The sequence below is a fragment of the Phalacrocorax carbo genome, unplaced genomic scaffold, assembly GCF_963921805.1.
Source record: "Phalacrocorax carbo unplaced genomic scaffold, bPhaCar2.1 SCAFFOLD_38, whole genome shotgun sequence".
Taxonomy (NCBI): Eukaryota; Metazoa; Chordata; class Aves; order Suliformes; family Phalacrocoracidae; genus Phalacrocorax; species Phalacrocorax carbo.
The window spans coordinates 366-131,951 of record NW_026990518.1 but is presented as its reverse complement, the minus strand read 5'-3'; the positions used below and the strand labels follow the sequence as shown (position 1 = coordinate 131,951).

At 63.2% G+C, this 131,586-nt stretch overlaps 14 protein-coding genes, 1 long non-coding RNA gene and 2 other non-coding genes across 27 annotated transcripts; 8 read left to right on the top strand and 9 right to left on the bottom strand.

Annotated features, from left to right (window-relative positions):
- Nucleotides 1-56,322: 56,322 nt before the first annotated feature.
- On the bottom strand, nucleotides 56,323-63,758 carry LOC135311390 (uncharacterized). 7 transcript variants are annotated; one of them, XR_010371042.1, is made up of 6 exons: nucleotides 62,754-63,758; nucleotides 61,654-61,763; nucleotides 61,126-61,215; nucleotides 60,023-60,126; nucleotides 59,552-59,901; nucleotides 56,665-56,970 (listed from the first exon to the last, which is right to left on the bottom strand). It is a non-coding gene; the product is annotated as an uncharacterized LOC135311390 (long non-coding RNA). The 7 variants fall into 7 exon arrangements; XR_010371038.1 differs by lacking the exon at nucleotides 62,754-63,758 and adding an exon at nucleotides 56,323-56,351 and having other exon boundaries at nucleotides 56,671-56,970; nucleotides 61,126-62,711; XR_010371041.1 differs by having other exon boundaries at nucleotides 61,126-62,023.
- Nucleotides 63,759-66,417: 2,659 nt separating this feature from the next.
- Nucleotides 66,418-67,942, bottom strand: LOC135311389 (ferritin heavy chain A-like). Its single transcript, XM_064440525.1, has 4 exons — nucleotides 67,699-67,942; nucleotides 67,302-67,448; nucleotides 67,031-67,156; nucleotides 66,418-66,734 (listed from the first exon to the last, which is right to left on the bottom strand). Exons 1-4 carry the CDS (start codon nucleotides 67,798-67,800, stop codon nucleotides 66,558-66,560), a joined length of 552 nt encoding a protein of 183 aa, XP_064296595.1. The 5' UTR covers nucleotides 67,801-67,942; the 3' UTR covers nucleotides 66,418-66,557.
- A 615-nt stretch (nucleotides 67,943-68,557) lies between these two features.
- Nucleotides 68,558-70,202, bottom strand: LOC135311387 (apoptosis regulator BAX-like). Of its 2 annotated transcripts, XM_064440523.1 has the most exons (6): nucleotides 70,106-70,202; nucleotides 69,856-69,907; nucleotides 69,619-69,777; nucleotides 69,404-69,536; nucleotides 69,021-69,119; nucleotides 68,562-68,937 (listed from the first exon to the last, which is right to left on the bottom strand). In XM_064440523.1, exons 1-6 carry the CDS (start codon nucleotides 70,200-70,202, stop codon nucleotides 68,866-68,868), a joined length of 612 nt encoding a protein of 203 aa, XP_064296593.1. In that variant the 3' UTR covers nucleotides 68,562-68,865. The 2 variants fall into 2 exon arrangements, with proteins under 2 accessions (XP_064296592.1, XP_064296593.1); XM_064440522.1 differs by having other exon boundaries at nucleotides 68,558-69,119.
- Nucleotides 70,203-70,358: 156 nt separating this feature from the next.
- Nucleotides 70,359-72,941, bottom strand: BAX (BCL2 associated X, apoptosis regulator). The gene is made up of 6 exons (XM_064440524.1): nucleotides 72,730-72,941; nucleotides 72,527-72,575; nucleotides 72,249-72,410; nucleotides 72,035-72,170; nucleotides 71,850-71,954; nucleotides 70,359-71,473 (listed from the first exon to the last, which is right to left on the bottom strand). Exons 1-6 carry the CDS (start codon nucleotides 72,854-72,856, stop codon nucleotides 71,372-71,374), a joined length of 681 nt encoding a protein of 226 aa, XP_064296594.1. The 5' UTR covers nucleotides 72,857-72,941; the 3' UTR covers nucleotides 70,359-71,371.
- Nucleotides 72,942-73,097: 156 nt separating this feature from the next.
- Nucleotides 73,098-79,255, bottom strand: SLC6A16 (solute carrier family 6 member 16). The gene is made up of 12 exons (XM_064440519.1): nucleotides 79,174-79,255; nucleotides 78,003-78,183; nucleotides 77,755-77,912; nucleotides 77,365-77,488; nucleotides 77,075-77,250; nucleotides 76,653-76,763; nucleotides 76,323-76,564; nucleotides 76,008-76,188; nucleotides 75,598-75,790; nucleotides 75,356-75,515; nucleotides 75,099-75,261; nucleotides 73,098-73,520 (listed from the first exon to the last, which is right to left on the bottom strand). Exons 1-12 carry the CDS (start codon nucleotides 79,201-79,203, stop codon nucleotides 73,314-73,316), a joined length of 1,926 nt encoding a protein of 641 aa, XP_064296589.1. The 5' UTR covers nucleotides 79,204-79,255; the 3' UTR covers nucleotides 73,098-73,313.
- Nucleotides 79,256-80,224: 969 nt separating this feature from the next.
- CD37 (CD37 molecule) lies at nucleotides 80,225-83,386 on the top strand. The gene is made up of 8 exons (XM_064440520.1): nucleotides 80,225-80,361; nucleotides 80,696-80,768; nucleotides 80,853-80,977; nucleotides 81,195-81,269; nucleotides 81,381-81,485; nucleotides 81,566-81,751; nucleotides 81,892-81,975; nucleotides 83,279-83,386. The coding sequence occupies exons 1-8, from the start codon at nucleotides 80,296-80,298 to the stop codon at nucleotides 83,354-83,356; spliced, it is 792 nt and encodes a 263-aa protein (XP_064296590.1). The 5' UTR covers nucleotides 80,225-80,295; the 3' UTR covers nucleotides 83,357-83,386.
- Nucleotides 83,387-83,938: 552 nt separating this feature from the next.
- On the top strand, nucleotides 83,939-88,663 carry KASH5 (KASH domain containing 5). Its single transcript, XM_064440527.1, has 12 exons — nucleotides 83,939-84,910; nucleotides 84,989-85,050; nucleotides 85,545-85,617; nucleotides 85,739-85,879; nucleotides 86,064-86,181; nucleotides 86,288-86,338; nucleotides 86,427-86,504; nucleotides 86,717-86,773; nucleotides 87,328-87,392; nucleotides 88,118-88,193; nucleotides 88,267-88,379; nucleotides 88,480-88,663. Exons 1-12 carry the CDS (start codon nucleotides 84,819-84,821, stop codon nucleotides 88,640-88,642), a joined length of 1,089 nt encoding a protein of 362 aa, XP_064296597.1. The 5' UTR covers nucleotides 83,939-84,818; the 3' UTR covers nucleotides 88,643-88,663.
- A 443-nt stretch (nucleotides 88,664-89,106) lies between these two features.
- On the bottom strand, nucleotides 89,107-92,914 carry FLT3LG (fms related receptor tyrosine kinase 3 ligand). Of its 3 annotated transcripts, none has more exons than XM_064440532.1 (8): nucleotides 92,802-92,914; nucleotides 91,860-91,898; nucleotides 91,476-91,577; nucleotides 91,053-91,106; nucleotides 90,751-90,894; nucleotides 90,268-90,400; nucleotides 89,749-89,906; nucleotides 89,107-89,378 (listed from the first exon to the last, which is right to left on the bottom strand). In XM_064440532.1, exons 2-8 carry the CDS (start codon nucleotides 91,884-91,886, stop codon nucleotides 89,187-89,189), a joined length of 810 nt encoding a protein of 269 aa, XP_064296602.1. In that variant the 5' UTR covers nucleotides 91,887-91,898; nucleotides 92,802-92,914; the 3' UTR covers nucleotides 89,107-89,186. The 3 variants fall into 3 exon arrangements, with proteins under 3 accessions (XP_064296602.1, XP_064296600.1, XP_064296601.1); XM_064440531.1 differs by lacking the exon at nucleotides 92,802-92,914 and adding an exon at nucleotides 89,472-89,545 and having other exon boundaries at nucleotides 89,248-89,378; nucleotides 91,860-92,610; XM_064440530.1 differs by lacking the exons at nucleotides 89,749-89,906; nucleotides 92,802-92,914 and adding an exon at nucleotides 89,472-89,545 and having other exon boundaries at nucleotides 91,860-92,610.
- A 54-nt stretch (nucleotides 92,915-92,968) lies between these two features.
- ALDH16A1 (aldehyde dehydrogenase 16 family member A1) lies at nucleotides 92,969-102,420 on the bottom strand. Its single transcript, XM_064440528.1, has 17 exons — nucleotides 102,271-102,420; nucleotides 101,386-101,488; nucleotides 101,186-101,312; nucleotides 99,584-99,762; nucleotides 99,433-99,510; nucleotides 98,845-99,032; nucleotides 98,572-98,727; nucleotides 98,280-98,471; nucleotides 97,617-97,715; nucleotides 97,354-97,490; nucleotides 97,185-97,278; nucleotides 96,929-97,014; nucleotides 96,758-96,847; nucleotides 96,461-96,641; nucleotides 95,950-96,132; nucleotides 95,180-95,302; nucleotides 92,969-93,230 (listed from the first exon to the last, which is right to left on the bottom strand). The coding sequence occupies exons 1-17, from the start codon at nucleotides 102,418-102,420 to the stop codon at nucleotides 93,072-93,074; spliced, it is 2,325 nt and encodes a 774-aa protein (XP_064296598.1). The 3' UTR covers nucleotides 92,969-93,071.
- An 11-nt stretch (nucleotides 102,421-102,431) lies between these two features.
- Nucleotides 102,432-104,923, top strand: PIH1D1 (PIH1 domain containing 1). 2 transcript variants are annotated; one of them, XM_064440533.1, is made up of 11 exons: nucleotides 102,432-102,486; nucleotides 102,661-102,753; nucleotides 102,852-102,915; nucleotides 102,996-103,184; nucleotides 103,266-103,327; nucleotides 103,408-103,492; nucleotides 103,792-103,885; nucleotides 103,983-104,012; nucleotides 104,142-104,232; nucleotides 104,498-104,644; nucleotides 104,784-104,923. In XM_064440533.1, exons 2-11 carry the CDS (start codon nucleotides 102,664-102,666, stop codon nucleotides 104,814-104,816), a joined length of 885 nt encoding a protein of 294 aa, XP_064296603.1. In that variant the 5' UTR covers nucleotides 102,432-102,486; nucleotides 102,661-102,663; the 3' UTR covers nucleotides 104,817-104,923. The 2 variants fall into 2 exon arrangements, with proteins under 2 accessions (XP_064296603.1, XP_064296604.1); XM_064440534.1 differs by lacking the exon at nucleotides 102,996-103,184.
- Nucleotides 104,924-105,398: 475 nt separating this feature from the next.
- On the top strand, nucleotides 105,399-111,352 carry SLC17A7 (solute carrier family 17 member 7). The gene is made up of 12 exons (XM_064440526.1): nucleotides 105,399-105,460; nucleotides 106,111-106,348; nucleotides 107,401-107,519; nucleotides 107,681-107,795; nucleotides 107,988-108,075; nucleotides 108,538-108,624; nucleotides 108,715-108,854; nucleotides 109,181-109,327; nucleotides 109,420-109,552; nucleotides 109,948-110,058; nucleotides 110,152-110,279; nucleotides 110,951-111,352. The coding sequence occupies exons 1-12, from the start codon at nucleotides 105,399-105,401 to the stop codon at nucleotides 111,236-111,238; spliced, it is 1,656 nt and encodes a 551-aa protein (XP_064296596.1). The 3' UTR covers nucleotides 111,239-111,352.
- A 746-nt stretch (nucleotides 111,353-112,098) lies between these two features.
- On the top strand, nucleotides 112,099-114,295 carry RPL13A (ribosomal protein L13a). Its single transcript, XM_064440535.1, has 8 exons — nucleotides 112,099-112,194; nucleotides 112,432-112,504; nucleotides 112,778-112,843; nucleotides 112,971-113,072; nucleotides 113,151-113,236; nucleotides 113,633-113,692; nucleotides 113,787-113,909; nucleotides 114,182-114,295. The coding sequence occupies exons 1-8, from the start codon at nucleotides 112,180-112,182 to the stop codon at nucleotides 114,266-114,268; spliced, it is 612 nt and encodes a 203-aa protein (XP_064296605.1). The 5' UTR covers nucleotides 112,099-112,179; the 3' UTR covers nucleotides 114,269-114,295.
- LOC135311402 (small nucleolar RNA Z195/SNORD33/SNORD32 family) lies at nucleotides 112,576-112,654 on the top strand. Its single transcript, XR_010371046.1, has one exon. It is a non-coding gene; the product is annotated as a small nucleolar RNA Z195/SNORD33/SNORD32 family (small nucleolar RNA).
- On the top strand, nucleotides 113,475-113,545 carry LOC135311403 (small nucleolar RNA SNORD34). Its single transcript, XR_010371047.1, has one exon. It is a non-coding gene; the product is annotated as a small nucleolar RNA SNORD34 (small nucleolar RNA).
- Nucleotides 114,296-114,385: 90 nt separating the features above from the next.
- Nucleotides 114,386-119,662, bottom strand: DHDH (dihydrodiol dehydrogenase). The gene is given in 9 exon segments (XM_064440536.1): nucleotides 114,386-114,600; nucleotides 114,687-114,771; nucleotides 114,773-114,841; nucleotides 115,465-115,589; nucleotides 116,156-116,240; nucleotides 116,242-116,406; nucleotides 117,250-117,413; nucleotides 118,574-118,685; nucleotides 119,087-119,662. Coding segments are annotated over 9 exon segments (1,131 nt in total). The 5' UTR covers nucleotides 119,279-119,662; the 3' UTR covers nucleotides 114,386-114,466.
- Nucleotides 119,663-119,694: 32 nt separating this feature from the next.
- LOC135311400 (branched-chain-amino-acid aminotransferase, cytosolic-like) lies at nucleotides 119,695-127,540 on the top strand. The gene is given in 14 exon segments (XM_064440538.1): nucleotides 119,695-120,040; nucleotides 121,922-121,972; nucleotides 122,064-122,195; nucleotides 122,197-122,265; nucleotides 122,804-122,914; nucleotides 123,096-123,215; nucleotides 123,924-124,087; nucleotides 125,233-125,375; nucleotides 125,465-125,547; nucleotides 126,597-126,601; nucleotides 126,677-126,836; nucleotides 126,898-126,978; nucleotides 127,240-127,314; nucleotides 127,403-127,540. Coding segments are annotated over 14 exon segments (1,557 nt in total). The 5' UTR covers nucleotides 119,695-119,716; the 3' UTR covers nucleotides 127,442-127,540.
- Nucleotides 127,541-128,321: 781 nt separating this feature from the next.
- LOC135311401 (troponin I, cardiac muscle-like) lies at nucleotides 128,322-131,245 on the bottom strand. Its single transcript, XM_064440539.1, is given in 9 exon segments — nucleotides 128,322-128,443; nucleotides 128,563-128,668; nucleotides 129,134-129,223; nucleotides 129,225-129,305; nucleotides 130,229-130,318; nucleotides 130,544-130,675; nucleotides 130,777-130,818; nucleotides 130,919-131,038; nucleotides 131,119-131,245. Coding segments are annotated over 9 exon segments (864 nt in total). The 5' UTR covers nucleotides 131,230-131,245; the 3' UTR covers nucleotides 128,322-128,351.
- Nucleotides 131,246-131,586: the final 341 nt, after the last annotated feature.

Genomic DNA, 131,586 nt, shown 5'->3' with positions numbered 1-131,586 from the left:
CTGTTGGTGCAGGCGCGCACGTAACAAGTCCCAGGAGCGATTCGTGGCTCAGGGTCCCCAACGCTCCCCCTGCCCCAAGGCCACCTCGGCCGCCGTTGCCGCAGCCGCACGGAGCTGGTGGTGGCTGGGATAGTGCTCATTTTCTCCACAGTAGCTAGGAAGGGATACGTTTTGGATTTATGCTCAAAACACCGTTAATAATGTAGAGATGTTTTGGTTCTTGCTGAGCACTGCTTCCACAGTCAGGGCCTCTTCTGGTTCTCTCAGTGCCCCACCAGCAAGTAGGCTGGGACAGCTGGGAAAGCTTTCCCAGCTAACTGACCAAAGGGATATTCCATACCATTTGACATCATGCTCAGCACACGCAGCTGGGGGAAGAAGGGGGAGTCCTTGGGGGGGGGGGGGGGCTACGGCATTTCTCTCCCTAAGTAACCATGACACATGACAGAGCCCTGCTTTCCCAGAGGTGGCTCAACACCTGCCCGCCGAAAAGGAGGAGTGAATTAATTCCTTGCTTTGCTTCCACGCACAGCTTTTGCTTTACCTATTAAACAGTCTTGATCTCAGCCCATGATTTTTCTCACTTTTACCCTTCCAGCTCTCTCCCCCAGCCCACTGAGGGTGGAGCGAGCAAGCAGCTCCCTGGTGCAGAGTTGCCAGCTGGGGCTAAACCACGGCACGCACTTGTCCGCGTTTGGCAGGGAAGGGACCGTCCGTCGCCCGGCTCCTGGAGCGACAGGCTGCTGGGCAGAGGGGGAGGCCACCAAAGGTGAGGAGCAGGGCACAGGACATTAGGAAGAGAGAAGAGAAGAGCGGCAGCCAGCTGGACGGGGGCGGGGGGGCGTGTGTGCGTGTAGTGAGAAGGCACGAGGCAGGGAACAGGACGGCCAGAGAAGGACAGGGAGCCTGACGGAGGTGGAGATACAAGCAGCAGAGAGAGGGGAAGAGAGGCAGCAGAAAGAGGGAAGAGCAGGACACAGACCAACAAAGAAGGAAGAGGAGCAGGCTGGAGACGCACAAAGAACCTGGGGCAGGCAGCACGACAGCGAGGGAGGAAAGAAGAATAGGGGCAGGAAGCTGGACCGAGCGCGATGGAGACAGACAAGACAAGCGACAAGAACAGGGCAGAAAGGGAAGAATGAAGCCACGGGGACAGGGAGCCGAGACAGCCAACAACGGAGGGAAGGGGCCGGGGAGGGAACACCACAAAACAAACCATGGGGCTACGTGGTACAGAGCACGAGAAGGCAGAGAATTAAGAATTAGGGACAGGGAGCCAGAGAAACAACAACAAAAAAAACCACCCAAAACAAAGGGAGATGGGGAGCAAAAGGAATCGCAATGCGTACAGAAAGGAGAGAGAAACAATTCTAAAACAGGGTCATGGGGAAGCCAGAGACAGCAAGATGGAGAAAGGACAAAAGCTACAGGCTACAGGGCAGAGAGGGAAGAATTAATGAATAGACACAGAGAGCTGGGCAGAAAGAGATGGAGAAAGGCTGAAGATCACACGGCCAACAGGGAAGAGAGAAGAGAGGGAGGAATTTTCAAAACAGGGGCAAGAAGCCAGAGAGAGGGAGAGAGGCGCAACAATAAAATGGGGACAGGCCACAGGGCGGCGAGGAGGGAATCGATGAATAAGAACAGGAGACCAAAGAGAACACAATGTAGAATGGAAAAAAGGAACAGCGGCCTACAGGGAAGGAGGAATTAAAGATCAGGCACTGGGAGGCAGACAGAGACACATGAAGAAACAAGTAGGAAAAAAAAAAAAAAACCACACAACGGCAATGGGCTACAAAGACAGACAGAGAGGGAAGAAATAAAACATAGCAGCAAGGAGCTGGACAGAGAGAGATGAGGACAAACAAATAGCACGGGTCTACGTGACAGAGAACGTGGAATTAGAACACAGAGAGGGGGAGCCGGACAGAGAGAGAGGCCGAGAGAAAAATCTAGACGGGCTACGGCGGGCAGAGGCAGGAATTAAAACCTAGGGACAGGGAGCTGGACAGAGGGAGACGGAGATCACAGGGAACAGCGGCGGGTGCAGGAAGAACAGGAATTCAAGAATAGGGAAAGGGAGCTGGACAGAGAAGAACTCAGGCAGGCAAGTAACAGTAGCAGGGTACAGAGCAGAGCAGACGAACTAAAAAGCGCGGCGGGAGCGTTGAGGCAGACAGAGAGAGATTAAGAAAAAAGTCACGGGCTACGTGGCAAAGCAGGAGGAACTCAGAAACGGGGATGGCAACCAAGGGAGAGTGAGCTGGTGAAGGATAACGGGTATTCAAAGTGAGGGACGGGGAGCTGGGAAAAGCGAGGCAGAGAAAAACAGAATCACAGAGAGAATCACACAAAGCCAAAAAAGAAGAAACTGAACAACAGGAACAGGTGTAACCAAAGCGATGAAATCAACCAACCAGAGACGGTGTTCCATTACGGGAACACGGAGCGTACGAATCAGCGCATCTGTCGATCTGCATTTTAGTCCCTAGGCGATCGTTAATGTCAGCAGAACAACAGACAACGTGCTTCTGTCAGAAAAGGATGACAAAACGCGGTTTCGTGTAGCGCACTGAGAAAACTAGCCAAGACTGCCAAGATTAAGAGCCAAGAAGGTAAAAGGCAATTCTGGCAGGGGGAGATCGCGACCACCGACTCACGGACCACCACCGAGCCTGCGCAGCGATTTACATACGGAACGAGCCAGTTTGTACCGATCAGTAGACAGGACGATAATGAATATGTATGAATACGTAAAATTTTGATCTACAAATTCTACGGGAAAGGTGTGTGAGGTACGCACGCCAGGAGGAGCGATCCCCCGTGCATCTGGCGCCGTGAATAAAGAACGCCTGCTCTTTAATACTAGATTGGTGTTGAATAGATATTTCCGATTTTACCGTGTTTTTTGGTAACAGTTTTGGCACCCCAGATGGGAACCTGCTTTTGAATCTCGACGGATCCGCAGGACCGTGGGACCTGCAGCCAGCCCCAAGGAATTCTTGGGGAGAGCTTCCGATCCCCAGGCCAGAGAATTCTGAGAAAGATCCCCTGGACTGAAGTAAACAAGGCATTCGTTTACGAAGAAACTTAGGTAGAATAATATGTGGCGTTAGCTTCCCACATAGGATAGGATAGTGGGTTTGAGTCCCACAGGCCTGCCCGTAAGGCGCGGCGAAAGCCACGCAGGGTTGGGGCCAAGAGGTACCTCGGTTGGTAAGTCTCTGCTAGGCGAAAGCCTGTGGAGCGGGACCCGAGGGTAGGGGGGTCTTCAACAGGGGGTTGAAGTCTCCAGGGATATCTAGCAGGGGGCTACAGATCCCAGTGGCGGATTCCCAGTGAGACCTCTAACGGGGGTTGGAGTCCCTCTGACTACTATTTGTGATAGTGCACTATCACAACTGCTAGTCGACTGGGAGATGGGAGCATTTCTGAGTAAGAAACCTATCCCACAGAGAACACCTTTGGGATGTACTTTGAAGCACTGGAAAGACATCGGGGGTGATGACCCACTAACTCGGAAACCATTAATTGAATATTGCAATCATTGGTGCCCAACGTATCAATTGGAAGGTGGGCACGAATGGCCAGAACAGGAGACATTGCAATATCATACCATCTTGCAATTAATGTTGTTTTGTAAAAAGGGAAGGCAAATGGGAAGAAGTGGCATATGTTGATTTGTTCTTTACACTGTGGAATCATCCAGCGTGGCAGAAACAGCGTGAGATATGTCCACAGGATTCTACAGCAATGTTTCTGAAAAGAGGAAAATGTGGTGAGAACTTGAAGTGTTGCTCTACTTGTGATACTGGATACTTCACTTGATGGAACTGACAAGAAAATAGTATTGAATACAGCCAGAAGGCAGGTGCAGGGAGCACATGCTAACAGGAATTTACAGAGAACAACGAATAAGAATTTTCCATCTACAAATCCCGAGTGGGACCCTAATCAGCCAGGACCCAGGGGAATGTTGACTAGATGTCAGAGACAGATTTTATTTGGAGTAAGACATGCAATGCCAAAAGCCATAAATTTTGACCCATTTATTAAGTGAGACAAGAATTAAAGGAGTCCCCTTCAGCCTTTATGGAAAGACTGAAGGTGACCACCAGAAAATATACTCATTTGAACCCAGAAAAACACAGAAAAAGCAATTCAGTTGGTCTCTATATTCATAAGACAATCAGCCCCAGATTGGGGGGGGTGGGGGGGGGGAGTAAAAAAACCTTCAGAAACTAGAAGAACCTGAATCCAGAGATCTGGGTAAAATGCTTGAAGTAGCTTGGCATGAAGGAGACCAGAGGAATCAACCCTAGCTGAACACCTGGTTACACTGAAGCTAGGGAATGAAGAAATAGAATTTTTGGTAGATACGGGAGCCACTTCTTTGGTATTGAATACACGTAAAGAGAAAGTTGATCATAAACCAGTAGGTGTTGTTAGTGCGACAGGGCAAAGAAAAATTAGCCTTTCTTAGAGCCATTAAAGTTTAAATTGGAGAAGCAATGGGCAACTCACCAGTTTCTGTATATGCCTGAATGTCCACTGCCTCTGTTATGATGAGATCTATTAAGTAAATTAGATGCTCAAGTAACTTTTAAAGATGGAGAGATTAAATTACTAATACCAGAACAGAATCAAAAGCCACAGAGGCGAGAGCGTTTATGTTACAGGATTCCTCCAGGGAGGAACAGGTTCCCGAAGAAGTGGAAAACGTAGTAATTCCTTTGGTTTGAGCGAGCGGAGCTCCGGAGCGACCTAAGCGGGCAGAGCCGGTAAAAGTAACCTTAAAGCCTGGAGCCAAGCCGGTAAGGCAAAAACAATACCGTATTAAGCGAGAGGCTCGAAAAGGATTAGAGAAGTTAATTATAAATTTTTTTCAGAATATGAGCTCTTAGTAGAATGTGAATCAGAATATAGTACTCCTGTGCCGCCAGTAAAGAAATCTAGAGGCAAAGAGTATTAGCTGGTTCACGATTTAAGGGCTATATCTCAGGTGGTCCAAGATCTACATCCGGCAGTAGCTAATCCATACACTTTACTGACCTCTTTTAAAGGAGGAGCATAAATGGTTTACTGTACTAGATTTGAAGGATGCCTTCTTTTGCATACCTCCAGGCATAAAAAGTCAAAGCCTATTTGCTTTGGAATGGGAAAGCCCCACCACAGAATGAAAGACACAGCTAACATGGACCGTACTTCCACAAGGATTTAAAATTAGTCCTACGATATTTGGGACTCAGCTGGCAAGAAAAAAAATTAGAAATATAGAAATGTCTAGAAAAAACAGAACCCAGGGAGAGGCATACTGTTACAGAATGCAGACGACATTCTGATAGTGGCAGAAAGTAAAGAATAATGTTTTGAAATTTTTAAATTTTCTGGGCCAAGGAAGATGCGGAGTTTCCAGAAACAAAACCCAAATAGGAGAAGAAGCAGCCATTTATTTAGGATTTGAAATATCTCAGAGACAAAGACAATTAGAAAGTGAAAAGAAAGAAACTATTTGTCAAATTCCCGAACCTTGCGGCCCGAAGGAACTGAGAGCTTTTCTGAAAATAGTGAAATAGCGTCAGCTCTGGATTCTGAACTACAGACTGTATGTAAAACCATTATACGAGGCACTGAAAGAATCAAAGGATAAATATTTAACCTGGACGCCCGGATGCCAAACGGCATTCAAAGAACTGAAAAGAGCCTCAGTGATGGCCCCTGCATTAGGCCTACCCGATTTCGCTAAACCTTTTGAGCTGTTTGTCCACGAAAGACAACATTTAGCCCTTGGAGTGCTGACACAGCGACTGGGAACCTGGAAGAGACCCGTGGGCTACTTCTCCAAACAACTCGACCACGTGAGTAAAAGATGGCCTGGATGTTTACGGGCAGTGGCAACAGCAGCGCTGCCGATCCAGGAAGCCCCAAAGTTAACAATGGGACAAAAGATGACAGTATGTGTCCCGCACATAGCGGTGACTGTTTTAGAACAAAAGGGGGGTCGTTGGCTATCCCTTAGCAGAATGTTGAAATATCAAGTTGTTCTGTTAGAACAAGACCATGTGGAATCGAAGACTACTGCTATACTGAATCCTGCTATGTTTTTAACAACAGAAAACCTTACGGACAACTTCGAACACGATCGCTTGCTAACTATTGAACAAGTCTATTCCAGCAGACCAGGCCTGAGACACAAACCTCTGGGAAAATCCTGATCTGGAGTTGTTTACAGATGGAAGCAGCTCTGGGCGAGAAGAGAATGGCCGGATATGCTGTCGTTATCACCGCCGAGGGAATGGAGTCAGGGGCGCTGCCTGCGAACACCTCAGCACAGAAAGCAGTATTGGTAGCGTTGAAGCGAGCTCTGCGAATGGCAGAAGGACGAAGGATAAATATCTAGACTGATTCCAAACATGCATTTGGTGTGATCCACGATCATGGAGCTACTGGGAAGGAAAAAGGACTGCCATCAGCCCAAGAATCATTGATACAGCATAAAGAAGACATTCTCCAACTTCCGGAAGACGTGCAGAAACCAAAAGAAGTGGCGGTAAAGCGTTGCAAAGCTCATCGATTCGGCCAGACGGCTGTAAACATAAGCAAACGATTGACAGATAAAGCTGCAAAGAGGACTGCAGAGCAAGGTATCCTTGCACTAGTACCAGTAAAACAGATCGGAATTCCAAAGTTGAAACCGAGATTATTATAATAAATTGGATGAGCAATTAGCAGAACAATTGGAAGCATCACAAAACACAGAGAGATGGTAGGTAACACCAGAAAAACAAGTAATAATAATAACAACCCCACAAGTTATGACAGAACTTGCAAAAGAAAAGCATGAGCAAACACATTAGGGTGTAGATGCTACGGTTTTGAGTTTAAAAGCATCTGTAGCGTGTGTAGGCATGACAAGAACAGTTAAACCCATGGTAGCTAAGTGTCCAATCTGTCCTAGAAATAATCCCCTGAACCAAAGGAAACCACCTTTAGGAGTAACAAAACAAAAAATTCTCCCGGAAATTATTAGCAAATTAAGTTCTCTGAGTTACCCAGACAAAATAGATATAGCAGTATTTGTTAGTGATGATGGACAAATTTTCTAGTTGGCCAGAAGCTTTCTCGTGCTGCACCAACAAAGCTAGAGTAGTAGTTAAAATGTTGCTGAAAGAAATAATACCAAGATTTAGAGTGCCAACAGGAATGTCCTCTGGGAGAGGACCACATTTTTTTGCAGAGGTAGTTCAACAAATTAATAAAATTTTGGGTATAAAATGGAACCTGCATATGCCCTAGAGACCACAATCAAGTGAAAACTTTGAGAAGATGAACCAAACACTGAACTGACATAGTGGAATATTATTGATCTAGGATGGAAGTATTGAGAAAATGATTATTTCAAAACTTCCAAAGGGGGGAAATGTAACCAAAGCGATGAAATCAACCAACCAGAGACGGTGTTCCATTACGGGAACACGGAGCGTACGAATCAGCGCATCTGTCGATCTGCATTTTAGTCCCTAGGCGATCGTTAATGTCAGCAGAACAACAGACAACGTGCTTCTGTCAGAAAAGGATGACAAAACGCGGTTTCGTGTAGCGCACTGAGAAAACTAGCCAAGACTGCCAAGATTAAGAGCCAAGAAGGTAAAAGGCAATTCTGGCAGGGGGAGATCGCGACCACCGACTCACGGACCACCACCGAGCCTGCGCAGTGATTTACATACGGAACGAGCCAGTTTGTACCGATCAGTAGACAGGACGATAATGAATATGTATGAATACGTAAAATTTTGATCTACAAATTCTACGGGAAAGGTGTGTGAGGTACGCACGCCAGGAGAAGCGATCCCCCGTGCATCTGGCGCCGTGAATAAAGAACGCCTGCTCTTTAATACTAGATTGGTGTTGAATAGATATTTCCGATTTTACCGTGTTTTTTGGTAACAGTTTTGGCACCCCAGATGGGAACCTGCTTTTGAATCTCGACGGATCCGCAGGACCGTGGGACCTGCAGCCAGCCCCAAGGAATTCTTGGGGAGAGCTTCCGATCCCCAGGCCAGAGAATTCTGAGAAAGATCCCCTGGACTGAAGTAAACAAGGCATTCGTTTACGAAGAAACTTAGGTAGAATAATATGTGGCGTTAGCTTCCCACATAGGATAGGATAGTGGGTTTGAGTCCCACAGGCCTGCCCGTAAGGCGCGGCGAAAGCCACGCAGGGTTGGGGCCAAGAGGTACCTCGGTTGGTAAGTCTCTGCTAGGCGAAAGCCTGTGGAGCGGGACCCGAGGGTAGGGGGGTCTTCAACAGGGGGTTGAAGTCTCCAGGGATATCTAGCAGGGGGCTACAGATCCCAGTGAGACCTCTAACGGGGGTTGGAGTCCCTCTGACTACTATTTGTGATAGTGCACTATCACAACTGCTAGTCGACTGGGAGATGGGAGCATTTCTGAGTAAGAAACCTATCCCACAGAGAACACCTTTGGGATGTACTTTGAAGCACTGGAAAGACATCGGGGGTGATGACCCACTAACTCGGAAACCATGAATTGAATATTGCAATCATTGGTGCCCAACGTATCAATTGGAAGGTGGGCACGAATGGCCAGAACAGGAGACATTGCAATATCATACCATCTTGCAATTAATGTTGTTTTGTAAAAAGGGAAGGCAAATGGGAAGAAGTGGCATATGTTGATTTGTTCTTTACACTGTGGAATCATCCAGAGTGGCAGAAACAGCGTGAGATATGTCCACAGGATTCTACGGCAATGTTTCTGAAAAGAGGAAAATGTGGTGAGAACTTGAAGTGTTGCTCTACTTGTGATACTGGATACTTCACTTGATGGAACTGACAAGAAAATAGTATTGAATACAGCCAGAAGGCAGGTGCAGGGAGCACATGCTAACAGGAATTTACAGAGAACAACGAATAAGAATTTTCCATCTACAAATCCCGAGTGGGACCCTAATCAGCCAGGACCCAGGGGAATGTTGACTAGATGTCAGAGACAGATTTTATTTGGAGTAAGACATGCAATGCCAAAAGCCATAAATTTTGACCCATTTATTAAGTGAGACAAGAATTAAAGGAGTCCCCCCCTTCAGCCTTTATGGAAAGGCTGAAGGTGACCACCAGAAAATATACTCATTTGAACCCAGAAAAAAACAGAAAAAGCAATTCAGTTGGTCTCTATATTCATAAGACAATCAGCCCCAGATTGGGGGGGGTGGGGGGGGGGAGTAAAAAAACCTTCAGAAACTAGAAGAACCTGAATCCAGAGATCTGGGTAAAATGCTTGAAGTAGCTTGGCATGAAGGAGACCAGAGGAATCAACCCTAGCTGAACACCTGGTTACACTGAAGCTAGGGAATGAAGAAATAGAATTTTTGGTAGATACGGGAGCCACTTCTTTGGTATTGAATACACGTAAAGAGAAAGTTGATCATAAACCAGTAGGTGTTGTTAGTGCGACAGGGCAAAGAAAAATTAGCCTTTCTTAGAGCCATTAAAGTTTAAATTGGAGAAGCAATGGGCAACTCACCAGTTTCTGTATATGCCTGAATGTCCACTGCCTCTGTTATGATGAGATCTATTAAGTAAATTAGATGCTCAAGTAACTTTTAAAGATGGAGAGATTAAATTACTAATACCAGAACAGAATCAAAAGCCACAGAGGCGAGAGCGTTTATGTTACAGGATTCCTCCAGGGAGGAACAGGTTCCCGAAGAAGTGGAAAACGTAGTAATTCCTTTGGTTTGAGCGAGCGGAGCTCCGGAGCGACCTAAGCGGGCAGAGCCGGTAAAAGTAACCTTAAAGCCTGGAGCCAAGCCGGTAAGACAAAAACAATACCGTATTAAGCGAGAGGCTCGAAAAGGATTAGAGAAGTTAATTATAAATTTTTTTCAGAATATGAGCTCTTAATAGAATGTGAATCAGAATATAGTACTCCTGTGCCGCCAGTAAAGAAATCTAGAGGCAAAGAGTATTAGCTGGTTCACGATTTAAGGGCTATATCTCAGGTGGTCCAAGATCTACATCCGGTAGTAGCTAATCCATACACTTTACTGACCTCTTTTAAAGGAGGAGCATAAATGGTTTACTGTACTAGATTTGAAGGATGCCTTCTTTTGCATACCTCCAGGCATAAAAAGTCAAAGCCTATTTGCTTTGGAATGGGAAAGCCCCACCACAGAATGAAAGACACAGCTAACATGGACCGTACTTCCACAAGGATTTAAAATTAGTCCTACGATATTTGGGACTCAGCTGGCAAGAAAAAAAATTAGAAATATAGAAATGTCTAGAAAAAACAGAACCCAGGGAGAGGCATATTGTTACAGAATGCAGACGACATTCTGATAGTGGCAGAAAGTAAAGAATAATGTTTTGAAATTTTTAAATTTTCTGGGCCAAGGAAGATGCGGAGTTTCCAGAAACAAAACCCAAATAGGAGAAGCAACAGCCATTTATTTAGGATTCGAAATATCTCAAAGACAAAGACAATTAGAAAGTGAAAAGAAAGAAACTATTTGTCAAATTCCCGAACCTTGCGGCCCGAAGGAACTGAGAGCTTTTCTGAAAATAGTGAAATAGCGTCAGCTCTGGATTCTGAACTACAGACTGTATGTAAAACCATTATATGAGGCACTGAAAGAATCAAAGGATAAATATTTAACCTGGACGCCCGGATGCCAAACGGCATTCAAAGAACTGAAAAGAGCCTCAGTGATGGCCCCTGCATTAGGCCTACCCGATTTCGCTAAACCTTTTGAGTTGTTTGTCCACGAAAGACAACATTTAGCCCTTGGAGTGCTGACACAGCGACTGGGAACCTGGAAGAGACCCGTGGGCTACTTCTTCAAACAACTCGACCACGTGAGTAAAAGATGGCCTGGATGTTTACGGGCAGTGGCAACAGCAGCGCTGCCGATCCAGGAAGCCCCAAAGTTAACAATGGGACAAGAGATGACAGTATGTGTCCCGCACATAGCGGTGACTGTTTTAGAACAAAAGGGGGGTCGTTGGCTATCCCTTAGCAGAATGTTGAAATATCAAGTTGTTCTGTTAGAACAAGACCATGTGGAATCGAAGGCTACTGCTATACTGAATCCTGCTATGTTTTTAACAACAGAAAACCTTACGGACAACTTCGAACACGATCGCTTGCTAACTATTGAACAAGTCTATTCCAGCAGACCAGGCCTGAGACACAAACCTCTGGGAAAATCCTGATCTGGAGTTGTTTACAGATGGAAGCAGCTCTGGGCGAGAAGAGAATGGCCGGATATGCTGTCGTTATCACCGCCGAGGGAATGGAGTCAGGGGCGCTGCCTGCGAACACCTCAGCACAGAAAGCAGTATTGGTAGCGTTGAAGCGAGCTCTGCGAATGGCAGAAGGACGAAGGATAAATATCTAGACTGATTCCAAACATGCATTTGGTGTGATCCACGATCATGGAGCTACTGGGAAGGAAAAAGGACTGCCATCAGCCCAAGAATCATTGATACAGCATAAAGAAGACATTCTCCAACTTCCGGAAGACGTGCAGAAACCAAAAGAAGTGGCGGTAAAGCGTTGCAAAGCTCATCGATTCGGCCAGACGGCTGTAAACATAAGCAAACGATTGACAGATAAAGCTGCAAAGAGGACTGCAGAGCAAGGTATCCTTGCACTAGTACCAGTAAAACAGATCGGAATTCCAAAGTTGAAACCGAGATTATTATAATAAATTGGATGAGCAATTAGCAGAACAATTGGAAGCATCACAAAACACAGAGATGGTAGGTAACACCAGAAAAACAAGTAATAATAATAACAACCCCACAAGTTATGACAGAACTTGCAAAAGAAAAGCATGAGCAAACACATTAGGGTGTAGATGCTACGGTTTTGAGTTTAAAAGCATCTGTAGCGTGTGTAGGCATGACAAGAACAGTTAAACCCATGGTAGCTAAGTGTCCAATCTGTCCTAGAAATAATCCCCTGAACCAAAGGAAACCACCTTTAGGAGTAACAAAACAAAAAATTCTCCCGGAAATTATTAGCAAATTAAGTTTTCTGAGTTACCCAGACAAAATAGATATAGCAGTAGTTGTTAGTGCTGATGGACAAGTTTTCTAGTTGGCCAGAAGCTTTCTCGTGCTGCACCAACAAAGCTAGAGTAGTAGTTAAGATGTTGCTGAAAGAAATAATACCAAGATTTAGAGTGCCAACAGGAATGTCCTCTGAGAGAGGACCACATTTTTTTGCAGAGGTAGTTCAACAAATTAATAAAATTTTGGGTATAAAATGGAACCTGCATATGCCCTAGAGACCACAATCAAGTGAAAATTTTGAGAAGATGAACCAAACACTGAACTGACATAGTGGAATATTATTGATCTAAGATGGAAGTATTGAGAAAATGATTATTTCAAAACTTCCAAAGGGGGGAAATGTAACCAAAGCGATGAAATCAACCAACCAGAGACGGTGTTCCATTACGGGAACACGGAGCGTACGAATCAGCGCATCTGTCGATCTGCATTTTAGTCCCTAGGCGATCGTTAATGTCAGCAGAACAACAGACAACGTGCTTCTGTCAGAAAAGGATGACAAAACGCGGTTTCGTGTAGCGCACTGAGAAAACTAGCCAAGACTGCCAAGATTAAGAGCCAAGAAGGTAAAAGGCAATTCTGGCAGGGGGAGATCGCGACCACCGACTCACGGACCACCACCGAGCCTGCGCAGCGATTTACATACGGAACGAGCAAGTTTGTACCGATCAGTAGACAGGACGATAATGAATATGTATGAATACGTAAAATTTTGATCTACAAATTCTACGGGAAAGGTGTGTGAGGTACGCACGCCAGGAGGAGCGATCCCCCGTGCATCTGGCGCCGTGAATAAAGAACGCCTGCTCTTTAATACTAGATTGGTGTTGAATAGATATTTCCGATTTTACCGTGTTTTTTGGTAACAGTTTTGGCACCCCAGATGGGAACCTGCTTTTGAATCTCGACGGATCCGCAGGACCGTGGGACCTGCAGCCAGCCCCAAGGAATTCTTGGGGAGAGCTTCCGATCCCCAGGCCAGAGAATTCTGAGAAAGATCCCCTGGACTGAAGTAAACAAGGCATTCGTTTACGAAGAAACTTAGGTAGAATAATATGTGGCGTTAGCTTCCCACATAGGATAGGATAGTGGGTTTGAGTCCCACAGGCCTGCCCGTAAGGCGCGGCGAAAGCCACGCAGGGTTGGGGCCAAGAGGTACCTCGGTTGGTAAGTCTCTGCTAGGCGAAAGCCTGTGGAGCGGGACCCGAGGGTAGGGGGGTCTTCAACAGGGGGTTGAAGTCTCCAGGGATATCTAGCAGGGGGCTACAGATCCCAGTGAGACCTCTAACGGGGGTTGGAGTCCCTCTGACTACTATTTGTGATAGTGCACTATCACAACTGCTAGTCGACTGGGAGATGGGAGCATTTCTGAGTAAGAAACCTATCCCACAGAGAACACCTTTGGGATGTACTTTGAAGCACTGGAAAGACATCGGGGGTGATGACCCACTAACTCGGAAACCATTAATTGAATATTGCAATCATTGGTGCCCAACGTATCAATTGGAAGGTGGGCACGAATGGCCAGAACAGGAGACATTGCAATATCATACCATCTTGCAATTAATGTTGTTTTGTAAAAAGGGAAGGCAAATGGGAAGAAGTGGCATATGTTGATTTGTTCTTTACACTGTGGAATCATCCAGAGTGGCAGAAACAGCGTGAGATATGTCCACAGGATTCTACGGCAATGTTTCTGAAAAGAGGAAAATGTGGTGAGAACTTGAAGTGTTGCTCTACTTGTGATACTGGATACTTCACTTGATGGAACTGACAAGAAAATAGTATTGAATACAGCCAGAAGGCAGGTGCAGGGAGCACATGCTAACAGGAATTTACAGAGAACAACGAATAAGAATTTTCCATCTACAAATCCCGAGTGGGACCCTAATCAGCCAGGACCCAGGGGAATGTTGACTAGATGTCAGAGACAGATTTTATTTGGAGTAAGACATGCAATGCCAAAAGCCATAAATTTTGACCCATTTATTAAGTGAGACAAGAATTAAAGGAGTCCCCCCCTTCAGCCTTTATGGAAAGGCTGAAGGTGACCACCAGAAAATATACTCATTTGAACCCAGAAAAAAACAGAAAAAGCAATTCAGTTGGTCTCTATATTCATAAGACAATCAGCCCCAGATTGGGGGGGGTGGGGGGGGGGGAGTAAAAAAACCTTCAGAAACTAGAAGAACCTGAATCCAGAGATCTGGGTAAAATGCTTGAAGTAGCTTGGCATGAAGGAGACCAGAGGAATCAACCCTAGCTGAACACCTGGTTACACTGAAGCTAGGGAATGAAGAAATAGAATTTTTGGTAGATACGGGAGCCACTTCTTTGGTATTGAATACACGTAAAGAGAAAGTTGATCATAAACCAGTAGGTGTTGTTAGTGCGACAGGGCAAAGAAAAATTAGCCTTTCTTAGAGCCATTAAAGTTTAAATTGGAGAAGCAATGGGCAACTCACCAGTTTCTGTATATGCCTGAATGTCCACTGCCTCTGTTATGATGAGATCTATTAAGTAAATTAGATGCTCAAGTAACTTTTAAAGATGGAGAGATTAAATTACTAATACCAGAACAGAATCAAAAGCCACAGAGGCGAGAGCGTTTATGTTACAGGATTCCTCCAGGGAGGAACAGGTTCCCGAAGAAGTGGAAAACGTAGTAATTCCTTTGGTTTGAGCGAGCGGAGCTCCGGAGCGACCTAAGCGGGCAGAGCCGGTAAAAGTAACCTTAAAGCCTGGAGCCAAGCCGGTAAGACAAAAACAATACCGTATTAAGCGAGAGGCTCGAAAAGGATTAGAGAAGTTAATTATAAATTTTTTTCAGAATATGAGCTCTTAATAGAATGTGAATCAGAATATAGTACTCCTGTGCCGCCAGTAAAGAAATCTAGAGGCAAAGAGTATTAGCTGGTTCACGATTTAAGGGCTATATCTCAGGTGGTCCAAGATCTACATCCGGTAGTAGCTAATCCATACACTTTACTGACCTCTTTTAAAGGAGGAGCATAAATGGTTTACTGTACTAGATTTGAAGGATGCCTTCTTTTGCATACCTCCAGGCATAAAAAGTCAAAGCCTATTTGCTTTGGAATGGGAAAGCCCCACCACAGAATGAAAGACACAGCTAACATGGACCGTACTTCCACAAGGATTTAAAATTAGTCCTACGATATTTGGGACTCAGCTGGCAAGAAAAAAAATTAGAAATATAGAAATGTCTAGAAAAAACAGAACCCAGGGAGAGGCATATTGTTACAGAATGCAGACGACATTCTGATAGTGGCAGAAAGTAAAGAATAATGTTTTGAAATTTTTAAATTTTCTGGGCCAAGGAAGATGCGGAGTTTCCAGAAACAAAACCCAAATAGGAGAAGCAACAGCCATTTATTTAGGATTCGAAATATCTCAAAGACAAAGACAATTAGAAAGTGAAAAGAAAGAAACTATTTGTCAAATTCCCGAACCTTGCGGCCCGAAGGAACTGAGAGCTTTTCTGAAAATAGTGAAATAGCGTCAGCTCTGGATTCTGAACTACAGACTGTATGTAAAACCATTATATGAGGCACTGAAAGAATCAAAGGATAAATATTTAACCTGGACGCCCGGATGCCAAACGGCATTCAAAGAACTGAAAAGAGCCTCAGTGATGGCCCCTGCATTAGGCCTACCCGATTTCGCTAAACCTTTTGAGTTGTTTGTCCACGAAAGACAACATTTAGCCCTTGGAGTGCTGACACAGCGACTGGGAACCTGGAAGAGACCCGTGGGCTACTTCTCCAAACAACTCGACCACGTGAGTAAAAGATGGCCTGGATGTTTACGGGCAGTGGCAACAGCAGCGCTGCCGATCCAGGAAGCCCCAAAGTTAACAATGGGACAAAAGATGACAGTATGTGTCCCGCACATAGCGGTGACTGTTTTAGAACAAAAGGGGGGTCGTTGGCTATCCCTTAGCAGAATGTTGAAATATCAAGTTGTTCTGTTAGAACAAGACCATGTGGAATCGAAGGCTACTGCTATACTGAATCCTGCTATGTTTTTAACAACAGAAAACCTTACGGACAACTTCGAACACGATCGCTTGCTAACTATTGAACAAGTCTATTCCAGCAGACCAGGCCTGAGACACAAACCTCTGGGAAAATCCTGATCTGGAGTTGTTTACAGATGGAAGCAGCTCTGGGCGAGAAGAGAATGGCCGGATATGCTGTCGTTATCACCGCCGAGGGAATGGAGTCAGGGGCGCTGCCTGCGAACACCTCAGCACAGAAAGCAGTATTGGTAGCGTTGAAGCGAGCTCTGCGAATGGCAGAAGGACGAAGGATAAATATCTAGACTGATTCCAAACATGCATTTGGTGTGATCCACGATCATGGAGCTACTGGGAAGGAAAAAGGACTGCCATCAGCCCAAGAATCATTGATACAGCATAAAGAAGACATTCTCCAACTTCCGGAAGACGTGCAGAAACCAAAAGAAGTGGCGGTAAAGCGTTGCAAAGCTCATCAATTCGGCCAGACGGCTGTAAACATAAGCAAACGATTGACAGATAAAGCTGCAAAGAGGACTGCAGAGCAAGGTATCCTTGCACTAGTACCAGTAAAACAGATCGGAATTCCAAAGTTGAAACCGAGATTATTATAATAAATTGGATGAGCAATTAGCAGAACAATTGGAAGCATCACAAAACACAGAGATGGTAGGTAACACCAGAAAAACAAGTAATAATAATAACAACCCCACAAGTTATGACAGAACTTGCAAAAGAAAAGCATGAGCAAACACATTAGGGTGTAGATGCTACGGTTTTGAGTTTAAAAGCATCTGTAGCGTGTGTAGGCATGACAAGAACAGTTAAACCCATGGTAGCTAAGTGTCCAATCTGTCCTAGAAATAATCCCCTGAACCAAAGGAAACCACCTTTAGGAGTAACAAAACAAAAAATTCTCCCGGAAATTATTAGCAAATTAAGTTTTCTGAGTTACCCAGACAAAATAGATATAGCAGTAGTTGTTAGTGCTGATGGACAAGTTTTCTAGTTGGCCAGAAGCTTTCTCGTGCTGCACCAACAAAGCTAGAGTAGTAGTTAAGATGTTGCTGAAAGAAATAATACCAAGATTTAGAGTGCCAACAGGAATGTCCTCTGAGAGAGGACCACATTTTTTTGCAGAGGTAGTTCAACAAATTAATAAAATTTTGGGTATAAAATGGAACCTGCATATGCCCTAGAGACCACAATCAAGTGAAAATTTTGAGAAGATGAACCAAACACTGAACTGACATAGTGGAATATTATTGATCTAAGATGGAAGTATTGAGAAAATGATTATTTCAAAACTTCCAAAGGGGGGAAATGTAACCAAAGCGATGAAATCAACCAACCAGAGACGGTGTTCCATTACGGGAACACGGAGCGTACGAATCAGCGCATCTGTCGATCTGCATTTTAGTCCCTAGGCGATCGTTAATGTCAGCAGAACAACAGACAACGTGCTTCTGTCAGAAACAGATGACAAAACGCGGTTTCGTGTAGCGGACTGAGAAAACTAGCCAAGACTGCCAAGATTAAGAGCCAAGAAGGTAAAAGGCAATTCTGGCAGGGGGAGATTGCGACCACCGACTCACGGACCACCACCGAGCCTGCGCAGCGATTTACATACGGAACGAGCAAGTTTGTACCAATCAGTAGACAGGACGATAATGAATATGTATGAATACGTAAAATTTTGATCTACAAATTCTACGGGAAAGGTGTGTGAGGTACGCACGCCAGGAGGAGCGATCCCCCGTGCATCTGGCGCCGTGAATAAAGAACGCCTGCTCTTTAATACTAGATTGGTGTTGAATAGATATTTCCGATTTTACCGTGTTTTTTGGTAACAGTTTTGGCACCCCAGATGGGAACCTGCTTTTGAATCTCGACGGATCCGCAGGACCGTGGGACCTGCAGCCAGCCCCAAGGAATTCTTGGGGAGAGCTTCCGATCCCCAGGCCAGAGAATTCTGAGAAAGATCCCCTGGACTGAAGTAAACAAGGCATTCGTTTACGAAGAAACTTAGGTAGAATAATATGTGGCGTTAGCTTCCCACATAGGATAGGATAGTGGGTTTGAGTCCCACAGGCCTGCCCGTAAGGCGCGGCAAAAGCCACGCAGGGTTGGGGCCAAGAGGTACCTCGGTTGGTAAGTCTCTGCTAGGCGAAAGCCTGTGGAGCGGGACCCGAGGGTAGGGGGGTCTTCAACAGGGGGTTGAAGTCTCCAGGGATATCTAGCAGGGGGCTACAGATCCCAGTGAGACCTCTAACGGGGGTTGGAGTCCCTCTGACTACTATTTGTGATAGTGCACTATCACAACTGCTAGTCGACTGGGAGATGGGAGCATTTCTGAGTAAGAAACCTATCCCACAGAGAACACCTTTGGGATGTACTTTGAAGCACTGGAAAGACATCGGGGGTGATGACCCACTAACTCGGAAACCATTAATTGAATATTGCAATCATTGGTGCCCAACGTATCAATTGGAAGGTGGGCACGAATGGCCAGAACAGGAGACATTGCAATATCATACCATCTTGCAATTAATGTTGTTTTGTAAAAAGGGAAGGCAAATGGGAAGAAGTGGCATATGTTGATTTGTTCTTTACACTGTGGAATCATCCAGAGTGGCAGAAACAGCGTGAGATATGTCCACAGGATTCTACGGCAATGTTTCTGAAAAGAGGAAAATGTGGTGAGAACTTGAAGTGTTGCTCTACTTGTGATACTGGATACTTCACTTGATGGAACTGACAAGAAAATAGTATTGAATACAGCCAGAAGGCAGGTGCAGGGAGCACATGCTAACAGGAATTTACAGAGAACAACGAATAAGAATTTTCCATCTACAAATCCCGAGTGGGACCCTAATCAGCCAGGACCCAGGGGAATGTTGACTAGATGTCAGAGACAGATTTTATTTGGAGTAAGACATGCAATGCCAAAAGCCATAAATTTTGACCCATTTATTAAGTGAGACAAGAATTAAAGGAGTCCCCCCCTTCAGCCTTTATGGAAAGGCTGAAGGTGACCACCAGAAAATATACTCATTTGAACCCAGAAAAAAACAGAAAAAGCAATTCAGTTGGTCTCTATATTCATAAGACAATCAGCCCCAGATTGGGGGGGGTGGGGGGGGGGGAGTAAAAAAACCTTCAGAAACTAGAAGAACCTGAATCCAGAGATCTGGGTAAAATGCTTGAAGTAGCTTGGCATGAAGGAGACCAGAGGAATCAACCCTAGCTGAACACCTGGTTACACTGAAGCTAGGGAATGAAGAAATAGAATTTTTGGTAGATACGGGAGCCACTTCTTTGGTATTGAATACACGTAAAGAGAAAGTTGATCATAAACCAGTAGGTGTTGTTAGTGCGACAGGGCAAAGAAAAATTAGCCTTTCTTAGAGCCATTAAAGTTTAAATTGGAGAAGCAATGGGCAACTCACCAGTTTCTGTATATGCCTGAATGTCCACTGCCTCTGTTATGATGAGATCTATTAAGTAAATTAGATGCTCAAGTAACTTTTAAAGATGGAGAGATTAAATTACTAATACCAGAACAGAATCAAAAGCCACAGAGGCGAGAGCGTTTATGTTACAGGATTCCTCCAGGGAGGAACAGGTTCCCGAAGAAGTGGAAAACGTAGTAATTCCTTTGGTTTGAGCGAGCGGAGCTCCGGAGCGACCTAAGCGGGCAGAGCCGGTAAAAGTAACCTTAAAGCCTGGAGCCAAGCCGGTAAGACAAAAACAATACCGTATTAAGCGAGAGGCTCGAAAAGGATTAGAGAAGTTAATTATAAATTTTTTTCAGAATATGAGCTCTTAATAGAATGTGAATCAGAATATAGTACTCCTGTGCCGCCAGTAAAGAAATCTAGAGGCAAAGAGTATTAGCTGGTTCACGATTTAAGGGCTATATCTCAGGTGGTCCAAGATCTACATCCGGTAGTAGCTAATCCATACACTTTACTGACCTCTTTTAAAGGAGGAGCATAAATGGTTTACTGTACTAGATTTGAAGGATGCCTTCTTTTGCATACCTCCAGGCATAAAAAGTCAAAGCCTATTTGCTTTGGAATGGGAAAGCCCCACCACAGAATGAAAGACACAGCTAACATGGACCGTACTTCCACAAGGATTTAAAATTAGTCCTACGATATTTGGGACTCAGCTGGCAAGAAAAAAAATTAGAAATATAGAAATGTCTAGAAAAAACAGAACCCAGGGAGAGGCATATTGTTACAGAATGCAGACGACATTCTGATAGTGGCAGAAAGTAAAGAATAATGTTTTGAAATTTTTAAATTTTCTGGGCCAAGGAAGATGCGGAGTTTCCAGAAACAAAACCCAAATAGGAGAAGCAACAGCCATTTATTTAGGATTCGAAATATCTCAAAGACAAAGACAATTAGAAAGTGAAAAGAAAGAAACTATTTGTCAAATTCCCGAACCTTGCGGCCCGAAGGAACTGAGAGCTTTTCTGAAAATAGTGAAATAGCGTCAGCTCTGGATTCTGAACTACAGACTGTATGTAAAACCATTATATGAGGCACTGAAAGAATCAAAGGATAAATATTTAACCTGGACGCCCGGATGCCAAACGGCATTCAAAGAACTGAAAAGAGCCTCAGTGATGGCCCCTGCATTAGGCCTACCCGATTTCGCTAAACCTTTTGAGTTGTTTGTCCACGAAAGACAACATTTAGCCCTTGGAGTGCTGACACAGCGACTGGGAACCTGGAAGAGACCCGTGGGCTACTTCTCCAAACAACTCGACCACGTGAGTAAAAGATGGCCTGGATGTTTACGGGCAGTGGCAACAGCAGCGCTGCCGATCCAGGAAGCCCCAAAGTTAACAATGGGACAAGAGATGACAGTATGTGTCCCGCACATAGCGGTGACTGTTTTAGAACAAAAGGGGGGTCGTTGGCTATCCCTTAGCAGAATGTTGAAATATCAAGTTGTTCTGTTAGAACAAGACCATGTGGAATCGAAGGCTACTGCTATACTGAATCCTGCTATGTTTTTAACAACAGAAAACCTTACGGACAACTTCGAACACGATCGCTTGCTAACTATTGAACAAGTCTATTCCAGCAGACCAGGCCTGAGACACAAACCTCTGGGAAAATCCTGATCTGGAGTTGTTTACAGATGGAAGCAGCTCTGGGCGAGAAGAGAATGGCCGGATATGCTGTCGTTATCACCGCCGAGGGAATGGAGTCAGGGGCGCTGCCTGCGAACACCTCAGCACAGAAAGCAGTATTGGTAGCGTTGAAGCGAGCTCTGCGAATGGCAGAAGGACGAAGGATAAATATCTAGACTGATTCCAAACATGCATTTGGTGTGATCCACGATCATGGAGCTACTGGGAAGGAAAAAGGACTGCCATCAGCCCAAGAATCATTGATACAGCATAAAGAAGACATTCTCCAACTTCCGGAAGACGTGCAGAAACCAAAAGAAGTGGCGGTAAAGCGTTGCAAAGCTCATCAATTCGGCCAGACGGCTGTAAACATAAGCAAACGATTGACAGATAAAGCTGCAAAGAGGACTGCAGAGCAAGGTATCCTTGCACTAGTACCAGTAAAACAGATCGGAATTCCAAAGTTGAAACCGAGATTATTATAATAAATTGGATGAGCAATTAGCAGAACAATTGGAAGCATCACAAAACACAGAGATGGTAGGTAACACCAGAAAAACAAGTAATAATAATAACAACCCCACAAGTTATGACAGAACTTGCAAAAGAAAAGCATGAGCAAACACATTAGGGTGTAGATGCTACGGTTTTGAGTTTAAAAGCATCTGTAGCGTGTGTAGGCATGACAAGAACAGTTAAACCCATGGTAGCTAAGTGTCCAATCTGTCCTAGAAATAATCCCCTGAACCAAAGGAAACCACCTTTAGGAGTAACAAAACAAAAAATTCTCCCGGAAATTATTAGCAAATTAAGTTTTCTGAGTTACCCAGACAAAATAGATATAGCAGTATTTGTTAGTGCTGATGGACAAGTTTTCTAGTTGGCCAGAAGCTTTCTCGTGCTGCACCAACAAAGCTAGAGTAGTAGTTAAGATGTTGCTGAAAGAAATAATACCAAGATTTAGAGTGCCAACAGGAATGTCCTCTGAGAGAGGACCACATTTTTTTGCAGAGGTAGTTCAACAAATTAATAAAATTTTGGGTATAAAATGGAACCTGCATATGCCCTAGAGACCACAATCAAGTGAAAATTTTGAGAAGATGAACCAAACACTGAACTGACATAGTGGAATATTATTGATCTAAGATGGAAGTATTGAGAAAATGATTATTTCAAAACTTCCAAAGGGGGGAAATGTAACCAAAGCGATGAAATCAACCAACCAGAGACGGTGTTCCATTACGGGAACACGGAGCGTACGAATCAGCGCATCTGTCGATCTGCATTTTAGTCCCTAGGCGATCGTTAATGTCAGCAGAACAACAGACAACGTGCTTCTGTCAGAAACGGATGACAAAACGCGGTTTCGTGTAGCGCACTGAGAAAACTAGCCAAGACTGCCAAGATTAAGAGCCAAGAAGGTAAAAGGCAATTCTGGCAGGGGGAGATTGCGACCACCGACTCACGGACCACCACCGAGCCTGCGCAGCGATTTACATACGGAACGAGCAAGTTTGTACCAATCAGTAGACAGGACGATAATGAATATGTATGAATACGTAAAATTTTGATCTACAAATTCTACGGGAAAGGTGTGTGAGGTACGCACGCCAGGAGGAGCGATCCCCCGTGCATCTGGCGCCGTGAATAAAGAACGCCTGCTCTTTAATACTAGATTGGTGTTGAATAGATATTTCCGATTTTACCGCGTTTTTCGGTAACACAGGGAGTCAGACCAAGAGAGCCAGAGAAAGACACAATACCGACAGGCTACAGGACAGAGCAGGAGGAATGAAAAAATAAAAACGGAGCCAGAGCCAGGCAGAGAGAGGCGGAGAAAGAACAAGTAGCCACAGGCTACAGGACAGAGAGAGGGAGGCCTGAAAAGACGGGGAGGCAGGGAGCCACTCAGAGCGAGATGGAGAAAGAAGGGGCGGGGGGGGGGTGCAAAAAAAAAAAAACTAAAAAAAATTTTGCAGCAGGTAAGGAAAGAGAGGGGGCCAGGGGAGAGACAGGGAGGGCCCAGGATGCACAAGAGAGGCAACGGGGCCCCAGTGGCCCAGGACTCACCGCGACTCTCGCTCTCAGCGCTGCTGGCACAATTTAGCCGTTCAGATGCTTCTTTCCCCTCCTCTCCGCCCTGCCTCTTCTGCAGCTCCAGACTCTAGGCCATCCTCCACCTGAAGAGAATACAAGGGTGTCTCACAGCTCTTACGAGATGAGGCTTCCTAGGCACGTAGCCTAGCTCGCTCGTGCCGGAGCTGGGGGCAGGAGCACGGGGCAAGTGGGGCCAGGGGAGGCTGAGGGGGAGCTCTGGTGAGCTGGGGAGTCGGCTATCTTCTGCACCCTGGGCAGGGGGAAAATGTCATCATCCTCCTCCTCCTTTCCCTCTTCCCTTCTATCAGCTCCCGGGTAACTCCTGGGGCTGCCCTCACCCGCTCGCCTTTAGCATACCAGAAGCCTGCCTCGGCAGGTCGTTTGAAGCTTCCCATCCCACCAGCCCCAGTAGTGCAGGCACACAAGGAGACACCCCGGCACCCACCAAAGGGGCTCGCTCACCTCACCGGCAGCCCTAGGCCTCACCCGACACAGGGAATCGTGTCCGACACACCACCACGCTGCAGCAGGAGCGGAGGAGGCCTTTCCTTACCAGGAAGCAGCAACGAGCACGGCGGCATCACCTCGCAGGCACCGCAGCATCGCAGGGCTGTCACCTGCGGAGAGAGCAATGGGGATCACAGGGACGCCACCGCGCGTGCGCGGCTCCCGGGCTCAGTACCCAACTCTGGTCGCTGGGCAGCAGCATTATCTGAATTACTCTTCTCGATTAATACCATCCAGAAACCGTAACTTGGCTGCATCCACAGAGCTTCTATTCCTCTGCACCTTTCCGCCTCGCAGCCCCAGCAGCACTGTTCATTGCCTCTGCACCAAACAGCAAAGCGTCTCGAGCATTTCAGTCCTTTCCTCTCGACTGCTTAAAAAAATCTGGTGCTTGCTACTGTCCATGCCACTGCCCCCCCCGCCCATGCCCGAGGGAGGAGAAGCAGCACAGCAAACCTGGGGAACAAGGTTGGGTCCCCCACCCCCGCAGAATAAGCCCCAGGAACTGCTTGTAGGCATGTGGCATCAGGGTTGTGATAGGGTTTTGTTTTGGTTTTCTTTTTTTTCCCCTGCCTTCTTTACATAATGTATTAATTGGGGTTGCTTTTCCAAACTACTGAGTTCTGTGGGGACTTTTTGTGCTTTTACCCTACAAAAAATGGTCATTTTCACTTTCGGTTTTGTGCATGAGAATGGTTGGTGGGTGCTTTTAGGTGGTTGTTCCTTCCCCACCACCACCCTTTTTTTCCTTTCCAGCTGCACAAATCCAGCTGAGTTGGCTTTCCCAGAAGCCCCAAGTTGTTTTCTTTCCACCAGAATTCTTCCTGTATTTTCACCCCCCATTGCAGACCCAGAGTCAGGGGGTTTGAGGTATTTTTGTGCCCAGGCAGCAGCTCCCAGGCTGCATAAGCAGCCCCACAGGGGGAAGTCCCCGTTTGAGGGAATCGGCCCCAAATTGGGATGGGAAAGTGAAGACAAGGGAAAAAAAAACTGAATAACCTGAAAAAGAACACCTACTCCAGCCCACCAAGCACCGGTCACCTTGCCTGACTCACCTCCAGGGCCCAGATCACGCTCGGCTCATCACTTAGTGCCCTCAGATCACAAAAAAAAAAGAGTAAAACCCATAATGGAGCCCTATAGCCATCAGTCACATCTTCCCTCCAGTACTACACAGACTCACCTTCTTCCAGCGCTCCCCTGGGCTCTCCTCCGTTGCCCTGCACGACTCATCCATCTGCACCTGGAAAAACAGTGTTACTGAACAAGTCACCTGGAGGCACAGCAACAGCTTAACCATTCCACAGCTCTTGCGCCCCCGTAGGAATACCATCTAGAGCCCAACTACAGCCTGCCGTTAAAGGAAATGCGTTAAATCAAACGTTAAGCCCTCGCACGTACAAGCCGGAACAGCAAACCCACGGCACGCTCGCGCACCCAGGGCGCAGCCCGACGGAGGTCCACGGGCACCTCGCCGGTCTGATGCGGAGCCGCCCAGCATCCCTGCGAGCACAGCCGCAGGCGCAACAGCAGTTTCACCTACACCCATCTCAGCGCGCAGCGCTTCTGAAGCTTTAAGCTGAAAGCCCTACCTTGACCCTTGGCCACACTAGAAGCGAGCCGTGGCTAGGACTCCACAGAAACACAGCAACACAAATTGCACACCCACAGCGGCGACAGCCTTGCAGCTATTTAGACCAGGAACAACAGAGAAAAGTAAAACAGCTTCATCACCCGCACAGGAAAAGCAGCAGACGGAGACAAAGGGTCAGCATTCACAGCCCTTACAGAACACAGGCGTTCTCTCTCCTTCCACTCCTAAACCCATCCCCACTTAGGTCTAAATATCGCAGCCCTGCTGGGGCAATATCGAGAGCGGGGAACAAGAGCCCTGCCGCCGGCCGTTTGTGCGGCAGGACACAAAAACAGAGGGACATGTTTTGCCACACACAACCCTGAATCTCCTGAAAATTTATGTTTACCAAAAATAGCCATTTGGAACATATTCCCAAAAACATTCGGCAATGAAACGCTTACGTGTTTGACACCCGCACATTTTTGGGGAACTTGCCATTTGCTTCCTGGTTTTGCTGGTCTTCCCTCAGAAGTTCTACCTGCAGCCAAGTTATTCCCACCCGCCCGACCGGTTCAACCGTTCACCTTCCTGGTATTATCAGCACATTGACACAGGCGAGGAACTTAACTGCTCTTCTAAAACTATCCAAATGACAATCACAGCCCTGAAAGAGGAGTGGAAGAGAAGAAAAGGAGAGATCAGGCAGCAAAAATGCCCTGCAGGCTGCTGCCAGCCAACACTGCACTCTTTTGTTAAAGCCACCCCGCCCCCCCAAACGCAAAAATAAACCCCATGACTTTGTGGAGTGCGGTTTTTTCTTCTTTTCAGCAGTCCTTCTGGAGCTCATCCCTGTCTCAGCATCTTGTCTTGTCAGAGCATGAAGATGCAGATGATCTGTATCCCGATGACATCTGCATGGGATGAATACATTTTCAGAAAACGCCCGACTGAGCCATTTGCCACAGTCACGAGACTCACGACATGACACACGAGGTGGGCCCAGAGTTTTAAGGCAAAAATACCTCCCCCGCCCCCCACCCGAGATCTTTCAGGCTCCAGACCTGCCATCTCCCCGCACCAAACCTCCCCGGCCAAAGGGTTTCAGGTGGCCCAAAACACAGTACACAGAAAATAAACGGGGAAAGCCCTACATTGTGCAAAAGCGAACGATGCCCGACCAGGGCTTCTCTGCGGGGCCCGGGCTCGGCACGGAGCCCCCCCCCGGCACGAGCACGGGCCCGGGCCGGTCACGGAGCCCCCCCCCGGCACGAGCACGGGCCCGGGCCGGTCACGGAGCCCCCCCCTCCCCCGCCCGGCCCCGGGCCCGGCACGGAGGAGCCAGCCCCCCCCTCCCCCGCCCGGCCCCGGGCCCGGCACGGAGGAGCCAGCCCCCCCCTCCCCCGCCCGGCCCCGGGCCCGGCACGGAGGAGCCAGCCCCCCCCTCCCCCGCCCGGCCCCGGGCCCGGCACGGAGGAGCCAGCCCCCCCCTCCCCCGCCCGGCCCCGGGCCCGGCACGGAGGAGCCAGCCCCCCCCTCCCCCGCCCGGCCCCGGGCCCGGCACGGAGGAGCCAGCCCCCCCCCTCCCCCGCCCGGCCCCGGGCCCGGCACGGAGGAGCCAGCCCCCCCCCTCCCCCGCCCGGCCCCGGGCCCGGCACGGAGGAGCCAGCCCCCCCCTCCCCCGCCCGGCCCCGGGCCCGGCACGGAGGAGCCAGCCCCCCCCCTCCCCCGCCCGGCCCCGGGCCCGGCACGGAGGTGCCAGCCCCCCCCTCCCCCGCCCGGCCCCGGGCCCGGCACGGAGGAGCCAGCCCCCCCCTCCCCCGCCCGGCCCCGGGCCCGGCACGGAGGAGCCAGCCCCCCCCTCCCCCGCCCGGCCCCGGGGCCGGCACGGAGGAGCCAGCCCCCCCCTCCCCCGCCCGGCCCCGGGGCCGGCACGGAGGAGCCAGCCCCCCCCTCCCCCGCCCGGCCCCGGGCCCGGCACGGAGGAGCCAGCCCCCGCCTCCCCCGTCCGGCCCCGGGCCCGGCACGGAGGAGCCAGCCCCCCCCTCACCCGCCCGGCCCCGGGCCCGGCACGGAGGAGCCAGCCCCCCCCTCACCCGCCCGGCCCCGGGCCCGGCGCGACGGAGGCGTCCCCCGCCCCGCCCGGCCCCGGGCCCGGCGCGACGGAGGCGTCCCCCCCCCCGCCCGGCCCCGGGCCCGGCGCGACGGAGCTCCTCCCGCCCGGCACCGAGCCCGGCCCAGGCCCGGCGCGACGGAGCCCCCCCCGCCCGGCCCAGGGTCGGGCCCGCACGGAGCCCCCCCCACCCCCGGCCCACAAGGAGCCCCCACCGCTGCCCGAACTCACCCACCAGCGCTCTCCGGCCCCCGGCTACGGCCGCGCTGCTCTCTCAGGCGGCTGCCGCAGACGAGGATCGGGAGCCGCCAGGCCTCCAGGAGTCCCGAGGGGATGCCGGCCACCGCAGGGGATGGCTGCCTGCGGCCGGACTGCCGCGGCGCTCCCCGCCCAGCTCCGAGCAGTCTCCGCCGGCCACGGGCTTCCCACGCCGGGCCGCAGAGGGGCCCCGGCACCGCAAAGAGACCCCTCGCGACCCGGCCGCCCCACGCACCTCTCCCGCCCCCGCTCCGCCGCGCCGCGCCACCGGAAGCCCGGGCCCCGCGGGGCGGCCCTTAGAGGGCGGCCGGAAGGACCGGCCCCCACCGGCCCCGCCCCCGCGCCGGACCGCCCCCGCGCCCAGCCGGCGAGCGCCAGCGCCCCCTGCTGGCCGGGCCGCGCTCAGCTCGCGAGGGCGCCGAGGGCCGGGCGGGGCGGGACGCGCCGGCTCGGGGCCGGCTCCTTTCGGGGCGAGCGGGCGAGCGAGAGACCCCTGCGGGCCCCGGTCACGGCCGGGCAGAGCCGCGCGCCCTCCGGGAGCGGCTGAACGGGGCTGCCGCTCGTGACACGTACCGAGCCGTCCGCGACGGGAGCGAGCAGAGGAGGAAGGGGCCGGCGGCCGCGGGGCCCTGCCCGCAGGCACGGGGGGGGGGTGCGGGCTGGGGCCCGTGGGGCCGCCCTGCTGGGCCGCTGCCCTGCGCCGCACCGCGCTGGGGGCTGGGGCCCGACCGGCGCCGGGGGACCGGGGGCAGCCACGAGCAGGGGGCCTGAGCTTAGCCACGGCCTGCAAAACACCCCGCAGCGTGAGACGCTGCAAGGCCAAGGTGGTCCTTGGCAATGGGGGCGCCTGGGCTCGGCCTCCGCCGTACCCGTCCTGGGTCTGCGTGGCGTTCCAGGGGAACGGTGTTCTCCTTGTGCGGAAGGTGGGCTGGCCGTTCGGCCGTGCCCCGGCCGTTACCGATACTGCCAGAGGCGCTCGCACGCTCTGGCCCGTTACTGCTGCGGTACCGCGCCGTAGCCGAAAGAAGAGGTGTTGTGTTTTCTCACAAAAAAGCCTCCTACGGTCAGTGGAAGAAATAACCTCCTTCCGTGGCACTGACTCTTTTCGTCCAGTCCATAGCCGGCTTTCGGCTTTTGTCTTTACAGCATTCAGTTTGCTTTCTGCCAAGCTTTCTACCTGCTGTGAAACATTTGGATGGTTTTTTCCTGTTGCTTTTTTTCCCCCCTACTTGCTCCACAACTCCCACACCAACCACCCAGCGCGGCTCGCCTTTCAGCCCCCAGACCCAGGAGCCTTGCCCTGGGACGGCCCGTACATGTCAGCAGAGTTGTTCCAGCTCTCACCCTGTCCCTACCCAGCTGAGGACGTCTGTGTCCGTGGCAGACACCCAGACACTGCCCCTGCAGCGTGGCAGTCCCCTGCCCCGTCAGTGAAAACTGCGGCAATATCGGCTAAGTTTAAAAGCGTCGGCAGGAGGTGCAGGATACGTAAATAAAGCGGCGGTTGGCTGCCGGGTACGGGTGCGATATAAATACATTTTGTTTACAGGCCTTCGTGCCTATTCAGCGTTGAACGGCACCGCAGCCCACCCACCCCGGGGCTCACGGGGCTCGGAGAAGGGTCTCTCCAAGGGCACAACCTAAGGCAGCGCAGGAAGCCCAGCTGCCACGCTCCCAGTCGCTACGGGACGCTTGCTTACAGCTACACCGACGAGGGTGCGGATGAGGCTGGAACTAGCAGAAATGCTGACTCTTCTGGCCTTTTATTTGCGGAAGGCACAGCGCGCGAGCCTCGGCGGCTCACAGGAGAAGCGTGCGGCGCTGCCGGACTCTCATTCTCAGCTCACGTACTACTGCCAAAGCTCCTGCCCTGTGCTGTGCCAGATGCCGGCTGGCGTGAGCACCTGGGCTCCTGAGGGACCCCCTTGTCCTGAGAGCCAGAGGTACTCGCTTCCCTTTGCATGAGGCCTGTAGGAGATAGACCCTGCAATTTAAAAAATCTGTATCAAACGTGGCAGACTCAAAGGGGGGCATTTTAAAAAAGGCAGGTTTGTTTTCTTTTTTAACTTTACGATCTACAGCCTAGCAAAGAGATCCCTTTCAGTGTCAGTCGCTTGGCCTTCTCCCCTACTGACGAGGTCCCAGCCTCCCGGTGAGATCTCGCTGGAGATATTCTCAGTTTCCCTCAGGTATGGGGCTGCCCTGGCCCGAGGCCAGCGAAGAAGCTGACTTTGCCCGTGCCTGAATCAGCAACACGTCCAGCAGGCGACTTGCAGAGCCCAGGGAACCCTCGTAAAGAGGTTTGGGGGTGGGCCGCGCCACATCTGCGGCATCGGCCGTGGGAAAGGACCGGCGCAGTAAAGCAGGTGGGTGAAACCGCGGTCCGCGCCAGTACGTGCTGCTGCCTGGGGCATCGCTTTGCTGCAGGTCAAGTCAGATGCTCTCTGTAAGAGTCAGTCAGGGCAAAGGCAGCAGCAGATGTCTTTTCTGCTCATTTTAACAAAGGCTGGACGGAGCCCATAGAGGAAGGCACTACGCGTCTTGCTGGGTCTGTTTGCCTGCCTTCTCGTAAGCCGTCGCGGAAACTTGCACGAGCAAAGCCTGTGCAAGCTGATGACAGCCACGCACGGTTGAAGAGGGAGCAGACGGTGAGAGCAGAGGTGCGCGCTCAGGCTGTGCGCTGGAAGCTAATGCTAATGCTGCAAAATAAAGAGTGGATTTTCTTTTTTGGGTTTAGGTGAGCGCTAAACATGACATGTGCGTGTGTGCGTGTGTCTCTCGCAGGTTTTTGTCATACACCCCACCCCCCCCGCCCCAAAAAAACCACCCGCACATGCCACGCGTTAAACAGTGGTTTTCCATTGTACTTAGACGTGCTTACATAGGTGTGTTGGTTTTTTTCTTTTTTAATGCAGAAACAGCAATACGATAGATTTAATACAGCTAGCAATTAGATGGGTGTAGCTTTAGAGCGTCGGCTGTTTACAAAGCAACTGCACACCTTCTTTAACTCACAGTTTAAACAGGTAAACTTGCAGTGCATCACACGTGCTTTGTACAGTCACGGTCCACACGGCAGGCCAGATGCTTCCCCCTGCCTTGTCCTTGTTCCCCCGACTCCGACGGGACCGCCGAGGCCACCCTGGGGACAGCGCCGCTTTCTAGCAGCTGGGTTGCTTGCCTGGACGCCCCACAGACAAACAGTCATTTCCCCACTGAACCTCTTCTCAAATATTTTCCTAGCCCTGCAGGCCCCAGGTCCTTTGGTTCATATTTCCTTTTTTCCGGGCTTGATGCACAGGACCGACGATTTCCAGAAACAGAAACAGAGGCTGATTCAGTCCAGGCTAAACATTCTCTGACCTAAACCAAACTGCCTTCGAAGAGATAGCTGTACTGTAGGCACCACCTCGGGAACAGAAGTTGCCCTGTCATTAAAAAAAAAAAAAAAAAAAAAGCAGGAAAACAAGGCATTTCAGGCTGAGGAGGCTGAACGGTGTGCTGGGGGCGGTGGGGGGCTGGAAAGAAACAGTTCAGACGATTAGAGCGAGCTTGGCGTTGCAAAGCGTGCCATTATTTTTAATTCGGCAGTCAGAAGAAAATAGATTCTGACACTGATTTCCTGCGTGCTGCGGGAGTTCTCTCCTCAGCATTCCTGTGCACCATTTTACTTTTGTGTCCCGTCCGCTTCGCTTTTGCGCTGTAGCTCTCCGGTTCTAGCTACGCTTCCCACCACCCCCATTACGCTTTGACAAGCCCAGCTCTCGCTGTGCTTCCCTTCCCTTCCCTTCCCTTCCCTTCCCGTATGCGCGTGCAGGGAAAAGCCCGCGCGTCTGCCACTACAGGACACGCTCTGGGGGGCAGGAGAGATGACGACGCTCCCTGACAGAAGACACAGCTGAGGGGCGGTCCGCCGGGGCTGGGGAGATGGCAGCACCTTCCCTCAGCTGCCCCATCCGAGCACAGGTGCAGGTGCGCACTGAGGAGAGACAAGCAGGCAGGAGCGGCAGAGCGAGAGAGAAAATAAAATTCACGGGTGGGTGCTACTTGCGTCTCATTTTTAGCGCAAGACATTAATTCTCAGCACATTCTTGGAGCTGCCCCTTTGGGACTCACGGAGAAGAGGGAGGTTGGCCACGCGGTGCAGCCCAGCTCTGCTTCCCCTAAATGGTTTTACTGTTCAGGTGTTGCCCTAATCTGGCCGGTACCCCCGCAAAGAGTTTGGGATTTCTGCTGCCTCTCCGGGCCAGCCACAGACCCCGACTTCATCGCAGCGAATGACCCTGCACTCGTCAGAGCGGTTGCCGAGTCACATCCCGCTGCCTTCCCTGCAGAACTGGAGACCCTTTTTCAGCCCTTGCCCCCTCTTCTCTCAGCTCGTCGCCCATCCCTTTATCAGTGCCGGCACCGATCCTGCCTCCAGCTCGCCCTGTCCCCACCTGCGAGCGCCCAACAGGAGCTAAATGTCTCCTCAAGGATGCACGGAAGAGACGCGCAGGTAACCCAGCACAGACCCCCTGCAAACATCTTCTTTCCATTTGCTTTCCTCTCCTGACACGAAGGGATGACTTAGGAAAAGCGTACTGCTCGCGTTTCACATGCACCGCTTCTACTTTCACTCTCGCTCTCCTTGGCAGTAATTAATAGCGGTGGCTGGGGGGGGCTGGGGCATTCCCCCAAAGCGGCTGCGGTTACATCCGGGCGGTTGTGGCACTCCATTAGCTCTGTAGTTTTTAAATCTAAATCTTCTGGAATTGTTAGTTCTGGTCAGGAATCACCCGTACCTGCAAATTTTCTTAATAGCTACGCTTGACCCCAGCCACTGTTTAACAGCTCACCTTTATTTCTCTTCATTTAAGAACCCAAAGCTTCGTTTACTGCTTGGGTTGGAAGCAGGAGCTGTCGCTGCCTCCGAACTTTCTAACAGCCCTGTTACAATTTCAGTACTACCCGCTCCCAATTTAGCTTTCCGGGTCGATTTTCATTCTAGATTCTAAAATTTCCTTATTTTGTTTCTGATCAGGAGTCATTAATGCCTGCAGTTGATTTAATAACGGCTGCATTTAGATTGAGCTATTAATGACTCGCAACTCTATTTATGGCATAAAAAAGGGCTGCCTTTATATTTTTTTTAATTACAGATTAGGAATAATGACTGCCTGGTTTGTTCAGTAATAGCTGCGATTAAATTGAGTCACGACTCCTCCCTAAATAATATGTGTTTATTTGCACTCCTACAATTTAACCTCCCCTTCACCGGTCAGGGGCACCGACAAGTGCCCGCGCGTACCTCCGCGCCCCCTGCGCCGGCTCCCCAGGGAGCAGCCTCGTACCCTGACCAGAGTCTGCAGCGGCCCGTTGTCGGCCCAGCTCCTCGCCCTCGAGCGGCGGATCCGCTGCTGCCCAGAGGGGACGGAAACGGCGCGGGGTAAATGATAATGTGAAATGATAAACGAATAAAATGATCTCACAAGGGGGAAGAAAACCAGCAAAGCAAAAACCAAACCCCAAACAGAACACCATACCACTAAACCGCCTCACCGCCCCCTCAGCGCCCAAAACAGCATCCCGGGAGGAAAAAAGCAAAGCAGGCCACAAGGGACCTTTCTAGTACAGCTGCTGCCAAAGAGCGCCAAGCTCTGGAAGCCTTACCTCAGGCAACGCCTCCGCTTCTCTAAACGCCAGAGCACGCCTGCCCGGGGGGCTGAGACAGCCCCAGAGCTGCGACCGCCCGAGGGAACACGGGAGCCCCGGCGCCAGAGGAGCCCGGGGGCAGCGAGAGCTGCCCGAGCCCCGGCTGGGGCTCTTCGACCCCCGGGCCCCGCCCCCGCCCTTCCCACAGCGCCCCGCGAAAGGGGCGGGCCGAGCCCCCCGAGGGGGGAAGGCCCCGGGAGCCGTACGGGAGCCGCCTGGAGTTCCCGGCGCGGGAGGGGGGGGGGAGAGAAAACACCCAAACCGAGCCCCCCCCCCGAGCGGAGCAAACACAGGCTCGGGCCGTTGCCGGGGGGCGGGGCCTGTCGCTAAGGGGAGAGAGCCGGCACCGCCCCCCGGGCCGTTGCCAGGGGGCGGGGCCTGTCGCTAAGGGGAGAGAGCCGGCACCGCCCCCCGGGCCGTTGCCAGGGGGCGGGGCCTGTCGCTAAGGGGAGAGAGCCGGCACCGCCCCCCGGGCCGTTGCCAGGGGGCGGGGCCTGTCGCTAAGGGGAGAGAGCCGGCACCGCCCCCCGGGCCGTTGCCAGGGGGCTGGGCCTGTCGCTAAGGGGAGAGAGCCGGCACCGCCCCCCGGGCCGTTGCCAGGGGGCGGGGCCTGTCGCTAAGGGGAGAGAGCCGGCACCGCCCCCCGGGCCGTTGCCAGGGGGCGGGGCCTGTCGCTAAGGGGAGAGAGCCGGCACCGCCCCCCGGGCCGTTGCCAGGGGGCGGGGCCTGTCGCTAAGGGGAGAGAGCCGGCACCGCCCCCCGGGCCGTTGCCAGGGGGCGGGGCCTGTCGCTAAGGGGAGAGAGCCGGCACCGCCCCCCGGGCCGTTGCCAGGGGGCGGGGCCTGTCGCTAAGGGGAGAGAGCCGGCACCGCCCCCCGGGCCGTTGCCAGGGGGCGGGGCCTGTCGCTAAGGGGAGAGAGCCGGCACCGCCCCCCGGGCCGTTGCCAGGGGGCGGGGCCTGTCGCTAAGGGGAGAGAGCCGGCACCGCCCCCCGGGCCGTTGCCAGGGGGCGGGGCCTGTCGCTAAGGGGAGAGAGCCGGCACCGCCCCCCGGGCCGTTGCCAGGGGGCTGGGCCTGTCGCTAAGGGGACAGAGCCGGCACCGCCCCCCGGGCCGTTGCCAGGGGGCGGGGCCTGTCGCTAAGGGGAGAGAGCCGGCACCGCCCCCCGGGCCGTTGCCAGGGGGCGGGGCCTGTCGCTAAGGGGAGAGAGCCGGCACCGCCCCCCGGGCCGTTGCCAGGGGGCGGGGCCTGTCGCTAAGGGGAGAGAGCCGGCACCGCCCCCCGGGCCGTTGCCAGGGGGCGGGGCCTGTCGCTAAGGGGAGAGAGCCGGCACCGCCCCCCGGGCCGTTGCCAGGGGGCGGGGCCTGTCGCTAAGGGGAGAGAGCCGGCACCGCCCCCCGGGCCGTTGCCAGGGGGCGGGGCCTGTCGCTAAGGGGAGAGAGCCGGCACCGCCCCCCGGGCCGTTGCCAGGGGGCGGGGCCTGTCGCTAAGGGGAGAGAGCCGGCACCGCCCCCCGGGCCGTTGCCAGGGGGCGGGGCCTGTCGCTAAGGGGAGAGAGCCGGCACCGCCCCCCGGGCCGTTGCCAGGGGGCGGGGCCTGTCGCTAAGGGGAGAGAGCCGGCACCGCCCCCCGGGCCGTTGCCAGGGGGCGGGGCCTGTCGCTAAGGGGAGAGAGCCGGCACCGCCCCCCGGGCCGTTGCCAGGGGGCGGGGCCTGTCGCTACGGGGAGAGAGCCGGCACCGCCCCCCGGGCCGTTGCCAGGGGGCTGGGCCTGTCGCTACGGGGAGAGAGCCGGCACCGCCCCCCGGGCCGTTGCCAGAGGGCGGGGCCTGTCGCTAAGGGGAGAGAGCCGGCACCGCCCCCCGGGCCGTTGCCAGGGGGCGGGGCCTGTCGCTAAGGGGAGAGAGCCGGCACCGCCCCCCCGGGCCGTTGCCAGGGGGTGGGGGCTGTCGCTAAGGGGAGAGAGCCGGCACCGCCCCCCGGGCCGTTGCCAGGGGGCGGGGCCTGTCGCAAAGGTGGGTGGGGCCAGGTGCGTCAGCCATCAGACCGCCTGCCCGCCCATCGCCGGGGGCGGGGCCCGTTGCTAAGAGCGTGGCGAGGAGTATCAGCACCACCCTCACCGGGCTATCGCAAGGGGTCAACACCTGTCGCTAAGGGCTGTGGTACACGGCTCCAGCCCCCACGGTGCCGTCACCAGGTAGCGGGGGGGGGGGGGTCACTAAGTGGCGTGGAGAAGTGAGCGCGGCGAAGTGTCGCTACAGCCCGTGCACGGCTGCTGGCTGCAGTACCGCGGTTTGGTCGCACGGTGGCGGCAGAGAGCAGAAAATGGCGCCACTGCGCATGCGCGGCTGCCCGCCTGCAGTACCGCGCCTTGGTCGCACGGTGGCGGTAGAGAGCAGAAAAGGGCGCCACTGCGCATGCGCGGCCGCCCGCCTGCAGTACCGCGCCTTGGTCGCACGGTGGCGGTAGAGAGCAGAAAAGGGCGCCACTGCGCATGCGCGGCTGCCCGCCTGCAGTACCGCTGTTTGGTCGCACGGTGGCGGTAGAGAGCAGAAAAGGGCGCCACTGCGCATGCGCGGCTGCCCGCCTGCAGTACCGCGCCTTGGTCGCACGGTGGCGGTAGAGAGCAGAAAAGGGCGCCACTGCGCATGCGCGGCCGCCCGCCTGCAGTACCAGCATCTGCTTGCACGGCAACAGCAGCGGCCAGAGGAAAACTTCCCCCTCGGGAACGGGCGGCTTCCCGTCTGCCGTACCCGGTTTTGATCGACCGGTGACTGCCGCGAACGGATAAGGGGCGGGTGGAAATCTCTACCAGGGTAGCGGAGCTCCCGCCTGCAGTCCCGGGGTTCGGTCGCTCGGTGAAAGCAGCGCGCAGAAAACAACAGGTGGCCAGTGCGCATGCGCGGCCGCCCGCCTGCAGTACCGCGGTTTGGCCGCACGGTGGCGGCAGAGCTAAAATGGCGCCACTGCGCATGCGCGGCTGTCCGCCTGCAGTACCGCGCCTTGGTCGCACGGTGGCGGCAGAGAGCAGAAAAAGGCGCCACTGCGCATGCGCGGCCGCCCGCCTGCAGTACCGCGGTTTGGCCGCACGGTGGCGGTAGAGAGCAGAAAATGGCGCCACTGCGCATGCGCGGCTGCCCGCCTGCAGTACCGCGCCTTGGTCGCACGGTGGCAGCAGAGAGCAGCAAAGGCGCCACTGCGCATGCGCACTGTCCTCCCGCCTGCCCCACTCGCCCCCACCCCACGCCCGAGGGAGGAGAAGCAGCACAAACCACCTGGGGAAAAAGGTCCCCTTTCCCACCCCCACACCCCCCCCGGAGTAAGCCCCATCAGTTGCTGTAGGCCTGCGGCATCAGGGCTGGGACAGGGAGAGCAGCAAGTCAACAGGTCCTGGAGGGTTAAAGAAGAAAATCCATCAGGGGAACACAGCTGCCCTTCTGAAGGCAGGCTGCCCGGGGTGAGGGGGGCAGCTGTGCGTCGGGGCACAGGGCAGCCAGGCAGAGCAGATGCCAGCGGCTGCCCTGCAAAGGAGTTGTGCGCTGCTGAGCCTTGGGCTTCGTTGGCTTGGCAGCGCCTCGCCTCGCCACTGCTCATCCTGCGTAAGCACGAGGCTTCAGCGAGCACAGAACAGGAGGCCAGGGGAAGCGGGGGGGAGGAATGTCACCGGGGAAAAAAAGTCATGCAGGGGGGCCATCTCAGGGGACAGCGTCTGGGAGGTCACAGACACACGCAGAGGGAGGGCGGGGGAGGAGGCGGACACTGCCGGACAGGGGCATGTCTGGGCAGACACGCCATGGGGAACATGCATGGGGATGACTGACACCAGGGGGGTCCCCCCAGGATAATCCACAACGGGCAACTCACCTGGGCTCACCTGCAGCAGATGATCCGCTCCAGATAACCGACCCACTCCGGAGAATCCATTCCGGATAAGCCCCAGCAATGCCCCTCAAACTGCTGCTGTTTCACCCCAAATTTTCCCCAATTTGGGGTTTTTGGGGCGGTCGTTTGGTGGTGGTGATTTCTGTTTGGATGGCTTGGCTTTTTTTGTTGTTGGGGGTTTTGGGGGTTTTACCTTATGGAAAAGCAAAAAAAGCCAAAGGAACAAAGTTGGGATTGCTTTTCCAAACGGTTCACTTCTGGGTCTCTTTGGCCCTTTCCACAACAAAGAAATCGGTGATTTTTGCTCCTGGTTTTGTGCATGAGAATGGTTAGTGGGGTTCCAACCCATCCAACCCCCCACCGCTTTTTTTCCCCCCCCCTTCCTTTCCAGCTGCACAAACCCAGCAGGAGTGGGCTTTCCCAGGAGCCCCCAATTGTTTTCTTTCCCCCAAACCTGTTTGGGTGTTTTGCCTGTTTGGGGTTTTTCACCCCCCATTGCAGACCCAGACTTGGGGGCTTTGGGGTGTTTGTCTGCCCTGGCAGCAGCTCCCAGGCGGCCTGCGCAGCCCCAGAGGGGGAAGTCCCCATCTGGGGGAATCGGCCCCAAATCGGGATGGGAGAAGGAGAACGGGAAAGGGGCAGCATTTGAAAGCGCTTTTGTGTCTTCAGTTGATTGGGGGGTGGGGGTGGGGTGTGTGTCCAATTTTTAAATCCTCTCTATAAACATCTCTGTCAACATGGTTTCTTTGCATTTTAAAACCTTATATAGCATAGACATTTGCACTTGTGTGTCTACTTACACATCCTTACAGAGTACATCTATAGTTTATATATACTATCTATTTTACATTTACATACAACACCTGTTTAGACTTAGCTATTAAATTTACACTTACACCTACTTAGGCTATTTACACTTACACAGAATATCTATTTACACATACCTGTTCAGACTTCCATATTAACACGTATATAAACCACCTATTTAGGCTAGCTATCTGCTTACTTACCCTTTGACACTTCAATCTTTTTCGACTTCTCTATTTAGACATCTACTTACAGTTATACCTAGGCTTATTTCACTCTATATAACCTCTATTTAGATTACACATCTGCTTAGACTATGTAACACACACTAAGCGTAGATGCTCGCTCTAGTCAGACTTTCTTCTGCTTTGAATTCCTTCATCTATCCTTTTTCTTCATTTTAAACTCCTTTATTTTTTAATTTAGATATTTAGACAGTCGAGTTACTTTTGTGGTTTAAAACCCTGTATCTCAATGTAGAATTTTTGTATCCTGAAATCCGTTATATAATATAGGAGAGAGAAGTTCTTATTTTAAAATCCCTTTATACATCTATCAATTAATATGACATGTCAATATATATAAAATAAGAGGTTTTTGTAATAGCCCCCCTCAATTTTCAGGCATTTGGGGGCTGCAACCCCCCTTTTTGGGGGGGAACCCCTACATGACGCCCCCACTCACCTGTTCCTCTGACGCATTATCAGCTCCCCCAGTGACACCGGGGCGCCCCGCATGACATCATCACACCGCCCCCCCCCCCCCCCCCCCCCCAATTTTATTCACCCCCAAGAAGGGCACTAAACAAGGGAATCTACTCCAACCTGCAGCTCATTACTTTAATAGTGCCATTTACAAAGGTACACACACACACACACACCCCACCCCCCAGAAAAGGGGGAGCTCTGCTAAAATCTAAAAGGTGGGGCAGCCCCCCAAACAGCTGCAGCCCCCCCAGCCCCTGTCCGCAGGCTAGCGGCCGCCCCACGGCGGAGCGGGAGCGTGCCAGAGGACGGTGTCACGTCTCTCTCGGGCTCTGCTCGGACATGTTCCCGCGCTGGGACGGGCTCCCCGGGGCGACAAACAGCCCCGGCCCCTGGGGGCCCCGACTCTCCCCACCAGGCAGCCCTCGCGGCCGCACCTGCGGGGCACCCGCTGGAGACAGAGCCGGGAGCCCCCAGGCAGAGGGATGGCCCCTTACCTTCACCACGCTTAACGACCGGCAGGCAAACCCGGGCCGGGGGGCATCTCTTGAGCATCACGAGACACTGAGAAGACATCTGAAAAACAGAAATCCCAAACTATATTTCAGCACGTGAATAAAATAGCACAGAAGAAAATGGAGGAACTCAGTCAGCACAAGGGATAGGAAGGAAATTGAGCCGCAGCAAGATTCTGGGCAAACGGGTCATGTCAAAACACAACACCTCCTTTAAAAGCTAGAGGGACTGGAACACTTGAAAACGGTATTAAGACTAACCGATACCATTTTGAACAGATTCTTCGCGTAACACTGAACGCTCTGGCTGGTGCTGGAAAACGTCTCATCCCTTCCTTACGGCACCGCTGCGGGGAGATAACCCCGTGAGGCTGCGGGGCAAAGTTGTACCGTAACCGGAACCTCCGCTTACAGATCCACCGCAGCAGCTACAGCCCTCGCCCTGCCGCCGCACGTCTTGCTGCCTGGCTCCATGAAGCCTGAAGCGAAGCGTCAAACTTGAAAGAGTAACGTAAAAAATTAAGAATAAATCTCAGTAATGCACTTTGTGCTGAGAAGGCGGGCGCGTGTTTACGCACATCCAATATGAGCGTCTAGGCTCTGAAAGCTTTCCATTTTCCTTCTGCGTTCATTTAACTCACACAGCCGTTCACACCCGCCATAAGATTATCTATCTCCAAAATACACAGCAGCAACGTGACTGGGGGGTTTTGGCGTGTTATGGAGTCGGGAGGGACGTCCGCCCAGCTGCCCCGCCCGAGAGATGCTGCTGAACTGCCAGGGAAACGCGCATCCAAAGCGAGACTGAAATAAAATACTAAAGAGCGCTCCCTCAAAATACCGGCAGGAAAAAACCGCCCCCACCCCAACATTCAGTCGCCCCTCGTTAAATATTTACAACAAATACCTACCTGCTTAATTACACCTAACAAATCGTACGCTACATCTGCTCGGCAGTTACAGCTGAAACAGCGCAAGTCACGTCGTAAATCAGACGCTGTTAGCTTTTTTTAAACTTTCATTTATGACAGAAGAATCGGTGAGTTAAGAGATCCCCGATACGGTTTTAATTCTTTTGGGGAAAAAAAATACCACAACAAAAACCCACGCAAATCAAATCCCCAGTGTTGCAATACATGGGGCTACCAAGAAGGACCGGCAGATATGCAAATGCGTTTGGCTGTACCGAAGCATGCAGGGGAACCGTATTTTTATGGGATCTCGACTGTTACAACTGAGAACCCAAGCACTACCAATGCCATCAACATTTGGAGTATGTGCTGTGCTTGGATCTCCGCAAGGACCATTGATTTTTTCATCTTAGAAAAAAAAGCAGTACTTCGCAAGTCTTGTGCTGATGAGTTCTACTGACAAAGACATTGTCTCTAAGATGCACTCTGATGGCAAGTTCATAGAATGCAACCTCACTGAATAAGAAATATCTCAATTTTTCAAGATCTCTTCCTAACAAAAGTCACACTGTGGGGCTTTCAGATGGGCCAGATTATGAATCCTTTCACAACAAGAAACACACCAGCTAACCAGGATATTCTCGCAGTGGCCAGGTGCCTCTTCATCACGTGAAAAAAAAAACCAACAAAAAAAAACACCCCAAAAAACACCAGAGCCAGCAATAAGTATCACACGGGTCAACACAGCTCTCTTCCAGAGCACCCCCCTCATCAAAAGGAACATGCCCATCGGCTCACCTGCTCTGCACAGGTTCCAGCATCACACCCCGCTTCCGTCATCGCTTGTGGCACCAAATGTATCAACACACAGTAAACTACCGTTACGCTCGTGAGAAATCACCGCCCCGTGACTTCCTCATTACTACCCAGCTCGCTTCTAATGCTCATACGCCGTTCCAAAGACGGCCCACGTGTTACCTACAAAACTGAAGAGCTCGACGACGGACCACAGCATTCTCTGGTCTCAGATGCTGGCCGCTGCCCCACCTTCTCAGACCTCTCATAGGCACGCGGCAGCACCGCTCCGAGCCTGCCAGCGGCACCTGCAAAAAGCCAAGCGAAAAGGCACCTCCCGAGATGCTGCCCGATGCCACAGCCTGCCCGCACCGATCCCCGTCTCGCACCCCTTTCCCTCGACAGCCTCCCTCCCAGCCTACGCTACGCCACTTCCAGGTGCCGTGTCCAGCTCGCCCGCCGTCCGTAACACCCAAACAACACGCATTGCTTATAACTTCCCCAGCAACACAACACCTCAGAAAAGAGCTGCTACTTCAGCCCACCAATCACCACTCGCCTTGCTCGACTTGCCTCCTTTGCTCATTGCTACGCTACTTCAAACCCAAACCAAAAGACAAACGCAAGGAGCAACGGAGTCATAGAGCCATCGGTCACATCTTCCCTCTATATACACCACGCACCACCTCACCCGCTTACATCGGTCCCCTCAGTTCCCCTCCGTCGCCCTGCACGACTCGTCCCTCGGCATCTCCAAAACCAATACCAAACAAGTCGCCTGGTTGCACAGCAGTACCTTAACGGTTCCTGAAGACCGACTATAACCTGCCATCAAAACAAACATATGACTTCAAACATGAAGCCCTACGCACGTACAAGCTTGAACACCCTGCAGAGGTAATCTGCTCAGCTGAACTCTAGCCGCCTCTCCCAGACAGCTACGGTCACGGCCTCCGAGCCCACAAAATGTCACGGTGATTACGGTCCTCGCCCGCTGAGGAGGGCCACTCAATCCGAGATGACGGTACAACCTTTCCCCCAACAGCCTTGGCACAGCAACAGATGAACCCTAAGCTCTCCTCGCTGTGCCACCTACCCGACTCTACAGGGCCAGCAAGGCGGTCCGAGACAAACTCAAACGCACACACCAACGCTATGAGAAACGCTACAAACTGCGCGCCTCCGAGACGAGAGAACGCTCTCGGCAAACAGAGAGACAACTGGACGGAAGAGCTCGTCCAGCAACAAGACCTGCGGAACCCTGACAGTGACGCAAGGAGGCCCTAACGCGATCCAAAAAGATTAGAAGAGCGTCAGGGCCCGTGACAAGAAGTTCCTCTCAAAACTGAGAGGGAGGAGGCACAAGAAGCCCAGCTACAAGACCTAAGACTGTAAGGATGCAGGAAAGAAATCATGCTCCCTGAAAATGGACAGCAACAGAGCAGAGCTGTTCATGCATCTGGGAACGACGCCGCAGACAACTGCCCAGAAACTCCTCAAACACCAGAGTGACCCACACTTTAAACTGTAACGCAAAAAATGAGGCACCCGATGGGCGCCGGCCCCACAATTAGAACCTTGCCAGCCCCTAGGGATAGCGCTGTGCTCCTGAGAGCAAAGAGAACAAAGTCACCAGCCCCATGAGCCTCCTCACTGCGACCCAGCTCACCTGAAATGCTCCTCAAATAGCCTTCAGTCGCATCTTCCCTTTAATCCTGCACACGGACCCGCCGCCTTAGTGTGCTCTACTCAGCTCTGCTCTATCACCCTGCACAGCTCCATCTTCATCCTCTGCAAGAACAGCATGATAGAACAAGTCACCTGGACGCACAGCAACAGCTTAACCATTCCACAGGTCTTGCTTCCACGTAGGAATACCATCTAGAGCCCAACTACTGCATGCCATTAAAGGAAATACCTTCAATCAAATGTTAAGCCCCACGCACGTACAAGCTTGAACAGCTGAGAGATGCCCTCTGCTCAGCTAGCACTCTAGCTGCCTCTCCCAGACGGCTACGGTCATCCCCTCGGCACCCACAAAACGCCCCGGAAATTACCGTCCTCGCCCGCTGCCAACGGCCACTCGCTCCAACGAGGGTTGTACGGGCGTTGCCAAAACAGTCTACGCACATTAACGTTAACCATATACTCTTATTGCTGTTCTTTCCCCCGCTCTACCATTGCTACACCCCCAGGCGGAGGAGCAGCTCTGACACAGGCATCGACGTGCACGGACCGACACTGCTCACAAATACTACAAGCGACGTGATCGCGGCACCTCAGAAAATCCTCACCGAGACCACGGACTTCCGGCCCAGAGATGCCACCGGGCGAGAAGATCTGCAGGGCAGCGAGGAAGCAGCTATAGCATCCGCGGAGATGTCACGTACCATCATCACCTGCGAAAAAACCATATACCCACAACTAGGACGATGCACGAGCGACGAGCCGCTCTTAAAGACCTCAGAACGTTCAGGTGCAGGGAACAGGTCCCAGAAAAGGGCCCTGCGTATTCAGACTGCTCTTCAGCAGCAGTACTGAGGCCGCCTTAATCACCGCCGCAAAAAGATGACCTTCTATAAAGGTCTAATATTTAAGACACAAGACAAATCTATGCAGTAGACTTAAAATGCGAGAAAGGAAGCTCTCGGTTACCATTATGCCGATGAGCCAGGGCTTGCAAAACCCTCAATATTGCTACCTAGGTGCCTGCTCAGCACGGAGAACAGACACATCGAGACCCGAGTACAGGAAGGAACAAAGACAGACTACAAAATCCACACAACAGCACAAGCACAGGCAGGAACTCCCCTGCCTGGCAGATGCTTCTGTTTTGCAGAAAGGACAACACAACCTCTCTCGGCCCAAACGTGTCCGGTCTCTGAACGGTCCCCTCCACTGATTTGACAACCCCTGCCTGCCCCCCCTGCGCTTCCCGCAACCGACCGGCCACCTGCACAAAGACCGCATCGGCCCCTCAGCTTCGCTTCCAAATCCGGGGGCTCAAAAGCCATCCTTTAAAAAGGCCACACAGGCTACGTAGGATGGGGCTGCGGTCACACGGACACTCTTCATCTCCAAACGTGCGGTGCCATCACTCAGCGTCGCACCACTCAACGCCGGCCACTTCCGCAACGACAGCCTCCTCGGAAGCGCCGTGAACTTCCGCTCGCCCACGCTCTAATGAGGCTGGATGTCGTGGCCGCCGCCACCTACGGCGCCTAGAGAACCAGAGAGACAAGGTGACCGCTGCGCCTGGAAGCGGCCGCCCGCTCACAAACAATTCCACACCTCAAAAATAACCGCTGCTACAGTTTCCTGTTCATCGCTCACCTTGCCCGACGAGCTCGGGGCAGACATCCCGCTTTGCATGTAGTTTTGTGAGTCCCTTCGTTAACTAGTCACATAGGTGCTCGCACTGCACGACCCCTCCGTTGTCACGTGCTGACCTACCTTCTCACAATGCTCTGTTCGCCCCCTCCCTCCCGTGTCCGGCTCCCTGCCGTGCATCTCCACCAACAGCCACATTCCAGACTCATCCTTTCCCCTACCATGCCAACACGGCTCCCTCACCTCCCGATCCGTGCCTCCCGGGTCAGTGGCCGCGTCAGGCACCTGCTCGCATACTCGGTCCGTCCCCGATGGCTGGGAACTGTCACCTTCAATGCCGGGCCCACTTCTGGGGAAATACGGAGAGGCACACAGATATTAGACACTGCTTTCCAAAAGCAAGAGCTCACCACGCAAAACAAACTAACAAATCGTTTTGACTGACTTGTTTGGCAACACAGAGACCCCAAAGGCAGAAATCCCAGACGAGTGACCGCACAGCCCGCCCCGTCACAGCACACGACGCCATCTGCTCGCCTTTGCTGCCACGCCTCGCTCGACTGTCCTGCTTAACCCTAGACCTATGACTTAAAGTGCAAGAAAAAGTCAAACCACGCAACACACAAAAATTACACCGATAGGGCAAACACCAAAAGCAGTACGGGAAGCAAACGGGCGTGGCTGGTGTAGTGACACACTCTCCCTTTGTAGGTAACTCACTCCTGAGCGACTCCGTGAACAGCCGCGTGGAGAACCTCTCGGCAGACAGCACGCTCGAGCGGCCGCGCTGACACATACGGGGAAGGAGACTGGGCTACCGGAGGCTGCTTGCACACAGAACGCGACCATTAGCTAACACTTGAACACCCCTTTCCCAACCATCCCCCGGTACCAAGACTTCAAAAACCCCTCCTCTCCTCCTGAACTGTCAGGGAAGGAACCTCACTCCTTCCCGACAGCTCCCGCCCTGTATTTGCACCCCTAAAGCCCCTCTGTCAGCCGCTCCTCGGGAGCTGCCCTTCCCACCTCTGCCCCGCGCTCTGCGAGCACCTCCCACCTTCCGGCTTCCCGCAGGCTCCGTGCTCTCTACAGGCCCACAAAATAACAGAAGCCCCGATGCTTATAATCTACGAGGGACCTGCCGCAAGCTGCAAAGGTTCTCGGGACAACGTGGTACTCTGCGGGCGATCGGGAAAGGCGACGAGCAGTTCCGTACCCCGACACACACTATGCGTTACGTCCCCGCTGCTTTCTGAAGGAAGGCTAGAGCTCCACATACAGACGCGTACAACACGCTCACCCTAACCCCTACCGCAGCATCTCAGCATCAGTCCTATTGAGAGATAACGTCAACAACTTGCACAACACACAGGCAAAACTGGTGGGAAAAATATACGCTTCTACCCTCGGCCAAGTCATAAAATTCCTGCAAAACCAACCAAACAAAAAACCTACCACACACAAAAACAAAACACCAAAAAAACCCCAGACAAAACCATAACACCCCCACAAAACCAAACAATCCAAAACACACTATTAGACCATCTTGCTACCCCTGAACATCCAACACAAACTTACTGACCCGAGGAAAAACAAAAGCTCGTACAAGTATACTTCCTAATATATATCTGCTGCTCAACTTTGACTGCTCTCTTACCTCAGCCAGAAACCTCCCCCTCTCTAAATGTCAAAACACACCTACCCAAAGAGCTTAGACAGCTCAAAACCTGCAACCAACTCAAGGAACAGTACCAGAGAAGCCCAGGAGCAGAATGAGCCTCCCGAAGAAAGGCTGGGGCTCATCTACGCCAGCAGAATGGCAAAGCAGAATGAAATCTTTTAAGAGCCCCTTCTCAAAAATTATCTCTGGTTATAAAGTAAATCATTTACTGTAAAACCATCAACCATTCGGAGTCACCTCAACGCTCTCTCTCGCTCAGTCCCTTAACAGAACTGAATCAGTCTCAAAGGACAAAAAACATGAAAAGAAACGTGGAAATATACAAGCGTATCGGGAACGGTACGAAGCAGCTAAATTAACACCTCAGTAGCTGGGACAAAACTAAATTGTAAAGGACAACAAAAAACCACCCCAGGAGACGCATCGATAAAAACAGAGGAAGGCTCTCTCTACTCACAGAAGCTCACGGAGAGACCTGAGCCAACGGTACACAGCTTTGGGGTAGCCGATACCGAAAAGAAACATACTCGAGACAGAAAACAGACTGCTGTGGAGCACAAAGGTGGCTTTGGCAAAGGTTCTGCCAGGACAAGAGTCACAGTTACAGGGAACGGACAGCGGCCGGCAGGGGAAACGCCGTCGGCGTGGCGGGGCCAGCGCGGGAAATGCCGCCCTCAGCTAACGCTGCGCTATCAAGCCTTAAGTGAAAACTGCAGAGTAGTTACAGGAGACGGGCATAAGACGGATGCTGAATATCACTTGATGGTCACAAAATCTCATGGGGATGGGCACCACGTAGCCTCGTGGACACCCCTTAGACCCAAACGCTTAACGAGAGACGCTTCTTGCCAAAATACAAGCTCAACGAGGAAAAGCCAACGGGGATGTGGGGGCAACTACCAAAATCTCAGTATGTGAGCAGGCGTTACTTAAGATGGTGCAGTGGTTCTGCCGGGTCCGTCCAACCTGAGCAACGGGTTCTAACGCCTGTCCAGCAGCGTCCATGATCTCTCTCACGGCCTCCCACATCATAGACACCTCCCCTGCCTGGGACCGCGTTTTCCATGTCCCACCCCTCCCCATCCCCGCAATGAAAATCAAACACAACAAATAAGTACTCCACTTCATCTTCTTGGCCTCCAAAAGAAGCTTCCTTCCACTGCTGAGCATCGACACCGACATCCTCATGCTGTTCCTCAAAAGCAGGCTGGCCCTCGGGTGCCCGTACTGCCAAAGGAAGAGAAAATGATTATGCTCTTATGATGAGCTCCATCATCCTCTCCTTCAGGAAATCAAATCCCGATCGCTACATACCAGAAGTTTGTGCAGGAGATGGCCGAGGCCAGCCCCATATATGAGGCACTCTGTGACCCTGCTCTCTCTTTTGGCCACAGCACCCGCCACCGGGGAGCCCCAAACCCCTTGTGACTCCCAAGGAAAACCAGATAAAACTAGTTCAAAACAACTGGCAGGTGAGAGGTGACCGACAAACACGTATAGCCCACCTCAAACCAGCCAGAGAGCTGACTACCTCCCCCACTAAACTCTCATCTTCGACAAATACACCAAACAGAACAATGTTTACGCTGAACAGAACAAAACCCTTACCCTCTGACACTCTGAAAAGGATTTGTGCACCCACAAAATATATATATATTCATGCTATCGACCGACGGACCACACTTCCTCAGGGTCAGCCCTGCAAAGACAGGAGGACGCCCGATGCTCTCTCCATAAATATAAAATAAAAAACGGAGCCAGAGCCAGGCAGAGAGAGGCGGAGAAAGAACAAGTAGCCACAGGCTACAGGACAGAGAGAGGGAGGACCAAAAAGACGGGGAGGCAGGGAGCCACTCAGAGCGAGATGGAGAAAGAAGGGGCGGGGGGGCGCCAAAAAAAAAAACCTAAAAATAATTTTGCAGCAGGTAAGGAAAGAGAGGGGGCCAGGGGGGAGAGACAGGGAGGGCCCAGGACGCACAAGAGAGGCAACGGGGCCCCAGTGGCCCAGGACTCACCGCGACTCTCGCTCTCAGCGCTGCTGGCACAATTTAGCCGTTCAGATGCTTCTTTCCCCTCCTCTCCGCCCTGCCTCTTCTGCAGCTCCAGACTCTAGGCCGTCCTCCACCTAAAGAGGATACACGGGTGTCTTACCGCTCTTACGAGATGAGGCTTCCTAGGCACGTAGCCTAGCTCGCTCGTGCACTACACGCCCGTACCCAACTCCCGGTTACGCGTACAGACCCTGCGGTGCACGTTGGTGGCCTGGCCCGCTGCGGGCTACGAAGGGGGATCCTCCCTCCCTCACCTGCAGGGACAGGCTCTCTCTTGCCTGCGGCAGGAAGGCAGCTGGCAGCCAGAGCGCCTTCAGTTTCTTCTGCTTTACCTTTCGTTGGCATCTCCAGCTTCAGCCGAGGCAGCTCCTGTCCACAGCCGGGAAGGGCTCTGTGTGTCCCTTTTCGCCCCCGCGCTGCGAGGATGGCAACACCGGGCAGAGAGAAGCCACGCAAGCCTGAGACGGCCGCAGTCAACGGCATCCCCGGGGGAAGGACAGACAACCACGTCCTCAGCACGGTCTCTGCGAGAGGGAAAGAAGAAACAGCGACCGTCATTACCGTCGATCGACCCTGGCCAAAGCCCCTCCTTGCGCAGGGGCTTCTGGACACACCGCCCCTTCCCCGCGCTACTGCTAAGGGCCCCTGCGCCGAGGGGGAATCCAGTGCGCTTGAGGGCCGGCTCGCTGCCTTCACGACAGGGCCTGGGGGCGGCCAAGGGCTACGCAGCACGCTTCAGGGGAGGTGCCGGGGCTGGGGGCAGGCGCACGGGGCAAGGGGGGGGCCAGGGGAGGCTGAGCGGGAGCTCCGGTGAGCCGGGGAGGCGGCGGCCATCATCTGCGCCCTGGGCAGGGGGAAAAGGTCCTCCTCCTTTCCCTCTTCCCTTCTGTCAGCTCCCGGGGAACTCACCGCTTCTCGGGGAGCGGCCGCACCTGGAAGCCCCCAGAAATCAACACGAATCCAACCCCAAAAATACACCGCGCCTACCGTACGCGGCACGGCCGCCCGGCACCCGAGCGCCGGAACACCGCGCCTCCCGCCGCGCCCCGGCGAGCCACGTGACAGGGCCGGCAGCCACTGCGCCAGGACTACAGCTCCCGGCATGCTCTGCGCCACAACACGGCCGCCCGGCAGCCGCGCGCCGCAAGGACTACAGCTCCCGGCATGCTCTGCGCCACAACATGGCCGCCCGGCAGCCCCCCGCCACAAGGACTACAGCTCCCGGCACGCTCTGCGCCACAACACGGCCGCCCGGCAACCCCCGCCGCAAGGACTACAGCTCCCGCCATGCTCTGCGCCACAACACGGCCGCCCGGCAGCCCCCCGCCACAAGGACTACAGCTCCCGGCATGCTCTGCGCCACAACACGGCCGCCCGGCAACCCCCGCCGCAAGGACTACAGCTCCCGCCATGCTCTGCGCCACAACACGGCCGCCCGGCAGCCCCCCGCCACAAGGACTACAGCTCCCGGCATGCTCTGCGCCACAACACGGCCGCCCGGCAGCCCCCCGCCACAAGGACTACAGCTCCCGGCATGCTCTGCGCCACAACGCGGCCGCCCGGCAGCCCCCCGCCACAAGGACTACAGCTCCCGGCATGCTCTGCGCCACAACACGGCCGCCCGGCAGCCCCCCGCCACAAGGACTACAGCTCCCGGCATGCTCTGCGCCACAACACGGCCGCCCGGCAGCCCCCCGCCACAAGGACTACAGCTCCCGGCATGCTCTGCGCCACAACGCGGCCGCCCGGCAGCCCCCCGCCACAAGGACTACAGCTCCCGGCATGCTCTGCGCCACAACCCGGCCGCCCGGCAGCCCCCCGCCGCAAGGACTACAGCTCCCGGCATGCTCTGCGCCACAACGCGGCCGCCCGGCAGCCGCGCGCCACAAGGACTACAGCTCCCGCCATGCTCTGCGCCACAACATGGCCGCCCGGGAGCCCCCCGCCGCAAGGACTACAGCTCCCGGCATGCTCTGCGCCACAACACGGCCGCCCGGCAGCCCCCCGCCGCAAGGACTACAGCTCCCGGCATGCTCTGCGCCACAACACGGCCGCCCGGCAGCCCCCCGCCACAAGGACTACAGCTCCCGGCACGCTCTGCGCCACAACATGGCCGCCCGGGAGCCCCCCGCCACAAGGACTACAGCTCCCGGCATGCTCTGCGCCACAACACGGCCGCCCGGCAGCCCCCCGCCACAAGGACTACAGCTCCCGGCATGCTCTGCGCCACAACACGGCCGCCCGGCAGCCCCCCGCCACAAGGACTACCGCTCCCAGCACGCTCTGCGCCACAACATGGCCGCCCGGGATCCCCCCGCCACAAGGACTACAGCTCCCGGCACGCTCTGCGCCACAACATGGCCGCCCGGGAGCCCCCCGCCGCAAGGACTACAGCTCCCGGCATGCTCTGCGCCACAACACGGCCGCCCGGCAGCCCCCCACCGCAAGGACTACAGCTCCCGGCATGCTCTGCGCCACAACACGGCCGCCCGGCAGCCCCCCGCCACAAGGACTACAGCTCCCGGCATGCTCTGCGCCACAACACGGCCGCCCGGCAGCCCCCCGCCGCAAGGACTACAGCTCCCGCCATGCTCTGCGCCACAACACGGCCGCCCGGCAGCCCCCCGCCACAAGGACTACAGCTCCCGCCATGCTCTGCGCCACAACACGGCCGCCCGCCCAGCCGCCACACGCACCACCACAGCTCCCGCCACGCCGCGAGCCCGCCCTCCCCGCTCTCTCACCCTGCGGGGCACCGCCCCTCCCGCCGATGCCCCCGGAAGCCCCACCGAGCCCTCAGCACAGCCTCGCTCTCCCCACCGCCCGCTCCGACCCGCCGCTGCCCCGCCGCAGCCCTCCTCGGGGCTTGACCCGGCACGCAGCGGCCCCCCACCCAGCCCCCGCTCACCTCCTCCCTCGCTACACTCGCAGCCCGCTGACGCTCGGCCACAGCTCCGCTCCGCCCCGCCCTCGGCTCACACTGGCCCCCCGGAGCAGGGCACCACCCCTTTTCCAGGGAGGAGCCGGCACCGCCAGCCCCACTGCCCGCACCTGGGGCTCCTCCAGCCAGACCCCGCCCACAGCTGAGGCGCAGCAGCAACGGGGGGCCCCCTCCCCTCACCCCCACAGTGCACCACCTCCTCCCCCGGGCTCCATCACAGCCCCTTGCCCCACGCCAAGGGAGCGCAAACGCAGCCCTCAGGCCAAAGGAGAGGGCAGCTGTTGGTGCAGGCGCGCACGTAACAAGTCCCAGGAGCGATTCGTGGCTCAGGGTCCCCAACGCTCCCCCTGCCCCAAGGCCACCTCGGCCGCCGTTGCCGCAGCCGCACGGAGCTGGTGGTGGCTGGGATAGTGCTCATTTTCTCCACAGTAGCTAGGAAGGGATACGTTTTGGATTTATGCTCAAAACACCGTTAATAATGTAGAGATGTTTTGGTTCTTGCTGAGCACTGCTTCCACAGTCAGGGCCTCTTCTGGTTCTCTCAGTGCCCCACCAGCAAGTAGGCTGGGACAGCTGGGAAAGCTTTCCCAGCTAACTGACCAAAGGGATATTCCATACCATTTGACATCATGCTCAGCACACGCAGCTGGGGGAAGAAGGGGGAGTCCTTGGGGGGGGGGGGCTACGGCATTTCTCTCCCTAAGTAACCATGACACATGACAGAGCCCTGCTTTCCCAGAGGTGGCTCAACACCTGCCCGCCGAAAAGGAGGAGTGAATTAATTCCTTGCTTTGCTTCCACGCACAGCTTTTGCTTTACCTATTAAACAGTCTTGATCTCAGCCCATGATTTTTCTCACTTTTACCCTTCCAGCTCTCTCCCCCAGCCCACTGAGGGTGGAGCGAGCAAGCAGCTCCCTGGTGCAGAGTTGCCAGCTGGGGCTAAACCACGGCACGCACTTGTCCGCGTTTGGCAGGGAAGGGACCGTCCGTCGCCTGGCTCCTGGAGCGACGGGCTGCTGGGCAGAGGGGGAGGCCACCAAAGGTGAGGAGCAGGGCACAGGACAGTAGGAAGAGAGAAGAGAAGAGAAGAGAAGAGAAGAGCAGCAGCCAGCTGGACGGGGGCGGGGGGGCGTGTGTGCGTGTAGTGAGAAGGCACGAGGCAGGGAACAGGACGGCCAGAGAAGGACAGGGAGCCTGACGGAGGTGGAGATACAAGCAGCAGAGAGAGGGGAAGAGAGGCAGCAGAAAGAGGGGGGAAGAGCAGGACACAGACCAACAAAGAAGGAAGAGGAGCAGGCTGGAGACGCACAAAGAACCTGGGGCAGGCAGCACGACAGCGAGGGAGGAAAGAAGAATAGGGGCAGGAAGCTGGACCGAGCGCGATGGAGACAGACAAGACAAGCGACAAGAACAGGGCAGAAAGGGAAGAATGAAGCCACGGGGACAGGGAGCCGAGACAGCCAACAACGGAGGGAAGGGGCCGGGGAGGGAACACCACAAAACAAACCATGGGGCTACATGGTACAGCGCATGAGAAGGCAGAGAATTAAGAATTAGGGACAGGGAGCCAGAGAAACAACAACAAAAAAAAACACCCAAAACAAAGGGAGATGGGGAGCAAAAGGAATCGCAATGCGTACAGAAAGGAGAGAGAAACAATTCTAAAACAGGGTCATGGGGAAGCCAGAGACAGCAAGATGGAGAAAGGACAAAAGCTACAGGCTACAGGGCAGAGAGGGAAGAATTAATGAATAGACACAGAGAGCTGGGCAGAAAGAGATGGAGAAAGGCTGAAGATCACACGGCCAACAGGGAAGAGAGAAGAGAGGGAGGAATTTTCAAAACAGGGGCAAGAAGCCAGAGAGAGGGAGAGAGGCGCAACAATAAAATGGGGACAGGCCACAGGGCGGCGAGGAGGGAACCGATGAATAAGAACAGGAGACCAAAGAGAACACAATGTAGAATGGAAAAAAGGAACAGCGGCCTACAGGGAAGGAGGAATTAAAGATCAGGCACTGGGAGGCAGACAGAGACACATGAAGAAACAAGTAGGAAAAAAAAAAAAAAAACCACACAACGGCAATGGGCTACAAAGACAGACAGAGAGGGAAGAAATAAAACATAGCAGCAAGGAGCTGGACAGAGAGAGATGAGGACAAACAAACAGCACGGGTCTACGTGACAGAGAACGTGGAATTAGAACACAGAGAGGGGGAGCCGGACAGAGAGAGAGGCCGAGAGAAAAATCTAGACGGGCTACGGCGGGCAGAGGCAGGAATTAAAACCTAGGGACAGGGAGCTGGACAGAGGGAGACGGAGATCACAGGGAACAGCGGCGGGTGCAGGAAGAACAGGAATTCAAGAATAGGGAAAGGGAGCTGGACAGAGAAGAACTCAGGCAGGCAAGTAACAGTAGCAGGGTACAGAGCAGAGCAGACGAACTAAAAAGCGCGGCGGGAGCGTTGAGGCAGACAGAGAGAGATTAAGAAAAAAGTCACGGGCTACGTGGCAAAGCAGGAGGAACTCAGAAACGGGGATGGCAACCAAGGGAGAGTGAGCTGGTGAAGGATAACGGGTATTCAAAGTGAGGGACGGGGAGCTGGGAAAAGCGAGGCAGAGAAAAACAGAATCACAGAGAGAATCACACAAAGCCAAAGAAGAAGAAACTGAACAACAGGAACAGGTGTAACCAAAGCGATGAAATCAACCAACCAGAGACGGTGTTCCATTACGGGAACACGGAGCGTACGAATCAGCGCATCTGTCGATCTGCATTTTAGTCCCTAGGCGATCGTTAATGTCAGCAGAACAACAGACAACGTGCTTCTGTCAGAAAAGGATGACAAAACGCGGTTTCGTGTAGCGCACTGAGAAAACTAGCCAAGACTGCCAAGATTAAGAGCCAAGAAGGTAAAAGGTAATTCCGGCAGGAGGAAGATCGTGACCACCGACTCACGGACCACCACCGACCCAAGTAACACCACCTACTCAGAAGAGGACAACCGAGCCTGCGCAGTGATTTACATAAGGAACGAGCAAGTTTGTACCAATCAGTAGACAGGACAATAATGAGTACGTCTGACTACGTAAAATTTTGAGCTATAAATTGTAGGGGAAAGGTGTGTGAGGTACGCACGTTAGGAGGAGCGATCCCCCGTGCATCCGGCGCCGTGAATAAAGAACGCCTGCTCTTTAATACTAAATTGGTGTTACAGAGTTGTTTCCAATTTTACCATGTTTTTCGGTAACACACGGAGTCAGACCAAGAGGGCCAGAGAAAGACAAAATACCGACAGGCTACAGGACAGAGCAGGAGGAATACAAAAAAACGGAGCCAGAGCCAGGCAGAGAGAGGCGGAGAAAGAACAAGTAGCCACAGGCTACAGGACAGAGAGAGGGAGGCCTGAAAAGACGGGGAGGCAGGGAGCCACTCAGAGCGAGATGGAGAAAGAAGGGGCGGGGGGGCGCCAAAAAAAAAAAAAAAATAATTTTGCAGCAGGTAAGGAAAGAGAGGGGGCCGGGGGGGAGAGACAGGGAGGGCCCAGGATGCACAAGAGAGGCAACGGGGCCCCAGTGGCCCAGGACTCACCGCGACTCTCGCTCTCAGCGCTGCTGGCACAATTTAGCCGTTCAGATGCTTCTTTCCCCTCCTCTCCGCCCTGCCTCTTCTGCAGCTCCAGACTCTAGGCCGTTCTCCACCTAAAGAGGATACACGGGTGTCTTACCGCTCTTACGAGATGAGGCTTCCTAGGCACGTAGCCTAGCTCGCTCGTGCACTACACGCCCGTACCCAACTCCCGGTTACGCGTACAGACCCTGCGGTGCACGTTGGTGGCCTGGCCCGCTGCGGGCTACGAAGGGGGATCCTCCCTCCCTCACCTGCAGGGACAGGCTCTCTCTTGCCTGCGGCAGGAAGGCAGCTGGCAGCCAGAGCGCCTTCAGTTTCTTCTGCTTTACCTTTCGTTGGCGTCTCCAGCTTCAGCCGAGGCAGCTCCTGTCCACAGCCGGGAAGGGCTCTGTGTGTCCCTTTTCGCCCCCGCGCTGCGAGGATGGCAACGCCGGGCAGAGAGAAGCCACGCAAGCCTGAGACGGCTGCAGTCAACGGCATCCCCGGGGGAAGGACAGACAACCACGTCCTCAGCACGGTCTCTGGGAGAGGGAAAGAAGAAACAGCGACCGTCATTACCGTCGATCGACCCTGGCCAAAGCCCCTCCTTCCACAGGGGCTTCAAAAGACACCGCTCTGCTCCCTAAGGGCACCCACATCGAGGAAGAATCCAGCACATCTGGGGGCCGGCTCGCTGCCTTCAGGACAGGGCTGGGGGAGCCTGGGGCTACGCAGCACGCTTCAGGGGAGGTGCCAGGGGCAGCTGCACGGGGCTCGGGGGGCTCGGGGAGGCTCAGGGGCGCTCTGGGGAGGCGCCCAGCATCTGCACCCGAGGGCGGGGGTGTCCTCCTCCTCCCCCCCTCCCCTTCCACCAGCTCTGGGGTGAGTCCCTGGGGCTGCCCCGGCCCCCCTCACCTCCAGCAGACCGGGACCCCGCCGCGGCGGGCAGCAGACGCCCGCACCCGCCGAAGGGGCTGGCTCGGCTCCCCGGCGGTCCCGGCCCCCTCCCAGCCCGCGGCGGCGGCGCTGCGGTACCGCCCCTCGGCCGCCGGGGGGGCAGCGGCCTTTCCCGACCGGGCGGCAGCAGCGAGCGCGGCGGCAGCGCCCCCCGGCCCCGGCCCCCCCCACCCCCCCCCCGGCCCCCCGCTGCAGCGACCGACCCCGGACCCTCCCGCCGCACCGCCCGAGTCCGGACGCTCCCGCCGCAGCGACCGACCCCAGCCCCCGGCTGCACCGCCCGACCACGGACCCTCCCGCCGCCCCCCCCCCCTCGGCCCCCCCCCGCCCCTCGGCTCCCCCGCCGCACCGCCCGGCCCCGGCCCCCCCCCGCCCCTCGGCTCCCCCGCCGCACCGCCCGGCCCCGGCCCCCCCCCGCCCCTCGGCTCCCCCGCCGCACCGCCCGGCCCCAGCCCCCCGCCCCCGGCCCCCCGCCCCTCGGCTCCCCCCCGCCCCTCGGCTCCCCCGGCCCCCCGCCCCTCGGCTCCCCCGCCGCACCGCCCGCCCCCGGCCCCCCGCCCCTCGGCCCCCCCCCGCCCCTCGGCTCCCCCGCCGCACCGCCCGGCCCCGGCCCCCCGCCCCTCGGCTCCCCCGCCGCCCCTCCGCCCGCCCCCGGCCCCCCGCCCCTCGGCTCCCCCCCGCCCCCGGCCCCCCGCCCCTCGGCTCCCCCGCCCCCCGGCCCCCCGCCCCTCGGCTCCCCCGCCGCACCGCCCGCCCCCGGCCCCCCGCCCCTCGGCTCCCCCCCGCCCCTCGGCTCCCCCCCGCCCCTCGGCTCCCCCCCGCCCCCGGCCCCCCGCCCCTCGGCTCCCCCCCGCCCCTCGGCTCCCCCCCGCCCCTCGGCTCCCCCCCGCCCCTCGGCTCCCACCCGCCCCCGGCCCCCCGCCCCTCGGCTCCCCCGCCCCCCGGCCCCCCGCCGCACCGCCGAAGCCCGGCCGCCGAGCGGCAGCACCGCCCCAGCTGTTCCTTCCCGAGCAACCCCCGGCACCTCAGCCCCGGTTACACCATCCCGGGCCGGCAGCTGCTTACGGGGGGGTGCGGGGCTTGTGTTTCTCTGCCCTTTCTCCCTCGCGGCCCTCCAGCAGCGCGGTGGTTGTTTCTGTCCGTGCCCCCCATCCCCTAGGGCGGCGAGGCAGCACAGGGAAGCTGTGGAACAGGGTTGGGGGTTCCCCCCCCCGCAGTAAGGCCCCGGGGTTGCTGCGTCAGGGTGAGTCAGCAGATGCTGGAAAGAGATTTAAAAAAAAATAAAATAAGGTAACGCAGCTGACCTCCTGCAGTCAGGCGAGAAGAGACTGCGAGCTGCTCTTTGTGTGAGAGGGGCACCTACGCGCCCAGGCAGGGCAGATGCCATCGGCAAACGGGTGATACGCTGGTGATCCTTGGGCTTTGTTGTGGTGTTTGCACTTCTCCTCACCTCTGTGCTATGACTCCGCTCTCCTAACCCTGCGCCCAACACAAGGCTTCCTGGGCAGGGCTTGCCGCTGGATCAGAGACCCCGCACAATGTGACCTACCACCCTGCCCTCCAGCCCGCAAAGCAATCAGCCGCGAAAGCGGGAAAGCAAAGAGGCACGTCGGTATGTCAGATGTTCTCAGCAGACAGCCGCAGAGCCCTGGAGGTCCCATCCTAGCTCTGTGGGGCAGCGTGGGGCTGCACCCCTTGGCACTCCTGCCAGCGAGCATCGCAGTCGCGCTTTGCTGCCTGCAACGCGCGCTACTCGGGCAGCCGGATAGGCTGTTCTGCCACTGGGTCGAGGGAACAGCTCAGTTCTTTTGCCTGCATAATTTGCCTCCTTAAAACAACCACTTCAACACTCAGTTTCTTTGCATCAGACCCCTCTAAATATCTCCTGGCCTGCAAGCCCTTTTCAGCTAGGAACACAGCTGAAACAGTGCTGGTGGAAAACCAAGCTGTCACCTTGCTTTGATGGCAAAAGGCTTTTGTAGCTTGAACCCCCGATTGTTTTGGCATCAAGACTGCAAGAAATATGCCTCTATTTGAAGTAGCAAGACACCTGCCAAACAGCTGCGCACAGTGACACGTGGCTGCCTGCGACCAGCGCCTTTCTCCACCAAAACCAGAGCACAGTTCCCTTGTGAAGGGCCATTGACAGTGCAGAAAGTGCCTCGGCTCCCCAGGGAGCAGCCTCTTACGCTGACCGGAGCCTGCAGCGGCCCGTTGCTGCCCCAGCTCCTCGCCCTGAGGAACCGGCTGCCCGTAGCAGCGGCAGAACCGCTGCTGCCCAAAGGGGAAAGGAATGATGTGGTGTAAAGCCCTGCAGGCTGCCTGCATCCCCTGCAGAGCTGAGGACCTCAGCAGCCTATACGCTACCAGGGCCAAGCTAACAGCCTGAGGAGTCACGGGAGAAGCAGTTTCAGTAACCACCATGCTTTCCAGCCTGGCTGGACAGGGTAAGAGTCAAGAAAAAGGGGTCTGCCGGGTGCCTTGAGGGGCAGAATTGCTGTAGATCGTGCTCTTTGTCTTTGGCAGGGTTCCTTCCCAGAGGATGGGAGGCCGGTATGTTTGCACAGCCTGAGTACCGCTGATTACGGAGCAAAAGGCACTATACAGTAGCAATGAAGAGCAAGGATGGCCTATCAGGATGGTAGGAATAACACTGAGCGCCTAAAGCATTGGCCAGGCTGGGCTTGCAACTGGCCTTCTGTCACGGTTTAACCCCAGCCAGCAACTAAGCACCGCGCAACTGCTTACTTCCCCCCACCCCAGTGGGATGGGGGAGAGAATCAGAAGGGTAAGAGTGGGAAAACTCATGGGTTGAAACAAAAACAGGTCAATGACCACCAATAAGGAAAAGAGGAAGACAAAAAAAAAAAAAAAAAGAGGCAGAAAAATAAAACCCAAGAAGGACAAGTGCTACAAATGAAACCAGTCGCTCACCCCCAACCGATGCCCAGCCAGTCTTTGAGCAGCACGCACACCCCCCTGCAACCTCCTCCTTGGTTTTATTACTGAACATGACATCATATGGTCTGAATATCCCTTTGGTCAGCCGGGGCCAGCTGCCCCGGCTGCGTCCCCCGTCCCCCCCCCAGCTTTCTGTGCCCCCCCAGCCCACTCGCTGGCAGGGCGGCGCGGGGAGCCCCCGGTGCTGTGCCAGCGCTGCTCAGTGGTAACAGATCCCTGGGTGTTCCAGCACAAATCCAAAACAGAGGAGGAGGGAGTGGGGTGCGGGAAAATGGGGGTGGGGGGAGGCACTGCAGGCAGCGCCCTGGGGGCGTCCAGAAGCAGAGGGGCTATGGGGGGGTGGTACTGAATATGGGGGGGTGGAGCAGGGGTGGAGAGGGGGGCTTGAGATAGGAGGGCAGGGCATGTGGGAGGCACGTCCCAGGGAAAAAAAAAAAACTCACGTGGGAAAAACCTTGCACAGGAGGATGTTTTGGTGGAAAGTATTTGGGAGGGTGGGGAGATACCCAGAGGGGGGCAGAGGGGGAGGAGACGGACACACAGGCAGGGGGACAGAGGCGGACAGGGGTATGTGTGGGTGGAGAGGCGCATGGGGAGAACATGCATGAGGGTGACCTACAGTAAGGGGTCCACCTGGGATAACCCGCAGGAGATGGCCTACTCCAGATAACCCCCAGCACCCCCAGCGATGCCCCTCAAATTGCCACCGTTTCACCCCAAATTGTCCCCAGATCAGGGGTTTGGGGTTTTTTTTGTTTGGGTTGTTTTGGTGGGTGGGTTGGTTTTTTTTTTGGTGGTTTGGTTTTCTTTTCCATTATATAAAAATCAGGTTTTTTAGCTCTCGAAACCATTGAAATAACGATAAGAACCAGTAATACCTGTATGTTAAAGGGTAAAATGGAACTGATGCCTCCTTTGTCAAGTGCCGACCGACCTTAAGGTACCCCGCTCACCATCTGCCTTTGGTGTCCAGTTCCCTGCTGTGCGTCTGTAGCAGCAAAATAAAAACAAAGTCAAGCTTCTGGACATGGTTCAGGAGGCAAGGTGGTGCTGGCTTGACAGCTGGACTTGGTGATCTTAAAGGTCTTTTCCAGCCATAATGGTTCCACGATTCAACCAGATGCTGACAAACAGCAACCATCCCCATTCGGACTTCTTCGCTCCACGAACCCTGTCGACGCGTGCTTTGCGCTCCGATCTGCCGCGCTGAGTCAGCTACATCAGCGGGCTCAGGAAAAAGCAGAAACAGTAATGCCCTTAATTACACACCCATCCTTCTTTCCCCCCACCCCAAGAGCCACATCCTGGACTCGCTCTTTCCCCCAGCAGGCTAACGTGGCTCTGCTCACCTCCTGTGCGGCAGCTCCGGGCTCAGCGGCTGCATCTGGTGCCTGCTGGCATGGTCAGTCCTTCGCCAACGTCTCAGGAACCGTAACTTTCAACGCTGGGCCCGCTTCATGAAAACGCGGAGAGGCACACAGAGGTCATATCCTGCTTTCCAAATGAGAGACCCCACCATGCAAAAGAGACTAACAAATCCCTCTGACTTACTCAGGCAACACAGAGACCCCAAAAGCCAAGCGAGCAAGCTCAACCCCCCTGTCAGAGCCCACAACGCCATCCACTCACCCTTGCTGTCGTGCCTCGCTTGGACTGTCATGCTTAGCCTAGCCCTATTTCCTTTAACTGCAAGAATAAGTCAAGCCCCCCACCGACACACAAAAATTAAAGTTACTGCCAGACGGTTCAAATACAGGCAGAGACTGATAGAGCTCAAAAACGGACGCTGGCAAATGCGTTACGGGTAGCAAGCGACCGTGGCTGGTGTCACGACAGACTCTTCCTTCATGGGTGCCCAACCCCTGAATGACTCCGTGAACTACAGCACGGAGAAACGGTTGGCAGGGAGCAAGCTCACACGAGGGTGCCAGCATAAACAGGATGTGAGACTGGGCTGCCAGAAGCCGGCCGCACGCAGAATGCTACCCTTAGCCAACACGGCGCTGGAAAGTCTTAAGTCAAAACTGCACAGCAGTTACAGGAGACGAGTGCAGACAGGTGCTGAATAGGTCTTGATGGTCACAAAACCTCGCGGAGGCGGACACCACAGAACCTCCTGGCGACCCCTCAGACCCAAATGCTTGAGGAGAGATGCTTCTTGCCAAAATAAGCGCTCAGTGAAGGAAAGCCAAAGGTGATGTGGACCGAGCTATTAAAATCTCAGTACAGAATTATTCCCATTATTCCAGAAGGCAGGAAGGTTCTGCCAGGTCAGTCCAACCTGAGCACTGGGTTCCAATGCCTGTCCAGTGGTGTCTGTGATCTCTCTCACGGCCTCCCATGTAATAGACGGCTCCCCTGTCCAGGGCCATGTTTTGCGTGTCCCAGCCTCTCCCCGCCCCTGTGATTAAAATCAAACACAACAAATAAGGACTATACTTCATCTCCTCACCTCCAAAACAAGCTTCCTTCCTCTGCTGACAGTTGACACGGATATCCTCATGCCATTCCTCAAAAGCAGGCTGGCCCTCGGGTGCCCGTACTGCCAAAGGAAGAGAAAATTATTATGCTCTTATAACGAGCTCCATCATCCTCTGCTTCATCAAGAAATCAAAAGAAAGCTGCCACCCCAATCTCCACATAACAAGAGTTTGTGCAGGAGATGACCGAGCCCATCCCCATAAATAGAAAAGTCTGCTACGGCCCTGCTTTGCCTTTTGGGAACAGTACCTGCCCTTGGGTGCCCCAAACCCCTTCGTGAGTCGCTAGGAAAACCAGATACAACTAGTTCAAAACACCTGCCAAATAAGATATGCCCTACAAAAACAGGTATACCCCACCTTATCCCCAAAGCAGCCAGAGCGCTGGCTTTTTCCCCACACGGAACTTGCATCTTCGACAAATACACTGAACAAAACCGAACCCTTACCCTCTGACACAATCAGAAAGGGATTCGTGCACCCACATAATATCTACTCACACTATCGACCCGCGTACCACCCATCCTCGGGGTCAGCCCTGCAAAGAGGGGGGGAAGCCCATCGCTACCTCCCCGGATGCCCCAGCGCTCCACTCCCGGCTCTGCCCCTCCTGTCGTGGGAAAACACCGGTGGGGATATCGGGGCGGGGAGGAGGAAAGAGCCGCAGGGACCTGGATGTCAAAAGAAGACCTGACTTTACCCGCAGGAATAAACAAAAGAAACACTGAAAGAAAAAAATCTATTTTAGAATATTTTAGTGTCCCTAATGCTTCCCAAGGTGAGACTCGCCTGATGTTCAGCCCTGCATAATGCGGAGGCCCGGGCAGGTTACGCCACGTCTCTCGTGACTTTGTCACAACCTCACGTCAGCTGCCGAGAGACCGAGACCGAACAGACCTCGCCGACACCCAGACCCGAGGGCAAAACCCCTCTGGGAAAGGCTGAGGAACCCCCTCCCTTTCCCAACCATCCCCCGGTACCAAGACTTCAAAAACCCCTCCTCTCCTCCTGAACTGTCAGGGAAGGAACCTCACTCCTTCCCGACAGCTCCCGCCCTGTATTTGCACCCCTAAAGCCCCTCTGTCAGCCGCTCCTCGGGAGCTGCCCTTCCCACCTCTGCCCCGCGCTCTGCGAGCACCTCCCACCTTCCGGCTTCCCGCAGACTCCGTGCTCTCTACAGGCCCACAAAATAACGGAAGCCCCGATGCTTATAATCTACGAGGGACCTGCCGCAAGCTGCAAAGGTTCTCGGGACAACGTGGTACTCTGCGGGCGATCGGGAAAGGCGACGAGCAGTTCCGTACCCCGACACACACTATGCGTTACGTCCCTGCTGCTTTCTGAAGGAAGGCTAGAGCTCCACATACAGACGCGTACAACACGCTCACCCTAACCCCTGCCAGACCTTCCCATCAGTCCTACTAAGAAATAATGTCAACAACTTGCAGAGTATACAGCAAAACTGGTTAAAAAAACCCCAAGATCCCGTCTTCATTAAAGTCACGAATTCCAGGAAAACTAAAATTTTTTTAAAAATCAAATACACCACGTACTATTAAACAATCCCGCCCCCCCGAATACCCAACACAAAACTACTGACCTGAGAAGAAGGAAAAGAAAAGGCGAGGCGCTGCACGCAGGCGTGCGTCACAGCGTACGTGCTGCTGAACCTTACACCCGGTCTGCGAAGCCCTTGCCTCAGACAGCCCCGCTTCTCTTAACGTCAACACCCCACAAACAGCGGCCACCGGCCGAAGGGACGGCACCAGCGACCCCCAGCAGCTGAGCGAGCCCCCTGAGCGGGGGCCGGTACGCGCCGGGTCCTGCCCACCCCGCGCCCCCGCAGAGCACCCGGGCGCTGGAGGAGCCGCGGCGCGGAGCGCTGGCGCCTGCCCGGAGCTCACGCGGCGACCCTTCCTGGGACGGACAGCGCCGGCTCTCTCACTGCACCTACGTCGATTGCATCAGCAGCGTGACCCGGTAGGGGATCAAACCTCATTTTTCTGCGGCGTAGATAGAAAAAGATAGATGCCGTACCAAGCTATGTAGGAGAGCAGCTCATTAAATGCAATAACGCTGTTTTTACCAAAAGTTACGTGCTATACTTGCTTATGAAAAGAATGCTGGGGGGGGTCACGCTGCATTTCTGGCAGGACCACCCATGCAACCTACCTCCTACCAGAGCTGCGTTCCGGACAGGACCGAACGACAAAGCAGACTTAGATGCCACAAGAATCCCCTCTCAAAAATATCTCTGGTTGCAAAGTAAATTATGTACTGTAAGCGACCAATGACTCTAAGCCTCCGAGACTCCTCGATGATCTCTCTGACTCACTCCCTTAACAGAACTAGCTGAGTCCCAAAGGACAGAAAACACTAAAAAAAAAAACAAACAACCCCATAGAAATACAAGAAATGCATTGGAAACCGCATGAAGCCACCTAGTTAGCATTTAAGTAGCTCGAACAAAAGTAAACTGCTGAACGCAACAAAAACAAAAACACGGTGGGAAACAGTTTGATAAAAATAGATGAAGGTTCTCACCTTCTCTGAAAAACTGCAGAGGAGGTGTGAGCTGACAGCAGGCATCGCCGGGTACCAGATGCCAAACAGAACCGTACCATAAGACGCAGAAAACAGAAAGTGCTCTGGAGCACAAAGGCGGCGTTGGGAATGGCTCAGGCGGAGCCAGAGGTGTAGTCACAGGGATGAGAGGGATCCCGAGGAGGACAGAAAGACCGACGAGGACTCGAGGACACAATGATGAGCTCCAGAGTGGACCCGAGCAGAGCGCAGATGCCGCCAGGAGGCAGGGACCAAATGGAGGCACGGACCAGGTGGAGGCACGCTAGATGGAAGAGAGGACAAAAACACTGGCTGGAATCGTGGAGGTGGACTCGGGAGAGTTCTGAGGGAGCGAGAAGGGCCCAAAGCGCACCAGGGAGCTAAACGCTTGCTAAGGGCAACCTCTAAAGCCTCAGGGGTCATCAAGACGTGAGTAGAGGGGTCCCGATGTCAAAAAAAAAAACCAGGAATAAAACTCCTTAACACGGGGCGTGTTAAAGAGCAGGCGTGACCGCGTTCGGCGCCGGGTGCGCGGGGGCTCTCTCCGCCTAGCACGCACACCTCGGAATCCCGGGTTGGAAGGGCCCTCGGGGATCTCCTAGTCCAACCTTTCGAGGGAGAGCCCAGTCGAGACAAGGTGGAACCAGCACCCTGTCCAGCCGATTCTTAAGTGTCCAACGTGGCCGAGCCAACCACGTCCCCGGGGAGGTTGTTCCAGCGGTGACTGTTCTCACGGTGAAAAACCTAATACGTAATCACTGACCTGACTGAACATGCTCTTCTTCCATTCTTCTGTACCTTCTCCGTTTAAAGCCGCAGCGTGGTTTTAAGTCACGGCATGTACTCAAAAGGGGGGGCAGGGGTAGTCCTTTCATCCCCCAGTTCAGTCAGTGGTCGCAATCGCCCCCTGCCAGAGTTATTTTTCCCCCAGTTACTGCGACGCTCGCCGTTTTCGTTGCTTCATGGTTGTGGCGTCCCTCTGTCTTCCTTGTGGGAGGATGTTTCATTCTGTTACCGGTCCTTGAAGTTTCTCAGCTCCTGAACCTAGAACCCCTTTCGCAAGTCGGCTCATGGAGTCATTCGTCCTTCCCAGGATGCGGGTGGTTAATAGTGGCACAGGCTGCACGTTTAGCGCTGTGGGTATTTACGACGGTGAGGGGGCCAGAGACGCAAGAGAAAGCTTGGAGACCCAAATGGGAAATTGGAGGGAGGCAGCAGTGTCTGAGCAGAGTACGGGTGTCCCGAGGGGGGCAGGGGACTGAATGGGGGCCTCCGGGATGATGTAGAACGAGGTAAGAGTGCTCTGGGGCACAAAGAAAGCCTGAGAAGAGGTTATGAGGAAAGAAACAGATCAAAGGAGGCTGGAGGGCCCGAAGACAGCCGCGGAGCACGAGTCAGGACTCGGGAGACATTGTGATGAGAAGAGGGGGACCCTGAGAGGATCAGAGGGATGACTTGGGGACACAAAGGTGAACTCAGAAGGTCATTTAAGCAAAGGACAGATGTCCTCAGGGGGGCTGGGACCAACCAGAGGCATCCTAGGCAGAGGACAAAAAGACCTCTCTGAGGAACGGAGATGGCCTGAGAAGAGGTTCTGGTAGAACAAGAGGTAGCCAAAGTTCAGTTCAGAGCTAAAATCATGCTGAGAAGACCCTCTAAGGCCTCAGGGGGCCTCGACACAGGGAGTAGATGGGTTCTGAGGAGCCCAGCGAGACCAAAGGCGGCTGGTGGATAGGGGAGGGGATCTGAGCAGAGCGGTGATGCCCTCAGGGGGACAGGGACTGAACAGAGGAAATACTAGATGGCATAGAGGACTAAAGAAATCCTCTGGGGCATGAAGGCAGCCTCAGGAGGGGCTCCAAGCAAAATAGAGGGGTCCAAAGGGGGCTACAGAGTTAGGAGAAGCCTGTGGGACATAAGGGAGGCCTCAGAAGGAGTCTTGAAGGAACTGGTGGGGTCCGGAGAGGGAAGGGAAAGTTCTGGGATGTGATCAGAGACCCAGGAAGGGCCCCCAAAGAGACCAGCTGGGGATGTCCCCACTGTCCCTGGAGGCTGAAGGAAGGGACGCACCAAGGCACCCTCGCCCGAACTGCAGCTCCTGGCCTGCCTCGGTGCCCGGCGCGGCTGGCCGTGACCCCTGGCCCAGAACCACGACCCCCAGCCCAAACCACAGACCAGCATGTCTGCCCTGAGGCCCTGGCAGAGCGCTACGCCTCCCGCGGGGTGGCTACGGCTGCCGGCGGGACGCGGGACGCCGCCTTCCCAGCTCCGACCCTGCAGCGAGAGCCGCCTCCCCCGGAAGCCCCAAGCGCACCCCGCGCTCCCCGACGGGGCCCCCGGCAGCCGCCACCGTCACGCCGAGCCGCCGCCCACCTCCCCCAGCACCCAGAGCCATGCACACCCACCTCCCAGGGGGAAGGGGCTTCGGGGGATGTGCCCCCCCCCCAGCCCCATGGTGTTTTCCCAGGGGTGCTGGTTGCAAGGGGGTGGCTCCCACCACCACAAGTGCTTAGTCACATCTACCCGTCCATCTGCTCGCCCCACTTCTCCCCGTGTCACCCCAGGGGTCGCTGGCATGGCTGGGGGGCAGCAGGCACCCCACCCCCACAAGATGGGCACAACCCCTGAGCCAGCCCTCAGAGCACTGGGCAGGGGAAAGCGGGACCCCCGGGGGGGGCATTCAAAGGAGACAGGCAGGGTGCAAGGGCAGACCCTTTATTGGAGTCATGCTGGGGGGCAGACCCCCAGCAGGCGAGCCCCCTTGGCTGGGGCAGGGGAGTTACAGGGTCTGAGGGGAGTCCTGGGAGTGGGGTCCCAGAGTGCCACCCGCGGTGGGGGTTCAGCTGCGCTCCTCCAGGCTGAGGCGGTCAAAGAGGTACTCGCCGAGGCCGCTCGGGGCCCCTCCCGGCTCCCCAGCACCCCTAGCCAGGCGCCGCAGGTTGGTGATGTGGTCTCCCAGCACCTTGATGGCCTTCACCTGCTCATCCAGGTAGTGGGACTCGAGGAAGTCGCAGAGCTGCGGGGGAGAGGGGCATCAGCCAGGGCTGGGGGAGCTCCGCAGGGAAGAGACACAGGTCTGGGGGAGACCTCGGGGAGGGCAGGGACCCTCAGGGACAGCAGGAGATCCCAAGGGAGGTACGGGGTAAGGCCAACGAGTCCAGGCAGAGACCCTGGAGGGGCAGGGGACCAGGACGAGGACCCTCAAGTACAGGGGCAGACCCCAAGGGATGAGTGTTGGAAAAGGAAAGGGGGACCTCCCCAGCAGTGTCTCAAGAAGCAGACCCTTTGGGGGGTGAGGGGAGGGTGACTCACATGGGGGTCCCCCTTCTCGGAGGCCAGGCGGTGCAGGTCCAGCAGCGCCTGGTTCACCGACTTCTCCAGCTGCAGCGCCGCCTCCACCGCCTCCAACGCTGAGCCCCAGGCGTCACGCTCCGGCTTCTGGGGAGGGGGACAGAGACGGTCACCCCCGTGGACAGCCACGGCCCCGGTGCAGCCCAGGTACGCCGCTGCACCCGCGACCCCCATTCAGCCCGAGGAACCCCCAGGCAGGCGTGCCTCCCCAAAGCCAGCCCCGACACCCCACCTTGACATCATTCAGCAGCACACGGCCGCCGCGGCGGGTCTGGAAGCGCAGCAGCCCCTCGGCGTGTTCCCGCTCCTCGTGTGACTGCTTCAGGAAGAAGTGCCCCAGCCGGGGCAGCGCCACGTCGTCCCGCTCGAAGTAGAAAGCCTGCGGGATGGGGGAGGTCAGGGTGGGCGCCCCCGGGGAGCCCCCCCCAACCCCCCGACCCTCCCGGCTCCCCAGCTCCTGCAGGGACACCCCCCCCCCCCCGGCCCCACCTCCACCCGAGAGAGACACCCCCCACCCAAAAGCCCCCTGACCCCTCCCTGCCACCCTCCCCTTATCCTGCCTTCGCAGGCAGCAACGGCCCCGGACTGAGAGGGCGCGGGGCGGGGGGCCACGGCCCCCAGGACCCTACCATGGAGAGGTAGACGTAGGAGGCGTGGAGCTCCATGTTGGCCATGCGGTTGACGGCGGCCTCGCAGTCGCGGTGGTAGTTCTGGCGGATCTGGGACTCCATGTCGGCGGACGGACGGACGGACGGACGCAGCGGCGGGATGGACAGGCGGACGGAGGGACGGAAGGACGGCGGGGCGGGAGCGGGCCGGTTCCGTTCAAGCACTGTTGAAGCGAGAACGCGGCTCTGCCCGCACCCGGCCCCGCGGGAGGGTTATATCGCGCCGCCGGCGGGGCGGGCACAGGGCACCCGGCGCCCGGGCCTGCCCCGCCCCCGCGGGGGAGGGGACCTGGCCGCCAGCGCCCCCCTCCCCCCGCGGCGGGCCGGCCTCGGCCTTTGTCCCTGTTTGTCACACGGGCCGAGTCAGCATGACTGGGCAGGAGGGGGGCCCGACCCCCCCGTGCGCCCCCCCCGGGCAGGGGGTCGGCTCAGGGGTACCCCCAGCTCCCCCCCCGGCCCGGCGGCCGCGAGTGCCTGGCCTGGCTTGGGGGGGGCTGCGGGAGCAGTCGGGAGGGGGTGCCAGTCCTGGGGGGGGGGGGGGGGTGCGCCAGTCCTGGGGAGGGGGTTGCCAGTCCTGGGGGGGCGGGGGTGCGCCAGCCAGTCCTGGGGGGGGGGGGGGGGGTGCGCCAGTCCTGGGGGGGGGGGTGGGGGGGTGCGCCAGTCCTGGGGAGGGGGTTGCCAGTCCTGGGGGGGCGGGGGTGCGCCAGCCAGTCCTGGAAGGGGGGGGGGGGCGCGGGGGGGGGGGTGCGCCAGTCCTGGGGGGGGGTGCCAGTCCGGGGGGGAGGGGGTGTGTGCGCCAGTCCTGGGGGGGGGGGCGGGGCGGGGGTGCCAGTCCTGGTCCTGACCTGCTCGGGGAGGCTGCAAATGCTCGTTAATTACAGTTTAATGAACGGGGGTTATGATGGTGCAGGGGTGGGGGGGGTGGGGGGTGGCGCAGCAGAGGAGCTGATTCAGCCCCGGGGGGGCCATAAAAGAGGAACTTGGCCCCACAGAGGTGCTGACTGGGTGTTTCCGCTGCTCCAGGAACGCGGGGAGCTCGGGAGTGCTGGGGGGGGGGGGGGGGGAGAGTGGTACTGGGGGGGCCCTGGTAGCTGCCACCCCACAGGGACCAGCTCCTCCCTTCAGCCTTTACTTCTCAGAGGTCCCCACAGCACGGGGGCCCTGGCTCGGCTGCAGGGGGCTGTAGCTGAGGATGGCGTTCTGCAACGAGAGAGCAGGGTGTTGGGGTGGGGGGTGTCAGCCCCAGACACCCCCCACGCCCTGGGGCTAACCCCCGCGCTCACCCAGCCCCCGTGGCACTGGATCCAGGCAGAGAGGCGCTGCTGCAGGAAGGATATGGCCCAGTCGATGATGGTCCGGAGGGGCTGGTCATCCCACAGTGCCTGCGGGGACCCCGGCGCCTGGGTGTCAGACTCCCCCCTCCGCCACCCGTCTCTGCCCAGAGGACCCAGGCACCCAGGGGATGCACACACACCCCGGGGGGGGGGGGCTGGCTGTCATCCTCCCCAGACCCAGGTTTCCAAGCCCCCTGACCCCACACACCCCACTGCCCCCGGGAGGGACCCTCTCCACCCTACTCTCCCTAAAGACCCCAATGCCTCAGTGCCCCTCCAAGGAACCCAGGCATCGGGGCCCACCCCCAGGGGGCCCAGGAACCCAGGCCCACCTGCCGGACCACCCGGTAGGTGAAGTAGAAGAAGACGATGACCCGACCCCAGTTGATGCCGTCCTGGAAGAGCTGCTCGGAGACCTCGGCCAGGGCGTGCAGAGGGGGGCGGCCGGCCACGGCACCCACCAGGCTGGGGCACAGGAGCAGCAGTGAGGCTGGGGGTTGGGGAGGGGTGGCTGGGGGGCAGCTGTGGGGCACCCTGGGGGCCTCACCTGTCCATCTCGGGGTTCTGGCTCAGGCGGTCCCAGACACGGAGGGCAGCTGCCCGCAATGAGGCCACAGCAGTCTCTTCCCCCACCTCGCACCCCAGTTCCTCAGGGACCACCCGCTGGGTCAGCTCCCCGTCCTGCTCCAGCAGGCTGAGAACAAACCTAGGCGGGCAGAAGGGTTAGCAAGGGAGAGGAACCCCCACAGCCCCCGGGGCAGGGGACCCCCCCCCCTTGACTCACCCCCGGAGCAAGGCACCCCCGATCCGCACGATGCAGGAGATGCTCTCGGCGCCTGGGGAGGGGGGCGGACATGGACACGAGAGAACAGGGAGCGGCCACCACCCTCGCCCAGCCCCACAGATGCCTCCTGCTCCTGCTGGACCCCCAGAAGGGACCCAGGCATCCAGCCCTGCCCCCACCCCCCAGCCACATTGCTAGAATGAAGTGAAAGTGAAAGTGGCCCTGCACAGACGCACACACTCCCCCATACCTGCCCTCCGTATTACGGCCTCCACGAGCCCCCCGCCCTCCTGCCCCTCCATCCTCTGCCCCTCCATCCTCTGCCCCTCCATCCTCTGCCCCTCCATCCTGCACTCTGGGACCCACAGGGCTCCCAGACACCTGGCTGCCCCCCACCAGGGGCGGAGCGAGGCAGGGTGGTGCAGTGACACTCCTTTGGGGCTCCCCGAGGGGGTTTCGGGGGGACCGGGGTGGAGGAGGCAGGAAAATCGCAACAGCCAGAGTACAGCGGGGGGACGCTGGTGGCCTCACCCCAACACGAAGCACCACGAGGCTTCGTTTCCCCTTTATTTCCAGACATCAAAATATCCCAGATACAAAACAAGGTACAAAAAAGACGGGGGAGGGGGGGAAATCAAAAGCAAACCGGGGGGAAGGCAGGGCCCCCCCAACCAGAGGGAGGGCTCCCCCTGTGACATCACCATTTCATGACATCACCCCAAAGAGCACCGAGTGGGGGTGGGGGAAGTCACTCTGCCCCTACCTCAGGGCAGCTTCTTGGGGACACTGATTGTGAAGAGGGGACCTCTGAAACCAGGGGATCAGGGGGTGTAAACAGGGGGTACGCCCCCCCCCACCCTGAGAGCCACCGCAAGGGAGGGGGCCCCTGCCCCAGGGAGGGGGGTATTGCACCGGGGGGGGGGGCCTTCCTCGGGGTAGGGAGCCTCCAATAAATACCTGACCTGCAGCCATGACTGCAGCCCTTCCCTCCCACCCTCCCCCGTGCCCAACTGCCCCATTTTGGGGGGGTCACCAAGACACACACCCCCCATCCCCATATCAGGGGGCGGGGCTGGGATCACAGGACCCCACCCAAAGCACCACAAGTCCTGGGGTCAAACTGCTCCAAGACTGGGGCTGTGTTGGGTGCCGCATCAGGGGGACCCCAGTACCAGGACTGGGGGGACAGAGGGAGGTGAAGCTGTGTGCAGCACACACACAAATCCAGTAGGGTCCCACAGCAGGTCCCAGCCGTGGCCCCCAGGCACGTTCACCCACTGTCAGGGGAAGGTCTGGGGGGGCCACAGCTGCCCTAAAAGAGGGAGGGTCCCCCCAGCTCAGCCCCCCCCCCCCCCCCAAACTTCAGGGTGAGTCCTAACAAAGTCCTGTTTGTTAAAAAGCCCCCCCCCTCCTGGAAGGCACAGCACCCAAGGGGCTGGAGGGGGGGTCAGCACCATCCCTGCCGGCAGGGGCCAGTCCTGGGGGGTAGGCTGCAGCCCCCCCCCTCCCCCCAAGTCTATGACATCTTCCAGATGGTGAGTGAGGCCGTGAGGACACCAGCGGCGAAGATGGTGATGGTCTGCCAGGTTGGGGTGCCGAAGTAGGAGAGGAGTCCTTCCTGGGGGGGGGGGGGGGGGGGGGGGGGTGTAAGGAGGGGACATCAGCTACATGTCAGGGTCCCCCACCCTCCCCAGCCAGAACCAGACACCTGGGTCCCCCCCCGCAGCAGAAAATGGTGCAGAGCAGACCAGGGGCTATGGGGGAACAGCAGCCAGGAGGTGGGGTGAGGGGCAAAGTGGGTGTCAAGGCCCACCCTCCTCCCCAGTTGAGCAGGATGTGCACAACAACACAGCTACAACCTCCAGGGTCAAGAGAGTGATAGACAGAGCAGCACAGACCCGCCGTGCTCGGGGGGTGGGGTGGGGTGTGTGTGCGAAGGGGGTCTCAGCCTGCCCCCCCACCCCCCCAGGACTCGGGGGGGTTCAGGGACTCACCCATCCTCCCTGAGCCTGGATCCAGGCCAGGACGTGCTCCCGCATGTACTCCATGGTCCAGCCCAGGATGGTCCGGACCAGCTCGGGGACCTTGGTGCAGAGTGCCTGCAGAGACAGGGGGTCAGAGGGGGCGGGGGGGGGGAGAGGGGGAGGACGAGGACACAGGGGAGGGGCCCGGGGCCCACCTTCAGCACCAGCTTGCAGGCGAAGTAGAAGAGGGCAACAACACGGCCCCAGTTGAAGGTGCCATCGGCAAACATCTCTGCAGCCACGCGGAAGAAAAGCTCCTTGGGGGCATGGCACCCCACCTGCTCGATCATCCTGGGGGGCGTTGGCAGGGCCGGTTAGTGCAGAGGGGGGCACCGGCGACCCCCGTCCCCTCGCGGCACCCCCACCCACCTCTGCAGCTCCGTGTTGCTGTCGAGCTCGTCCCCGATGCGGCGCAGGCACTCGCTCAGGCGCTTAGTGTCAGGGCTGCTGGGCTGCGGCCCCCCCAGCTCCGCCTCGCTCAGGGCCACCGCCTGCGCGTCCCCGCAGCGCTCCACGCGGTCCCGGATGAACCTGGGGGGGGGCGGGGGGACCCCCGGAGCTCTGGGCGGCCGCCTGAGGGCCGCCCCCCCCGCCAGCCAGGGGGACTCCCCCCAGTCCGCCCCCCCCCACCCCGGGCCCCCACTCACCCCCGCAGCAGGATCGCCCCCGTCCGCATGATCTGGTCCGACGAGGCCCCTGCGGAGAGCGGGGCGCTGACCCGGGGGAGGCGGGAACCGGCCCCGGGCACCGCCGGCACGCACAGGCCGCGCCCCTCCTTTCCCCCCCCCCCGCCCCGGCCGGCCCCCAGGGGTCCCGCCCGCACAGCCCCCCCCCCCCCCCCCCCACTCACCACCGCCCCCCGGGGGCGGGTCGGGCTCGCGGCCGCCGGAGCCGCCCCCAGCCTCGCCGCCGCCGCTGCCGCCGCCGCCGCCGCCGCCGCCGCCGCCGCCCCGCTGGGCCGCCGCCGCCGCCGCCATCGCCGCCCGCACCACGTGGTCCGGGGCGCCGGCGTCACGTGACACCGGCCGCGGCGGGGAAGTGAGCGGCGGCCGACCGCGCCCCGGTCACGTAGAGGGGGTGGGGAGAAGTCACGCGACAGCGCCCGCCGCGCTACCCCACGTGACAGGCACGAGGATGATGTAAGCCAGTCCCCGCCACCACCGCTCTGAAACGGGCAGCAGTGTGGGTGGGGCCTGACCCCGCGCCCCGCCCCTCAGGACTCCGCTACGCTCCGCCTCCCTGAGGCCCTTTATTGCCCCGCTTCAACATGGCCGCCGTGTCCCCATGGAACTGTGGAGCGGGGCGGGAAGCGCCCGCCCCCCCGCAGCTCCTCCCCCTCCCCCGCGCCGCATATGGGCGCCTCTCCCGCCTCAGGCAATCTAGCCAATCGGGAAGCAGAGATCCTCGCCGCCCTCCAATAGGGCGCCTTCCCGCTCACCTGGGCAGCGCGGCGGGGTCCGGAGGGGCCGCACTCACCCCCTCTTCCTCCTCTTCCTCCCGGTCCCGTGGCTCCGGGGGGTCCCGGGATGGCCAGACCACCCGGTACAAGGCGACGATGGGGATTGGCAGTATGGTCACTGCCATCAGCCCCACGGTGAGGGCCAGGGCCCAGGGCGGATACGGCCGCCACCACAACACTGCCTGTGGGGAGGGCGGTCAGGGGGACCAGGGGGGTCCCTTGGGGGAGGCCGGGGGGCGGGGGAGGTCTCGGGGTGTGGGGGGCTGGGGAGGGGCAGGGGAGGTCTCGGGGTGTGGGGGGCTGCGGAGGGGCGGGGGAGGTCTCGGGGTGTGGGGGGCTGCGGAGGGGCGGGGGAGGTCTCGGGGTGTGAGGGGCTGGGGAGGGGCGGGGGAGGTCTCGGGGTGTGGGGGGCTGTGGAGGGGCGGGGGAGGTCTCGGGGTGTGGGGGGCTGCGGAGGGGCGGGGGAGGTCTCGGGGTGTGAGGGGCTGGGGAGGGGCGGGGGAGGTCTCGGGGTGTGGGGGGCTGGGGAGGTCTTGGGGTGTGGGGGGCTGCGGAGGGGCGGGGGAGGTCTCAGGGTGTGGGGGGCTGCGGAGGGGCGGGGGAGGTCTCGGGGTGTGGGGGGCTGGGGAGGGGCAGGGGAGGTCTCGGGGTGTGAGGGGCTGGGGAGGTCTCGGGGTGTGGGGGGCTGCGGAGGGGCGGGGGAGGTCTCGGGGTGTGGGGGGCTGCGGAGGGGCGGGGGAGGTCTCGGGGTGTGGGGGGCTGGGGAGGGGTGGGGGAGGTCTCGGGGTGTGGGGGCTGCGGAGGGGCGGGGGAGGTCTCGGGGTGTGGGGGGCTGGGGAGGGGCAGGGGAGGTCTCAGGGTGTGGGGGGCTGCGGAGGGGCGGGGGAGGTCTCGGGGTGTGGGGGGCTGCGGAGGGGCGGGGGAGGTCTCGGGGTGTGAGGGGCTGGGGAGGGGCGGGGGAGGTCTCGGGGTGTGGGGGGCTGGGGAGGTCTTGGGGTGTGGGGGGCTGCGGAGGGGCGGGGGAGGTCTCAGGGTGTGGGGGGCTACGGAGGGGCGGGGGAGGTCTCGGGGTGTGGGGGGCTGCGGAGGGGCGGGGGAGGTCTCGGGGTGTGGGGGGCTGCGGAGGGGCGGGGGAGGTCTCGGGGTGTGAGGGGCTGGGGAGGGGCGGGGGAGGTCTCGGGGTGTGGGGGGCTGGGGAGGTCTTGGGGTGTGGGGGGCTGCGGAGGGGCGGGGGAGGTCTCAGGGTGTGGGGGGCTGCGGAGGGGCGGGGGAGGTCTCGGGGTGTGGGGGGCTGGGGAGGGGCAGGGGAGGTCTCGGGGTGTGGGGGGCTGGGGAGGGGCGGGGGAGGTCTCGGGGTGTGGGGGGCTGCGGAGGGGCGGGGGAGGTCTCGGGGTGTGGGGGGCTGGGGAGGTCTCGGGGTGTGGGGGGCTGCGGAGGGGCGGGGGAGGTCTCAGGGTGTGGGGGGCTGCGGAGGGGCGGGGGAGGTCTCGGGGTGTGGGGGGCTGGGGAGGGGCGGGGGAGGTCTCGGGGTGTGAGGGGCTGGGGAGGGGCGGGGGAGGTCTCGGGGTGTGGGGGGCTGGGGAGGGGCGGGGGAGGTCTCGGGGTGTGGGGGGCTGCGGAGGGGCAGGGGAGGTCTCGGGGTGTGGGGGGCTGCGGAGGGGCAGGGGAGGTCTCAGAGGACACAGGGTGGTCTCGGAGGATGGGGGTCCGGCCATGGGTCAGGGTGCCAGCCAGTGGGGAGTCACGGCTTGGGGCCTCACCGTGGTGCGGTCCCAGGCCTGGTAGGTGGCGGGGCGCAGGGCCAGCTGTCCCAGGCTGGTCACCAGCACGGCCACCATGGCCCCGGGGCTGGCAAAGCGCCACAGAGGCCTGTAGAGCCACCACGGCTGGTGGCCTGTCTCCTTCCCCACGTCAGCCAGGAACCTGGCGGATGGGGCAGGCAGGTCAGGGGGGGCCACAGGCCAATTTTGGGAGGGGTGGGATCATGGTCGCAGTCAGGGTATTCCCCCCTCCTCACCTCTCAGCCCCATAGACCCAGGCCACGGCCACGGTCTCACATGTGACCACGGCCAGCACCGGCAGCGTGGCCACATAGTCATCAAAGACGGCCACCAAGTAGCTGCCAGAGCGCTGGACAAAGGGCAGCCCCAGCGCGAAGCCCCCGGCACAGCACAGCACTGGAGGGACAGAGCAGCAGTTTGGGGGGGCTCCCGCCCACCCCTGCCCCACCTCCCGCCCGTTGTCGCTGCCCAGCTGTACCAGTGAGCAGAGCACGCTGGTGGTGCAGGGTGGGGATGACGTTGCGCAGAGGCGTAAGGACGGCCTCGGCATTGCCCAAGATGGTGCCGAGCCCCAGCCCCACCAGCATGAGGAAGAAGAGGAATGACCAGAGCGGCGCCGCTGGCAGCAGCGTCACGATCTCCATGAAGGCCAGGCCCAGGCCCTCCACCCCCTGAGGCAAGGAGGGCAGGCGTCAGGACCCTCACCCTGGTTTTGGGATGGGCAGACGGACTCAGGGGACCCCTCACCCTGCTCGGGGGAGCCCCACGGTCCTGGCTGTGCCACTAGCTGGGCAGGGCGGAGGTGCGTGCGGGACAGGTTTGGAAAGGTGGGACAATTTGGGGGACCCCGACCCTGGGGGTGTGTCCGGCTTGTCACCAGCATCTCACCTTGTTCATCTCCTCGTCCAGGCTGCAGTCGGTGAGGCCCAGGGTGTCCCGCAGGGCCGGGGGCAGCCCCTGCAGCCAGGTGCTGTACTGGGGCGCCGGCGGGGCCGTGAAGTTCCCAGGGGGCCAGGCGGCCTCGGGCAGCTCCCCCCGTGCCAGCGCTTCCAACGCCAGCTCCGCATTCCTGGGCGGGGGACAGGGCGAGGGGGACGCTGGCGTTGCCGCGGGGACACAGCGGTGAGGTCCTGCACCGCCTGCGACGCCCTTGTGTGGGACCCCACTTCTGCGCAGGGACCCTGACCGCGAGGCACCCCCCACCCGCGGAGGCAGCGCTGCGTGCGGCGGGTGGCGTGGGCGCCCAGGACGGCAAAGACGACGAGGGTGGCCAGGAGGGAGGGGAGGGTGTTGAGGCTGGCCACCAGCACGGCGTCACGATGGCCGCTGCTGCGGCGCTTGCCGTAGCCGGTGTAGGTGATGACGTTGCCGAAGCCCAGCCCCAGCGCAAACAAGACCTGTGTGGCTGCCTGCCGCCAGGCCTGGCCCGTGCCCCACGCCGCCGCCTGTGGGGACAGGCGGGGACGTGGTGGGCTCGGGGCGAACGCGGCCGACCCGGGGAGGGGGCTGGGGGTCCTCAGGGCAGGGCCTCACCTTGGGGGTGAACATGATGCGGATGCCTTCGGGGGCCCCCTCGAGCAGCAGCCCCCGGATCAGGAGGCAGAAGAGGACGAAGTAGGGGAAGAAGGTGCTGACGTACAGTGCCTGCAGGGACCCCCGTCACCCACAGGGCCACCAGGACCCCCGAGGCGCTGGGGCCACTGGGAGCCCCAGCTCTGTGACCCAGAGGGCCACCAGCACCCCAGTGCTGCCTTCCCCCCCATGCCATGCACCTGAGCCCCACACCAGCCCACTGGAGTCAGGCAGCCCCCGCCCCAGCACCACCAGTCCACAGCACAGGACCCTCCCCAACCCCCAGGACCCCCCCAGCACCACACAGCCCCCCACCACTCCCCAGCTCTGTGGCCCTCCTGGCTCCAGCAGCCCCCCCAGCAATGTGGGGCCACATCACCCACCTTTCCCGAGGGTCTGATGCCTGTGAGCAGGGAGGCCCCCACCAGGGCCCAGGTCCCCAGGAGCACCCCCACCAGGGCTGGCTGCAGACCCCCACTGACCCCCATCTCAGGGGTGACATCCAGTGTCTGCCGGTACCCGAAGTAGGTGGTGGGTGAGCTCAGGGCACACTCGGGATCTGGGGGGGGGCACAGCAGGTCACGGCAGGGCCAGGGTGCCCCAACACACCCCTCCAGGGGACATCCCCCCCCCAGGGAACACACACCCCCCCCGGCTCCCAGGGGACACTCACCTGTGTGGTTGGGGCCGGTGCTGGGGCAGCTCTCCCAGGGCAGGGGGTGCTGGAAGGAGCGGGCGAGGTAGAGGAGGCTCCAGGCAATGACCACGTTGTAGTACAGTGCCACAAGCATGCAGATCTGCGGGGGGGTGGGGGGGCACGTCAGCTGGGACCCCGCTGTGGGGGAGCCTCGGTGGTACACTGGGACAACCCCACCCCCACCCTTACACCACACAAGTGCCCCCTGCAGTCGCCTCCCCCGCAGCAAGCACCCGGTGGTGGTACCCCAGGACCCCCACCAGCCGCACCACGAGTCCCCCCATGGCGCATCCACCGAGGGAGCCCTGAGCCCCCGAAGGTGCCTGGACCCCCCCCTCAGTGCTCAGAGAGCCCCCAGCCCCAGACCAGGCAGCTGGCCAGCCCAATGCCGGCCAGGCGGGGACTGATGCTCCTCCAGACGTTGACGCTGCCCTGGTGCAGGCACTGCCCGGCCACCAGCTCCAGGAAGAGCAGGGGGATGCCCAGGAGGAAGAGGAACAGCAGGTAGAGCAGGATGAAGGTGCCTGGGGTGGGGGGTGGAAACGGAACAGTGAGGGGTGCGGAGAGAACCCCAGCACCCCCCTAGCACCCCCCCAGCACCCCCCAGCACTCACCACCCCCATTCTGGTAGCAGAGGTAGGGGAAGTGGCAGACGTTGCTCAGCCCCACAGATAACCCCAGCTGAGCCAGTAGGTACTGGGTTTTACTGGTCCAGGAGGGGCGGGGGGGTGGGTCCTCCTGGAGGGGCCCGGCGTCCCCCCTCAGCACCGGCTGGGCCCTCTGCATGGTGGGGGGCTGCGGGGCCCAGACAGGTCGCGGTCAGGCTTGGCGCCGGCACACATGCCCCCGTCGCCAGTGGGACCCCACGGGCGCGGGGTGTGGGACCCCATGGGCGTGGGGTGCGGGACCCCGCGGGCGCGGGGTGTGGGACCCCATGGGCGTGGGGTGCGGGACCCCACGGGCGCGGGGTGTGGTGCGGCACAGCGGAGCGGGGCAGCCGCAAACACGCACCCACGCGTGCGAGGGCGGCCAGCGGCACGCGTGCAAGCGTGCCAGCTCCGCGTGGGCCCCAAGCGAGGCCCAGAACCTCCTGTGGCTTCTTAGCAGAAACATGGGCTTCTCGGGCCACCCCCAGCGCTGGGAGGACCGAGATGCCCGGGCAGCCCCACCCCAGCCCTGCAGCCCCCCCAGATCCTCCAGCCCCGGCAGGCCCCCAGCCCTGCAGCCTCCTGCACCACCCCCCAGTCCTGCAAGGCCCCTCAGGCTGCAGCCCCCACAGCCCCCCCAGGCTGCAACCCCCCAGACCTGGAGACCCCTGCACCCCCCCAGACCTGCAGCCCCCCCAAATCCTCCAGCCCTGGCAGGCCCCCAGCCCTGCAGCCTCCTGCACCCCCCAAATCCTCCAGCCCGCCCCCAGGCTGCAGCCTCCCCAGTCCTACAGTCCCACCAGGCTGCAGCCCCCCAGACCTGGAGACCCCCACACCCCCACAACCCTGCAGCCCCCACCAAATCCTCCAGCCCCAGCAGGCCCCCAGCCCTGCAGCATCCTGCACCCCCCAAATCCTCCAGCCCCCGCCCCCAGGCTGCAGCCTCCCCAGTCCTGCAGCCCCGCCACCCCCCCCAGGCTGCAGCCCCCCCCCAGCCCCACCAGACCTGCAGCCCCCCCCAGTACCCCCAAATCCTCCAGCCCCGGCAGGCTCCCAGCCCTGCAGCCCCCCCAGGCTGCAGCTCCCCCCTAGCCCTGCAGCCCCACTAGCCCTGCAGCCCCCCCCCAACCCCACTCACCCAGGGTCGCTGCACCACGGCCGGTTGCATCAGCCGGGACGGGTGGGGTCAGAACAAGGCACCCAGAGGCGTCACCCCCAGATCCCCCCCCGCCACCGCCTCCCAGCGGGGTGGCCCCAAAACCCGGGGCTGGGATCCCCCAGTTGTCCTGGTTTCGGCTGGGACAGGGTTAGTTTTCCTCACAGTAGCTGGCGTGGGGCTGTTTTGGGTGCGCGCTAAAACCAGCGGTGATAATGCCGGGATGGTTTAGTTGTTGCTAAGTCGTGCTCACACGAGCCGAGGACTTTTCCAGCTCCCCATGCTCTGCTGGGGGCACAAGCAGCCGGGAGGGGGCACGGCCGGGACGGTGACCCCAGATGATGCTGGGGATGTCCCACACCGTATGACGTCATGCTCAGTGTATAACGCCGGGGGAAGGAGGAGGAGGGGGGGACACGTTCGGAGGGATGGCGTTGGTCTTCCCAAGTCACCGCTACGCGTGACGGAGCCCTGCTCTCCTGGGGAGGGCTGAGCGCCCGCCTGCCCGTGGGAAGGGGTGAGTGACTTCCTTGTGTTGCTTTGCTCGTGCAAACGGCTTTTGCTTTATCTGTTAAACTGCTGTTATCTCAACCCACGAGTTTCCTCACTTTTACTCTTCTGATTCCCTCACCGATCCCACCGGGGGGGGAGTGAGCGAGCGGCTCTGCGGGGCTCAGTTGCCGGCTGGGACTAAACTACGACACCGGTGCATCACCATCCTCACCATCACTTATGCTTGCGCAACCCCTGCCCCGGGACCCCCAGAAGATTGGGGGGGTGGGGTGGTGTCACAAGACGTCATTAAACCTTCCTGCAGTGGCCAGTGGGGTCCCATCCTGAGGGGCCCCTCTGGGGGGGGGCAGAGCGGCCCAGCCCCGGCGCCGCCCCACGCGGGACGCGCCCCCACGGAGCTTCCGCCGCCCCGAGCGCTTCCTGCCCCAACACGGAGCCGGGGACGGGGTCGCCCACGGAAGACGCTGCCGCCGGTGCCCAGAGGAGCCAGGGAAGCCAGGAGAGTCGAGGGCACTTCACCCCCCACAGGGGCCGGATCGGGCCCCGGGTGGGCACTGATCCCCTGCCCCCCCCCCCCCCACGGGTGCAGACATGAACCCCAAAAGCTGCCTCGGCTGCACCAAGTACTTCCTCTTCCTCTTCAACCTCTTCTTCTTTGTGAGTGGGGCGGGGGGGGGGGAGATGGGGGGGGCGTGTGGCGGGGGGGGCATGAGGGTGCAGGGGGACATGGGGGAACACAGGGCTCGGGGGGACATGGGGTGTAGAGGGGACTTGCGGGTGCGGGGGGGACATGGAGTTACAGTGGGGGACTTGGGCTGTAGAGAGGACATGGGGTATGGGGGGGAAAGGTGGCAGGGGGCCCAGCCATGCTTTGTGGGGGTCAATGATCCCCTGGGGCCTGTGGGAGCCGTGGGGCCAGGCAGGCCCCAGAGCACCCCTCCTCACTGATCTGGGCCGAGCCGCCCCACCCCCCACCCCCTGGCCTCCCCAGGCCCTGGGCAGCCTCCTCTTCGCCTTCGGCCTCTGGGTCCTCTTTGACCGGCAGAGCTTCGCCGCCATGCTGGGTAAGGGACCCCCGAGCCGTGGAGCACCCCCAAGCCATGGGGCACCCCCAAGCCGCGGGGCACCCTGACCCCTGTGCCCCCCAGGGTCGTCGCTGTACAGCCTGAAGGTCTGGTCCTATGTCTTCTCGGGGGTCGGCATCGTGACGATGCTGCTGGGCTTCCTGGGGTGCCTGGGTGCCCTCAAGGAGATCAAGGCCATGCTGCTGGTGGTGAGTGCAGCGGGCTGGGGGGCCAGGGGGCGGGGGGGGGGCTCTGCTGCAACTTCCTGGGGCAGCTGCGGAGCCACGTGGTCCTACCACATCCTCTGTGTGTGGGGCAGCAAGGGGGGAGCAGGGGGGACTGCGCTGGCCCCGCTGCGTTCCCCTGGTGCTGTGGGGCTGGGGGGGGTCGGCTGACCCCTGCCTTCCCCCCCCCCCCGCCCCCCAGTACTTTGGGATCCTGCTGCTGCTCTTTGCCATCCAGATCACACTGGGCGTCATCATCTACACGCAGCGTGTCACTGTGAGTGCGGCACTGCCAGGGGTGCTGGCGGTGTGGGGCAGGGCCGTGGGGGGATGCTGGAACTGTGGGGGGATGCTGTAGCCGTGGGGCACTGCACTCACCCCCCTGCAGCTGGCCACCAAGGTGGCCACCTACGTGCAGGAGCTGATCCAGGGGTACCCGGCCCAGGGGCCGCTCGGGGACCCCCACGAGAGCTGGGATGCCGTCCAGCAGCAGGTGAGACCTCACTGAGCCCAGGGGACCCCCCCCAGCCCCACGGCTGCCCCATGGCTACCCCACTGACTGCCTGCCCCCAGCTCGGTTGCTGCGGCTGGAACGGACCCCAGGACTGGGAGCACCCTGACAGCCCCCCCGAAGATGGGGACAGGGCCATCGCCTGCTCCTGCCTTGAAGCACCAGCACCCAACAGCACCCACGGGCCCCCCCAAGCACTGCCCCATGGCCGCTGCCCCACAGCTGCCCCCCAGGACATCTTCCCAAGGGTGAGACACGGCGGGTGCAGCGTGGGCGGCTCAGCACAGAGCACTAGGGGGGAGCGGGGGGGGCCTGGAAGAATGCAGGTGGGGGGGTCATGGCCTGGGGGCTCCAAGCAGCCCCCTGGTTCTCACCCTCCTCCTGGCAGGGCTGTGCTGAGGGTGTCCAGGGCTGGCTGGCCGAAAACCTGATCACCATCGTGGGGATCTGCCTGGGCATTGGCCTGCTGGAGGTAAGGGGTCTGCCCTGGAGTTGGTGCTGAGCTCGGGGGCAGCCTGGGGGCTGCAGGGCCATGGTGTGGGTTGGGTGGTGGGGTAGTTCATGGGGCCGTGGGGCAGTCTGGGGGGGCAGCAGGGCTGGGCTGGAGGACAACTTAGGGGCCAGGGGGTGGTTTGGGGGAATGGGGCTGGGCTGGGGGGGCAGCCTGGGGGAGCAGAGGGTGGTTTGGGGGCTGCCAGGCTGGGCTGGGAGGGCAGCCTGGGGGAGCAGAAGGTGGTTTGGGGGCTGCAGGGCTGGGCTGGGGGGGCAGCCTGAGGGAGCAGAGGGTGGTTTGGGGGCACAGGGCTGGGCTGGGGGGCAGGCTGAGGGGCAGCTTAGGGGGCCGGGGGTGGTTTGGGGGCTGCAGGGCTGGGCTGGGGGGCAGCCTGGGGGAGCAGAGGGTGATTTGGGGGCACAGGGCTGGGCTGGGGGGCAGGCTGAGGGGCAGCTTAGGGGGCCGGGGGTGGTTTGGGGGCTGCAGGGCTGGGCTGGGGGGGCAGCCTGGGGGAGCAGAGGGTGGTTTGGGGGCACAGGGCTGGGCTGGGAGGCAGCCTGGGGGGGCAGCGGGTGATTTGGGGGCACGGGGCTGGGCTGGGAGGCAGCCTGGGGGGGCAGCGGGTGATTTGGGGGCACGGGGCTGGGCTGGGGGGCAGCCTGGGGGGGCAGCGGGTGATTTGGGGGCACGGGGCTGGGCTGGGAGGCAGCCTGGGGGAGCAGAGGGTGGTTTGGGGGGCTGCAGGGCTGGGCTGGGGGGCAGCCTGGGGGAGCAGAGGGTGGTTTGGGGGCTGCAGGGCTGGGCTGGGGGGCAGCCTGGGGGAGCAGAGGGTGATTTGGGGGCACAGGGCTGGGCTGGGGGGCAGGCTGAGGGGCAGCTTAGGGGGCCGGGGGTGGTTTGGGGGCTGCAGGGCTGGGCTGGGGGGGCAGCCTGGGGGAGCAGAGGGTGATCTGGGGGCACGGGGCTGGGCTGGGAGGCAGCCTGGGGGGGCAGCGGGTGATTTGGGGGCACGGGGCTGGGCTGGGAGGCAGCCTGGGGGAGCAGAGGGTGGTTTGGGGGGCTGCAGGGCTGGGCTGGGGGGGGCAGCCTGGGGGAGCAGAGGGTGGTTTGGGGGCTGCAGGGCTGGGCTGGGGGGGGCAGCCTGGGGGGGCAGCGGGTGATTTGGGGGCTGCAGGGCTGGGCTGAGGGGCAGCTTGAGGGGCAAGGGAATGGCTTGGGGGCAGCAGGACCTCCGGGGGAGCTGCACAACAGCCGTGGGGCAGCGTCTTACCGTGTCCCCCAGCTCTGCCTGCTGATGCTGTCGATGTTCCTGGTCAGGAACCTGGAGACCGACTACGACAAACTGCTGCGGGGGCTCTGAGGGGGGGCGGGCCGGGGAGGCGGGGGGCGCTGGGGTCTGTCATCGGTCAGCTCAGGGGCAATAAAAGCAGCTGGAAGAAGCACGACGGGGACCGGGACGGGGACCGGGACGGGGACCGGGACGGGGACCGGGACGGGGACCGGGACGGGGACGGGGGAGCAGGACCCAGCGCCGCCCGGCTCCCGCCGCATGGAGCGTCTCGCCCCGCCCCTTTCCTGTGAGGCGGGAACGGCTCGCGCCTCGCCCCGCCCCTTTCCTGTGAGGCGGGAACGGCTCGCGCCCGGCCCCGCCCCTTTCCTGTGAGGCGGGAACGGCTCGCGCCTCGCCCCGCCCCTTTCCCCGCCTCTCCCCAGGGGCGGGAACGGCTCGCGCCTCGCCCCGCCCCTTTCCTGTGAGGCGGGAACGGCTCGCGCCTCGCCCCGCCCCTTTTTCCCCGCCTCTCCCCAGGGGCGGGAACGGCTCGCGCCTCGCCCCGCCCCTTTCCTGTGAGGAGAGGGCCGCCCTCTGGGGTCCTCCGGCGCCCCCCCGCAGCCCCCCCCCAAACCTCCCGCCGTACCCCGCACCCCCCCGCAGCCCCCCGCTGTCTCCCCTGTACCCCGCACGCCCCCGCAGCCCCCCACAGCCCCTGCTCTCCCCCTCGGCCGGGCCTGGCCCCCGGCAGCACCCGGCGCCTCTTCTCCCCTCAGGCAGCGGCGCCCCCTCCCCACAGGGCCCTCGGCTGAGCCTCGGGGCACCGGGGATGCCGAGCACCCCCCCGACCCCCCGCTCTGGCACGATGGCTGCAGAGGGGCCCCCAGCCCCCTTGCCCCGCACCCCGGGTGCCGCTGCCCCCCCCACGGAGGCTGCTCTGCCGGCAGTGGAGGCGGAGACCCCACAGCACCCGCCGCAGCGTGGGTACCGGCCGGCAGCCCACGCGCCCCAGCTGGCGGGTGATGCAAGGGACTGGCGGGGCGAGGGGACAGGGTCCCTCCAAAACCTCTCCTGGTCCCCCTCAGCAGCCCAGGACAGTGCGGCCGCAGGCCAGGGCGAGAGCCGCTGCTCGGAGGAGTTTGTTGTCAACTGCACCTTCGCCGCCTGCGACCCCGAGCAGACAGGTAGCGAGGGGTGCAGGGGGAGCCTCAGCCCCGGATACAGCTTGTAGGAGCCTTAGAGGGCTCATCCTGCGGTTAACCCCGCTCCGCCACGCGAGGCTGCCGGAAAAACCCTCCCGCTGGCGGCCTGCCCCCACCCAGGGACAGGGAGGCCTTCGGGGGCCCAGCGCCAGCTCCGCACCAAACCCCCTCGCCCCACGCCCTCCCCAGACCCCTTCCCCATCACCAGCCGCGGCTGAGGGAGGGGCGGCCCCACGGACGGACCCCCCGCCCCGTGCGCAGGGACGGTGCTGGCACAGCGCGTGGTCGAGTACCTGCAGGCGGTGACAGGGCAGAGCGGCGAGGAGGGCCAGCTGCGGGCGCTGCGCCGCATGCTGGACCCCGAGGCGGTGGGCGCGGCGCTGGACTTGCCCACCTTCCACGCCGTCATGCGGGAGTGGATCGCGTCGTGCCAGCAGGAGGGGTCAGTGCCAGGAGACCAGGGCCAGGACGTGGCTCCTTGTGTCCCGGCCAGCACAACCCACGGTTCCCATCTCCCCAGGGGCTCGCGGCTCGCCGAGGAGCGGGATGCAGCGGCAGGCGACATCGGCCTAGTGCTGGCGGGTGGGTGTCGGCACAGGAAGGGTCCGAGGGGAGGGAGGGGGGAGTCGGTGCCCGGTGGAGCAGGGCTGCCAGAGCTGTGGCGGAGACGCCGGTGTCCACTTTACCCTGGCGAGCGCAGCTGCGTCCCCCTCCACCCCGAAAGGGTGGCTTGGCCGCAGCCGCGGTGAGACCAGCAGCCATCACCCCCTTCCTCCCTGCCGGGGAGAGTGGCTGGCTTGGTGCAGGGGCTGCCCCAGTGGTGGTGTGGCAGAGGCATACGGGCACCGGCTCTCAGGCGTGGCATCAGCGGGAGCCGATAACTTTGAATCCTGGGAACTTGTTTCGGAGGTGCTGGCCCCGGGTTCCTCCTGACAGCGAAGGGGCAGACGGACAGACAGATGCCAACAGCATTGGGAAGGAGCCTGCTGCCCTGCAGCAGCACCACTGCCCGCTCAGCCAGGGCTGCCGGCAGAGGCACGGCACAGCCCCGAAATCCCCTTGTGCCTGTCCCGCAGCGGGGGAAGGACGCACAGCCCCGGCAGCTGCGCAGCTCGAGGGTGACGGCGGCAACCCAGACATCACAAGCCCGTAAGTGCTGGCTCACTAGGGATGTAGTGCCGGTCCCGGCCACGCTTTGTACTGGGGTCCCCGGCGATGCCGGCCCCAGCCTCAGCGTATCCCCATACCGGAGCGCATCCCACCCCTGCAGCACCGAAGCTGCCAGCCTGCGCAGCCGTGCCGAGCAGCTGGTCGCCCAGAACGCCAAGCTGCAGCGAGATGCCGAGCTGGCCGAGGAGCTCAACACCCGCCTGGCCGAGGAGGCGGCTCAGCTGAAGGCTCAGCTGCGATGGTGTGGCACCCGCGCAGGGCTGGGGGCTCCCCCGGAGCCCAGGGGTGCAGGGGCGGGTAGCGGGCGCTGGGGCGGGCGGCTGCCCCCTTGCTGGTGTGCGCTCCCCGCCCTGGGGCCGGGGCTGGTCGGGGCCGTGGGGCCCCAGGAGTGTACCAAAGCGCCGGTGTCCGGCTGTCCCTGGCAGCAGCCAGCAGGCGCTGGAGCAGGCCAGAGCGGCCGCCGAGGAGCTGGAGGACCTGAAGGCCGTGACGAAGGGGCTGGAAGAGGAGAACAGCGAGCTCCGCCGGCAGACACGCCAGCTGGTGAGCGGCCCGGCCTCCTTGCTCCCGGTGAGCACCCAGCCGCCGCCAAGGCGCCAGGCTGGCACGCTGGGGAGGTGGCTCAGGGCCCCGCGCCTTCCCTCCCCAGGAAAAGGAGCAGCGGTGCCTGTGCTCGCGAGCCGATGGCCTGCAGGAGGAGGTGAGGACGCCGACGCCGGCCGCGGCGAAGCGGGGATGCCCGGCAGTGCCAGGGTCACAGAGTCGCCAGCCCCTTTTGCCCCGCACAGAACCAGCGGCTGCTTGCCGAGGGCCAAGGGCTGAGGGAGCGGATCCAGGCGCTGGCAGCTGAGACGGCCGACCTGGAGGTAAGCGGCAGCAGCGATGCTGCCTGGCCAAAGCCACACGCTTCGTTAGGCACTAGCGAGGCGGGCATCTGTCCCCCGTCCCGGCGGTGGGCACCCCGGGGACACCAGAGGGTCAGGCGCTGCGCGTCCTTGGGCAGCCCCGCTCCCTGGCACCGTGCGCGGCACAGCCACCGGCACCTGCCCTGGTAAGGAGGCTCTTCCCCCCCACCCAGGCCCAGCTCTGCCGGTGCACAGTGCTCCTCTCCTCCCGGGATGCGGCCCTCGCCCAGGTGAGCACCGCCCGGGGACGCGCACAGCTCCGGCCACCGTCAGCCCTCACCGCCAGCCCTCGGGCCGCCCCGCAGCCCCCTCCCGTGGCGGGAGCCCCCTGGCCCCGAGCCCTCTCACCCCCACCCCTGTTCTGCAGGCGGGGCAGAGGGTGGAGGAGCTGACGGTGGTGCTTGGGGAGTACGACGGGGCGGTGCAGGTACGGCGTACTCAGCCCCATCACGCTCCCTGGCCAGGGTGGCTGCAGCCCCCCCCACCCCTCCCAGCCACGGGGATCCCCACGGGCAGAGCCCGGAGGTGGCTGCCCTCTCTGGGGGTTGGGGGCCACAGCCCCATGCCACAGCAGGAGAGCCTGCGGCTCCTCTGGGCGCAGCGTGGCCTGCAGGTGCCACCTGAACAGCCCGTCCTGGGGGGCTGCAGCAAAGAGCCAGCACCCAGCAGCTGCGCGGGTGGCCCGTGGTGGCGCTGGGCCCCACAGGTCCTGCCCCGGGGAAGGCAGAGCGGTGCGGAGGGCGCCTGAACACCCCGCCGTGTCTGAAAGCCCTGTTTCCCCCAGGAGCTGCGGCTGGAGACGACGCGGCTCTGCAGCCAGCTGGGCCGGATGCAGGACGCCTGGGCCATGTACATCGCCGCCTCTGCCGGGCCAGGAGGGACGTGTGGGTGGGACGCCCCTGGCACGCGAGCCTGGCTCCGGCTCCTCGGTGATAGGGAGTGCCGGGCATGTTGCACGGCATCCTGCTGGCTGGCAGCCCAGCTCTGGAAGCCTTAAGAAGTGGGGAAAAGGGGCAAACGGTGAAAACCGGGACGGGCAGAAGTGGGGGGGGACCCTTCCTGGCACGGCGAGGTCGCTGGGGTACCCTCGCCGCAAGGCTGCCGGCTGCGTGCCGTGGCACGCCGCGGCAGGAGATGCTCGGGGGCACCTGGAGCCGGGGCACCGCAGCCTCCGCCCCGTAACCGCCTGCCGGATCCCGCTCTGCCGGCCCGGCTCCGCTGCCACGCTGTTACACCGCCGTGAGGCAGGGGCGTGTGGCAGCCGGCGCCGTGGCTGCGTGCCTTGCGGTGGGGTGTGGGTACCCCAGGGCCGCGGGGCGGGCCGCGGCAGGACACGGCTCCTCAGCCCAGCTGGGACGTGGGCTGGTGCCTTCGGACGCCGAGGCCCCGGCTTGGAAGCACCAGGTGCTGGCTCCTGCCCCGTCGCGCTCCCAGCCTGCTGGTGACGGCTTCTCCCTCTTGCCATGGCCCGCCGCAGGGCCTGGCCGCCGCCACCTCGCCGTACCGCACCATGCGGCGTGGCCCCCGCCCCGGCGCTGCTCTGCAGCGCCTCACACCTCCTCTTCCTCACGCAGGCAGCCGTGGCGCCCGCTCGGCGAGGCCGACGTCCCGGCGCAGCCACTGGGCGCCGAGATCGAAGCAACGCGCCGGGTAAGGGTGGTGGCAGGGGGGTCCTGGGGAGGGGTGCCCCAGCCGCTGACCCCTGGCCCGTGGCTCTGCCCAGGAGACCAGGGAAGCGGAGGAGGAGGAGGACGCAGGGATGGCGGCGCCCGGAGCCCCATCGGGGGATGGCGAGGAGCCGGCCAAGCCGAGGCAGTGCCCAGGCCCCAGCGCGAGGTAGGGCCGGGAGCAGGAGGGGCGTCAAGCACGTCCCCAAGCCCCGACCGCCAGCTCGAAGCCCCTGCGCCTGACGCACCCTCTCCCTCCCTCCCGGCAGGCCGCTGCGGGCACTGCCAGCCCTGCCGCGGGCGCTGCTGCTGCTGCTGCTGCTGCTGCTGGCCCTGCTCTGCCTCCTGCCCCACCGCTGGCTGGGGCTGCCCCACGGCAGGGTCGCCTGGCCCCAGCTCCAGCTCTGCTACCGGAGACCCCCACCCCTGTGAGACCCCTGCCCCAATAAAGACCTGTTGGGCACGACGGCTCCAGTCTGCTGCGACCTCCCTAGTCCATCGCGGTCCTCCCCTGTGCCTCTCACCAGCCCGTCCCAGTTCTCCCAGTCTCTCCCCTGTCTGAGTGCTGGGATGCAGCACTGTCTTCAGGCCCTTTAAGCTGCCAGCTGGGTCAGAGTGAGGGGTCTCCCACCTCACCAGCCCCCCAGCCTCATTAGTGGGTGCCCCCAGCCCATGGGTCAGTGCCTGAGCGGGGGCAGCCACAGCACCTCGTTAGCTGGGCCCTAACGAGGCCAGGCAGCTGCTGGGGGGATGCCTCGAGAGCGTTTGTAGGGAGCCCCCCAGCACTGTGTTCCCATGGCTGGGGAGGATGGGGTGGGTTTGAGGGTGCAGAGCCCCAGGGATCCCCCCAGCACTGCCACCTTGAGGTGCACGGGGCACATAAGGGGTGTGGGGGCTCAAGGGGGCTTGGGGAGCTACAGGCTCTGCTCCCCAGCCCCCCCAAACCAGGCTCAGAGACAACATCTCGACATCAACTTTATGGGCCCTGTGCGGTGGCCGTGGGGGGCCGGGGCCCCCCAGTCTCTCCATGGCTCTGGGGGGCCCTGCGACAACGCCCAGAGGGGCCCCCCTGTGGCCCCCAGGGTCCCTCCGTGCCTCCAGGGCTGATCCGGGGGGTCGCCATCTCTCCCGCAGCCGCGATCCTGCCGCACCGGCGCCTCAGGCCAGCCTGAACAGGGAGGGGGCGTTGGGGTGAGGACCCAGGGGTCTGGGCGGCTCCCCCCCGCAACCAGGGACCCTGGCGTCCAGGGCCCCCCGATACCTGAGTCCCTCCCTGGCTCCCTGCTTGGCCGCTCAGGTCCCATCCTGCTCTGATACCGGTGTCTCCTGCAAGGGCTGGGGGCGGGGGGGCTGAGAGGGGACACACACCCCCAGCATCCCCCAGTGCTCCCAGCATCCCCCTCCCAGTGCCCCCTGCACCCCCACACCAGCCCCAGAGCCCTGCTCCCAGTATCCCGCCCGCCTCCCTGGCGCTCCCAGTACCCCCGTGCCCCCCACCCGCCCTCCCGGTGCTCCCATTGCTCCCAGTGCATCCCCACCTGGGCACAGGGCCGCCTCCACAGGACCCAGGCCACCGCCGCCAGGGCCAGGGCCCCCCCGAGCCCCCCCAGCAGCACTGGCCCGTGGATGCCAGGGGGGCCCAGCCTGGACCCCAGGGTCCCCTCGTGCTGCCCCGCAGGGGTGGTCAGCGGGGGGCCTGGGGGAAGATGGGGGGTCAGAGGGGTCCCAGGGGGGCTTTGAGGGGTCCCCGGGGGTTTGGGGGGGGCTGCACAGAGGTATCCCCTTTGTGGGGGGAGGGTCTACACCAGCTTAGGGGGTCCTGGAAAGATTCCCATGGAGGACAGAGCCCCTGGGGGACTTGCGGGACTCCCCAGGGGGCGGGGGTTCCCCAGTGGGGAGGGGGTCCCAAGGTTTCTCTGGGCAGCAAATCCCTGAGGATGGGTGCCAGGGGCTGGGCCTGGGGAGTGCCCCCCCCTCCCCGGGGACGGTCTGTGAAAGGTCAGGGAGTCCCGGAGGGCTGGGGGTCCCACAGGTGCTGCGGGGATCCCTGGGGGTACCTGGGCGGCAGCGCAGGCGGGCGCAGCCAGGGAAGTGGAGGGGGCGCCCCTGCAGCCCCCCCAGGTGCTGCACGAGGGATCCCAGCAGCTGTGATACGTTCACCGTCTCCAGCCGGACGCAGTCCTGAGGGTCCTGGGGGGGTGTCACAGGAGCCCCCAACCCCCCGGGACACCCCCCCCAGGGCCCCTTGGGGAGCCCTGGGGCCCAAACCCCTCCTCACCCCCCCAGGACCCCAGAAATGTCCCTGAGCTCCCCCAGCCCCGCCCAGAGACCCCTCCCTGCAACCCCCAGGACTACCTTGGACCCCCAGAATCCCCCTTGGGACCCACCCAGACCCCTGCAGGGTCCCCAGAGGCCCCCCGAGGCCTCCCAGCCCCTCCCAAACTGTCCTCAGGACCCCCAGAGCTTCCCCAGCTCTCCCTCAGGACGCTCCCCCCCCCCCGTCCCAGAAGCACCCCCACCCCCCCAGGACCCCCACTCACGTGGATGTGGCACTCAGTCACGAAGGTGATGTGGGTGGCAACAGCCTGGAGCTGGGGGGCCAGCGCCACCCCCGCCACCCCCGCCATGCGCCTCAGCGCCGCCGCCACGAAGTGCAGCCCCCAGAGGTCAGAGCAGTGGCTGTCCTGGGGGGCCGGGGGGCCGCAGGGGGGGAGCCGGGGTTGGGGGAAACACGGGTCAGGAGTTTGAGGGGTTGCAGGGGATGGAGGGGGGTGCAGGATGGGAGTTGGGGGGTCGGGGGACCGTGGGGGGCCCACGCAGGGGTCAGGGGGCTCTTGCTCACCATCTCCAGGTTGCTGGGCATCGCCACGGGGTAGTCCAGGATCAGCCAGGAGCTCTGCGGGACCAGGAGAGGGCTTAAGGGGTCCCCAAAGAGATCCAGGGGATTTGGGGGGGGCTCAGGGGTCCCAGAGAATCCAGAGGGGGTCCCAAGGGGTTTGGGGGGACCCAGAGTGGGGCTTTCCCCCGGAAGTGAGGGGGTTCAGGGAGGTTGGGGGGGGTCCCAGGGAAGTTTCGGGGATCGGGGGGAAGTAGGGTGGGTCCTGGAGGGGGATTCAGGGTCTCTCACCAGGATGTCTACATGAGTTCAGGGGGTTGGGGGGGTCACGGTGGGGGGGATGTCCCTGGGGTCCCAGAGGGGTTTGAGAGGTCCCAGAGGTTTGGGGGGGGAGGGGTGGGGGGGGTGCGTGTCCCATGGGGGTCTCACCAGATCATCCACGTGGGATCTGAAGGTGCTGCTGATGGGATTGAACTCGAAGGAGCAGCAGCCGCTGGGGCAGGACACGTCCAGGAGGAGCAGGAGGGGGACCTGGGGGGGCACCGGGGGGGTGAAGGGACCTGGGGGTGCATCGGGGGGGTGGGGAGACCTGGGGGGGGACAGCGGGGAGGGTGGAAATTGGAGGTCCCATGGGGGTCCCACAGGGGTCTCATGGGGTTTCAGGGGTGTTGGGGCAGGTGGGGTGGGGGCTATGGGAGAGCCCTGGGGGGGAGAAGTGGGGGTCAGAGGGGAGAAGAGTTGGAGGGGGATGAGGGGTCTGGGGTGGGGGCACGGGAGGGGCCACGGGGGGGGTGTCGAAGGGTCCCCACTTACCAGAAAGGAGCCGGGGGCCGGGTCCATGGCGGGGCCGAGCTGGGGTGGGGCCGGCCGAAGGGTGGGGGGTTGAGTGGGGACCCGGGACCCCCCCAGGACCCCCCCGGTACCGCAGCGGAGCCGCCGCCGAAAGTGAAAGCGGCGCCCGGGCTCAGCGGGACCCGGGCAGCCGGGGGGGGGGGGGAACGGGGGACCCAGGCGTCCAGGGGGGACCCAGGCGTCCGGGGTGGGACCCAGGCGTCCGGGGGCCTCCCCCCCACCCTTCCCCAGCACCCTCAGGGACCCGGGCGTCCCGGCTCCCCCGCCCCACCTCCAGCACCCCCAACCCCTCTCGAGGGGACCCAGGCGTCCGGGGTGGGGACCCAGGCGTCGGGGGGTGGGGGGAGACCCAGGCGTCCGGAAGCCTCCCCCCACCCCCATCCCCCGGCAGCCCCAGGGACCCGGGCGTCCCTGCTCTCCCTCCCCACCCCCGGCACCCCCTCCCCACCCCCGGCACCCCCGCCCCACCTCCAGCACCCCCAACCCCTCTCGAGGGGACCCAGGCGTCCGGGGTGGGGGCCCAGGCGTCGGGGGGTGGGGGGGGGTGGGGAGAAGCAGGCGTCCGGGAGTTTCCCCCCCCCCGCCCCCGGCAGCCCCAGGGACCCGGGCGTCCCGGCTCCCCCTCCCCACCCCCGGCACCCCCACCCCCCTCTCGAGGGGACCCAGGCGTCGGGGGGTGGGGGGGTGGGGGAGAAGCAGGCGTCCAGGAGCCTCCCCCCCCCCGGCAGCCCCAGGGACCCGGGCGTCCCGGCTCCCCCTCCCCACCCCCGGCACCCCCACTCCCCTCCCGAGGGGACCGAGGCGTCCGGGAGCCACCCCCCCCGCCCCCCAGGGACCCAGGCGTCCCGGCGCCGCCCTCCCCCGGGACCCCCGGGACCCCCCCCCCCGCGGCGCCGCTCTAACCCGAGGGCGCGGCTGCCTCGAGCGCGAGGGGACCCAGACGTCGGGGCACGTGGCGGGGCGGGACGCCCCCTGCCGGCGCGGGGAAAGCCCCCCCCACCCCCCCCGGGACCCCCCAACGCCCACCGGGGCCCCCCTCCCCAGACCCTTCCACGGGCAGAGACATGACACAGGCGGGAGGGGGGTTTATTGGGGTCGGAGCCGCAGCCCAGGGCTCAGTTTGTTGGGGGGGGAGTGACAGATCAGGGTCACCAGAGGTCAGGGGCCAGGGGCTCAGGGCCCCCCTCCGGGCACCCAGAGGCAGTGGGGGCGGGTGCAGCGCAGCTCCAGCTCCCGCTCAGCACTGGGGGGGGGGTCCTGCCCCGGCCCCCCCAGGACCTGACCCGGGACCCACACGTGGGTGACGCTCACAGCCGAGGCCCAGTCAGGGTCCTGGGGGGCCGGGGGAGGGGCTGCTGGGGTGGGGCATGGGAAAGGCCTCCCCCCCCCGTGCTGGGGACATCCCCCTCAGCCCCCCCGCCACAGGCCACCCCCCGTGCTGGGGACATCCCCCTCAGCCCCCCCGCCACAGGCCACCCCCCATGCTGGGGACATCCCCCTCAGCCCCCCCGCCACAGGGACCCCCCGTGCTGGGGACATCCCCCTCAGCCCCCCCCGCCACAGGGACCCCCCGTGCTGGGGACATCCCCCTCAGCCCCCCCGCCACAGGGACCCCCCGTGCTGGGGACATCCCCCTCAGCCCCCCCGCCACAGGGACCCCCCGTGCTGGGGACATCCCCCTCAGCCCCCCCGCCACAGGGACCCCCCGTGCTGGGGACATCCCCCTCAGCCCCCCCCGCCACAGGGACCCCCCGTGCTGGGGACATCCCCCTCAGCCCCCCCGCCACAGGGACCCCCTGTGCTGGGGACATCCCCCTCAGCCCCCCCGCCACAGGGACCCCCCGTGCTGGGGACATCCCCCTCAGCCCCCCCGCCACAGGCCACCCCCCATGCTGGGGACATCCCCCTCAGCCCCCCCGCCACAGGCCACCCCCCATGCTGGGGACATCCCCCTCAGCCCCCCCGCCACAGGGACCCCCTGTGCTGGGGACATCCCCCTCAGCCCCCCCGTGCTGGGGACATCCCCCTCAGCCCCCCCGCCACAGGGACCCCCTGTGCTGGGGACATCCCCCTCAGCCCCCCCGCCACAGGGACTCCCTGTGCTGGGGACATCCCCCTCAGCCCCCCCGTGCTGGGGACATCCCCCTCAGCCCCCCCGCCACAGGGACCCCCCCGTGCTGGGGACATCCCCCTCAGCCCCCCCGCCACAGGGACCCCCCCGTGCTGGGGACATCCCCCTCAGCCCCCCCGCCACAGGGACCCCCCCGTGCTGGGGACATCCCCCTCAGCCCCCCCCGCCACAGGGACCCCCCCGTGCTGGGGACATCCCCCTCAGCCCCCCCCGCCACAGGGACCCCCCCGTGCTGGGGACATCCCCCTCAGCCCCCCCGCCACAGGGACCCCCCCGTGCTGGGGACATCCCCCTCAGCCCCCCCGCCACAGGGACCCCCCCGTGCTGGGGACATCCCCCTCAGCCCCCCCCCGCCACAGGGACCCCCCCGTGCTGGGGACATCCCCCTCAGCCCCCCCGCCACAGGGACCCCCCCGTGCTGGGGACATCCCCCTCAGCCCCCCCGCCACAGGGACCCCCTGTGCTGGGGACATCCCCCTCAGCCCCCCCGTGCTGGGGACATCCCCCTCAGCCCCCCCGCCACAGGGACCCCCTGTGCTGGGGACATCCCCCTCAGCCCCCCCGCCACAGGGACCCCCTGTGCTGGGGACATCCCCCTCAGCCCCCCCGTGCTGGGGACATCCCCCTCAGCCCCCCCCGCCACAGGGACCCCCTGTGCTGGGGACATCCCCCTCAGCCCCCCCGTGCTGGGGACATCCCCCTCAGCCCCCCCGCCACAGGGACCCCCCCGTGCTGGGGACAACCCCCTCAGCCCCCCCGCCACAGGGACCCCCCGTGCTGGGGACATCCCCCTCAGCCCCCCCGCCACAGGGACCCCCCGTGCTGGGGACATCCCCCTCAGCCCCCCCGCCACAGGGACCCCCCGTGCTGGGGACATCCCCCTCAGCCCCCCCGCCACAGGGACCCCCCGTGCTGGGGACATCCCCCTCAGCCCCCCCGCCACAGGGACCCCCCGTGCTGGGGACATCCCCCTCAGCCCCCCCGCCACAGGGACCCCCCGTGCTGGGGACATCCCCCTCAGCCCCCCCGCCACAGGGACCCCCCGTGCTGGGGACATCCCCCTCAGCCCCCCCGCCACAGGGACCCCCCTTGTGTCCCCCCACCCCCAAGTGCCCCCCCGCCCTCTCCCTCCGTGCCCTCCATCACTCACCGCACCCCCCCCGCAGAGCCACAGCCCGTCGGGCCGGTGCCGCTCCAGCGACACGCCGGCGCCCCCGGCCCCCCCCGGCAGCACTGCCAGAGCCCCCCCGGGGAGCCCCGCAGCCACCAGTGCCTGGGGACAGACAGACAGACAGCCGCCGTCACTGGGTGGGTGGGAGGGGCGGGGGCGGGGGGGGTCCGGGACAGTGACGATGGGGGGCGGGTCACAGAGTGAATGGGGACAAGGGGGAGGCCAGGGGGTCCTGGGAGCATCACCAGAGAATTACTGGGGGTTCTGGGGGATCCCTGGGAGGGTCGGGGGGCTCCCGGGGAGGTAAGTAGGGATTTCTGTGGGGGCTTGGGGGGCAGTGAGCAGAAGAGGGGATCGCAGATGGGCTCCTGGGGTGCCTGGGGACACTCGGGGGTCCCGGGGGGGTCCCGGGGGAAGTCCCGGGGGGGGGTCCCGGGGGAAGTCCCGGGGGGGGTCCGGGGGGTGTCCCGGGGGGGGGTCCCGGGGGGGGTCTCAGGGGGGTGTCCCGGGGGGTGTCCTGGGGGGTGTCCCGGGGGGGGTCCGGGGGAGGTCTCAGGGGGGTCCGGGGGGTGTCCCGGGGGGTGTCCCGGGGGGGGGGTCCGGGGAGGTCCCGGGGGGGGTCCGGGGGAGGTCTCAGGGGGGTCCGGGGGAGGTCTCAGGGGGGGTCCGGGGGGTGTCCCGGGGGAAGTCCCGGGGGGGGTCCGGGGAGGTCCCGGGGGGGTCCGGGGGGGGGTCCCGGGGGTCCCCACCTGCCGCAGGCGCAGTGCAGAGCCAACGCCGCTGGGGGGCGCCACCACCACGAGCCCGTTGCCCAACGCCAGCGCGGGGGGGAGGAGCTCCAGCGCGCGCCGAAGGGGGCGGGGCCCGCTCCAGGCCACGCCCACCACCCCCAGCGGCCGGCGCGTCACCAGGGCCCGCCCACCAGGCACCTCCTACGGGAGTACGTTGGCCACGCCCCTGCCGAGGCTCCACCCCAGGCACAGGTATCACCCGCACCCCTTCTCCACCCCCACTGGTCCAGCCCATCGCCCCACCCCCTTGTGGCCCCGCCCAGTGGTTTCACCCCACCCCTTCTGCCCCACCTTGCTGCCTGGCCCCACCCCCTGCAGCACCAAGCCCCACCCTGAAGCACCAAGCCCCGCCTACTGCTGCACAGTCCCACCCCTTCTGCCTGGCCCCACCCCCTGCAGCACCCGGCCCCACCCCCACGGCCCCACCCTCAGACTCCACCCAAACCCCACCCCTGCAGGCCCCGCCCACCTGCACGACCCCACCCATCAGCTCCACATGCGCTGCCCACCGCAGCAGCGCCGCCCGCAGCCGCCCGTCGTCGCCGTCGTCGCCGTCCCTCTGGGGGGGCCCCAGGGCCCCGCCCCCCCCCAGTGCCGCCGCCGCCCCCCGCAGAACCCGGGCACGCGCTGCCCCTGGCAGCCGCCCCCACCTGCGGAAGGACCCGGGGGTTTGGGGGTGGGAGCCCCCCAGGAGGGACCCAGGGGTGGGACCCCCTCCCAGGAGGGAGCTGGGGATCTGGGGACCCCCCACAGCCCCATCGCTCACCCCAGGGCGACACGGCGGGCGGCCTCCATGGCTGCGGCGACGTCAGCGGAGTCGGGGGCCGCCACAGGACCCCCCGGGACTGGCTCTGGGCTGGGGGTGGCAGGGTCAGGGGTCAGAGGTCAGGGCTCAGCTGCAGAGGTTCCCCGAGCTGCATGGGGGGGTGGGCATTACCTGAGCTCCTTGTCCAGGAGGGTCTCGGGGGTGTTCCCTGGCCCCCAGGGGGGCTCCCAGGGGGGACACCCGAACTCTCGCAGCGCCTGGGGGGGGCACAGCCTGTCTACACCAGGATGGGGCCCCCCCAGCTCCATGCTGGGGGCCACAAGACCCTCCTGGGGCTCCCCCAGCCCGCCCCCAGCTCCCCCATGGCACCCCCAGACCACCTGGGGCCACCCCAGCCCGCCCCCAGGAACCCCCCAGGACCCCCCACCTCCAGGCCGGCGCCGTCCCCGTCCCCCCCGGCGCAGCCCCCCATCGGGTCCAGCAGGTTGAGCGCGTTGAGCCATACCAGCCCCAGGGGCAGCCTGCGGGGTCAGGGGTCAGAGGTCAGAGAGATGGGGGCCAGGGTCATGGAATCGGGGGTCAAGGGTCAAGGTCACCTGCCGGCCACGTCAAGGGCAAGGGTCACGTCCTGGGCCCAGACGGCGCCGGCGGCCACGTGGGGCAGCCCCGAGGCCACGGTGACGGCCTCCCCCGGGGAGCGCACGGGCAGCAGCACCAGCACCGGTCCCGGCACCTGGGGGGGGACACACGCATCAGCTGACCCCCACCCTGCGGCCCCGCCAACACCCCCTGCCCGGCACCCCCTCCCCATTTTGTCCTCCCCCACCCAAGCTCTTGCCCTGCCCCCCCCAGCACCCACCGGCTCTCGGAGGCAGCGCGAGGTGGGGGCCACCCCCGTGATCAGGGTGGGGGGGTAGAAGCGCCCCCCGGGGGGCAGCGTTACCGGTGGCTGGAAAACCTAGGGGGACGAAGGACCACGGTGTCTGGGTACCCCCAAACCCCCCAGAGGGGACCCCGGCATCTGGGTACCCCCCAGCAGACCCCACATCCCCTGACCCGGCCCCCCCAATCCCCCCCAGCTCTGCTGTGCATCCCCCAATGTCCCCATAGACCCCGCAGCTCTCATGCCCCAGCCCCGAGCTCCTCTACGACCCCCATGTCCCCTCCCACCTCAGCCACCATGCCCCCTTATGCCCCCCATGCCCCCTCCTCACTTCCTGCGCCCCCTTTGTCCCCCCTCAGCTCAGCCCCCCGTCTCCTGTATCCCCCACGCCCCCTCCCCCCTCCCTGTGCACCCCCTTTGTCCACCCTCAGCTGAGCCCCTCCATGTCTCCTGTGTCCCCCACATGCCCCCGTGCCCCCTCCCCGCTCCGTGCCCTGTGCCCCCCATGTCCCCCCTCACCTCAGCCCTCCTGTGCCCTCCCATGCTCCCCAATGTCCCCCATGTCCCCTCCTGCCCCCACTGTCACCTCCCACTCCCCATGTCTTCCCTGCCCCCCGCCACCTTCCTGTGCCCCCTTACCTCGGCCCCCTCCTCACACGCCGCCTGCACCACCCCCTTGGGGGAGGCGGCCGTGGGGGGCAGCGGCCCCACATCAGTGCCAGGGTCCAAGGGGTCCCCGACCCGCAGACCCCCCAGCCGGGCCCGGAGCCGTCGTCCCAGGGGTGCCACCACCCCCTCCTGCGCCAGCACCACGCAGCCCCCCCATGGGAACTGGGGACACGGGGGAGGGGGGGGTCAGGGAGCCCCCAGGACGCTCCCGGCCCCCCCCCCAGGAGACCCCAAACGCTCTGGGGCCCCCCAGCCCACGCACCAGCGGCGGGGGGGCCCCCATGCTCTCCACGATAGCGGTGGCCGCACTGTCCAGGTCGGCTGAGTCGAGGACGACGACGACGACGCGGCCCCCCCGGGCCACCCCCAGCCGCGGTCCCCGGCATGGGGACCCCCAGGCCACATCCTGCACCTCCTCCTGCATGGGGGGGACACATGTGGGAACATGGCGACCCCCCCGAACCAGTCCTGCCCCCCCTCCATGGGGAAATGGGGGACAAGGGGACACCCCCAGGCCACCCCCCTCTCCCCGTACCTGGTGGGCACCGAGGAAGGTGACAGCGGCGATGTGGGGGTGGGCGCAGAGGGCACGGTGCAGGCGGGGGGTCCCCGTCACCACGTTGAGCAGCCCAGGGGGCAGCGCCCCCCCCTCCCCACTCAGCTCCGCCACCAACAGCGGCGCCAGCGGGGCCTCGGCCGGCGGCAGCACCAGCGCCGCGTTGCCTGCGCAGGACGCCTGCGTCCCCCGGGTCCCCATCCCCCCCACCCAACGCTGGGGGTCCCCGGCCCCCCGCAAACGCCTCCATCCCCTCACCGGGCGCCTGGGCCCTCCCAGACACCTGGGTGTCCCCCTGGACACCAGAGTCCCCCTCCCAGATGCCTGGGTCCCCTCCCAGATGCCTGGGTGTCCCCCCGGACACTGGGTTCCCCCCTCCCAGACACCTGGGTCCTCTCCAGGCACACCCGGGTCCCCCCACCTGGACACTGGGGTCCCCCCCTTGGATGCTTGGGCACCCTCCCTGGGCATTGGGGTCCCCCCCTTGGCTGCTTAGGCCCCCTCCCTGTGCACCGGGGTCCCCCAAACACCAGATACCCCCCCCCCATTTCTGGGGGGCCCACTCACCCATGGCCAGGAGAGGTCCCAGCTTCCACAGCAGCGCCGCCAGGGAGCAGGGACCCGACATGAGGATGGCCACCACCCCTGGGGACAGCGGTGGGGGCTCAGCAGGGTGCCGGGGGGTGCTGGGGTCCCGGGGCTCCCGGGGAACACTCACCGAGGGGGGCCCAGCCACCCAGGCCGGGGGGGCCGAGCTGGGCCCACCCCGCCGGCACCCGCAGCAGCCGCAGCCCCAGCTCCAGGTCGGCCCCGAGGGCCTGGGACAGCGGCCGCCCCCCCGAGAGAGCGGCCACCGCCCCCATCCCCGCTGCCCCCCGCTCCAGCGCCGCCGCCAGCCTGGGGGGAGACGGGAGGGGTGAGGGCATGGGGGGACGGGGGCGTGGAGGGACACTGGGGGGCACAAGGACATGTGGGGGTGCCCAGGGACACAGGGGGCATGGGGAGACATTGGGGGGCACCAGGGCACAGGGGGACATAGGGACACGGGGGGTGTGGGGGGACGCTGGGGGGCACGAAGGTGCATGGGGGGATGTTGGGGGGCACCAGAGCACAGAGGGATGTGGGGTACACAGGGACACGGGGGGTTTGGGGGGATATTGGGGGCACCAGGGCACAGGGGGACATAGGGACACGGGGGGTGTGGGGGGACGCTGGGGGGCACAAAGGTGCATGGGGGGATGTTGGGGGGCACCAGAGCACAGAGGGATACGGGGTACACAGGGACACGGGGGGTTTGGGGGGATATTGGGGGCACCAGGGCACAGGGGGACATAGGGACACGGGGGGGTGTGGGGGGACGCTGGGGGGCACAAAGGTGCATGGGGGGATGTTGGGGGGCACCAGAGCACAGAGGGATACGGGGTACACAGGGACACGGGGGGTTTGGGGGATGTTGGGGGCACCAGGGCACAGGGGGACATAGGGACACGGGGGGTGTGGGGGGACGCTGGGGGGCACGAAGGTGCATGGGGGGATGTTGGGGGGCACCAGAGCACAGAGGGATGTGGGGTACACAGGGACACGGGGGGTTTGGGGGGATATTGGGGGCACCAGGGCACAGGGGGACATAGGGACACGGGGGGGTGTGGGGGGACGCTGGGGGGCACAAAGGTGCATGGGGGGATGTTGGGGGGCACCAGAGCACAGAGGGATACGGGGTACACAGGGACACGGGGGGTTTGGGGGATGTTGGGGGCACCAGGGCACAGGGGGACACATGTGGGTGCACAGGGACATGGGGAGGGATGGGGGGGCACGTGGGTATGTTGGGGGGCACCAGAGCACAGGGGGACAAGGGGGGATGGTGGCGCGTGGGGGAATATTGAGGGGCACAAGGGTGCAGGAGGGCATGAGGGGACGTTGGGGGGCACAAGGGTGCAGGGGGGGTGTGGGGGGACATCGGGGGCACAAGGGTGAAGGGGGGCATGAGGGGACATTGGGGGGCATGTTGGGGGGCCTGGGGATGCAGCAGGAACACGCGGGGGTGCGCAGGGACACAGGGGGGCACGGAGGGGTGCAGTGGGGGCACCGGAAGGGGGAGGTGAGCCCAGGGTCACCTGGGGTCAGAGTAAGCTGGAGACAGCGGTGGGGTCATGGGCAGCCATGGGGTCACACAAGGTCACATGGGGTCACACAAGGTCACATGGGGTCACACCACAGGGAGGAGAGAGAGGACGTGGCACGAAATAAAAAGCCGTGGGGTGCACAGGGGTTGTGGGAAGCTCCGCAGGGTCAGAGGTCAGAGGTCAGGAGAACTCACCGCTGCAGGTGCTGGGCCCTCTGGGGCCCCCCCAGCCGCCCCCACTTCGCCGCCGCCGCCGCCGCCGCCTCCACGGCTGCTGCCAGGTCAGCCTCCTCCCCCTGCAGCACCGTCGCCAGCAGCCGCCCTGGGGGAGGAGAGGGCAGCCGTGACCCCCGACCCTGCACCGTGACCCTTGACCCCTGACCCCTGCGCCATACCTGTGGCAGCCTCCCGGCACTCCAGCGTCCCCCGTCCCGGCGGCTTCAGCCACGTCCCAGCCACAAAGTGCCCCAGGGCCCGGCCGTGGGCCTCCAGCCATGCCTGGGGGCCCGGACACATGGGACCCTCCAGTGGACGCTGGGGTCCCCCCGAGCGGGGACAGGGCCCGGACCCCGGGGTCCCCCCAAGCGGGGTCCCCGTGAGTGGACTCAGGGCCCAGGCCCCAGGGTCCTCCTGAGCGGGGTCCCCCCGAGTGGGGACAGGGCCCAGACCCCACGGTCCCCATGAGCGGGGTCCCCCCGAGCAGGGGTGGGGCCCGGACCTTGGGGTTCCCTCGAGGCTGCCGCCCCACGTGCGGCGGCCCCTCCCTTCCCCCCCCCGACCTTCGCCCCGCTGGAGGGACCCAGGCGTCCGGGCGCGGCCCCGCTCTTGACTTTGCCCTCCCCAACCCTTCCCAGGGGACCCAGGCATCCTTGCACCCCCAAGCCCCACCGAGGGGTCCCAGGTGTCCAGGGACCACCCCCACCTCCCGCAGGGACCCAGGCATCTGGGGGCCCCCATCCCCCCCCAGCCAGTGTCCCTCAAGCCCCCCCCCAGCCCCATGGGCCCGCCCAAGACCCCCCCAGCACCCCCCATGGGCCCCTCCAGTGTCCCCCAGATCCACTTACATCCCTCAGGACCCCCCACGTGCCCCCTCAAGAGCCCCCTGAACTCCCCAGGACCCCCTCATGGCCCCACAGCTCCCCCCCAGGACCCTCCATGGAGTCCCAGTGTACCCCTGGCCATACAGGCCCCCCCAGGCCCCCCCAAGGTCCCCCCCATAGGCCCAAAGGACCCCCCAGGACCCCCGTGTGCCCCTCCAGTGCCCCCCAAGACCCCCTCACCTCCCCCGGTGTGGCCCCCCCAGCTCTCGGCCCCTCCTCCATGGTGCTGAAGATCGCGGGGACCGGGGGGAGCCCCAGCGCCGCCATCACCGCCGCCGCACCAGCGAGACGAGCGCCTGGGCGGAGGGAGCGGCCCCGCCGCGGAACCATAGAGACGGGTCCCGTCCCCCTCCGCCGGAACCGGAAGTGTAGCGCAGCGGGACGGAGCGGCGGCCGGTAACGGCTGCGGGGTCTCTGAGGGGGTCATGGGGGGGTCCCTGAGGGGTCGCCGGAGCGGAGGCCCGGGGGGATCCCTGGGCCGGGGTGCGGCGGGGCCCGGGGGGCGTTGGGGACCGCTGGGCTGTCCCGGGCCCCGGTTCCCGGTTCCCCACGCTCCCCGCCTCCCCCCAGCCCATGGCGGCCCCCGCGGACCCGTCGCTGCTCTCGGCCGAGTTGGAGGCGGAGGAAGGGGATGATGAGGCGCTGCGGCGGCTCCTGCTGCAGGTGGGGCCGGGTGTGTGGGTGGGTGGGTGTGTCCCGGTGCGGGGGCGGTCCCGGTGCTGACCCGCGGCCTCTTTCTGCCCCCCACCCCCCCACCCCAGGCGACCCAGGACGATGAGGAGCACCCCCCCGCCGCCCCCTCCCGCGCTGTCACCCCGCAGCCAGGTAGGGGGGCTCCGGGAAGGGTTGGGGGGGGTCTCGGGGGGGCCAGGCCGCCCCCTGACCCCTGCTGCAACCCCCCTCAGGGCTGTGTGTGAAGACCCGGGCGGGGGGGGCCAAGGTCTTTGTCAACATCTGTCACTCGCGGGAGGTGCCCCCGCCCCCACCGTTGTCCCCCCCTGGGCTGCAGCGCCTCCTCCACGCCCCCCCCACTGCTGCAGGGGCCTTCCGCATCCCTATGAGCCTGGGGGAGCCCCATGCCGAGCTAGACCGCGGTAAGACCCCTCCCAGATCCCCCTGATCCCCTCCCCCGGCCCCCCAACCCACCCTTGAGCCCCCTCCCCCATCTCCCGCAGGCGGCCAGGGCTGTACCGCCTACGACGTGGTGGTGAACTCGGGGTTCTTCCGCACACTCCAGGTGAGGGGGAGCTGGGGGGGGGGATTGGGGGGCCCATGGGTGGTGTCAGGGGGCCTTAACCCCACCCCGTACCCCCACAGGCTGACCCCCTGTACCTGGAGTTCTTCTTGACGGTGGCCATGGAGGGGCTGTCGGAGAAGTACGGGGTGGAGCTGGAGCTGACTGGTGCGGGGGACTGGGAGCACTGGGAGCAGCTTGGGGGGGGGGGCGGGATGGGCAGGTGGGGATAGGGAGAACTGGGAGGACTGGGAATGGCTGGGGGTGGGATTGGGGTGAGAGGAGGGAACAACTGTGGACACTGGGAGCTGTGGGGATAAACTGGGGGAGTAAAAAGGGGAGAGAGTGAGGATAGGGCGGATCTTGGGCTGGGAGTGTCATGGGATGGGGGTGTTGGGGGGTTTGGGATGTCAGGAGAGGGGTTGTGGGAGGGGTGCACACCCCCATGACCCCCCCGGCCCCCCTAGGCTGGCGGGTGCTGAAGAACCGCAAGTTCATGGGCTCCGTCTCAGCCCAGAACATCCGGGCGCGGCCCCGGCCCCGCATCCAGGAGCTCGAGGGGTGAGTGGGGCTCCCCCTGAGACCCCCCCCACATTTTTGGGGTGCCCCAGCCCCCCCCATCTCCCCCCACCTCCCTCTGACTTGTCTCTCCCCACAGCCCCCTACAGGAGCCACCGCCACCTCCCAGGTAGGAGCCATGGGACCAGGTGGGGACAGGACCCCCCTGCCCCAGGACCCCCCTGCCCCAGGACCCCCCTGCCCCAGGACCCCCCTGCCCCAGGACCCCCCTGCCTGACCTGTTCCTCCACCCCCACAGACCCCCAGGACCCCCCCAGTTCGTGGTGGTGGCTGAGCCCTCATCTGAGCACCCGCAGGTGCTGCAGGCACGCATCCTCCTGCCCCATGCTGTGAGTTGGGGGGCTGGTGTGGGGTCGAGGGGGGCTGCTATGGAACTGGCAAGATGGTGTGGGGCTGGGGTAGGCCCTGGGTGGGGCTGCTGTGGGGCTGGGAGAGGCACTGGGGGGGACTGGGACAGGAAGTGGGGGCATTGACTTGATCCTGGCGGGGGTGAGGGGGTCCCTGTAAAGGCTGGGGGTGTTGGGGGATGCTGTGGGGTGAGGTTGGGTGTGGGGCTGTCTGACCCCACCCCTGACCCCACCCTGCCCCACCCAGGCAGGGGCGGGGTCTCTGTGGCTGGGGCTGAGTGAGGAGCGGTTGGTGCTGAGGGGAGCAGAGGGGGCTCCCCACCTCCTGGAGCTGGGGCTGCCCCTCCCCGCCGACCCCACCCGCTGCCACGCCCGCTTCCACCGAGGCACCAAGGTAACTGGCACCATGGGAACCCGGTAATCTCCAACCCTGCCCACTGCCCCGCCCTTAGCCCCACCTGTATCACCAGTGTAGTGATTCCTGGGTCCCCGCTGCCCCCAGCTGACCCTTGAACTCTGACATCTCCCCCCAGGTCCTCACTGTGACGATGCCGCTGCAGGTGTGAGGGGGCGGGTCCCCCCTCCCCCTGCATGCCTGGGTCCCCCCGGGTCCCCCCTTGTTCCCTGATCCCATTTTTTTGTACAAAAAACTTGGAATAAAGCGTGACCCGGACACGTGTGTGTGCGCGTGTGCGATGGGCCGGACGCCTGCGTCGCCCCCCCTGGATGCCTGGGTCCCCGTGACTGTGGGGGAGGGGGCAGCACCCCAACACCAGCTCACCCGCCCCTGTGCCGGGGTTCACCCTGCCCCCCCCCCCCAGGCGCCTCCTGCCATCCACCCCCACCCCAGGACAGAGCCCAGAGGGGCCCCGGGCACCCGTGTGTCTGCCCCTCCCCCTGCGTGGGGGGGCTCTGCCCACACGGGGGGATTTAGCGCTGAGCCGGTGGTGGCGGGGGCGGGGGGGTGGTGGCAAGGGCGGGGGTTTCCCAGAGAACCCAGGCATCCGGGAGGAGGAGAGAGGACCTGGGTGTCTGGGGGAGCCAGCCGAGGTGTTGGGGGGGAGGGGGGGGACCCCAGCGTCCGGGGGGGGACCCCAGCGTCCAGGGGGGACGCCGGTGTCCGGTGGCCCATGGTGCCCTGAGCCGCCATGCAGTTCAACAAGGAGGAGCTGAGGCGGCAGGTGGGGGCCGGGCTGGGCCGCCTGCACCGGTGAGCGGGGACCCTGGGGCGGGGGGCTCGGGGGTGGGGGGGGGACAGGGGCCCTGGGGGTGCACGGGGACACGGGCATGCGAGCAGCTCCCCCACCCCCAGCCACCTCTGACTCCCCCTTCCCAGTGTACGTGAGCGTGTCAGAGCAGGGGGATATGGGGGGTGGGGTTGGTGTTGGGGGCTTGCACACGTGTGTGCCCCCATCTGCGCCCCCCCCGCCCCCAATGCGTGACTGTCCACGCGTGTGTGTCCTCGTCCCCCCGCCCCCGGGGGCTCAGACGAGGGATTTAGACCTGTGGTAATCTGCTGCCGCCGCGCTGGGGGGGGCACGGGGGGACGTGGGGACACTGGGGGGGGGAGGAGGCAGGGCGTGGGGGAGGGGGGATATGGGGGACTCCAGGATGGGGGGGGGTTGGGTGTACAGGGAGGCAGCGGGGGGACACGGGGATACCAGGGATGTGGGGGGCTGTGGGGCCACAGGGATGGGGAGCCTAGGGGACTGGGGGGACCCCTGGCATGGGGGATGTGGGGATCCAGGGGGCTGGGGGGGCATCTTGAGGATGTAGGGGCTTCTGGGGGGGAGATGGGGGGGCTCCGGGCTGAGGGGTGACAGGAGCCACCCCCTGTGCCCCTGATCCCTGTCCCTGCAGGGTCCTGGAGCGGCGGCAGGATGATGCGGAGGGGCTGGAGCTGGGCCCGGGTGGGGGCTCGGGGGGGGCGTCCGGGGGGGGCCCCCCGCATCCCCCAGTGCTGGACTGCACGTGCTGCGGCCTCCCCCGGCGCTACGGCATCGCCATCCTCTGCGCCATCGGCTTCTGCATCAGCTTCGGCATCCGCTGCAACCTGGGGGTGGCCGTCGTCAGCATGGTCAATGGGGTGCACGGGCAGGTACGGGGTGTGGGGGGGCTGGGGGGCTGGGGTCAACGGGGTGCACGGGCAGGTACGGGGTGTGGGGGGGCTGGGGGGCTGGGGTCAACGGGGTGCACGGGCAGGTACGGGGTGTGGGGGGGCTGGGGGTCAACGGGGTGCACGGGCAGGTACGGGGTGTGGGGGGGCTGGGGGTCAACGGGGTGCACGGGCAGGTACGGGGGTGTGGGGGGGCTGGGGGTCAACGGGGTGCACGGGCAGGTATGGGGGTGTGGGGGGGCTGGGGGTCAACGGGGTGCACGGGCAGGTACGGGGTGTGGGGGGGCTGGGGGTCAACGGGGTGCACGGGCAGGTATGGGGGTGTGGGGGGGCTGGGGGTCAACGGGGTGCACGGGCAGGTATGGGGGTGTGGGGGGGCTGGGGGTCAATGGGTTGCACGGGCAGGTACGGGGTGTGGGGGGGCTGGGGGTCAACGGGGTGCACGGGCAGGTACGGGGGGGTGGGGGGGCTGGGGGTCAACGGGGTGCACGGGCAGGTACGGGGTGTGGGGGGGCTGGGGGTCAACGGGGTGCACGGGCAGGTACGGGGAGCACGGGCGGGTGTGGGGGGGCTGGGGGTCAACGGGGTGCATGGGCAGGTACAGGGTGCACGGGTGGGTGTGGGGGGGCTGGTGGTCAACGGGCACAGGCAGGTACGGGGGACAAGGGCGGGTCTGGGGGTCAACAGGGTGCATGGGCAGATGTGGGGAGGCTGGGGGGTGTGGGCAGGCGTGGGGGGGCTGGGGGTCTGTGGGGTGCACAGGCAGGTACAGGGGCAATGGGGGCATGGGCAGGGACGGTGGGGCCTGGGGGGTGACGAGGTCGCGATCAGGTCTGGGGGGCAATGGCGGGGCACAGGCAGGTCCGTGGTGGCGACAGTGGGCATGGGCAGGTACAGCGGGTCTAGGGGGCAATGGGGGCTACAGGCAGGTCGGGGGGGAGCTGGGAAAGTTGAGGGGCTATGGTCAGGAGAGTTCAGGTTCAGGGGGTATGGAGGGTCCCACCTGTAGTGACCCCCCTTCCCTACTCCCCCAGCGTGCCCAGTTCAACTGGGACCCCGAGACGGTGGGGATGATCCACGGCTCTTTCTTCTGGGGGTACATCGTCACTCAGATCCCTGGGGGCTTCATCGCCCAGAAGTTCGCAGCCAACAGGTGGGTGGGCCTGGGGGACCGTGGGTGGGCCCCACGCCCAGCATTTCCACATGGACCCATTGCACGTGGTCGCCCCGTTGCACATCCTGGCTCACATATATGTGGGCCCCCCCCCCCCGCACAGGGGCCCCCTCGCATGCCCCCCCCCATCACCCCCGCAGGGTCTTCGGCCTCGCCATTGTCTCCACGTCGCTCCTCAACATGCTGATCCCGGCGGCCGCCCGCACCCACGTGGGCTGCGTCATCGCCGTCCGCGTGCTGCAGGGGCTTGTGGAGGTGAGGGCGGGGCCGCCACGGCACTCCCCATTGGCTGCTGGGGCCGGGTGGGGCAGGTGGCCACTCCCTATTGGCTGCTGCGCACGGGTGGGGAAGAGCTGTGGTGGGCAAGGGGCCAGAGTTGGACCCGCCCCTTCCTGTCCTGCTCTCGTGGTGGGTGGGGCTGGGTGTGACCCGCCCTGCCACACCCAGGGCGTGACCTACCCGGCGTGTCATGGGATCTGGAGCAAGTGGGCCCCACCCCTGGAGAGAAGCCGCCTGGCGACCACGGCCTTCTGCGGTAGGGATGGGGTAGGGGGGCAAGGGGAGGCCATGGGGCCACAGACACGCCCCCCCCGACACACCCACACCCACCTCCCAGGGCGGGGGTATGGGGGATGCAGACCTTCCCCAGATGCCTATGTCCCAGGGGGGTCCATGGGGCTGTGGAGCCCACCCTGACACCTGGGTCCCAGGGGGGGACTGTGGGGCCACAGACCACCGCCCCCCCGATGCCTGGGTCCCAGGGGAGGCCATGGGGCTGTGGGCCCCCCCCGACGCCTGGGTCCCGGGGGGGCCATGGGGCTGTGGACCCCCCCCGATGCCTGGGTCCCAGGGGAGGCCATGGGGCTGTGGACCCCCCCGATGCCTGGGTCCCAGGGGGGGACTGTGGGGCCACAGACCACCGCCCCCCCCGATGCCTGGGTCCCAGGGGAGGCCATGGGGCTGTGGGCCCCCCCCGACGCCTGGCTCCCCGGCACAGGCTCCTACGCGGGGGCGGTGGTGGCCATGCCCCTGGCCGGCGTCCTGGTGCAATACACGGGCTGGAGCTCCGTCTTCTATGTCTATGGTGAGATGCCCCCTCCCAGACCCTCCGGGGCGCCGCTCGGCCCTGGGCCCACCCCGAGCCCGCCCCGCCCTGACCCCGCCCGCCCCCCAGGCAGCTTCGGAGTGTGCTGGTACCTGTTCTGGGTGCTGGTGTCCTACGAGAGCCCAGCCCAGCACCCCACCATCTCCCCCGAGGAGCGCAAGTACATCGAGGAGAGCATCGGGGAGAGCATCGGCAGCAACCCCCTGCTGGTGGGCGGGGCCGGGGGTTGGGGGTCAGGACCCTGCAGGGGTCCGGCAGTGGGGTGAGGGCAACGGCGGTCGCAGGCACCGGGGTCGGTGGGGGCTTTAGGTCATGGGCAGTGGGGTCAGGGGTCAGAGAAGGGTCGCGTGGGGTCAGGGCACCGGCGGCGGGGTCGGGGGTCAGGTCAGCCCTGAGGGTCACTGGCAGCAGGGTCAAAGTGGGGTCAGGGTCAGAGATGAGGGTCAGAGGTGGGTCCGTGGGGGGGGGGCGGAATCGCTGGGCGCAGGGTCGGGGGTCGGGGGTCAGGAGGTCGCTGGCAGCCCTGCCCCCACAGCTGGCCACGCCCTGGCGGCAGTTCTTCACCTCGATGCCTGTCTACGCCATCATCGTCGCCAACTTCTGCCGCAGCTGGACCTTCTACCTGCTGCTGATCAGCCAGCCCGCCTACTTCGAGGAGGTGTTCGGCTTCGAGATCAGCAAGGTGGGACCCTGCCCCCATCCCGGGGGGACCCCGGCGTCCGGGGAGGGGGGGAACCCGGGGGTCCGGGTGCCCCACGGCTGACAGCCCCGCAGGTGGGGCTGCTCTCGGCCCTGCCCCACCTGGTGATGACGATCGTCGTCCCCATCGGGGGCCAAATCGCCGATTTCCTGCGCTCCCGGGGGCTGATGTCGACCACCAACGTCCGCAAGATGATGAACTGCGGCGGTGAGGGGGGAACGTGGACGGGATTGTCGGGGGGATCAGGGGGAGGATGGGGAGCCATTGCGGGGTCACGTGGAGGGAGACAAGGGGAGGATGGGGAGATATGCGGACAGGACATGGGGGGACACAGAGGGGATAGGGAGGGGGATGTGGGGGACGTACAAAGGGGACAGAGGGGGACGGAGGAGATAAGGGGGGACATACAGAGGGGACGGGGGGATGTTGGGGGGACATAGAGGGGGTAGAGGGGATGGGGAGCGGGATGTGAGGGAGATAAGGGAGGATGTAGGGGGCTGGGGCACAGGGGATCCTGGGGAGGATGTGTTGGGGGTCCCCAGGGGCAGATGGGGGAGGTGTGGGTCCCCCCTGGCCATGGGTGACTCCTCCCGGCCCCCCAGGGTTCGGTATGGAGGCAACGCTGCTGCTGGTGGTGGGGTACTCGCGGTCCCGTGCCGTCGCCATCTCCTTCCTCGTCCTGGCTGTCGGCTTCAGCGGCTTCGCCATCTCCGGTGGGGACAGGGATGCGGGGGATGGGGGCACACGGGGGCGGGGGGGGGGAACATGCATGTGGGATGACACACACACACCCCCGGCCCCCACAGGGTTCAATGTCAACCACCTGGACATCGCCCCCCGCTACGCCAGCGTGCTGATGGGGCTCTCCAACGGGGTGGGGACGCTCTCAGGGATGGTCTGTCCCCTCATTGTGGGGGCCCTCACCCGGCACAAGGTGGGGGGGAACGGGAGCGGGGCTGGGGGGCGAGGGGGGCTCCAGGGCAGGGGGCAGAATAGGGACTTGAGAGTAATGGGGACCCTGGGGGGGGGAAATGGGGTGTATGGTGGGGCATATGGGGCTTTGGGGGTGCACTAGGACATGGGGGGTGGACACAGTGGAGACTATGGGGGGCACTGGGACCTGGGGGGGGGATGCTAGGACCCAGGGAGGGGGACAGCAGGGACTATGGAGGGCGCTGGGACCTGGGGGGGGATGCTAGGACCCAGGGAGGGGGACAGCAGGGACTATGGGGGGCACTGGGACCTGGGGGGGGGGAGCTGACAGTGGGGACGGGGGGGGGATGCTAGGACCCAGGGAAGGGGACAGCAGGGACTATGGGGGGCACGAGGACATGTGGGGGGACAGCGGGGACCTGAGGGGAGGCACTAGGACCCAGAGCAGGACAGCGGGGACTATGGGGGGGGGCACAGGACGTGGAGGGGGGACAGGAGGGTTGGGGGGCTCGAGGACCCCGAGACTCACCACCCCCCTCTGACTCTGCCCCCTTGCCCTGGCCCCGCCCTCCCCTCCCTGGCCCTTCCCACTGCCCCCTCGGCTCCGCGCCGTCCCGCCCCTGCTGCTCGCCGATTGGCCGGTGGCGGGGGGCGGCCGGCACGGATTGGCAGACGCGGGAGGAGTGGCAGTGGGTGTTCCTGATCGCGGCGCTCGTGCACTACGGGGGCGTGGCCTTCTATGGCGCCTTTGCTTCGGGGGAGCCACAGCGGTGGGCGGAGCCGCCGCGCGAGGAGGCGGAGCCTCTGGCGCCCAGGGGCGGGGCCAGCGACGACGAGGAGGAGGGGGAGGGGGAGGAGGAAGAGGGGGGCGGGGGGGGACCGCCGGGTGGGCCCCCCCCGGGATATGGGGCTACCGGCACCACCCCCACCCCTGGCCCCCGCGGGGAGACCTATGGGTGAGCCCCCCCCTCCCCACCCCCTACACTGGGGACCCCCCAGGGACCCCCCCCAACCTCAAGCCTCCCCCCTGCCCCACCCCCCTGGTGCCCCCAGGACCCCCCACGGCCGGCCCCCCTCCCCTTCCTCGCTGTACATATATAAATACAGGGAGGGGCTGCGGCCCCTGGATCGGCCCCCGAGTCCGTGTGAACTGCAGGCCTGGCCTGCTGGGGGCACCGGGAGACACTGGGGCACTGGGGGGGTGGTAGGGTATGTACTGGGAGGTACTGGGGGACGCTGGAAGGGGTCCTGGGGGTACTGGGAGAGACTGGAGGGTGCTGCGGGGTGGCACTGGGGGATGTCGTGGGAGACACTGGGGGTGAGTGGGGGGCACTGGGAGATACTGGGGGCACTGGAGGGGGTCCTGGGAGATACTGAAGGATACTGGTGGCACTGGGGCAGGTATTGATGGATACTGGGAACGCGGACGGTGAGTGGGGTCACTGGGCATGGTTCTGGGGGTACTGGGGAATGTGTTGGGAGACAGTGGGGGCACAGCGGGTGAGTGGGGGGCACTGGGAGGTACTGGAAGGGTACCTGGGAAGACTAGGAGATATTGGAGTATACTGAGGGGCACTAGGTGGTTGTACTGGTGGATGCATTGGGAGATACTGGGGACATGTGGGGTGAGTGGGGAGCACTGGGGGGGTCCCCGAGGGGTTTAGGACCCCGAAGGGGGTGAGGGAGGCCCGAGGCCCCGCCCCCTCATTTCCATAACGCCATAACCGTGCGGGGAGGGGCGGTGGCTCCGCCCATGATGGCGGCTCCCAGCGCGGCGTCGCACTGCCCACCTTCCGCCCGGCTCTCGGCGTCACTTCCGCCCCTGCGCCGAGCCCCGCGCCGGAAGGGGCGACCCCGCGGCGCGCGCGGGGCGGGGCCTCTTTCCTGAGCGGGCGGCGGCGATGGCGGAGCCGCGGGTGCGGGCCGGGGGCACCGGGAGGGGGGAACCGGGGGATCGGGGGATCGGGGGGGGGGGCTTGGGGCACCCCGAGGGGGCGGCGGGGCCTCCCGCGGCGGGGGGAGCCCCGCGAGAGGCGCGGGGGGCTGCGGGAGGTGCGGGCACGGCCTCCACGTGGGGCCTCCGAGCAGGCCCCGGGGCCCGTGGGACCCCCGGTGACACCACACCCCCCCCCCCGCCTCTCCCGGTGCCGCAGGTTCTGGTGATCGATGGCCGCGGGCACCTCCTGGGGCGGCTGGCGGCGATCGTGGCCAAGCAGGTGCTGCTGGGTGAGTGCGGGACCCCCCCCGGGAGCCCCCGGCCCCCCCCTCCTCCCCGGGAGCCCCCGGCCCCCCCCCCCCCGCGCCGTGATGAGCTCCTTCGGCTGTTGAGTCTCACGACCCTGAGAGCCGCCCACATGCACTACCAACTGAGCGCGGGGGTGGGGGGGTGGGCACGCGTGGGCCCGGCCGCCGCCGCTGAGCCGTGCCCGTCTGTCGTGTCTGTTCCCCCCCCACGTGTCCGTGTGTCCCATGTCCCGCCCCGTGTCCGTCTGTCCCTAGGCCGCCGCGTGGTCGTGGTCCGCTGCGAGGGCATCAACATCTCCGGCAACTTCTACCGCAACAAACGTGAGTGGGGTGGGGGGGGGGGGGGCGGCCACCAGGGGGTACCGGGAGCCCGGCGTGGGGCGGGGGCGGCCACCGGGTGCCCCGTGGTGTCCCCCCGGCCAGGGGTGACGCTCCCGCTGTCCCCCAGTGAAGTTCCTGGCCTTCCTGCGGAAGCGGATGAACACCAACCCATCGCGGGGGCCCTACCACTTCCGCGCCCCCAGCCGCATCTTCTGGCGGACGGTGAGAGGTGAGTGTGGGACCCCCCCCAACCCCCCAAAACCCGGGGGCCCCCCCTGGAGCCTCCTGACCCCCTGCCCCCCCCCAGGGATGCTGCCACACAAGACGAAGCGGGGGCAAGCAGCGCTGGAGAGGCTGAAGGTGTTTGATGGCATCCCCCCACCCTATGACAAGGTGAGGGCCCCCCCAAATCCCTTCTAGGACCCCCAAGTCCCCGTGGGACCCCTAAATCCCACCAGGGACCCTCCCCATCCCCATGACACCCCCAGATCCCTGTGGAACCCCTCAATCCCCCGAGGGAGTCTTCTCTAGCCCTGTGGAACCCCCCCAGGACTGCTACCCCAGTCCTGTAGCACCCCCAGATCCTCCCAGGATCCCCTCTTCAGCCCTATGGGACCCCCTAAATTCACCCCCGTGTCAATGATGCACTTTTACCTACATTGTTCGATGGTCCTTGAGAGAAACTTTAACACTGAGACACTGGGGGCCCCCAAACCCCCCCCAGATCTGCCCCTGCAATCCCCTCCTGCCCCCCAAATCCGTCCCCCCTCCTGATTCTCCGTCCCACAGCGCAAGCGCATGGTGGTCCCGGCTGCTCTCAAGATCATCCGTCTGAAGCCCACCCGCAAGGTAAGGAGTGGTGGGGGTCGGGGGGGGCTCCCCCAGCGCTGGAGTCCCCTCCCGGGTATCAGGGTCCCTCCCTGACTCCCCCCGTGCCCCCCAGTTCGCCTTCCTGGGCCGGCTGGCGCACGAGGTGGGCTGGAAGTACCAGGCGGTGACGGCAGCGCTGGAGGAGAAGCGGAAGGAGAAGGCGAAGCTGCGATACAACAAGAAGAAGAAGCTGATGGTGAGGGGGGGACCCCAAAAAACTGGGGGGGAGATGCTAGAAAGTGGCAGGAGGATCCCAAAAAATGGGGGGGGAGGCCCCAAAATACAGTGGGTGGGGGGCACAGCTTGAAATCTCCACTTGCGTGGGTGTCCCGGAAGACGCCACAGTGGGCTTGGCGCTGCCCAGGGAGGGGGTCTCCCCGTAACGGGAGCGCTGGGGGGTTCCCCAGCTGCACGCCCCTCCCCGGGGGTGCTGGGCCCCCCTTAACACCCCCCTCCCCCCAATTTCAGAGCTTGCGGCGCCGGGCCGAGCGCAACGTGGAGAAGAAGACGGAGCCGTTCACAGCCGTGTTGCGCCAGCACGGGCTGCTGCTCTGAATAAAGGGGTCTGGCGGCTGCTCTGTACTGGTGGGGCTGGTCCGTACTGGGGCGGGCTGGTCTGTACTGGGGCGACTGCTGTGGGCTTGGAGAGGACAAGGAAAACACAGGTTTTGGGGGGTTTAGCTCTTTATTGTGACTTTAGAGGTGTGGGGGATCGTGCCATGAGGCTGAGGGCTTGCGCCGTGGGGTGGGGACTCATGCTGTGGGGCAGGGGGTGCCCGCAGCCCCCTCCTCGGGCCCCGCAGCCCCCACCTGCCGCCGCGCCTCGTCCAGCAGCCGGGCGATGAGCTCGCTCTCGGCCAGCGGCATCACAGGGCTCTCGGTCAGACCTGGGGAGGGGGGAGGGTCAGAAGGTTGTCAGGGGTGCAGGGGTCCCCCCCCGTGGGGACGCAGGGGTCCTGGGACCCCCCCTCACCCTGCAGCAGGCACTCGCGGACATGCTGGGCCTCGTAGCGCAGGCCGGTGCCGTGGGGGAAGTTGAGGGGCTGTGAGGGGGGGGGGCAGGGGGAACACTTCCCGCCGCCCCCCCACCACCAGCTCCGTCGGGCAGTTCATGTGGCTGGGGGGGAACTGGGGGGGGTGAGGGGGGGCATGTCAAGGGCCTGGAGGGGGGCACACGATCCCACCTCTGTGCCCCCCAAGTTGGGGTCCAGGTGTCTGGAACACCCCCCCCATTGGGGTGCTTGGCTCTGGGGGAGCCAGGACCCCATGTTCCCCCCTCCTCACCCCCCCAGGTGCCTTGGGTGTCCAGGCTTTCCCCCCCCGCCCCTACAGTCTGCCCCCTGTGACTCCCACCTCCCACGGGGTCCTCTGTCTGGGACCCCCCCCTCCATGGTGTGTGTGTCCCCCTCCATGGTGTGTGTGTCCCCCTCCATGGTGTGTGTCCCCCCCTCCATGGTGTGTGTCCCCCCTCCATGGTGTGTGTCCCCCCCTCCATGGTGTGTGTCCCCCTCCATGGTGTGTGTCCCCCCCTCCATGGTGTGTGTCCCCCCCTCCATGGTGTGTGTCCCCCCCTCCATGGTGTGTGTCCCCCCCGGATCCCCCTCACTGGGGGATGCAGGTTTTTGAGCCCCATAACATCCCCCCCGCCCCCCATTCTCCAGAGTCCCCAGGGATTTCCCCCTCTGCCCTCCCATTCCCGGGGGTCCCCAGGGATCCCCCCATTGAGGGGGTCCCCAGGGCCCCGTGCCCACCTCGGCCCAGCCCAGGGGCCCCCCCAGCGCGGCCCCCCCCGGCAGCTCGGCCGCCATGGAGCAGCTCAGCACGGCCTGGCGGTTCCCCTCGTACTCCAGCGTCATCGTCACCGTCTCGTCCACGCCTGTGCCAGGGGGACCCCCCAAACCCCCTCAGGGACTCGGTGGCCCCTGCGGGGGGGGATACCCCCCAGCCCCCTTGTGTTGCCCCCCATCTCCCCAGTGACCCCCGCTGTACCCAATTTCCTCCATCCTCCCCACACATACACCCCACTCCCCCCCTTCTTGCCCCGCCTTGCCCCCCCCGTACCCCCATAGCTCCTCCCCAGTGTACCCCCCTTTCCCTCCATTGTCACCCTTCTCTGACCCCTGAGACCCCCTTCTCCATCCCCCCCCAGGTCCCCCCGGATGCACATCCCTTTCCCTCTCCCCCCAGTGTTCCCCCGTAGCTCCCCATCCCTTGCCCCCTCCCCCCCCCCCCAGTGTCCCCCCTGGACCCCCATCCCTTCCCCCCCCCCCGGTGTGTCCCCCCGCCCAGCTCCCCATCGCCCCTAGTGTCCCCCCCATTACCCCCAGCTCCCTCCCCTCAGTGTCCAACCTGGACCCCCTCTCCTGCCCCCAGTGTTTTCCCCCTCCTGCACCCCCCCGGACCCCCATCCCTGCCCCCCAGTGTGTGTCCCCCCCCCCTTACCCGAGGGGTGCAGGCAGCCGCGGGCCGTGAGGCAGCGCGGGGCCCCCCCCAGCAGGGCGGTGGCCATCTGCAGCCCGTACCCCCCCCAGGTCGAGCAGGGCCCCCCCGGCCAGGGCGGGCTCCCGCAGCCGCTCCTGGTCCCCCATGGGGAAGGCCAGGGACCCCAGCAGCAGGCGGGGCTCCCCCAGCGCCCCCCCCGCCACCAGCGCCTGCAGCCGCCGCCAGGCCGGGAAGAAGCGGGTCCAGAAGCCCTGGGGGGAGTGGGATGTCGGAGGGGGGGGCACTGGGGGGTACGGGGGGCACTGGGAATGGGGGAGCGGGGTGTTATGGGGCACTGGGGGCACTGGGGGGCACGGAATGGGGGAGCGGGGTGTCGGGGGGGCACTGGGAATGGGGGAGCGGGGTGTCAGGGGGTACTGGGGGCACTGGGAATGGGGGAGCGGGGTGTCGGGGGGTACTGGGGGCACTGGGAATGGGGGAGCGGGGTGTCAGGGGGCACTGGGAATGGGGGAGCGGGGTGTCGGGGGGTACTGGGGGCACTGGGAATGGGGGAGTGGGGTGTCAGGGGGCACTGGGGGCACTGGGAATGGGGGAGCGGGGTGTCGGGGGGGCACTGGGAATGGGGGAGCGGGGTGTCGGGGGGGCACTGGGAATGGGGGAGCGGGATGTCGTGGGGGGGCACTGGGAATGGGGGAGCGGGGTGTCAGGGGGTACTGGGAATGGGGGAGCGGGGTGTCGGGGGGGCACTGGGAATGGGGGAGTGGGATGTCTGGGGGCACTGGGAATGGGGGAGTGGGGTGTCGGGGGGGGCACTGGGAATGGGGGAGCGGGGTGTCGGGGGGGCACTGGGGGCACTGGGAATGGGGGAGCGGGATGTCGTGGGGGGGCACTGGGAATGGGGGAGCGGGGTGTCAGGGGGTACTGGGAATGGGGGAGTGGGATGTCGGGGGGGGCACTGGGAGCGGGGCAGGGAGTACTGGGAGCAGGATGGGGGGGTGCTGGGAGCAGGGTTGGGCATTGCTGGGAGCACTGGGAATGGGGCGGGGGGCGCTGGGAGCACTGGCAGCGGGGTTGGGGGGCGCTGGGGACCCCACCTCCATCAGGAAGACCCCCTGGGCGCGGGCGGCCGCCACGAGCTCGCGGACCTGGTGGGCGCTGACGGCCATGGGCTTCTCCAGCAGCACGGCCTTGGCGGCGCCCAGGAAGAGCCGCGCGGCCGGGAGGTGCTGGGGGTTCACGGTGCCCACGTACACCACCTCTGGGGGGAGGGGGGTCAGACCCTCCCCCCACCCCCCCCACCCCCCACCGTGCCCACGTACACCACCTCTGGGGGGAGGGGGGTCAGACCCTCCCCCACCCCCCCACCACCCCACACACCGTGCCCACGTACACCACCTCTGGGGGGAGGGGGGTCAGACCCTCCCCCACCCCCCCCACACACCGTGCCCACGTACACCACCTCTGGGGGGAGGGGGGTCAGACCCTCCCCCACCCCCCCACACACCGTGCCCACGTACACCACCTCTGGGGGGAGGGGGGTCAGACCCTCCCCCACCCCCCCACCACCCCACACACCGTGCCCACGTACACCACCTCTGGGGGGAGGGGGGTCAGACCCTCCCCCACCCCCCCACACACCGTGCCCACGTACACCCCCTCTGGGGGGAGGGGGGTCAGACCCTCCCCCACCCCCCCACACACCGTGCCCAGGTACACCACCTCTGGGGGGAGGGGGGTCAGACCCTCCCCCACCCCCCCCACCCCCACCGTGCCCACGTACACCACCTCTGGGGGGAGGGGGGTCAGACCCTCCCCCACCCCCACACACACCGTGCCCACGTACACCCCCTCTGGGGGGAGGGGGGTCAGACCCTCCCCCACCCCCCCACCCCCACCGTGCCCACGTACACCACCTCTGGGGGGAGGGGGGTCAGACCCTCCCCCACCCCCCCACCCCCACCGTGCCCACGTACACCACCTCTGGGGGGAGGGGGGTCAGACCCTCCCCCACCCCCCCACCACCCCACACACCGTGCCCACGTACACCACCTCTGGGGGGAGGGGGGTCAGACCCTCCCCCACCCCCCCACACACCGTGCCCACGTACACCACCTCTGGGGGGAGGGGGGTCAGACCCTCCCCCACCCCCCCACACACCGTGCCCACGTACACCACCTCTGGGGGGAGGGGGGTCAGACCCTCCCCCACCCCCCCACCCCCCCACCGTGCCCACGTACACCACCTCTGGGGGGAGGGGGGTCAGACCCTCCCCCACCCCCCCACCCCCACACCGTGCCCACGTACACCCCCTCTGGGGGGGGAGGACACCCCGGGGTCTGGGTCAGCCCCTCCCCCCGGGTACCCCTACATCCTTGCTCAGCCCTTCCCCCGCCCCGCCCCTCCCCCCAGCCCCCTCACCCACGTCGGGGTCCTCCGCCAGCTCCCGGTAGGAGCCGTAGGCCCGGGGCAGCCCGTGGCGCCGCGCGAAGGCCTCGGCCCGGGACAGGTCCCGGGCGGCCACGGCCACCGCCTGGGGGAGGGTCGGAGTCAGGGGGGCTTGGCCTCGGGACCCCTTCCCCCCCCCGGGGGGACCCCAGCCTCGGGACCCCCTCCCCCGCACAAGGGGACCCTGGAACCCCTGCCCCCTGGGACCCTGTGCCTCCTCCCCCCCCCAGGTGTCCAGGAAGACACCCTCCCTCCCCTTGCGACCACCGCCCCTCCCCCAGGGGACATCATCCCCCCCCCCCCCGGGAAGCCCCTGTCTCTCCCCCGACGGGGACCCCCAGCACTCCCCGCCAGGGTACCCAGGTGCCCAGGAAACCCCCAGCCCTCCCTCCCCTCGGACCCCGCCCCTCCCCCAGGGGACATCCTGCCCCGCCCATCCCCCATAGGGCACCCCCCCGCCCCTCCCCCCAGGGGACCCCCGCGCACCACGTGCTCCTCAGGGGGGAGGGTCTTCAAGGCCACCATGAAGTCGTGGCAGATGTGCCCGGCTGAGCAGATGCCCCAGCGGGTGGGGCCGGGCGGGGCGACGCCCGCGGCCCCGGGGTGAGGGTCCCCATGGGGGGTCCCCCCGCGGGGAGGGTCCCCCGCGCCCGGGCAAGGCTGTGGCCGCGTCGTCATCGGCTCCGTGTCTGCTCCCGCCAGGGTGCGGCGCCGGGGGGTGATGGAGCCCCGCCTGCCCCTCCCCCACCCGTGGGAGGCCCCCGCCCATCCCCCCACGCAGAGACGCGGGCGGGGCGAAGGGCGGCGGTTGGGTGGGGCCAGAGGTGAAAGGGCACGGCAGGGGTGGGAGCGCTGGGTGGGGGGGGAGGGGTGGAGGATGACCTGACCTCTGACCCCACGACCCCTCTGTCTGGGGGCAGGGGTGGGAACGTGCTGACCGGGAGCTGTCAATCATCGAGGGGGCAGCGGCCCCGCCCACGCACGTGCCAGGCCCCGCCCCGCCGCAGGGCTTTGTGGGACATTTTGCCAGGAGGGGGCGGGGTCGGAATGCAAATGAGGGGGCGGGGCCTCGCACCAAGGCAAAAGCGGCAAAACGGGTTTTATTGGTGTGGAAGGATGGCGATGACGTCACAGGGCGGGGCCGCGCGTCGCCCGGCAACGAGGGCGGGGAGGCGTCCCGGCCCCGCCCACCGCCTCGCTCCTCCCCCTCCCGGCTCGGGGGCGTGGCCTCGTGGGGCGGGCCGGCGGGGGCCGTCGCCATTGGCCGCGGAGGCGCGGCGGGGGGGGGGCGCGGCCGATCGCCGGGCGAGGGCGGCTGCCATTGGCGGGCGGCGGGGGAGGGGTGGCTCCGCGCGCCCCCATTGGCCGCCGGCGGGGGCGGGGCGGGGCGGTGGAGCGATGGCGGCGGCGCTGCGGTCCCGGTGCCGGGGCGGCGGAGCGGTGAGTGGGGGGCGCTTCCGGGGGGCGGGAACTGCTTCCGGGGCGCTGCCCCCCGGGCCCCCCACTGCCCCCCCCAGTGCCCCCCAGGCCCTCCCGGAGCCCCTCCCAGTGCTCCCCTAGCCCCACCGGAGCCCCACCCCGGTCCCCCCAGGCCTTACTGGAGACCCCCCCAGCCCTCCCTGTGCCCCCCCAGCCCTCTCCATCACCTCCAGGCCCTCCTGAAGCTCATCCCAGTCCTCCCAGTGCCCCCAGGCCCTCCTGGAGCCCCTCCCAGTTCCCCCAGTACCCCCAAGCCTTACTGGAGCCCATCCCAGTCCTTCTAGTGCCCCCCAGGCTACACTGGAGCCACCCCAGTCCTCCCAGTACCCCCCCAGGCCCTCCTGGAGCTTATCCCAGTCCTCCCAGTGCCCTCCCAGTCACCTCCAGGTCCTCCTGAATCTCATCCCAGTCCTCCCAGTGCCCCCCCCGACCCTCCTGGGGCCCCTCCCACTCCTCCCAGTGCCCTCCCTGTCCTCCCAGTGCCCTCCAGGCCCTCCTGGTCCCAGTCCCAGTCCTCCCGGTGCCCCCCCAGGGATCTACTTGAGCCCATCCCACTCCTCCCAGTGCCCTCCCTGTCCTCCCAGTACCCCCCCAGTCCTCCCAGTCACCTCCAGGTCCTCCTGAATCTCATCCCAGTCCTCCCAGTGCCCCCCCAGACCCTTCTGGGGCCCCTCCCACTCCTCCCAGTGCCCTCCCTGTCCTCCCAGTGCCCTCCAGGCCCTCCTGGTCCCAGTCCCAGTCCTCCCGGTGCCCCCCCAGGGATCTACTGGAGCCCATCCCAGTCCTTCCCATGCCCCTCCAGTCCCAATCCCAGTCACTTCCAGGTCCCCCTGAAACTCATCCCAGTCCTCCCAGTGACCCCCAGACCCTACTGGAACCTTTCCCCATCTTACCACTGCCCCCCTCGGCCCTCCTGGAGCCCCCCCCAGGTCCTCCCAGTGCCCCCCAGGCCCTCCTGAAACTCATCCCAGTCCTCCCAGTGCCGTCCCAGTGCCCTCCCATTACCCCCCCAAGTCGTCCTGGTGCCCTCCCAATCCTCCCAGTGCCCCCCAGGCCCTACTGAAGTCTTTCCAGTCCCCCCAGTGCCCCCCCCAGTGCCCCCCCCAGTGCCCCCCAGGCCCTACTGCCCGCCTTTTCCAGTCCTCCCAGTGGCCTCCCAGTGCCCTCCCACTGCCCTCCCAGTGCCCCCCAGGCCCCACTGCAGCCTTTTCCAGTCCTCCCACTGCCCTCCCACTGCCCTCCCAGTGCCCCCAGGCCCTACTGCAGCCATTTCCAGTCCTCCCAGTGCCCTCCCAGTGCCCCCCAGGCCCTAGTGCAGACTTTTCCAGTCCTCCTAGTGCCCTCCCACTGCCCTCCCAGTGTCCTCCCAGTCCTCCCACTGCCCCCAGGCCCTACTGCAGCCTTTCCCAGTCCTCCCAGTGCCCTCCTGCAGCTTTTCCCAGTCCTTCCAGTGCCCCCCCAGTGCCCCCAGGCCCTACTGCCGCCTTTTCCAGTCCTCCCAGTGCCCTCCCAGTGCCCTCCTGGTGCCCCCCAATCCCCCCAGTGCCCCCCAGGCCCTCCTGCAGCCTTTTCCAGTCCTCCCAGTGCCCTCCCAGTGCCCCCAGCCCCCCGTCTCTCCGCAGGCGTCCGGTGGCTCCCCTGCTCTGCTCCCGATGGCGGCCGTGGGGGGCAAAGTCCAGGGTCGGGGGCTGGTGGGGGGGCGGGGACCGGGGCATCTGGGGCCCCTCCCCTGCCACGCCCTCCCCCGTTACTGCTCCGGGACTGGGACAAACTGGGTGGGCTGGGGGGGGTCCCGGACGCCCGGGTCCCCTCTGACCCCCCCCATCCCCCCCCCCCCGCCAGCTCCTGGTGACCCTGCTGGGACCCCGGCGAAGCTACAACAGCGTCTTCAGGGTGAGCCGGCCGCCCGAGCCCCCCGGGGCGGGGGGGGGGGAGCCCCCGAGCGCCCCCCCCCGCCCCGCTGAGCCCCCCCCGGGGTCCGCAGGCCGCGGAGCTGGAGGTGGAGCGGAGCCGCAGCCCCAAGGCCAAGCCGGAGCCGCGGGACCTGCTCTTCGGGCGCGTCTTCACCGACCACATGCTGACGGTGGAGTGGGCGCAGGGCTCGGGCTGGGGGCGCCCCCCGCATCTGCCCCTTCCAGGAGCTGCGCCTGCACCCCGCCGCCTCCGCCCTGCACTACGCCGTCGAGGTCAGCGGGGTCGGCACCCCCGGGGCCCCCCAGGACCCCCCCGCGACCTCCGGGACCCCCCTGACACCACCCTGTGACCTCTGACAACCCCCCCGGCACCCCTGGGACCCCCCAGGACCGCCCTGACACCCCCCAGGAACCCTGACACCCCGCTGTGACCTCTGACACGCTCCCGGGACCCCCTGCATCCCCCTTGGGACACTCTGGGACCCCCTAGGACCCCTCTGGGACCCCCTGCACCCCCTTGGGACACTCTGGGACACCTCAGGACCCCCCTGGGACCCCCTGCGTCCCCCTGGGACACTCTGGGAACCCCCAGGACCCCTGACACCCCCCTGTGACCTCTGACACGCTCCTGGGACACCCTGCGTCCCCCTTGGGACACTCTGGGGCGCCCCAGGACCCCTCTGACACCCCCGTGGGACCCCCTGCATCCCCCTGGGACACTCTGGGAATCCCCAGGACCCCTGACACCCCCCTGGGACCTCTGACCTCCCCATGACCTCTGACCCCCATGACCTCTGACTCCCCCCTCCAGCTCTTCGAAGGCATGAAGGCATTCCGAGGTGCTGACGACAAAATCCGGCTTTTTCGCCCCGAACTGAACATGGAGCGAATGGGGCGCTCAGCCGAGAGGGTCTGCCTGCCGGTGCGTGGGGGCAGGGGTCCCCTGGGGGAGGTGGGGGGTACCTCGGGGCAGGGGGTCCCCAAGGGCGGGGGGCGGGGGGTCCCCTGGGGGAGGTGGGGGGTACCTCGGGGCAGGGGGTCCCCAAGGGCGGGGGGTCCCTGGGGCGGGGGTCCCCGCTCGGGGTGACGCGCGGGCTCGGCAGGCCTTCGACGGGGCGGAGCTGCTGGAGTGCATCCGTGCGCTGGTGCGGCTGGAGCAGGAGTGGGTGCCCCGCTCGGAGCACGCCAGCCTCTACATCCGCCCCACCTTCATCGGCACCGAGGTGGGGGGCTCGGGGGGCCGGCGGGATGCGGGGTCCCGGGGGGCAGCGTCCCTGGGGGGCGTCGCACGTGCCCTGCGGGGCGTTATGGGGCGTCCTGGGGGTGTTATGGGGTGTCCTGAGAGGGGTTGTGGGGGTCTTGGTGGGGGGCGGGTTTACACGGTCTTGGGGGCATTGTGAGAGAGCTGGGGGTTCGTGGGGGTCTTGGGGGGGTTATAGGAGTCTGGGGAGGATACAGGGGTCCTGGGGGGGGGAGGTTTAGGGGTCCTGGGCACGGTGTGGGGGTCCTGGGGGAGTTGTGGGGTTGCTGGGGGGGGTTATGGAGGTTCTGGGGGGGGGGGTTATGGGTGCTCTTAGGGGATTGTGGGGTACCCTGGGGGTTCATGGGGGTCCTAGCTCTGTCCTTGGGGGGGCCCTGTGGGGGTTATGGGGGGGTTGCTGTGGGATTTCAGGGTCACGGGGGTGTCTCTGAGGGGGTTATCGGGTGCCCTGCGGGGGTCCCTGGAGGGGTTATGGGAGGGGTCTCTCTGGGATCACAGGGTCCTGGGGGGGTTGGGGGTGGTGGGGATCTCTGGGGAGGTCCCCTGGGGTCGGGGGGCTCCTGGGGGAGCTCCAGGGTCCTGCAGGGGGGGGATGCTGGGGTTCCCAGGGGAGCTTTGGGGTGCTGGGGCGGAGGGGTTGCGATGAGGTCGCTGACCCCCCCCGCGTCAGCCCTCGCTGGGGGTGGCCCCCCCCGGGCGGGCGCTGCTCTTCGTCATCCTCTGCCCGGTGGGACCCTACTTCCCGGGGGGGCACTTCAGCCCCGTGGGGCTCCTGGCCGACCCCTCCCACGTCCGCGCCTGGCCCGGGGGCGCCGGCCACTGCAAGCTGGGGGGGTGAGTGGGCCCCTGGGGGGGGGTCTCAGGCATTGGAGGGGGGGAGGCATTGGTGTTTTGGGGGACCCGGGTGTTTGGGGGGGGTCCCAGGCATTTGTGGGGTACATACATGGGTGTTTGGGGGGGGTCCCTGGTGTTTGAGGGGGCCCTAGGCATTTGGGGGGCTCCATGGGTGCTTGGGTGGGTCCCAGGTGTTGGGAGCTCCTCAGGCATTTGGAGGGGGACATTGGTGTTTGGGGGGGGTCCCAGGTGTTTGGGGGGGCCCCAGGCATTTTGGGGGAAACCCATGCGTGCTTGGGGGGCCTCAGGAATTTAGGGGGCCCCATGGGTGCTCGGGGGGGGTCCAGGCATTTGGGGGGGGCCCAGGCATTTAGACGGCCCCGCTTGGGGGGCCTCAGGAATTTAGGGAGCCCCGTGGGTGTCTGGGGGGGTCCAGGCATTTGTGGGGGGCCCCGTGGGTGTATGGGGGGGTCCAGGCATTTAGAGGGGGGCCCCATGGGTGTCTGGGGGGCCCAAGGCATTTAGAGGGGTGGGACCCATGGGTGCTTGGGGGGCCTCAGGAATTTAGGGGGCCCCATGGGTGCTTGGGGGGGTCCGGGCATTTAGGGGGTCCCATGGGTGCTTGGGGGGCCTCAGGGATTTAGACGGCCCCATGGGTGCTTGGGGGGGGCCTCAGGCATTTAGGGGGCCCCATGGGTGCTTGGGGGGGTCCAGGCATTTAGGGGGTCCCATGGGTGCTTGGGGGGCCTCAGGAATTTAGGGGGCCCCATGGGTGCTTGGGGGGGTCCGGGCATTTAGGGGGTCCCATGGGTGCTTGGGGGGGGCCTCAGGCATTTAGGGGGCCCCATGGGTGCTTGGGGGGGGTCCGGGCATTTAGGGGGTCCCATGGGTGCTTGGGGGGGCCTCAGGAATTTAGGGGGCCCCCATGGGTGCTTGGGGGGCCTCAGGGATTTAGGGGGCCCCATGGGTGCTTGGGGGGCCTCAGGCATTTAGACGGCCCCATGTGTGCTTGGGGGGGTCCGGGCATTTAGGGGGCCCCATGGGTGCTTGGGGGGCCCAGGCATCGTGGTGGCCGCTGGCCCTCGGGGGCCGCGGTGGGCGGGCGGGGGGGTCCCGGCTGCCCGCGTGCCCCCGGTGCCCCCCAGGAACTACGGCCCCACCATCGCGCTGCAGCGGGCGGCGCAGGCGCGCGGGTGCCAGCAGGTGCTGTGGCTGCACGGCCCCCAGCGCCTCCTCACCGAGGTCGGCACCATGAACCTCTTCGTCTTCTGGCACCGCGAGGACGGGGGTACGGGGGGGCGCGGGGGGGGCGCGGGGGGCGGGGGGAGGCGGGGGCCACCCCCCCACCCCCATCACACACCCATCCCCCCACTCCAGAGCTGGAGCTGGTGACCCCCCCCCTGGACGGGCTGATCCTGCCCGGGGTGACGCGGCAGAGCCTGCTGGAGCTGGCGCGGGGAGTGGGTACGGGGGGATGTGGGGGTACGGGGGGATGTGGGGGTACGGGGGGACACGGGGGTATGGGGGCACACGGGGGTACGGGGGGGGACACGGGGGTACGGGGGGATGTGGGGGTACGGGGGGACACGGGGGTATGGGGGCACATGGGGGTACGGGGCGGGACACGGGGGTACGGGGGGGGACACGGGGGTATGGGGGCACATGGGGGTACGGGGGGGGGACACGGGGGTACGGGGGGATGTGGGGGTACGGGGGGATGTGGGGGTACGGGGGGACACGGGGGTATGGGGGCACATGGGGGTACGGGGGGGACACGGGGTACGGGGGGGACACGGGGGTATGGGGGCACATGGGGGTACGGGGCGGGACACGGGGGTACGGGGGGGACACGGGGGTATGGGGGCACATGGGGGTACGGGGGGGGATACGGGGGTACGGGGGGATGTGGGGGTACGGGGGGGACACGGGGGTATGGGGGTACATGGGATATGGGGGACACAGGGGGTTCGGGGTGTATGGGAGGACATGGTGGGACACGGGGTATGGTGGGGGACATGAGGATATGGGGGGGTACAGGGGGATATGGGGGACATGGGGGTTATGGGGGGACATGGGCTATGGGGGGACACGGGGGGGGTACAGGGTGTATGGGGCGTTACATGGTGGGACACGGGGTATGGGGGGGACATGAGGATATGGGGGGGTACAGGGGGATATGGGGGACATGGGCTATGGGGGGACACGGGGGGGTACAGGGTGTATGGGGCGTTACATGGTGGGACACGGGGTATGGGGGTTACAGGGTGGGGGATACCTGGGGGACACGGAGGGGGGGAGACACGGAGCACAGGGGGACACGGGGATTATGGGGTGTACAGGGGGGGTAAAGGGGGTATGGGGGGACATGGGGGTGGGGGGATAAGGGGAGGGACAAGGGGGGGCGGCTAGGGGCTTGGGGGGCAGGGGCATGGGGACGCTGACCCCACAGTGGGGACGGGCATGCAGGGGGGACAGGGGTGCCCCCATGACCCCCCCACCCCAATGCCAGGGGCGGTGGGGAGGGGTCTCAGAGCCCAGCCCACCCCCCCCCCCACACACACCCCCGCTGACACCCCCTGCCCCCTACAGGGGGAGTTTGAGGTGCGCGAGGGACCCCTCCCCCATGGGGTCCGTCCTGGGGGCGCTGGCCCAGGGGCGCCTGCGGGAGATGTTCGGGTCGGGGACGGCCTGCGTGGTGTGTCCCGTGGGGGCATCCTCTATGGGGACAAGGTACGGGGGGCTCGGGGGGGCGTGGGGACCCCCAACCCTGCGTGGTGTGTCCCGTGGGGGGCATCCTCTATGGGGACAAGGTACGGGGGGCTCGGGGGGGCGTGGGGGACCCCCAACCCTGCGTGGTGTGTCCCGTGGGGGGCATCCTCTATGGGGACAAGGTACGGGGGGCTCGGGGGGGCTGGGGGGCGTGGGGACCCCCAACCCTGTGTGGTGTGTCCCGTGGGGGGCATCCTCTATGGGGACAAGGTACGGGGGGCTCTGGGGGGGGCTGGGGGCGTGGGGACCCCCAACCCTGCGTGGTGTGTGCACCTCTGGGGGGGGGGGGAAGAGGGGGTCGGGGGGGGGGTTGGGGGCCCGGGGGAGGGTCTTGGGAGGGTCTTGTGGGGGTCTGTCCCCCCCATGCCCCCCCGCCCCCCCAGTGGCACCCCGTCCCCACGATGGAGCACGGCCCCGAGCTGGCGCAGCGGTTCCTGCAGGCCCTGAGCGACATCCAGGTGGGACACGGGGAGGGGGGGGGGGTGTCTGGGGGGCGGGGGGTGTGTGTCAAACAACCCCCCCCATAACCCCCCCCCCTCACCCCAGTACGGCCGCATCCCTAGCGAGTGGGCCCAACCCCTGTGACCCCCCCGACCGGGGCCGAGCCCCCCCCACCGCGGCGCTGGACACCCGGGGGGGCTCTGCCCCTCCCCCAGAATACCCCGGGGGGGGGCAAATCCCCCCTCCCAACACACCAAATATGGGGGGGGGCAGATGCCTCCTCCTGCAGCTCCCCCTCCCCACAGGGGGAATCTGCTCCCCCCCCCAAACACTCCAGCCCCCCTGATATTTCCCCCCAATGCCAAATACTCCTCGGGGGGGGTGGGGGGGGCAGTGGGATGGAAGGGGTCCCTGCCCCCACCCCAACACTCCAGCACCTGCTTTCGGGGGGGGGTGGGGGGTGTGTCCCTGCCTTTTCCCCTGCCCCACCCCCCAGACCCCCCACCCCCACCCCCCAAGTGCAATACTCTGAGCTGCAGCCCCACACATATGGGGGGGGGAGGGGGGCCCAGCTGCAAAGGCTTCTGGGTATGCCCCCCCCCACCCCCACCCCACAGTGCCTTCTGGGGACCCCCCAGCCCCGCCCCAAGGGCGTCTGGGTCACCCCTCCCCCCCCCCCGCCCAAGGCATTGTGGGAAAATCCCGATCAATGCCCGGGGGGGGTGGTGGGGTGGGGGTGTTTGCAAAGGATGCTGGGAAACACGCACTTGCAAAGCCTTATGGGTACCTCCCCCCCACCTGGGACCCCCCCGAAAGTGAATGGTTAAAGGTCAACCAAGGTCAGATGGGGGCGGGGGTCGTTAATAAATGAGTTGGAACGAACTGGGCGGCTCCGGCTCTTGGTGGGGGGGGTGGTGGTGAAGGGGGGGGTCCTGGGGGTGGGACACACAGTGACACCCACTCAGTGCTTAATGCTGGGGGGATTTATTGGGGGGGGGGGTGTCACGTGGGGGGGGTGGGTGTGGTGGGGTGGGGGGTGGGGTGGGTGGTGGAATCAGGGTGCTGGAAGCCGTGATGGTGACGATGATGATGGTGACGGTGATGATGGTGCCGGGGGTCCCTCGGGGGGTCCCGGGCTGGCTCCGCCTGCAGGAGATGAAGAGGGGGCTGAGCTGGGGGGAGTGGGGGGGTTCCCCAATGGGGGTGTTGGGGGTCCCCAATCGGGGAGGGGAGGGGGTTGGGGGATGCCCCTCCCCATGTCTCACCCTCAGGCCGGGGCCCCCCCCTGGGGCTTCGAACTTCTTCTTTGCGCCCCTCCATCCCGCTCAGCGCGTCCACGTTCTTCCGCCAGTCCCCGACCTCCCGGCTCTCCTGCCCCGCCCACCGCGTCACGGACACGCCCACCCCGCCCCGGGACACGCCCCCTCCACGCAGCCCGCTCCCACGTCACTCAAGACACACCCCTCAACTCAGGACACGCCCCTCAGCCCAGGTCAGGTCTGCCCCACCTGGGACACACCCACCCCGGGACACGCCCCCTCGGTGCAGGCCACGCCTCTCGACGCAGGCCACGCCCACCGGACTGGGACACACCCATCCCTCCCAGGAGAAGCCCACTCCATTAAAGACACGCCCACTACCGCCCGGGACACACCCTCTCAACCCACAGCCACGCCCTTCACCCCAGGGTCACGCCCTGCCATGGCCCTGCCCCGCCGCCCCACCCCTTCCTCCCGGCCACGCCCATGGCGCTAGCCACGCCCATGGAGGTTAGCCACGCCCATGGCGGCTAGCCACGCCCGTGCCCCCCACGCCTCCGTGTGCCCCCCGCCCCACCTTCTCGGCGTCGTCCTTGCGCACTTGCCGCAGCCCCGCCCGCAGGTCGGTGCCCACCCGGTGCTTGGAGCCCAGCAGCGCCGCCATCATGGGCGTCGGCCGAGAGCCGCACGCGCCGCAGGGCCGGCCGCACGAACCGGCCGCCGGCCACGCGCCGCCGCAGCTCCTCCGCCTGCGCGCACGTGGGGGGTCACGGGGGGGGACACACGTGGGGGGGTCATGGGGGGACACCACACGGGGGGTCACGGGGGGTCGCACGCGGGGGTCGCGGGGGGTCGCACGCGGGGGGGTCATGGGGGGACACACACGGGGGGTCACGGGGGGTCGCACGCGGGGGGTCACGGGGGGGGACACACGTGGGGGGGTCATGGGGGGGGACACACGCGGGGGGTCACGGGGGGTCGCACGCGGGGGGTCACGGGGGGTCGCACGCGGGGGGGTCATGGGGGGGACACACGCGGGGGGGGGCGGGGGGGGACGCAGGGCCACGCGCTGCCGCAGCTCCTCCGCCTGCGCGCGCACGTGGGGGGTCACGGGGGTCGCACGCGGGGGGGGTCATGGGGGGGGACACACGCGGGGGGGGTCACGGGGGGGGGACACACGCGGGGGGTCACGGGGGGTCGCACGCGGGGGGTCACGGGGGGTCGCACGCGGGGGGGCGCGGGGGGGTCGCACGCGGGGGTCACGGGGGGGGGACACACGTGGGGGGACATGGGGGGGTCGCACGTGGGGGTCATGGGGGGGGACACACGCAGGGCCACACGCTGCCGCAGCTCCTCCGCCTGCGCGCGCACGCGGGGGGATCACGGGGGGGTCGCACGCAGGGGGCGCGGGGGGGACACACGTGGGGGTCATGAGGGGGGACACACGCAGGGGGACATGGGGGGACACACGGGGGGGTCGCACGTGGGGGTCACGGGGGGTCGCACGCGGGGGTCGCGGGGGGGGACACACGTGGGGGGACATGGGGGGGGGGTCGCACGTGGGGGTCATGGGGGGGACACACGCGGGGGGGGTCGCAGGGCCACGCGCCCTTGGACAGGGGACACCACAGGGGGACACTGGGGGAGGGGCGCGTTGGGGAGGGGTCCCCACCTCGGCCACGTTCTTGCTGACGCGGGTGCCCATGTCATAGCGCTCCTCGTCCACGCGCCCCACGCGGGCGTGCAGCTCCCGGCACAGCTCCTGGGGGGGGCACCTACAACTGGGACCCTCCCCAGACACACACCCCCATCCCCCGGGACCCAAATGTCCCCCCAAAGCCCCGCTGCCCCCCCGAGCCCCCCACCCCTGTGACCCCAGGCTCCCCATGCGCCCCCCCCCCCCCCCCAACCCCTTGGTTACCCCCCCCCGCCCCGTGTGCCCCCCCCATGTGCGTGTCCCCAGCCGGGGCAGCCCCCCCCGCCCCACCTGGAGCTGGGGGAGGTCGAGCCCCTCGAGCGCGAGGGGGGGGCACAGCTCCCCCAGGTGCCGCTGCTTCTCCCCCGCCCGCTCCTGCTCCTCCCGCTCCAGCTCCCGCTTCGCCCTCTGCAGCAGCAGCGTCTGGGGGGGGACACGGGGGGGGGGTCAGGGGGACCCGGCGACCGGGACACCCCCCTCCTCCCCCCAAGACAGGGGAGCCACCCCCCCACCCCCCTCTTCACCTTCAGCTGGAGCTTTCGGGACGCCGAGATCTTGGGTTTCCGCTGCGGGGGGAGGCGAGGGTCATGGGGAGGGGCGGGTGCCCCCCCCCCCCCCAGCCCTCTGTGCGCCCCCCACCCCGTGTTCCCCCCCCGAGGTCCCCACCTTGGCGTGGGGCTCCACGGCGTACGCCCGGTAGTTGGCCGAGGACTTGCGGCGTAGGGGGGGCGGCTGCGGGGGGGGCGTGGGGGTCCCCGGCCCCTCCTCCTCCTCCTCCAAGGGGCGCTGCATCGGTGGGGGGGGTCAGCGGGGGAGGGGGCACCGGCAGGGCGCCCCAGCGCGGGTGGGGGCGGGGAGTGACCTACCAGCACGTCCTCCCTGGGGGGGGAGGGGAGAGGGGTCAGAGACCCCCGACCCCGCTGAGCACAGGACCACCCCCCTCCCCCACCCCCCCCAGTTCCCCACAGACAAGGCATCCGGGCATCCCCGACCCCCCCCCCCCGACCCCCTCCCCCCCGGCCCCCCCCACTCACTCCTCGGCCATGCTGCTGGTCCCGGCGCTGGAAGACAGGAGCGGTGCCGGGGGAGGGGGGGGGGGACACGGGGGGGGAGGGATGGGGGCGGGGTGGGGGGGGGGGTGCGGAGGGGCGGGACCCGGTCCCCCCCGACCCAGATCTGCCCCTATATGGGGCCGGCGGCTCCGGAGCTGATAAGGGGGGGCTAAATATAGCCCTTATCACCAACCCCCGCCCCCCCCAGGGGGACCAAGGTGTCCGGGCAGCCCTGTCCCCCCCCTCCCCTCCCCCAAGGGCACCCAAGGCCCAGCACAGACA

Coding starts and splice junctions, on each gene's coding strand:
- FLT3LG (XM_064440530.1), bottom strand. CDS start 92,279: ATGGGGGTGGGGGGAGGCTTCCGGACGCCTGGGTCTCCCCCCACCCCC. Junction 91,578..91,859: donor CGGCCCCCGGCTCCTTTCTG/GTAAGTGGGGAC, acceptor GTGCCCCCCCAG/GTCCCCCTCCTGCTCCTCCT. Junction 90,895..91,052: donor TGCCCAGCAACCTGGAGATG/GTGAGCAAGAGC, acceptor CCGGCCCCCCAG/GACAGCCACTGCTCTGACCT.
- BAX (XM_064440524.1), bottom strand. CDS start 72,856: ATGGCGGCGGCGGCGGCGGCCCAGCGGGGCGGCGGCGGCGGCGGCGGC. Junction 72,411..72,526: donor GGGGCGATCCTGCTGCGGGG/GTGAGTGGGGGC, acceptor GCCCCCCCCCAG/GTTCATCCGGGACCGCGTGG. Junction 71,955..72,034: donor CCTGCAAGCTGGTGCTGAAG/GTGGGCCCCGGG, acceptor CTGTCTCTGCAG/GCACTCTGCACCAAGGTCCC.
- SLC17A7 (XM_064440526.1), top strand. CDS start 105,399: ATGCAGTTCAACAAGGAGGAGCTGAGGCGGCAGGTGGGGGCCGGGCTG. Junction 108,076..108,537: donor GGCGACCACGGCCTTCTGCG/GTAGGGATGGGG, acceptor TCCCCGGCACAG/GCTCCTACGCGGGGGCGGTG. Junction 110,059..110,151: donor CAGCGGCTTCGCCATCTCCG/GTGGGGACAGGG, acceptor CGGCCCCCACAG/GGTTCAATGTCAACCACCTG.
- LOC135311387 (XM_064440522.1), bottom strand. CDS start 70,202: ATGGAGGGGCAGAGGATGGAGGGGCAGAGGATGGAGGGGCAGAGGATG. Junction 69,908..70,105: donor GGCCGTAATACGGAGGGCAG/GTATGGGGGAGT, acceptor CCCCCTCCCCAG/GCGCCGAGAGCATCTCCTGC. Junction 69,120..69,403: donor CCTACCGGGTGGTCCGGCAG/GTGGGCCTGGGT, acceptor GGGTCCCCGCAG/GCACTGTGGGATGACCAGCC.
- RPL13A (XM_064440535.1), top strand. Junction 113,073..113,150: donor CTTCTGGCGGACGGTGAGAG/GTGAGTGTGGGA, acceptor GCCCCCCCCCAG/GGATGCTGCCACACAAGACG. Junction 113,910..114,181: donor ACAAGAAGAAGAAGCTGATG/GTGAGGGGGGGA, acceptor CCCCAATTTCAG/AGCTTGCGGCGCCGGGCCGA.
- PIH1D1 (XM_064440533.1), top strand. CDS start 102,664: ATGGCGGCCCCCGCGGACCCGTCGCTGCTCTCGGCCGAGTTGGAGGCG. Junction 103,185..103,265: donor CCATGCCGAGCTAGACCGCG/GTAAGACCCCTC, acceptor CATCTCCCGCAG/GCGGCCAGGGCTGTACCGCC. Junction 104,233..104,497: donor GCATCCTCCTGCCCCATGCT/GTGAGTTGGGGG, acceptor TGCCCCACCCAG/GCAGGGGCGGGGTCTCTGTG.
- CD37 (XM_064440520.1), top strand. CDS start 80,296: ATGAACCCCAAAAGCTGCCTCGGCTGCACCAAGTACTTCCTCTTCCTC. Junction 80,362..80,695: donor TCTTCAACCTCTTCTTCTTT/GTGAGTGGGGCG, acceptor TGGCCTCCCCAG/GCCCTGGGCAGCCTCCTCTT. Junction 81,270..81,380: donor TCTACACGCAGCGTGTCACT/GTGAGTGCGGCA, acceptor ACCCCCCTGCAG/CTGGCCACCAAGGTGGCCAC.
- SLC6A16 (XM_064440519.1), bottom strand. CDS start 79,203: ATGCAACCGGCCGTGGTGCAGCGACCCTGG. Junction 77,251..77,364: donor CACCGGCCCCAACCACACAG/GTGAGTGTCCCC, acceptor GCCCCCCCCCAG/ATCCCGAGTGTGCCCTGAGC. Junction 73,521..75,098: donor AGGCCTGGGACCGCACCACG/GTGAGGCCCCAA, acceptor CCCTCCCCACAG/GCAGTGTTGTGGTGGCGGCC.
- KASH5 (XM_064440527.1), top strand. CDS start 84,819: ATGCTGGACCCCGAGGCGGTGGGCGCGGCGCTGGACTTGCCCACCTTC. Junction 88,194..88,266: donor AGATCGAAGCAACGCGCCGG/GTAAGGGTGGTG, acceptor GGCTCTGCCCAG/GAGACCAGGGAAGCGGAGGA. Junction 88,380..88,479: donor TGCCCAGGCCCCAGCGCGAG/GTAGGGCCGGGA, acceptor CCCTCCCGGCAG/GCCGCTGCGGGCACTGCCAG.
- ALDH16A1 (XM_064440528.1), bottom strand. CDS start 102,420: ATGGTTCCGCGGCGGGGCCGCTCCCTCCGCCCAGGCGCTCGTCTCGCT. Junction 98,472..98,571: donor TGGGGGCCCCCCCGCCGCTG/GTGCGTGGGCTG, acceptor CCGTGTCCCCAG/TTCCCATGGGGGGGCTGCGT. Junction 97,491..97,616: donor CGCGCTGCCTCCGAGAGCCG/GTGGGTGCTGGG, acceptor GTCCCCCCCCAG/GTGCCGGGACCGGTGCTGGT.
- LOC135311389 (XM_064440525.1), bottom strand. CDS start 67,800: ATGGAGTCCCAGATCCGCCAGAACTACCACCGCGACTGCGAGGCCGCC. Junction 67,157..67,301: donor TGCTGCTGAATGATGTCAAG/GTGGGGTGTCGG, acceptor CCCCCTCCCCAG/AAGCCGGAGCGTGACGCCTG. Junction 66,735..67,030: donor CCGAGAAGGGGGACCCCCAT/GTGAGTCACCCT, acceptor TCTCCCCCGCAG/CTCTGCGACTTCCTCGAGTC.